At 38.6% G+C, this 144,179-nt stretch overlaps 2 protein-coding genes across 5 annotated transcripts; one reads left to right on the top strand and one right to left on the bottom strand.

The window, feature by feature from the left end:
• The first annotated feature begins 33,736 nt into the window (after nucleotides 1-33,736).
• On the top strand, nucleotides 33,737-64,511 carry ERMN (ermin). Of its 2 annotated transcripts, XM_063647490.1 has the most exons (5): nucleotides 33,737-33,790; nucleotides 36,339-36,423; nucleotides 57,148-57,420; nucleotides 58,065-58,157; nucleotides 61,369-64,511. In XM_063647490.1, exons 3-5 carry the CDS (start codon nucleotides 57,180-57,182, stop codon nucleotides 61,887-61,889), a joined length of 855 nt encoding a protein of 284 aa, XP_063503560.1. In that variant the 5' UTR covers nucleotides 33,737-33,790; nucleotides 36,339-36,423; nucleotides 57,148-57,179; the 3' UTR covers nucleotides 61,890-64,511. The 2 variants fall into 2 exon arrangements, with proteins under 2 accessions (XP_063503560.1, XP_054334989.1); XM_054479014.2 differs by lacking the exons at nucleotides 33,737-33,790; nucleotides 36,339-36,423 and having other exon boundaries at nucleotides 56,948-57,420.
• Nucleotides 64,512-70,685: 6,174 nt separating this feature from the next.
• On the bottom strand, nucleotides 70,686-125,619 carry GALNT5 (polypeptide N-acetylgalactosaminyltransferase 5). Of its 3 annotated transcripts, none has more exons than XM_054478694.2 (10): nucleotides 123,562-125,619; nucleotides 98,640-98,806; nucleotides 96,953-97,072; nucleotides 87,338-87,473; nucleotides 86,618-86,737; nucleotides 83,500-83,617; nucleotides 82,137-82,460; nucleotides 77,305-77,385; nucleotides 74,410-74,571; nucleotides 70,686-71,929 (listed from the first exon to the last, which is right to left on the bottom strand). In XM_054478694.2, exons 1-10 carry the CDS (start codon nucleotides 125,013-125,015, stop codon nucleotides 71,789-71,791), a joined length of 2,823 nt encoding a protein of 940 aa, XP_054334669.1. In that variant the 5' UTR covers nucleotides 125,016-125,619; the 3' UTR covers nucleotides 70,686-71,788. The 3 variants fall into 3 exon arrangements, 2 of the variants coding, with proteins under 2 accessions (XP_054334669.1, XP_063503559.1); XM_063647489.1 differs by having other exon boundaries at nucleotides 98,640-98,764; nucleotides 123,562-125,506; XR_010122835.1 differs by lacking the exon at nucleotides 70,686-71,929 and adding an exon at nucleotides 75,995-76,108 and having other exon boundaries at nucleotides 74,457-74,571; nucleotides 123,562-125,506.
• Nucleotides 125,620-144,179: the final 18,560 nt, after the last annotated feature.

Genomic DNA, 144,179 nt, shown 5'->3' with positions numbered 1-144,179 from the left:
CACATCTCTTGTTAGCTGTATTCCTAGGTATTTTATTCTCTTTGTAGCAATTGTGAATGACAGTTAATTCATGATTTGGTTCTCTGCTTGTCTATTGTGGGTGTATAGGAATGCTTGTGGTTTTTGCACATTGATTTTTTATCCTGAGACTTTATTGAATTTGCTTATCAGCTTAAGGGGTTTTTGGGCTGAGACAATGGGGTTTTCTAAATACAAAATCATGTCATCTGCAAACAGAGATAATTTGACTTCTTCCCTTCCTATTTGAATATACTTTATTGGTTTCTTTTGCCTGATCACCCTGGCCAGAACTTCCAATACTATGTTGAATAGAAGTGGTGAGAGAGAGCACCCTTGTCTTGTGCCAGTTTACAAAGGGAATGGTTCCAGCTTTTGCCCATTCAGTATAATATTGACTGTGTTTATCAAAGGCATTTGATAAACAATACAAGTATGTGATGTACATAACAGTTATTGTTTAAAATTAGCCGAGATTTGTATTTTGCTTGTTACATGGCCACTTTTTACTGTTGCTTCATGTGCATTCAAGCTGTTATATATTCTCTCATTTTGGATGCAGAATTATATATAATTTAATTTTTAATGCTTGGTCATTAAATTGAAATAAGTGTTTAGAAGTCTTCCACTTTGAGTTACATTTGTCAATTTCTCACATTTAAGTAAAATTTTGCTATATATATTCTGAAGCATAAAGATGCATAAAAGCTTAGAAATATATCTTTATGATGACTGGAACCTTTCATCACTATGTGATGTGAAAGAGATGTGTTTATCTCTAATAATACTTGTATTCAAATCTACGTTTCTAATATAAATATTATGGGGTTTCTTGTTGTTATTTTCCTGGCATATTATTTTCTATGCTTTCAACATTTTTGGATCTTTATTCTTATATGTGTCTCTTGTAAATAGAATATAGCTGGATTTTGAAAGGTCATCCATACAATGTCTGTCTTTAATTTGAAATATTAGATTGGTGCAAAAGTAATACTGCTATTTTATTTATTTTAATTATTCATTTATTAGTAGATGTCCTAATATATTGTGCTATTTATTTTGCTTTTCTGTGCTTGTCACAATTATCCCTTTTAAGATAATGAATTTTATTTTTTGTTTCTCACTCTATTGGGTTTATTTGGAGAGTATATATTCTATTTCTGGTTTTTTACTAGACACCCTAGAACTTGTACCATGTGCACTTAATGACCTAGCAAATTCTGAAGTTAATAAAAACAATCTCTTCTTTTGAAGGAAGAATGTTACCCATTACCTCTGATCACTCTTCTCTTCACATACATGATATTGTTTTCTGATATTTCAACTCTGTTTTTCTAACCATACAAGTTAAATATAATAATAGTTGTTACTTTATAAGGACAATATTTATTACCCTCATCTTTATTAATTTCTTACTGTTTCTTTTTGTATCTCAGGCACTACTTCTAAGACCATTTTCTTTCTTCCTCATGTTGACACTTTAGAACAAGCTTGTCCAAACTGCAGCCCACAGGCTGCATGTGGCCCAACAATGGCTTTGAATGCAGCCCAACATAAATTTGTAAACTTTCTTAAAACATTATGAGATGTTTTTGCGTTTTTTGTTTTGTTTTTTAGTTCATCAGCTATTATTAGTGATACTTAATTTTATGTGTGGCCCAAAACAATTCTTCTTCTTTCTATGTGGCCTAGGGAACCCAAAAGATTGGACACCTCTGCTTCAGAAGATCCTTTAGTGAAAATCTAGTGGTGAACCCTTTTTTAATTTTTATTTTCTTGAGTCAGGTTCCCACTCTGTCATCTGGGCTGGAGTACAGTGATGTGATCATGGCTCACCGCAGCCTTGAACTCCCAGGCTCAAGCAATCCTCCCTCCTCAGACTCCCGAGTAGCTGGGACTACAGGGGTGTGACATCATGTCCAGTTAACTTTTGTGTTTTTTGTACAGATGGGGTTTCACCATGTTTCCCAGGCTAGTCTTGAATTCCTGAGCTCAAGCAATCCACTTGCCTCTGCCTCCCAAAGTGGTGGGATTAAAGGTGTGTGCCATGACGCATGGCCTAATATACAAAAATATTTATTTTATATTTTCTTAAATGAGGATTTTCTGGGTTTATAACTATAGACATGTAGCTTTTTCTCACAACATATTGAAGATTTTATTTCACTATTTCTTTCTTCAGTTTTTGCTTTTTAGAAGTCTGATTAATTTATAATTCTTTCAAAGTGGATTTTTTTTCTGTTTTAAAATTTCCCTTTTTATATTGACAATAATAATTGTATATATAATGGGGTACCTAGTGATTTTTTGATATATATAATGTTTAATGATCAGTTAAGTGTAATTAGCATATCCATCATCTCAAACCTTGATCATTTATTTGTGTTGGGGATGTTCAATATCTTCTTTCTAGCCATTTAAAACTATATAACATGTTATTGCTATCTATAGTCATCCTACAGTGGTATAGACCACTAAAACTATCTAGCCATTATTTTGTATTGTTCAACAAATCTCTCTCTATTCCTCCCTTCCCCCTGTCCTTCCCAGCCTCTAGTATCCTCTGTTCTAGTTTTTACTTCTATGAGATTAACTTTTTTTAGCTTCCACATATGAGTGAGAATGTGCAATGTTTAACTTTCTATTCCTGGCTTATCTTACTTAACATAATGTCCTACAGTTCAATCTATGTTGCTGCAAATGACAGAATTTTATTTTGTGATGTATATGTACCACATTTTCTTTACTTGTTCATCTGTTGTTGAACATCTAGGCTGAGTCCGTATCTTGGCTATTCTGAATAGTGCTGCAGTAAACATGAGGGTTCAGATGTGTCTCTGATATAATAATTTCCTTTTTTTGGATAAATTCCCAGTAGTAGGATTGCTGGATCATATGGTAGTTCTATTTACAGTTTTTTTTGAGGAACCTTCATACTGTTCTCCAAAGTGGCTGTAATATTCTCCATTCCCATCAACAGTGGATAAGAGTTCCCTTTTCTCCCCATCCTTGCCAGCATTTGTTGTTTATCATCTTGTTGATGATAGCCATCTTAACTGGAGTAAGATCATACCTCATTGTCTTTTTTATTTGCATTTCCCTGATAATTAGTGACATTGAGCTTTTTTTTTCATATACCTGTTGGCCATTTGTATATCTTCTTTTGAGGAATGTCTGTTCAGATCATTTGTCCATTCTTTAATCAGATTGTTTTCTTTATTATCTAGATATTTCAGTTCCTTGTATATTTTAGATACTAATCTCCTGTCAAATGAGTAGTTTGCAAATACTGTCTCCATTCTGCAGATTCTCTTTTCACTCTGTTGATTGCTTCCTTTGTTGTGCAGAAGCTTTTTAGATATTAATCTCCAGTCAAATGAGTAGTTTGCAAATACTTTCTCTATCCTGCAGCTTCTCTTTTCACTCTGTTGATTGTTTCCTTTGTTGTGCAGAAGGTTTTTAGGTTAATATAGTCTCATTTGTCTTCACTTTTGTTGCCTATGCTTTGGAGGTGTTATTCATAAAATCTTTTCCAAGTCCAATGTCCTAGGCTTTTTGAAATATAAGATAAGATCATGTCATCTGCAAACAGAGACTATTTGACTTGCTCTTTTTCAATATGAATGCCATTTTTTTTTCCTTTTTGCCAGATTGTTCTAGTTAGGGCTTCTAGTACTACGCTGAATATGAATGGTTAGTGTGGGTATCCTTATCTTATTCCAGTTCTTAGAGGAAAGCCTTTCAGTTTTTTCTCCATTCAGAATGATGTTAGCTAAGGGTTTGTCATATATGGACTTTATGATGTTGAGGAACTTTCCTTCTATACCTAATTTATTAAGAGTTTTTATCATGAAGTGAGATTAAATCTTATCAAAATCTTTTTCTGAATCTATTGAATTGAGATGATCATGTGATTTTTGTCCTTCATTCTATTGATGTAATGTATAATGTTTAGTAATTTGCATAGTTTGAACTATCTTTGCATTCCTGGGATAAATCCCACTTGACTGTGGTATATTATTGTTTTGATGTGTTGTTGGATTTGGTTTGTTGGCATTTTGTTTAAGATTTTTGCATCTGTGTTCATCAGGAATGTTGAACCATGGTTGCCTTTTCGTTGCTGTGTCTTTGTCTGATTTTGGTACCAGGGTTATGCTGGCTTCATAAAATGAGTTATGAAAAATTCCCTCAGCTTTAAATTTTGGAATAGTTTGAGAAAAATTGTTATTAATTGTTCTTCAAAGGAATGCTACTTTACAACTTCTACTCATCAATTCAACATCTTTATCTGGCACATTTCCTTTCAGCATGATCAGGTGAACTAGTGAGAGTTTACCTTTGGTTTCAGTAGAGCTACTTGGCTTACCAGAGTTTTAGAAGTAATCATTCTGGATTTATTTCTGCTCAGCTGCATTCATTTTTAGCTGCAAATCTGGCCAGTGTTTCTCTTTGATTCTTGTCCTCCTCATATTACCTCCAGATGGTTTCTGAGGTCAAGGTATCCTAGCCTCAGAGGCAGTTTTTCTTATGCTATTTGCAGTGTTTACTTTGACTTATTTAGAGGTATCCCCTGAGTCTTTTGTGGACTTCACATACTCTCATTCCTCCTTATTTTACATAAAATGTCTTTGGAAGAGTCTTTACAGGTCTTTTGTATTACTTTGAGATGTACTGGTTTGTTGCTTTATCCCTCATTTTGGTCCACATTTTATTGAAATCAGTAGACAGTGTGTGTGTTCCCATAATTATTTATTTGTTTTGTCACTCATTTCTGAACTTGTAGATATTACATTATTTAAATTTTAAACTGTTTTTGGTACTTTTGGTAGATTTCATGGAAGGGTGTAGAATAAATATGTCTTTAATATGATATATTTTCCTTAAATTCAAAACCCAAACAATTTCATAAAGATAGGGCTAAATGTAAGGCCCAGCTTGTTTCTTTTTAAATGTAAACCTGGAGAATAGTCCTTTGATGTTGGTGTGGTATAATACAAGAAGCTAGCTGCAAAGTGACCAAACCTAATAGCAGAACAAGAAAAAGAGTGCATGCACTATAAACTTCTTTCCAAAAAAACATTTTTAGAGGAATCCCTTTCCCTCATGTTATTTGTATCATGAAGTGACACCTTGCATTCCAGTTTTTATCCTCCAGAGTCTTATAGACATTTTGAACACAAAAACATTACGTGAGCTTTCACTATACCTGACCCTCTCTGTAAATCTCAGACAGTTGTTCACATTGAGAGTGGGATTTGAGCTAAAGAACAAACTCAGGCAAAAGTAACCTCCAACAACAGAAGCATTTTAGCAATATGTGATCATGTTGAGGTCTTCTTAAGATGTTTCTCTGTCTTGTCATTATGGCAACCTGATGCTTCATGGGACCCAAGATATTCCTGACTGTGTTTGTATAGAGTTGATAATTTCTATTCAAAGAACATTATTGGGTGGAATTAAAATTTTAGTCAGAATTTGTTTAATACTTACTATATATACTCCAGTACTCTTCAACTCTAAGATATACGTTATCTTGGCTGGGCGAGGTGGCTCACCCCTGTAATCCTAGCACTTTGGGAGGCTGAGGTGGGTGGATCACGAGGTCAGGAGATCGAGACCATCCTGACTAACATGGTGAAACCCCGTCTCTACTGAAAATACAAAAAATTCGCTGGGCATGGTGGCAGGCGCCTGTAGTGCTAGCCACTCCGGAGGCTAGGCAGGAGAATGGCATAAACCCAGGAGGCAGAGACTGCAGTGAGCCAAGATCACACCACTGCACTCCAGCCAGGGTGACAGAGCAAGACTCCATCTCAAAAAAAAAAAAAGAGTGTAGCATATCCCTACTCTCTCTCTCTCCCTCTTGCTCTGGCCATGTGAAGTGCCTTACTTCCCCTTTTGCTCCTGCCATTATTGTAAGTTCTCAGGCCTCCCAAGAAGCAGATGCTGCCATGCTTCCTGTGCAGCCTGAAGAACTGTGAGCCAATTTGACCTCTTTTTTTTTTTTTTTTTAATAAATTACCCAGTCTCAGGTATTTATAGCAGTGCATGTGAACTGACTAATATAGAAAATTGGTTCCAAAGAATAGGGCATTGCTATAAATGTACCTGAAAATGTGGAAGCAGCTTTGGAACTGGGTAACAGGTAGAGGTTGGAAGAGTGTGGAGGGCTAAGAAGATAGGAAGATAAGGAAAAGTTAGTAACTTCCTAGAGACTTGTTAAATTGTTGTGACTGAAATGCTGATAATAATATGGACAGTGAAGGCCAGGCTGATAAGGTCTCAGATGGAAATGAGGAACTTACTGGGAATTGGAGCAAAGGTCACTTTTGTTATGCATTAGCAAAGAGGTTTGGATTGTGCTCCTGCTCTAGGGATCTGTGGAATTTTGAACTTGAGAGAAATAATTTAAAGTATCCAGAAGAAGAAATTTCTAAGCAGCAAAGAGTTCAAGATGTAGTCTGGCTGCCTCTAAAACCTAAGCTAATATGCATGAGCAAAAAAATGACCTGAAACTGGAACTTATATTTAAAAGGAAAGCAGAGTGTAAAAGTTTGGAAAATGTGCAGCCCAGCCATGTGGTAGAAAAGAAAACCCATTTTCAGAGGAGGAATTCAAGCAGGCTGCACAAATTTGCATAACTAAAAGGAAGGCATTTCAGAGAGGTAGTTTCTCCCATCATAGGTTAGAGGTCTAGGAAGGAAGAATCGTTTCATGGGCCAGATTCAGGGCCTCATTGCCCTTTGCAGCCTAGGGACATTGAACATCCCAGTTGCTCCAGCTTCAGCTGTGGCTAAAAGGGACCCAAGTATAGCTTGGGCCACTGCTTCGGAGAGTGCAAGCCATTAGCCTTGGTGGCTTCCACACGGTAGTAAGCCTGTGGGTGTACAGAGTGCAAGGATGAGGCTTGGTAGCCTCCAACCAGATTTCAGAAGATGTATGGAAAAACCTGGAAGTCCAGGCAGAATCCTACTGGGTAGGTGGAGCTCTCAAGGAGAACCTCTACCAAGGGAAGTGTGGAGGAGAAATGTGGGATTGGATCCCCAAACAGAGTCTCCATGAGGGCACCGCCTAGCGGGGCATGAAACTGCCCAAGACCTTGGGAGCCCACCCTTTGCATCAAAGTGCCCTAGATGTGAGACATAGATTCAAAAGAGATTATTTTGGAACTTTAAGATTTAATGACTGCCTGCTTGGTTTCAGATTTGCTTGGGCCCTGTGGTCCCTTTCTTTTGATTGATTTCTCCCTTTTGGAATGGGCATATTTACCTAATGCCTCTACCCCCATTGTATCTTGGAAGTAACTAATGTGTTTTTTATTTTACAGACTTATATGTGAAAGGGAATAGCCTTGTCTCTGATGCAACTTTGGATTTTGGAACTTTGAGTTAATGCTGGAATGTGTTAAGCCTTTGGGAGCTGTTGGGAAGACATGACTGTATTTCAAAATGTGAGAAGGACATGATACTTGGGAGGCGCCAGGGCAGAATGGTATATGGTTTGGATCTGTTTCTCTGCCCAAATCTCATGTTGAATTGTAATCTTCAATGTTGGTGTTGGGGCCTGGTGGAAGGTGATTAGATGATGTGGTGAATTTCTCCCTTTAGTTCCTTTCTCATGATAGAATTACAGTGAGATCTGATTGTTTAAAAGTGTGTAGTACATCCCCATTCTCTCTCCCTCCTGCTCTGGCCATGTGAACTGCCTCACTTCCACTTTGCCTTCCATCATGATTGTAATTTCCCTGAGGCCTCCCCAGAAGCCAATGCCACCATGCTTCCTGGAACCATGAGCCAATTAAACCTCTTTTTAAGAAAATCAATTACCCAGTCTCAGGTATTTCTTTATAGCAGTGCAAGAACAGACTAATGTATATGTCTTTCCCCGGACTCACACAACTGGTAAAATTTGAAGGTAATTCTATTCTATGATGACTAAGATCTTGAGTTTGTAGTCACATGGCTCTAGAATCAAACCTTGTTCCTACTTTTTACTGTGTTTGTGATATTGGGCATGACATTTCTCTGAGCCTTTGTTTCCTGGGCTATAAAATGAAGATAATAACAGCAACTACCTGTAGGGATTTGTAAGGGTGCAATGGGATAAGTTATTAATATGTATGGCAATTAGCAGAATGGCTGGCATAGAGTAAGCATTCAGTAAGTGCTATCTACAAGGACTGTAAGTAATTTATTTATTTCTCTATTGAATGCAGGAGGTTATATCAGAGGAGGGAATTCTTGCAAATCAGTCTGACAGTCAAAGTTTAGTAAAATTGGTATCTAGTGATAGTGGTGACAGAAAAATAAAATGGGAATAGTTTTGTTTATAAACTATTTTGAAAAAATACCCCCCAAAATCCCGATATAACTTTCATGGGCTCTTTAAGAAAATAATACCAAATAGTCAGACTATATCTCATGTGATACGGTTCCTTTTGAAGAATTTGATTCTGAAGGGTAAACACCAGGAGGCTGTAACTGGTAAGTGGAAATATTTGAGCAGAAGCTCATGAGATTTACCCGTCTTGGCAAAGAGTGCAGTAAAATAGTTGAGAATTTGGCCTTTGGAATCAGATGCCAGTATTCTCTAATAGTTGTGTGACCTTTGCCTATTTCCTCATCTTTAAAATAGAGGTTAAATTGTTGCATAACTCACAGAGTTGTTGGATGATTAAATAAGGTCATTAATGGAAGCTCTCAGTACAGTGTCTGGTCCATAAGAAAGATTCAGCCAATGTTAATTATGTTTAGAAACTGCCATACTTTGGCTTTTGTCTTCCAAATTCTTTTAAGAGGATGAATGTTGAGAAACTCTTTCACTAGTTCTAGAATTTCTGTATATTTATAGATAATCTCACTTGAGTTCCTGTAATGCAGATCGTTACTTTCAACTAATAAAATTCACCTTATATAAATACACAGTTGGTGCTCTTCTCTAGAAACTCTGCTAACTTTTCCAGAAATGCCTTAGAGAGAAGAAATTTCCTGATTTTGTGAGCTTCTTACTTGAATATATTCTCTTTCTTTCTCAGCCTATAAACAAGGCAAGTTTCCTATTGTTACCTGAGGTTCTAAGGTAACAGGAAGAAGTGTATTTGTGTAAAGAGGTGGTTAATGCCCTGCCACTAATAAAATGCTCTAGATGTAATTACAGAGGAGGATGCAGTGTTTTAAAGGAAAATTAAAACATAGATTTTTTTTTTGAGACAGCATCTCACTCTGTTGACCAAGATGGAGTGCAGTGGTGATCATAGCTCCCTGCAGACTTGAACTCCCAGTCTCAAGTGATTCTCCCACCTCAGCTTCCTGAGTAGCTTGGACTACGAGTGCATGCCACCAAGCCTGGCTAATATTTTTAAGTTTTGTAGATACAGGGTCTCACTATGTTGCCCAGGCTGGTCTCAAACTCATGGACCCAAGTGAGCTTCCTGACTCTGTTTCCAAAAGTGCTAGGATATTGGTGTGAGCCACCATACCCAACTAATTCTTGTAGTTTTAAAATTTCTTAAATAGATGTTGGTTTTCTTTGAATACAAATTGATATACCTTTTTCTATCTATATCAGTGAAGACCCTGTGAAGTAGATGTGAAGGTGTTCTACATAATATTTACTATGGGTCAGGTACTTATAAGGTGGTATAGACATTTATAAACATCTCTAAGCTGGAGACATTTATTTCTTCTGACAACCCCATAAGATTGATTTTTGAATCTTTATTTTATAGTTAAGGACATTGCAGCTCAGAAAGGTGAAGTAATTGGCCCAAGATCAGTTTCCTGTGAGAGGTAGAGTATGGATACAAACATGTCTTTCTTATTAGATACTCTGCACTTTTTTTGCAATACCATATGGCTTTCCAGTCAAGTAGCCTACATACATGGATTAAGCTATAATGCATGGTCTTGCCTTTGATATTTTTTTTTTTTAGATTCCACTTAACCACTCATATATACTAGTTCTTTTCCCTCCATTGATGGAAAATATTATCTCCAGAGTAGCACACTGATACTTGCTGATGACCACAAAAAGAAAACTTGTTCTTTAGTTTCATACCACAAAAAATGATGAGCACCATCCCCAGCCCCATTATCGAGTTTACCTTGGTTATTTTACCATGAAACATTCTGTATAAATACTTATTTAGTGAAGCAATACCTTCAATTTTAACTGAAGTACCACTTTTATTTATTCATGTTGACAAAACATCTTCTGTAACTGGGTAAAATAGTTTAGGGCTCTGACCTTTAAATTTCTTCTACCCTTTGTGCTGTGGCTAAATGGAGCTGAATATTTCCTAGATGCCATAGCTGGTAAAACGGGATGTTTAGAGTTACATTGAGACATACAGAAGTAAACTTCATACAATTCTCTACAACTTAAGTCTAGTTTCATGATGTCCTTATGGAAATTTGATTGCATCACTTATAAGGCTATAAAACTAAGTTTACCAAAATACCAAGGGCCATGAAATTCAAGGTAGACATTTTCTATCAGAAGCCTTGTACAATCATATTTGTACTTCAAGGACTGAGTCTGAGATCCCATGCTATTCTTCCACAAAATACAAAGAATCCTGGGCATTATCCCTGTGATACAAACACAGATCACAGACTTTTTCTCTTATTTGTTACTGTTCACCTCCACAAATACAAAGCCTTGACAAACATAATGTGATTATTTCAAATTCTCTTCAGAAAGAGTTTAGACCTTTGCATTGCCTGGCAGCCTGGTAAACTGCTCCTAGATTAGCCAACAAAGAAGATAGAAAGAAAGAAAGGGGAAAAAAAAGAGGGAGGAAAGGCCTGAAGTGCAATGGCTCAGAGCTTCAATTCTCTGCCATTTTGCTTTCAGTGTTCATAAAGGTTGGCTCACTCGACTCATCTTTCACTAAGAGAATTAACTTATTGAACCAAAAGATTAGATTCGGATTTTTCTTCCACCGAGGAGCTCATTAGAGCTTCTAAATATGCCTCTCTAGAGAAGACTCAGTTTAAATTTTTCTATTAACAAAGACACTTCATCAGTCTTGGCCACCTTTTGAACTCATTCAGTTCAAAACTTCCGCAGTTCAAAAGTACACAGAAGCTGATAATTAGAAATGCACATTTTTTGCACTTTTCAGGCATATTTTAGGCCTTTATCTTCTATTTTTTTCATCATCTTTGCCTTCACATTTTATTTTTTACTTTTATTTTGTTTTCTCTGCATTTTTTACATCTCTGCTGACCAAATTTCATTAAGATTAGATAATATGTTGGTGGGGCTTAGTGAAAGAAACACTGTGCAAAATCTATGGTCTTGTGTAAAATGTAAAGACAGAACTAGTCTGTTATAAGAAGGAGATGGAAAATTTTGCATACCCTAGGATCCCTGGTCTTCCTACAGTGATAACAAAAGCTAGAGACAATATTTACTTTTGTTCCTACAGGAGTCACAATGCAGTGCTTTGTAATTCTCTCATATCTGGTCAATGCTTCCTCATTCTCCAACCTTCTGCTGTGTAGATACTCCTTATTTTTAATGTTACCTTTGAAATCCTACCATGAAATGCAGTGAGCACCATAAAATAGACTGAGAAATAAAGTATAGAAATTGTTGCCTTGATTCCTTTTTTTATTTTGTAAATCACATCAATCAGAGGAGGACATTGGTTTTACCCCTATAGTATATACTAAATCTGACCACCATTTTTGCTACTCATCTGCCTGCAATGGTAATCTAAGTCATCAGCTGTTTTTGCCTATACTACTGAATATTTCAAATACCTAAATGATTTCCCTTCTTTCATTCCTATTTCCACTCCCATCTAACCAGAGTAAACTTTTAAAATATAAATTAAATCATATCACTTCTTTGCTTAAAACTCCCCAATTGATTCTCTTTGAATTTGGGTTAAATCCATTCACCTCCACAATTATTCTTGAGGGAATGTCTCTTGCCTACCACAGACCATATTTCTTGCATTCTTGAGGGATCTGTCTCTTGCCTACCACATTGACTATATTTCCAACCACACTCTGACTTCTGTGCCTCAGCCACACTGGCCTCTTTTCTGTAAACATGACTTGCTTACCATTGTGGTTCCCTGTTCTATAATTGTTCTTCCTGCCAGGGTTCAACTGGCAGGCTTCCTCTCATTCAGTTCTTCACTTCTTAGAAAGCTTGTCTTAGTTACCTAATCTAAATAAGCTCTTCCTTGTCCCCATTTTCCTTATTCTATTATCATTAATTTTCTTTATAACTCTTATCTCCATCTGAAATTATGCATTAATTTATTTCCTTGTTTACTGTTTGCCATCTTAAAACAGAATTGTAGGTTTATTCAAGCATTGTACTCATTTGTCTTGTTGACTGCAGTATCCTGTGTCCTGAAAACAGTGCCTGGTACTTTGTGCATACACAATAAATATTTGTTGAATGAATGAATATCCAAAGAGAGTCATGCATTGAGAAAAAAAAGAAGATGTGTGGCATCTCCTACTTAGATCATGAGATCTTTACGAGTTAGCCACAGCAGGAAGATTTGTTTCAAACCAGTCTATGTTATGAACATAAAGGTATTTAAATAACTTATCCTCATGTCATTTCAGTAACCAAGAATTTATTGCAGCTTTTCAGCTGCTCAGTGAAATGATTCCCAGAGGCTAAATGTGTAATACATTAAAATAAACATTTTTTTAAAACACCTTGGATGTTTGTATGACAAAAACCACACAGGGCATCTATTTTTAGAGTAATATGTCATGTGATGCTTAATTATTATCTCTGGTTATGCCAGAGAACAAGAAATGTGTCATGACAGTCTCCTGGGTGTTTCCTCTAGGATTTCTTGTCTAAGCTGTAACTCAATTTGGCTTGCACAGCTTAATATGAAATATAAAATAATTGGTGGTTCTATACTTATGAGTCATTCAGGAAAATCAAATGGTAGAAAAGTTGGGGAGAGAAAGAGGAGAACTGAGGAAGAAGAGCTAAATGGTAATAAGTCAGTCACCTAGGGGGATGCTGAAATTTTTTTGCCTACTTGAAAATTTTGAATGCCTAATTTTCTTCTGTGTGCCAAACAGGTACTCTATAGTTGTTTGAAAAAGTCTGTTTTGCTAACTGAGGAAGAAAAAATCAATTATTTAAACTGCTTCTAGATTATTGGTTAAGAGTATTATAAAGATTTTGCAAGTTACAAAGAATTAGCATACTGGTAAAATTTAATTTCCACACCTTGAAAGTCAAGTGATAATTTCTCAGTTTTTCAAATGGGGAAACCGAGTCTCAGACAAAGAGATTTGCTTAAATTCAGCATGTAAGAGCTAAGGTGGAATATGTAAAACACTTAGTTATGTCTGTATATGTTTATATCTTATTGTCATTTCTCTTTGATCTCACTTATTAATAAAGGGTCTGGATAAGAGGTGTCTGTTGGAAGAAGTAATAGTATTTCAATTAGGCTGTATTAGTCTGTTTTCACAATGCTATAAAGAACTGCCCAAGGCTAGGTAATTTATAGAGGAAAGAAGTTTAATTGACTCACAGTTCTGCATGACTGAGAGTGGGGGGTTCAGGAAACTTACAATCATGGTAGAAGGGGAAGCAAACATGTCCTTCTTCACATGATGGTTGGAAGGAGAAGAATGAGAACCAAGCGAAGGGGGAAGCCCCCTTATAAAAACATCAGATCTCATGAGAACTTGCTCACTATCATGAGAATAGCATGGAGGAACTGCCCCCATGATTCAATTACTTCCCACTGGGCCCCTCCCATGACACATGGGGATTATGGGAACTACAATTCAAGATAAGATTTGGGTGGGGATGCAGCCAAACCATATCATTCTACCATTGGCCCCTCCCAAATCTCATGTCCTCACATTTCAAAGCACAATCATACCCTTCTAAATGTGCCCCAAAGTCTTAATTCATTCCAGTATTAACCCAAAAGTCCATGTTCAAAGTCTCATCTGAGACAAGGCAAGTCCCTTTGGCCTATGAGCCTGTAAAATCAAAATCAAGTTAGTTACTTCCAAGACACAATGGGGGTACAGGCATTGGGTAAATGTTTCCATTCCAAATGGGAGAAATTAGCCAAAACAAAGGGGTTACAGGTTCCATGCAAGTTCAAAATCCAGTAAGGCAGTCATTAAATCTTAAACTTCCACAATGATCTCCTTTGACTCCATGTCTTTGACTCCAGGTCATGCTGATGCAAGAAGTGGACTCCCGTGACCTTGGGCAGCTCCACTCCTGTGGCTTTGCAGGGTACAGCCCCCTCCTGGCTGCTTTCATGGGTGGCGTTGAGTGTCTGTGACTTTTCCAGGCACAGAGGGCAAGCTGTTGGTGGATCTACCATTCTAACGTCTGGAGGATGGTGGTCTTCTTCTAACAGCTCTACCAGGCAGTGACCAAGTGGGGACTCTGTGTGGGGGGGTCCAATCCCACATTTCCCTTCTGCACTGCCCTAGAAGAGTTTTTCCATGAGGGCTCTGCCCCTGCAGCAGACTTCTGTCTGGACATCCAGACATTTCCATACATACTCTGAAATCTAGGCAAAGGTTCCCAAATCTCAATTCTTGACTTCTGTTCATGCACAGGCTCAACACCAGGTGGAAGCTGCCAGGGCTTGGGGCTTGAAACTTCCAAAGCCACAGCCTGAGCTATACCTTTGCCCCTTTTACCCACAGCTGGAATGGCTGGGATGCAGGGCACCAAGTCCTTAGACTGCACTAAGCAGCAAGGCCCTGGGCCTGGCTCAGGAATCCATTTTTTTCCTCCTAGGCCTCTGGGCCTGTAATAGGAGGGGCTGCTGTGAAGGTCTCTGATATGCCCTGGAGACTTTTTCCCTGTTGTCATGCTGATTAACATTCAGCTCCTTCTCTATCACAGCACCAGGCTGCACACTTTCCAAACTTTTACACTCTGTCACCTCTTGAATGCTTTGCTGCTTAGAAATTTCTTCTGCCAGATACCCTAAATTATCTCTCTCAAATTCAAAGTTCCACAGATCTCCAGGGAAGGGGGAATATGCCACCAGTCTCTTTGCATAGCAAGAGTTACCTTTATTCCAGTTCCCAACAAGTTCCTCATCTCCATCTGAGGTTGCCTCAGCCTGGACTTCATTGTTCATATCACTATCAGCATTTTGGTCAAAGCCATTCAATAAGTCTCTAGGAAGTTCCAAATTTTTCCACATCTTCCTGTCTTCTGAACCCTCCACATCTCTAGGAATTTTCAAACTTTCCCACATGTTTCTGTCTTCTTCTGAGCCCTCCAAACTGTCCCAACCTCTGCCTGTTACCCAGTTCCAAAGTTGCTTCCACACTTTCAGGTATCTTTGTATCAGTGCCCCACTCTCTGTGGTACCAATTTACTGTGTTAGTCTTTTCTCACATGGCTATAAAGAACTGCCTGAGATTGTATAATTTCTAAAGGAAAGAGGTTTAATTGACTCACAGTTCCACATGACTGGGAAAGCCTCAGGAAACTTACAATCATAGCAGAAGGAAAAGCAAACATGTCCTTCTTCACATGATGGTTGGAAGGAGAAAAATGATAGCTGAGCAAAGGGAGAAGCCTCTTACAAAACCATCAGATCTCGTGAGAACTTGCTCACTATCATGAGAATAGTATGGGGGAATCCACCCCCAGTGATGAATTACCTCCCACCAGGCCCCTCTCATGACATGTGGGGATTATGGGAACTACTATTCAAAATGAGATTTGGGTGAGGACACAGCCAAACCATATCATAGGCTTTGTATTAAATATGATGCCAGTAAACCTATGCTTTCCATAAGCCCTAATATTTTTTATCAATATTAAGAAACAATAATGGCTTAGAGCTATACATTCATGTAGTAGAACATTAGTGTTGGAAGGGACTTTTGAGATTTTATTTAACCTCTAATACAAAACCGAAGCATCTTCTAGAGAATTTCTATGAGATGGTGGTCCTGGATAGTCCATTTATAGTGTCCACCATTTATTCCCTCTTAAGGACTTCCTTCATATAGGTTTCAGTGTTTGCTGTCTTGTGACCCTAATGTTCTGGTCACAATTGAGAGGATTATGGCTGGGTAGCTGCTACAAAGGCAACTATTTGGAGAAAGAAATCTGTAAGATGGCCTGGTGAGAGGAACTTAATAGTGATGCACTGTATTCGATGTTGACAGGACAATTCAATAAGATTATCTAGTCTGGGTGTGGTGGCTCATGCCTGTAGTCCCAGCACTTTGGGAAGCTAATGTGGGTGGATTGCTTGAGCTCAGGAGTTTGAGACCAGCCTGGGTAACATGGGGAAGCCCTGTCTCTACAAAAGTACAATAATTAGCAGGGTGTGGTGACATGCACCTGCGGTCCCAGCTACTCAAGAGGCTGAGGTTGGAGGATCACTTGAACCCGGGATGTCAAGGCTGCAGTGAGCCTGCACTCCAGCCTGGGTGGCAGAGTGAGACCCTGTCTCAAGAAACAAAAAAGATTATCTAGCAGGATATTTTAAAGTAAGTCATGGAGAAAAATCATCAGATAGCAGAGATGTCAGAAGACAAAACACCATAGGAAAAAAAAAAAAACTAGTGTGGAAAAGTCATGGGGCAGGAGAAGCCTAGAATAGGAGTAGCCATGAGAAGCAAAGACATCAGTTGCTTGTGGGGCAGTTAAATCATTTACAGCAGAAAAGAGAAGTGAGATCTCAAGCGTAGTTGATGCCCTTGAGTCAAGAGAGCAGTTCTTTGATGACCAAAGATGCTATTGAATTATGGACATCCATACATACATTTCCATTTCTTCTTTAAATATGAGATTTCCGAAATTTCCTTTTTCACTAATAAATTTCCAGGGTAAGTAAGGTAAGTTAGGTAACTGGACAATGCCTCTTTTCTGTGGCAAGTTCTAAGAGACTATTTAATTTGATTGGATTTTCTCTAATTTTTGGTCAGTCTATTTCCTTCTGAGACAGCTTGTTGAAACATTTTATTTATGTTAAACCTAAACTTAATTCCTTATCATTTGTTAATCCTAGTCCAGGACTCTAGAGAAACACGAGTTAAGTCTACATCCTTATTTTAATGATGATCTGTTAACTATAGGAACATAAGTGTCACATCTTAGCTACACTTAACAACCCTAAACCAGCCATATATTTATGTCAATTAAAATATTATTTCCAGTTTCAACAGTAATATTATATAACATCATTCTATAACTTTCAACTTAATTGTCAAAGTCTGCCACTCCTTTTATTTGTCAACACTCTATTTAAAGGCTTAATGCAGAGCCAGACATATACCTTAACCTCTCTTGATATAGACAGTACACTTCTATTAAATTAGCCTAAGATTTCATTAACCATCAGCTTCATCATCATCTTCTGACTCATGGTAGTCCACCTCCAGGGCATTTAAAAGGCACTCTCGGCCTGAATTTTGTTCTTGAATAATGGGACTTTAAAAATATCAGTGCTAGATTTAAATTTGTCTCTATTAAATTTAGCGTTAGTGATTTGGCTCTATTATAGCTTTTTGCTGTCTTTTCCAAATTGTGTTCTGTGGAAGATTCATGTCCACAAATGTAGTAATTACACACACATTTATACAACACACGCACACATACACTTATTTCCCACCATGTTATAAGTTTGATAAGTTTTAGGGTAAAGAAGGGTTAAAAAAGTTATCTCTGTACAACCTTAGAGCCTAATCTCTAGCAGAGAGAAATAGTGTTGGCTGTTTCTCAAAAATTTTATTATGGAACTATTTTGTTGAATGCCTACTAATATTTACAGGAACACAAATACCTTTTTGACCTTAAACATGTTATGAATCTTCCTGAATTGTAGCCTCTTAATCCATAACATGGGAATAATATTTGTCTCATAAGGTTATTGTGAATGTTAAAGGAGATGATGTATTTGAAGTACCTCTTTTAGTGCTTGAGCCATAGAAAGGGCTCAAACAATGTTTATTCTTATTACTATCTTTTAAGATTTTTATTTCACTATGTGATTTTTCTTGCTATATTTTTATATTTTGTCATCAAAATTCATAAAAAATGCTCATGTATATCTTCATTTTTAAATAAAATTACCAGACCGCTTCTCTTCTAAATTATTTCTTTATTCTTCATATTATGTACTTTTATGTAGAATTATCTTAGTCTCTTATTCAAATATCAAACTAAAATTCCACTTTACCAGCTAGTCTTGATTAAGTTAAATTCAACAGCTGTTTCTTGAGAAGTCTTGTCATTCACACTGACTTTTGCTTTCTTTGCTATGCCTCATAAATCTTTCCTCTTTTCCATCCTTTTTCTCACTTCTCTGAGTGTCATTACATTGGGTCTAAGGTTTTTTAAACTTTTGTTGACTGTCTCAACCCAACCTCTAAATCAGACACACAGCTTTTGCCTACTGAGCCTGTTGAGATGACAGCTGTTTATAATAAATACTCCAAATGAGAATTCAATCTCAAAATCATCTTTTCTGATATTTGCAAATGTTTTTCAGGTTAAAAAAGTTTTTGGTCTCTTCCTATTTTGCCTGTGGCAGAAATTGAAAGAAGAATTAAATAAATATGTGAAAGTGACACCAGGATTAGGACCATATTTGTAACTTCTCTGTTTTGGTGTGTCCTTTCTTCATACAAAACAGTAATGCCTCCCCTGTGTGTCTCTCCACTCAGATGTCTGGGGGTAGTCCCAGAGAATACCCCAGCTGCCTGTTTTACCTGTGATGTGAAGTGACCCAGAAATGGAAAAGGCAGGGAAGAAAGATAGCTGATAGGGGAAAAGATGTGGCTAAGACAGAACATTTGTTTTAGGTATCTGTGTCAGGAATTGGAGCACATGGGGGACAGAGCTAATACTAAAGATGTTGAACAAATAGAGAGGGTAGGGAGAAAACTATAGCTTTTGCCTTTCTTGCTGTCAGTGTTCCAGCAAATCCCTACCTGTATAATTCAGCTGATATAGAAGCCTAGGAAATGCAGCCCCAAGTAATCCAGAGCAGGAAAGGATGAATACATTTGAAGTCAAATACGTTCAGGACTTAACACAGAAGTCATTGGCAGAGTACATAGGCCCTGAGTCCTCAGGTTCCTCATCTATGAATTAGGAATAATAAAAGTACTTGCTCATGATTAAGTAATATTATTATAAAAAGTTCTGAATAGATCATGTAGTCAGTAATGGTGATACAAACAATGTAATGGAGTACCTAGAGCAGACTAAATTTTAATTTTTGTTGTAGCAGGCTATTTGTTATTTTGGAGTCTTAACTTTATTAAAATTTGTCACTTGGGAGGTGAAAATGGGATCTTCGAGGCAGAAATTGCATTTGTTCTGGGAAGAATTGCCATAGTGAGCCAGGCAGAAGCAAGTCATGCATGCATCTACCCATTGCTTTGGGAAGACTGAACCAGTGAAGTCATCTGAGTGCTGATGTACCACAGAAATGCTGAATCCTATTTAGTAACATAGATTGCATACATTTTAGCTATATACCTAAAGATTTGGAGACACTCCTTTCCTAAGTCTTGATCTCTTCAGCCTTTTGACTAAAATATTTATTTGTTCTGTGGTGATATGTGGGTCTCTTCATTCAAGTGCTCAAGATTTGGAGGTGAGTCTGAGCACCATCTCAGAGATGTGTTGCTTACCATCTCTCTATAAAACAATCAAGTAAGCTAGATATAGCTTGATGTAATACAGCATGACGTAATACGACTAAATGTTTTGTACATCTCACATGATTGTTTAAGACTAAGACTGGGAAATGTGCTGTCATATATGATGATTTTCTTTTTGTCTGGCTATGGAGTAAAAAACACACTGTAAATACAGACAGTGTGGTGTGATTTCCTCTAAAGGAAATGGACATTCCCATTGTCAATCATCTTAGAGCAAGAAAGAAAGCAAGTCTGAAATTAGGATGTAGACTAACCTGCTTCTCTGTCTGAGGCTTATAGAATTATGATCAGGACCCTAATATGGAGGGATGTCTGGATATTCTCACTTGTGGGGACAGAGTGGACTCCCTGTGACTTGGAACATGCCAGATCCTAAGCCTGGAGAGGGAAGTTTGGTGAAGATTGGTAGTTCTCTAAGAGTACTTATTTTTTTCTCAGGATATTAAACTTCAAGCATTTTCAAGCTTTTAATAAATATAGCCTGGGGAATTAAGAACTGAGCCTCATTCCATGTTTTGAAGGCAGGACAGGGCAAACAACATTTGTTTGAAGACTTCATTTACAAAATAGCAAAGTGAGACCAGTGGGAAAGCTTGAGTTGGGTCTGAAGGTGCTAATCAATCATACCATTCTCTGTGCCAATCTGTCCCAACTAAGAAACAGACACAGCAGTAAGACAGGCATGAAAAGATCTACTTCATTGTTATTATATAATGGAGAATGTGGCTTGAATCAAAGGCCAAATAAGCTTCTCACTACCTTCTTTTGAATTGAACTTATATACCTAGTCAGAAGCAGAACAGCTGGACAGCAGTAAATTTCCTCTGACAGGAACAGAGAGAGCAGAGAGAGAGGTGTAAAGGAAGAAGGAGCTGGAAAGAAGAACATATTCAGTCTGCAGGAAGGGAAGGTCCCAAAGTAAGAGAGGAGAAAGGCAAGAAGAGATTGGGCTACACATGCTTAGTTTCATCTCCTCAATGTCAACAATAAAGGCGTTCCTCCAGCGTGAGTCATGAGGGAGAAGGCCATCCTCCCAAACTGCTTTCTCTTAGGAGAAGTGTGGAAGTTTGTTCTCGATGGGAACTGAAGAGTGGTGGTAATAAGCTGTCCCACTAAATGATAATGATAGTGGGCTTGCTTTCTCCTTTCTATTTTGTTGATGTTTCTAAAAACTGTGTCCTAAGGACTTTTAGAACTTCATGAAAGCATTCTTGGGGTAGAAGAGCCTGTTGTGTTTTCTCCTAACACTTTGTTTGTTGGAAGAACTCAGGAAAGTATGGCACAAATGTAGAAAGAGGGTATGTTTCAGAGAGTAAACAGAAAAAGAATTCTGACTTACAGATACTATGAAGGAAGAAAACTTTGTTCAGAGACATGAAGACAAAAATAATCTGGATATAAAATTAACATACTCTAGACTGCCTCTATCTGCATGAAGAGATTCCAACATGCATTGCTGGTCAGAAAATTTCAGAATCACTGACTTCCATATGGAAGCTTTTTGCAGGCAGCCAATTATTCCAAACTTTGTTTTCCTCTAGATGGAATCTTGTCGTCTTTGAGCAAGCCAAAAGGATCATAGGATATTTCTCCATGGCCTCATTATACATACATGGGGGAAGTGATATTTGCAGAGTGCTCAGGCTTATTACATTTCCAATTGCTGTTGGTCAGTGGGGAGTGTTGTTAAAGAGCCCCAGGAGGTATGATTTTCTTGAACTGGATAAAAAAGCAACAGTCAAAAGTTAGTGGTAAAAAAGAAACCACAGAAGGTGAATAGAAAAGCAGAATTTAAACAGCAGCTTAGGAGTCTGAATGACAGACCATTATAATTGGAAGCCCATTTATTTTTTGTGGTTTCTGGAGAAGGAAAAAGGCATAGTATCCACATTTCATTCTAATCATATATATATACAAGCATACCTTGGAGATATTGTGGCTTTTGTTCCAGACCACCACAATAAAGCAAATATCACAATAAAGTGAGTTGCACATTTTTATTTATTTCCCAGAGCATATACAAGTTATATTTACACTATACTGTAGTCTGTTAAGTGTACAAGAACATTATGTCTAAAAAATATACTACCTTAATTCAAAAATACCTTATTGCTGAAATGCTAATGTTCACATGCAACTTCAGCCTGAGTTATAATGTTCTTGCTGGTGGAGGGGTCTTGCCTCAATGTTGATGGCCACTGACTAATCAGGGTGGTGTTGCTGAAGGTTGATGTGGCAGTGGCAGTTTCTTAAAATAAGGCAACAATGAAGTTTGCCACATCAATTGACTCTTCCACTCATAAAAAATTTATCTTTAGCATGTGATGCTGTCTGACAGCATTTCACCCACAGTAGAATTTCTTTCAAGATTGGAGTCAAGCCTCTCAAATCCTGCCACTGCTTTATCAACTAAATTTGTGGAATATTCTAAATCTTCTGCTGTCATTTCAACAATGTTCACAGCCTCCTCACCAGGAGTAAATTCCATCTCAAGAAAGCACTTTCTTCACTTATCTAAAAGAAGCAAGTCCTCATCTGTCAAAGTGTTACCATAAGATCGTAGCAATTCACTCTCGACTTCAGGCTCCACTTCTAATTCTATTTCTTTTTCTATTTCCACCACATCTGCTGTGACTTTCTTCATTGAAATCTTGAATCCATCTGATATGGTTTGGCTGTGTCCCCACCCAAATCTCATCTTGAATTGTAGCTCCCATAATTTCCACATGTTGTGGGAGGGACACAGTGGGAGATCATTGAATCATGGGGGCAGTTTCCACCGTACTCTTCTCATGGTAGTGAATAAGTCTCACAAGATTTGATGGTTTTATAAGGGGTTTCCCGTTTCACTTGGTTCTCATTCTTTTTTCCCTGCTACCATGTAAGAAAGGCTTTTTGCTTTCTGTCATTCTGATTATGAGGCCTCCCCAGTCACATGGAACTGTGAGCCAGTTAAACCTCTTTTTCTTTATAAATTACCCAGTCTTGGGTATGTCTTTATCAGCAATGTGAAAATGGACTAATACACCAACTAAGTCATCTGTAAGAGTTGAAATCAATTTATTCATAACTCCTGTTCATGTAGATATTTTGACCTTCTACCATGAATCACGAATATTCTTAATGACACCTAGAATAGTGACTCCTTTACAGAAGATTTTCAATTTCTTTGCCTAGATACATCAGAGGAATCACTATCTATGGTAGCTATAGCCTTATAAAATATATTTCTCAAATAATAAGACTTGACATTTTGGGAGGCCAAGGCAAGAGGATTGCTTGAGCCCAGGAGTTAAAGACCAGCCTGGGAAACATAGTGATGCCGTGTCTCTAGAAAAAAATTTAAAAAAATTAACTGGGTGTGGTGGCACATGCCTATAGTTCCAGTGACTCAGAAGGCTGAGGAGAGAGGATAGCTTGAGCTTGGGAGGTCAAGGCTGCAGGGGGCTAATAATAATAATACTTCAGAGTCAAAATTACTTCTTGATCCATAGGCTGCAGAATGAATGTTATATTAGCAGACATGGAAAGGACATAAATTTCCTTGTACATTTCCATTAGAGCTCTTGGGTGAGCAGGTACATTTTCAAGCAGCAGTAATATTTTGAAAGGAATCTTTTCTTCTGAGCAGCAGATCTTAACAATGAGCTTAAAATATTCAGTAAATCGCTGGGCATGGTGGCTCACATCTGTAATGCCAGCACTTTGGGAGGCCGAGGCAGGCAGATCACCTGAGGTTGAGAGTTCGAGACCAGCCTGACCAACATAGTGAAACCCTGTCTCTACTAAAAATACAAAATTAGCTGGGCATGGTGGTACATGCCCGTAATCCCAGTTACTTGGGAGGCTGAGGCATGAGAATCGCTTGAACCCGGGAGGCAGAGATTGTGGTGAGCCAAGCTTGTGCCACTGTGCTCCAGCCTGGGCAACAAGAGTGAAATTCCATCTCAAAAAAAAAAAAATCAGTGAATTATGCTATAAACAAATGTGCTGTCATCCAGGCATTGTTGTTTTATTTATAAAGTACAAACGGAGTAGATTTAGCAAAATTCTTAAGGGCCCTAGAATTTTTAGAATTGTAAGTGAGCACTGACTTCAACTTAAAGTTACCAGCTGTATTAGCTCCAAATAAGAGAGTTGGCCAGTCCTTTGAAGCTCTGAAGCCAGGCATTAACTTCTCCTCTTTAGCTATAAAGTCCTAGATGGCATCTTCTTCCAATGAAAGGCTGTTTTGCTTCCTTATCATTCATATTTTGACTGAAGTAGTACTTTTAATTTTCTTCAAGATATTTTCTTTTATATTTACTACTTGGCTAAGTGTTTGGCACAAGATGCCCAGCATTTGTCTATCTTGGCCTTCAGCATGTCTTCTTTGCTAAGTTCAATCATTTCCTGCTTTTGATTTAAAGTGAGAGACTATTCCTTTCACTTGGACACTTAGAAGCCAGTGTAGGGTTAATTGGCTGAATTTTTGATACCATTGTGTCTTGGGGAATTGTGGAGGCCCAAGGAGCTGTTGTGGGGAGGGGAGAAATGACCGGTCAGTGGAGTAGTTAGAATACACACAACATTTATCAATTAACTTCACCATCTTATACAACATTATCAATTAAGTTCACCACCTGCTCCTCCATCAGTGGAGCAGTTAGAATACACACAACATTTATCAATTAAGTTCACTGTCATATACAGGTACAGTTTGTTTGTGGCACCCCAAAACAATGACAAAAGTAACATCAAAGATCAGTGATTGTCCAAGTGTGGTGGTGCATACCCTGTGGTCCTAGTTACTCTGGAAGCTGAGACAGGAGGATCATTTGAGCCCAGGCAGTTGAGGCTGCAGTGAGCCACGATTGTGCCACTGCACTTCAGCCTGGGTGAGAGAGTGAGACCCTGTCTCAAATTAAAAAAAAAAAAAAGAAGCAAACAAACAGTGAAAAAAGATCACTGATCACCATAACAGATATAATAATAAAGAAAAACTTTGAAATATTGCACGAAGTACCAAAGTATGACACAGAGGCAAGATATGAAGTGAGCACAGTTGTTGTTAAAGAGGTGCTGATAGACTAGCTCCATGCAGAATTTTCCCAAACCTTCAATTTCTAAGAAACATCTGCAAAAAGCAATACAATTAGGAACAATAAAACAAGGTACACCTGCATGAAGCAACAGCAGTAGCATTTGAACGTTGGAGTTGTTTTATCACCAAAAGTTGCCAGAGATTATATTTTACAGCTGTTAAGAGTCGAGTATCTGATTGGACAGATGAGGAAGAAGAGTGGCTTCCTGAAGCAAGTGATAAGCTAATATTAAAGGCAAGTTAATATTTCTTTTACTATTCTAAAGCTTTCTTAAGATTAGCTTTTTGAATAACACCATTATGGAGGTGGCTGGTATGATAGAAAGAAATGGATTTTCTCATCCTACAGAGTTGACTTTTAACCACACTCTGCCCTTCACTAGTTCCATGACCTTGAGCAACTTATTTAACTTTCTAATCTCAGGTTTCCTATGCCATATGATACAGTTAATAAGACCTATCTTATTGGGCTGCTGGGAGGATGATGGGAGAATTCATATATAAAGGGAAAATCAGGTTTTGGCTTTTCCCAGATTCCTTCTTGAGGGCAGATTAGATAGAAGACTGGTTGAATGTTTGAACCATCAGTTGGCAGTCAGCCAGCCTGATATTCAAAAGGTTCAAAATCTAGGCTCCAGTGGACAACCTAGCAAGCCAGACAAATGTTAGAATTTTGGATTCTAGCCAATTGTGTATGTATATGTATGTGCTTGTTAGTCATCTGTGTTACTTTCTAATTAAGGGCTTTAACACCAAGAGTAAGAGATAAAGGAAAAGTATAGAACAGGTTGAGAAGATTACATAGATTTTGAGAAGATGCTAATCAAATGGAATTGGTGTGGGTTCTACAAACACAGCTTCAAGGCCAAAAAATTTTAAATCTAGTGTTAACTTGCCTACTTCTGCAGCCTTTGGGTTCCTCTTTAGATACTGTAATGGTAAATAATGTTTCTCATGAATATTGAAATACCTCACTCAAGAATTCTGGAAACATTTTGCATACTGTATTGAGCTTAGGACTTTGAACAACTTTCTTTGTGATCAGAAGGTAAAGATATTATTTTCCCCTTCCTCTTGCTTATATAGAATGTAAGCTCTTCAGACATTAAAATGTCAAGAACCAACCGGCAGAGAAAATGGATGTGGGTAAGATCCCTGAAGAGAAATGTCAAAAGTCCTTATCTTATGACTATTGGTAAAGACTCTCTTCATAGGATGTGTGTTGTCATGGCATTGGAGAGCAGAGACTGAATTGGGAAAAAATTAAAGACATTATAGTGTGGTAAAGGGACTTAGCATATATAAGCTATGGAGAAAAGTGCAATTCCTTTTTCTGGTCTTGGATATCATGTAGCCAGCTTACAAGATGCTAGCAGACATTATGGAAATGACAAATAGCTAAAGATTCTGTGATTCAGACTGGTCACCACATTATCTGAGCTATAACTTCAGAGTTGAGAGGGAAATTGGGTGGAAATTGCTCTGGTAGTATTAACAGCTGGAGGTACTTTGAGAAGAGCAGGGGAGGCACACATATATCAACCACAAACATTTTTGACACACCTAAATGTCAATTCAGCACATTTAAATATTTACTTAGAAACACTTGTGCACTCAGCCTTCTAATAGATGCTGTAGAGCATATAAAGAAGGTAGATATTACCCTTAACCTAGAGGAAATAAAAGTCAGATATCAAATGCAAACTTTCTTTTTATTATTTACTAGTGAATCTTTTAAAACTTCTGTGTGAGAGACTTCAAGAATCAGGCTTAGGAACCTGTAAAGCACAAATTTTTCAGAGACATTTTTTAATAATAATTAATAAAAATATAACTTCATTGATAATAACAGGTGAATAGATTAAAATGTGTTTATTACATTATCGAATATTTCCTCAGTCTTTCATATACTAACTTTGTAATTTTTGCCAAACCTCAAACCACCTGTAATACATTTAGTTATTATCTAAAACAAATTATTTCTTTTTATTTCAATTAATTCACTTGAAAAAGAAATGGGAGGCAGGAGAATCGCTTGAACTTGGGAGGTGGAGGTTGCAGTGAGCTGAGATCATGCCACTGCACTCCAGCCCAGGCAACAGTGCCAGACTCTGTCTCGAAAAGAAAAAGAAAAAGAAATGGGAACTTGAAAAGAAATATTGCTTGCCATAATAAAATACAATTGTAAAAATAAGTGCAATTAAAACAAAATAATGTAATTCAATTCAAGAGAAATACTTTTGCCTGCTGAAGGAAAGCCTGTCACCTACTCTTCCTTTGCTTAAAAGGGTGAATAACAAGTGCTAGAAGATGTGAAAACATACTGGCACCAAATAGGGATTTTCCTTTTTATGTAATTACAAGGGTTAAAACAAAATTGAAGTAATTTTCATACCATGTGATTTAGTATTATTAAATGCATGTCCAATAGTCATCTAAAATCATCACGTTCCACACTTTGGTATTCACTGCCTTAAGGCTTCCAAGGTCAAGTGTATGTACTTAATTTTGTTTAGCCTTACAAGAATAACAACATATTCATTTATTAACCCAGTTCTACAGATGAGGAGACAAAGGCACAAAGAGGTTAAAAGGCACCCCCCTGTGTTTAATCAGTGGTAGATATGGACACAAACACAGATTTTTGAGGGAAAAAAGTTGTTTCCCTTTATACAATCATTATATTATTATGTTACATACTATTATGTATTATATATTGCACAGCTATTATTTCATGCCATTTTATTTATTTATTTATTTTTTATTTTTTATTTTTTCTTTTATTGTAATTATTATTATTATTATTATTATTATACTTTAGGTTTTATGGTACATGTGCCCAATGTGCAGTAAGTTACATATGTATACATGTGCCATGCTGGTGCACTGCACCCACCAACTCGTCATCTAGCATTAGGTATATCTCCCAATGCTATCCCTCCCCCCTCCCCCCACCCCACAACAGTCCCTGAAGTGTGATGTTCCCCTTCCTGTGTCCATGTGTTCTCATTGTTCAATTCCCACCTATGAGTGAGAATATGCGGTGTTTGGTTTTTTGTTCTTGCGATAGTTTACTGAGAATGATGATTTCCAATTTCATCCATGTCCCTACAAAGGACATGAACTCATCATTTCTTATGGCTGCATAGTATTCCATGGTGTAGATGTGCCACATTTTCTTAATCCAGTCTATCATTGTTGGACATTTGGGTTGGTTCCAAGTCTTTGCTATTGTGAATAATGCCGCAATAAACATACGTGTGCATGTGTCTTTATAGCAGCATGATTTATAGTCCTTTGGGTATATACCCAGTAATGGGATGGCTGGGTCAAATGGAATTTCTAGTTCTAGATCCCTGAGGAATCGCCACACTGACTTCCACAATGGTTGAACTAGTTTACAGTCCCACCAACAGTGTAAAAGTGTTCCTATTTCTCCACATCCTCTCCAGCACCTGTTGTTTCCTGACTTTTTAATGATCGCCATTCTAACTGGTGTGAGATGGTATCTCATTGTGGTTTTTATTTGCATTTCTCTGATGGCCAGTGATGGTGAGCATTTTTTCATGTGTCTTTTGGCTGCATAAATGTCTTCTTTTGAGAAGTGTCTGTTCATGTCTTTCGCCCACTTTTTGATGGGGTTGTTTGTTTTTTTCTTGTAAATTTGTTGGAGTTCATTGTAGATTCTGGATATTAGCCCTTTGTCAGATGAGTAGGTTGCGAAAATTTTCTCCCATTTTGTAGGTTGCCTGTTCACTCTGATGGTAGTTTCCTTTGCTGTGCAGAAGCTCTTTAGTTTAATTAGATCCCATTTGTCAATTTTGGCTTTTGTTGCCATTGCTTTTGGTGTTTTAGACATGAAGTCCTTGCCCATGCCTATGTCCTGAATGGTATTGCCTAGGTTTTCTTCTAGGGTTTTTATGGTTTTAGGTCTAACATTTAAGTCTTTAATCCATCTTGAATTGATTTTTGTATAAGGTGTAAGGAAGGGATCCAGTTTCAGCTTTCTACATATGGCTAGCCAGTTTTCCCAGCACCATTTATTAAATAGGGAATCCTTTCCCCATTGCTTGTTTTTCTCAGGTTTGTCAAAGATCAGATGGTTGTAGATATGTGGCATTATTTCTGACGGCTCTGTTGTGTTCCATTGATCTATATCTCTGTTTTGGTACCAGTACCATGCTGTTTTGGTTACTGTAGCCTTGTAGTATAGTTTGAAGTCAGGTAGCGTGATGCCTCCAGCTTTGTTCTTTTGGCTTAGGATTGACTTGGCGATGCGGGCTCTTTTTTGGTTCCATATGAACTTTAAAGTAGTTTTTTCCAATTCTGTGAAGAAAGTCATTGGTAGCTTGATGGGGATGGCATTGAATCTGTAAATTACCTTGGGAAGGATGGCCATTTTCATGATATTGATTCTTCCTACCCATGAGCATGGAATGTTCTTCCATTTGTTTGTATCCTCTTTTATTTCCTTGAGCAGTGGTTTGTAGTTCTCCTTGAAGAGGTCTTTCACATCCCTTGTAAGTTGGATTCCTAGGTATTTTATTCTCTTTGAAGCAATTGTGAATGGGAGTTCACTCATGATTTGGCTCTCTGTTTGTCTGTTATTGATGTATAAGAATGCTTGTGATTTTTGCACATTGATTTTGTATCCTGAGACTTTGCTGAAGTTGCTTATCAGCTTAAGGAGATTTTGGGCTGAGACAATGGGGTTTTCTAGATATACTATCATGTCATCTGCAAACAGGGACAATTTGACTTCCTCTTTTCCTAATTGAATACCCTTGATTTCCTTCTCCTGCCTAATTGCCCTGGCCAGAACTTCCAACACTATGTTGAATAGAAGTGGCGAGAGAGGGCATCCCTGTCTTGTGCCAGTTTTCAAAGGGAATGCTTTCAGTTTTTGCCCATTCAGTATGATATTGGCTGTGGGTTTGTCATAAATAGCTCTTATTATTTTGAGATACGTCCCATCAATTCCTAATTTATTGAGAGTTTTTAGCATGAAGGGTTGTTGAATTTTGTCAAAGGCCTTTTCTGCATCTATTGAGATAATCATGTGGTTTTTGTCTTTGGTTCTGTTTATATGCTGGATTACATTTATTGATTTGCGTATATTGAACCAGCCTTGCATCCCAGGGATGAAGCCCACTTGATCATGGTGGATAAGCTTTTTGATGTGCTGCTGGATTCGGTTTGCCAGTATTTTATTGAGGATTTTTGCATCAATGTTCATCAAGGATATTGGTCTAAAATTCTCTTTTTTTGTTGTGTCTCTGCCAGGCTTTGGTATCAGGATGATGCTGGCCTCATAAAATGAGTTAGGGAGGATTCCCTCTTTTTCTATTGATTGGAATAGTTTCAGAAGGAATGGTACCAGCTCCTCCTTGTACCTCTGGTAGAATTCGGCTGTGAACCCATCTGGTCCTGGACTTTTTTTGGTTGGTAAGCTATTGATTATTGCCATAATTTCAGCTCCTGTTATTGGTCTATTCAGAGATTGAACTTCTTCTTGGTTTAGTCTTGGGAGGGTGTATGTGTTGAGGAATTTATCCATTTCTTCTAGATTTTCTAGTTTATTTGCATAGAGGTGTTTGTAATATTCTCTGATGGTAGTTTGTATTTCTGTGGGATCGGTGGTGATATCCCCTTTATCATTTTTTATTGCATCTATTTGATTCTTCTCTCTTTTTTTCTTTATTAATCTTGCTAGCGGTCTATCAATTTTGTTGATCCTTTCAAAAAACCAGCTCCTGGATTCATTGATTTTTTGAAGGGTTTTTTGTGTCTCTATTTCCTTCAGTTCTGCTCTGATTTTAGTTATTTCTTGCCTTCTGCTAGCTTTTGAATGTGTTTGCTCTTGCTTTTCTAGTTCTTTTAATTGTGATGTTAGGGTGTCAATTTTGGATCTTTCCTGCTTTCTCTTGTGGGCATTTAGTGCTATAAATTTCCCTCTACACACTGCTTTGAATGCATCCCAGAGATTCTGGTATGTTGTGTCTTGGTTCTCGTTGGTTTCAAAGAACATCTTTATTTCTGCCTTCATTTCGTTATGTACCCAGTAGTCATTCAGGAGCAGGTTGTTCAGTTTCCACGTAGTTGAGCGGTTTTGAGTGAGATTCTTAATCCTGAGTTCTAGCTTGATTGCACTGTGATCTGAGAGACAGTTTGTTACAATTTCTGTTCTTTTACATTTATTGAGGAGAGCTTTACTTCCAAGGATATGGTCAATTTTGGAATAGGTGTGGTGTGGTGCTGAAAAAAATGTATATTCTGTTGATTTGGGGTGGAGAGTTCTGTAGATGTCTATTAGGTCTGCTTGGTGCAGAGCTGAGTTCAATTCCTGGGTATCCTTGCTGACTTTCTGTCTCGTTGATCTGTCTAATGTTGACAGTGGGGTGTTAAAGTCTCCTATTATTAATGTGTGGGAGTCTAAGTCTCTTTGTAGGTCACTCAGGACTTGCTTTATGAATCTGGGTGCTCCTGTATTGGGTGCATATATATTTAGGATAGTTAGCTCTTCTTGTTGAATTAATCCCTTTACCATTATGTAATGGCCTTCTTTGTCTCTTTTGATCTTTGTTGGTTTAAAGTCTGTTTTATCAGAGACTAGGATTGCAACCCCTGCCTTTTTTTGTTTTCCATTTGCTTGGTAGATCTTCCTCCATCCTTTTATTTTGAGCCTATGTGTGTCTCTGCACGTGAGATGGGTTTCCTGAATACAGCACACTGATGGGTCTTGAGTCTTTATCCAATTTGCCAGTCTGTGTCTTTTAATTGGACCATTTAGTCCATTTACATTTAAAGTTAATATTGTTATGTGTGAATTTGATCCTGTCATTATGATGTTAGCTCGATGTTTTGCTCGTTAGTTGATGCAGTCTCTTCCTAGTCTCAGTGGTCTTTACATTTCGGTATGATTTTGCAGTGGCTGGTACCGGTTGTGCCTTTCCATATTTAGCGCTTCCTTCAAGAGCTCTTTTAGGGCAGGCCTGGTGGTGACAAAATCTCTCAGCATTTGCTTGTCTGTAAAGTATTTTATTTCTCCTTCACTTATGAAGCTTAGTTTGGCAGGATATGAAATTCTGGGTTGAAAATTCTTTTCTTTAAGAATGGTGAATATTGGCCCCCACTCTCTTCTGGCTTGTAGGGTTTCTGCTGAGAGATCCGCTGTTAGTCTGATGGGCTTCCCTTTGATGGTAACCCGTCCTTTCTCTCTGGCTGCCCTTAACATTTTTTCCTTCATTTCAACTTTGGTGAATCTGACAATTATGTGTCTTGGAGTTGCTCTTCTCGAAGAGTATCTTTGTGGCGTTCTCTGTATTTCCTGAATCTGAATGTTGGCCTGCCTTGCTAGATTGGGGAAGTTCTCCTGGATAATATCCTGCAGAGTGTTTTCCAACTTGTTTCCATTCTCCCCATCACTTTCAGGTACACCAATCAGACGTAGATTTGGTCTTTTCACATAGTCCCACATTTCTTGGAGGCTTTGCTCGTTTCTTTTTATTCTTTTTTCTCTAAACTTCCCTTCTCGCTTCATTTCATTCATTTCATCTTCCAGGGCTGATACCCTTTCTTCCATTTGATCGCATCGGCTCCTGAGGCTTCTGCATTCTTCACGTAGTTCTCGAGCCTTGGTTTTCAGCTCCATCAGCTCCTTTAAGCACTTCTCTGTATTGGTTATTCTAGTTATACATTCTTCTAAATTTTTTTCAAAGTTTTCAACTTCTTTGCCTTTGGATTGAATATCCTCCCGTAGCTCGGAGTAATTTGATCGTCTGTAGCCTTCTTCTCTCAGCTCGTCAAAGTCATTCTCCGTCCAGCTTTGTTCCGTTGCTGGTGAGGAACTGCGTTCCTTTGGAGGAGGAGAGGTACTCTGGTTTTTAGAGTTTCCAGTTTTTCTGCTCTGTTTTTTCCCCATCTTTGTGGTTTTATCTACTTTTGGTCTTTGATGATGGTGATGTACAGATGGGTTTTTGGTGTGGATGTCCTTTCTGTTAGTTTTCCTTCTAACAGACAGAACCCTCAGCTGCAGGTCTGTTGGAGTACCTGGCCGGCCTTGTGAGGTGTCAGTCTGCCCCTGCTGGGGGGTGCCTCCCAGTTAGGCTGCTCGGGGGTCAGGGGTCAGGGACCCACTTGAGGAGGCAGTCAGCCCGTTCTCAGATCTCCAGCTGCGTGCTGGGAGAACCACTGCTCTCCTCACAGCTGTCAGACAGGGACATTTAAGTCTGCAGAGGTTACTGCTGTCTTTTTGTTTGTCTGTGCCCTGCCCCCAGAGGTGGAGCCTACAGAGGCAGGCAGGCCTCCTTGAGCTGTGGTGGGCTCCACCCAGTTCAAGCTTCCAGGCTGCTTTGTTTACCTAAGCGAGCCTGGGCAATGGCGGGCGCCCCTCCCCCAGCCTCGCTGCCGACTTGCTGCTTGATCTCAGACTGCTGTGCTAGCAATCAGCGAGACTCCGTGGGCGTAGGACCCTCTGAGCCAGGTGCGGGATATACTCTCCTGGGGCACCGTTTCCTAAGCCCGTCGGAAAAGCACAGTATTCGGGTGGGAGTGGCCCGATTTTCCAGGTGCCGTCTGTCACCTCTGGAAGGGGAACTCCCTGACCCCTTGCGCTTCCCGAGTGAGGCAATGCCTCGCCCCTGCTTCGGCTGATGCACGGTGCGCTCACCCACTGACCTGCGCCCACTGTCTGGCACTCCCTAGTGAGATGAACACGGTACCTCAGATGGAAATGCAGAAATCACCCGTCTTCTGCGTCGCTCACGCTGGGAGCTGTAGACCGGAGCTGTTCCTATTCGGCCATCTTGGCTCCTCCCCCTGCTTTTTTTCTATTTCATGCCATTTTATTATTAATGAACTCAAATAAGTGAGTAATAATAACAATTAATGATTTTTTTATCAAGCTATAGGAAGCTGATTTTTCCATATTTTAATACCCTGATGATAAGCATTTTATTAATTAGAGAAACACTCAGCCTCTGCTAACAGTGTGCTTTAAGAGGGATGTAGTTTGGTAAGTAAATTTTATTCATCTGTTTTTGTATATAGTAATAGATACATGGGGAGGAAAGAGATGTGCCTCTGGGTGGCAGTATACAGAATGTACTCTAGTGACCTCAGATTTAGAGCAATGGAAATGGGGTCTCCTAATGCTGAAAAATACAAGGCAATGATTGAGGGAGAAGCAAAGAACTGAAGATAAGATTTAGAAAGACTAAAGGATAAAATGGGTTGCAACTTTTGGTAAAGCCAATGATAACCAGAAGACCCTAGTTACATTAGGGTAAGAATAAGATCATCAAATGAATAAACTCAGTGCTGTGGTTTAGAGTATAAAGTTGATGGTTGACATAGGAGAGAACTCTTTAATCTCTATTTTGCTTTGTCTTTTCTCTTAAAGAGACTGATTTCAACACTAAGCTGTGTAGAATAAACATTGATTGGGAGGAACAGAAGATGAAAATGAGATAAAATATTATAAGAGATAATCCTACTGCTAAAAATGAGTTCAAGTTTCCTCCTGTGAGCAAATTTAACCCCAGAATATAATATCCTAAGGTGCAAATGAGGACAGTGATATGTGAAGGAGAAAGGGAAAATGGAAAAGAGGAAAATAAAAACGTAGATTCACATTTTAGAGGAAAAAAAGATACATGCTGCTATTCAGGACTAGAGAGCTTTAAGTTAACCCTGGGCAAGGTCCTAGAATGAATTATTAAAGATGTGATTCATAAAAATCTAGAAGGAGATTCAGCAAGAGATCACCAAGATCACTTTACAATGGAGTAACATCATTTTGTTCTTTAGCAGGAAATAGTGACTGTTGAATGAGTGTATCTGATATTCCACGGGCATTTTGGGAACACTTTCATTATATTTCTGGGGAAATCATGAAGAATGGGTTTAATGCAATACTAAATACCCAATTGGAAGATGGTTCCTATGTATCTGAACACAGGCTGCTTAACAAAATGATAGCATTCAAAGAGGAGGTTCTTAATGTTGCTTCCCAGAATTTTTCCATGTTTAAAATTTATTGCAGGCTAGATCTGCTGGTTATGAAGCTTAGTTTTGGTTTGTCTGAGAAAATCTTTATTTCCCCTTCTTTTTTTTTATTTTTTTGAGATGGAGTTTCACTCTTGTTGCCCAGGCTGGAGCCTGCCTCAGCCTCCTGAGTAGCTAGGATTACAGGCACCCGCCACCATGCCCGGCTAGTTTTTGTATTTTTAGTAGAGATGGGGTTTCACCATGTTGGTCAGGCTTGTCTCGAACTCCCAAACTTAGGAGATCCACCTGCCTCGGCCTCCCAAAGTGCTGGGATGACAGGCATGAGCCACCACACCCGGCATATTTTGTTTTTTTTTTTTTAGATGGAGTCTTGCTCTTTCACCCAGGCTGGAGTTCAATGGCACGATCTTGGCTCACTGCAAGCTTCACCTCCTGGGTTCAAGCAATTCTCCCGCCTCAGCCTCCCAATAGCTGGGACTACAGGCATGCACCACCATGCCTGGCTAATTTTTGTATTTTTAGTGGAAATGAGGTTTTGCCATATTAGCCAGGCTGATCTGAACTCCTGACCTCAGGTTATCCACCTGCCTCGGCCTCCTAAAGTGCTGAGATTACAGGTGTGAGCCACCATACCCGGCTCTCCTTCACTTTGGAAGGACAATTTGACTGGATATAGAATTCAAGCTTGTTGGTTTTTTTTGCTTTCAAGACTTTAAATATTTTATGCTACTCTCCTTTTGTTTATATAGTTTCTGATGAGAAGTCTATTATAATTGTTATTTTCATTCATCTAAGGCAAAGTTTTCTCCCCCTCTAGCTTCTTTCATAATATTCTCTTCGTGTTTGGTTTTCTGCAGTTTTGTTTTTGGTATTTATTTGGCTTGATATTCTCTGATATTCCTGAATTTGTGATGTGGTGTCTGTCATCAATTTTGGAAAGTTTTTAACCATTACTACTTCAGCTATTTCTTTTTCTCTGTTCTCTTTAATTTTTTCCTTCTGATATTCCAATTACATGTATGTTATACCTTTTAAAATTGTTTACAGTTCTTAGCGGATATGTGATTTTTAAAAAATTCTTTTTTCTCTTTGCATTTCAGTTTGCTATTGATGATCTTCAATCTCACTGATAGTTTTTTTCTCAGCTGTTTTTGTTTTTTATTTTGATCATCTGTTTTGATTCTTAGAGTTTCCATCTCACTGCTTACTTTACTCATCTCTTCTTGCATGTTGTCTACTTTTTCTATTAAAGCCCTTAACAGATTAATTATTGTAAATTCCATGTCTGATCATATCATCATCTGTGTCATAGCTGAGCCTGATTCTCATGATTGCTTTGTTTCCTTAGACTGTGTGTGTTTGTTTTTTCTTGGCATGCTTTGTCATTTTTTGTTCAAACCAGACAGGAAAATAGACAAATAGGCAAATAGGCCTTTATCGTGAGGACTTATGTTAATCTGGCTAAGTGCTGGGCTATGTTTACTGTTTGCTATTGGTGTGGGTGTCAGAAGCTTCAAATTCTTCCTTAATTTTGTCTCTCACCTTGACTTTAGGCGCTTCCCTAAGTACTTCTCAGAGTCTCCGTTTTGCAGATTTTTCAACTGTAATCCACTGTCATACTGGAGCCCTATTGCTGAGGTGAGAAAGTTCTGGGAGGTAGAAGCATTCCATAATCTTGTTAAAACTCCATCTTTTGTGGGGGTTGGGGGCATGTTTCTGAACTGTCAGCTTCACAAGTGTTTCTCCAGTGGCATAGCTTTTAAATTTTTCCCTTAGTGGGGACTAGAAAGCTAAAGAAGACAAGAGAGAGAGAGGAATGCCTTTCCTTCCTTCCTTCTGGAATAAGCCTCTGGGAAAGTCTTTCACCCTGCAAAGCAGGCCTTTGTTATGGAGAACTCTCCAAGGGGATTTCATCCTCTTTTCCTGTCAAATCCAGGGGAGGATCTTTCTCACATCCTTACTATGAGAATTCGGCCATGTTCTTGGAGGTAAAGCTCACAAATGTGTGAGGGTACCCTTAGAACGGTGGCCCCCTCCTGAGCTTTTTTTCTCACATGAGTCCACACACAGCCTCCAGCAATTTGCCAACATTACCATGTAAATGCTCCTAACAATTTATGGTTCCAGCACCTTCTTTTCCAGGTAAGCAGATCCCAGCAGCTTCTTTTCCACGTAAGCAGATCCCAGCTGTGTCTGTAGATACACCTGTCTCTCCAAATTTGGGGTAGTGTTTTGCCCTGAAACTTCAGTTATTTGATGGGTCCAAGAAAAGCCATTGTTTTTGTTTATCTAGCTTGTTGTTGTTGTTGTAGGAATGGAAGTGGTGACTTCTCATCTGATTACTGTTATGTGCGTCCATGTGAAGAGACCACCACACAGGCTTTGTGTGAGCAATAAAGCTTTTTAATCACCTGGGTGCAGGCAGGCTGAATCTGAAAAAGGAGTCAGCAAAGGGAAATAGGGGTGGGGCAGTTTTATGGGATTTGGGTAGGTAGTGGAAAATTAGACTTAAAGGGGTTTGTTCTCTTGTGGGCAGGGGCAGGGGTCACAAGGTGCTCAGTGGGGAGCTCCTGAGATTCACTGTCCAGGAGAAGGAATGTCACAAGGTCAATTGATCAGTTAGGGTGGGGCAGGAAGAAATCACAATGGTGGAATATCATCAGTTAAGGCAGGAACTGGCTATTTTCACTTCTTTTGTGGTTCTTCAGTTGCTTCAGGCCATTGGATATATATTTGCAGGTCACAGAGGATATGATGGCTTACCTAGGGCTCAGAGGCCTGACATTCCTGTCTTCTTATGTTAATAAGAAAAACAAAACAAAGTAGTGGTGAAGTGTTGGGGTAATGAAAATTTTGGGGGATGGTATGGAGAGATAATGGGCGATGTTTCTCAGGGCTGCTTCAGGTGGGATTAGGGGCAGCATGGGAACCTAGAGTGGGAGAGATTAAACTGGAGAAAGATTTTGGGGTAAAGGGTGGTGTTGTGGGGTTGTTAGAAGGAGCATTTGCCGTATAGAATGATTGGTGATGGCCTGAATGCAGTTTTGTATGAACTGAGAAACTAAACGGAAGACACAAGGTCCAAATAAGAGAAGGAGAAAAACAGGTATTAAAGGACTAAGAATTGGGAGGACCCAAGACATCCAATTAGAGAGTGCCCAAGGGAGTTTAGCATAATTGATTGGTTGGTTAGCGAGTTTTGGGGCTCTATCCTTTAGTTTTTTTATGTTGCCATATACCAGGCCAGATTGATTTAGGTAAAAACAACACTCTTCATTTAAAAATATACAGAGACCTCCTTTTTCAGCAGTGAGTAAATTGAGGCCTCGGCAGTTCTGGAGGACAACTTCAGCTAAAGAGTCAACCTGGGCTTGGAGGACAGATAAAGTTTGTGATATGTCTGTAATACTAGCAGAGAAGTCATTATAGAGGCTGTGGAATGTTGTGACAGAAGTTGATATGCCTGCTATTCAAGTTCCAAGTACAATAGTGGAGGCAGAAAGTTCTAGACCCACAAGTAAAGGGATTACTGGGATGACTCTTTTTGTTGTGTTGGTGTCATGAGGGGTATAGGCAGTTGTTCATTCCCATCTGCAAACTGGATTTTGGGGGTAAGGAAGACTAGAGTACATGTGCCCATCCAGTTGGCAGGTAGGCACATGTAGGTGGAAGAGCCACATAAAAGAAGAGACCTTGTGTCAGGCAGAACTGGAAATGTAAAGCGAAAAGGTGAGAGGGTGTACTGAAAGAGGAGTCCTGCACCCAAAATTCTAGAGCTCCAGCAAGGGCAGCAGCCATTAGAGGTTGTAATGGGGATGGATGGTGCAACTCATAGAGGGAGAGGTTTGGTTTCCATGGTGTATGAGAAAGCACATAGTGTCTATGAGTAACCTTTCACGGCTATTCATAGGGCTGGGTATAAGCAAGTAAAAGGAGGGGATAGGAGGAGATTCAGATGAGCAGGGGGAGGGTAGCCAAGGATGGAGTGAGATGCAGGGTAAGTGTCTTCCTAAACAATAGTGACTGCCAATGTATTTTAGTTTGTCAGTAATGATAGAGGGCTCATCAGTAATGCAAAATTGGAACACTCCCATCTGTTTGGTAATGTGTGTGGCTGGGTTCTGGAGACAGAGTAAAGGAACATTTGGACGGTGGAAGGTTGCCTAAAGGGATTCCAGTAGGCTATTGTCGGGAGATGCATAAAGGAGCAGCAACAGGGATAGTTGTTTGTGTGGTGAGGGGTCCAAATATTTTGGGGGCGGGGGTAGAATTGACATAAGGAGAAAGTTGCCTTTCCTTCTTTCTGGAATAAGCCTCAGTGACCTGCACATATACATCCAGATGGCCTGAAGCAACTAAAGAACTACAAAAGAAGTGAAAACAGTCGGTTCCTGCCTTAACTGATGACATTCCACCATTGTGATTTGTTATTGCCCCACCCGAACTGATCAATTGACCTTGTCACATTCCTTCTCCTGGACAGTGAATCTCAGGAGCTCCCCACTGAGCACCTTGTGACCCCTGCCCCTGTCCACAAGAGAACAACCCCCTTTAAGTCTAATTTTCCACTACCTACCCAAATCCTATAAAACTGCCCCACCCCTATCTCCCTTTGCTGACTCCTTTTTTTGGATTCAACCTGCCTGCACCCAGGTGATTAAAAAGCTTTATTGCTCACAAAAAGCCTGTTTGGTGGTCTCTTCACATGGACATGCATAACATTTGGTGCCAAAGACCTGGGACAGGGGGACTCCTTCAGGAGACTCGTCCCCTGTCCTCACCCTCACTCCGTGAGGAGATCCACCTATGACCTTAGGTCCTCAGACCAGCCAAAGGAACATCTCACCAATTTTAAATTGGGTAAGCGGCCTCTTTTTATTCTCTTCTCCAACCTGTCTTGCTATCCCTCCACCCTTCAATCTCTCCCTTCCTTAATTTTGGTTCCTCTCCCTTTCTGGTAGAGACAGAGGGACACGTTTTATCCATGAACTCAAAACTCCAGCAACAGTCATGGACTTGGGAAGACAGTCTTCCCTTGGTGTTTAATTACTGTGGGGATGCCTGCCTTGATCCTTCACCTTGGTGAGCAGCTACCACCTTCCCTGGGTGGCAAGACCACTTTCCCCCACACCGTGTCTCTATCCTCTCTTTTCTCTCAACTTACCTTTTAACTATGGGCAAACTTCCACCCTCCATTCCTCCTTCTTCTCCCTTAGCCTGTGTTCTCAAGAACTTAAAACCTCTTCAACTCACACCTGACCTAAAACCTAAATGCCTTATTTTCTTCTGCAATACCGCTTGGCCCCAATGCAAACTTGACAATGGTTCTAAATGACCAGAAAATGGCACTTTCAATTTCTCCATCCTACAAGATCTAGATAATTTTTGTTGAAAAATGGGCAAATGGTCTGAGGTGCTTGACATCCAGGCATTCTTTTACACATTGGTCCCTCCCTAGTCTCTGCTGCCAGTGCAACTTGTCCCAAATCCTTCTTCCTTCTCTCCTGTCTGTTCCTTCAGTCTCCACCCCAAGCTCCGAGTCCTTTGAATCCTCCTTTTCTACAAACCCATCTGACATCTCCCATCCTCCCCAGGCTGCTCTTCCCCAGGCCGAGCAAGGTCCCAATTCTTCCTCAGCCTCTGCTCCCTCACCCTATAATCCTTCTATCACTTCCCCTCCTCACACCTGTTCCAGCTTACAGTTTCATTCTGTGACTAGCTCTCCCCAACCTGCCCAACAATTTCCTCTTAGAGAGGTGGCTGGAGCTAAAGGCATAGTCAAGGTTAATGCTCCTTTTTCTTTATCCAGCCTCTCCCAAATCAGTTAGCATTTAGGCTCTTTTTCATCAAATATAAAAACCTAGTCCAGTTAATGGCCTTTTTGGCAAGAACCCTTAGACACTTTACCGCCCTAGACCCAGAGAGGCCAAAAGGCCATCTTATTTTCAATATGCATTTTATTACCCAATCTGCTCCCAACATTAGAAAAAGCTCCAAAAATTATATTCCGGCCCTCAAGCCCCCAATAGGACTTAATTAACCTTGGCTTCAAGGTGTACAATAATAGAGAAGAGGCAGCCAAGCAGCAATGTATTTCTGAGTTACAATTACTTGCCTCTGCTGTGTGAGAGAGAAACCCCAGCCACATCTCCAGCACACAAGAACTTCAAAATGCCTAAACCACAGTGGCCAGGCATTCCTCCAGGACCTCCTCCCCCAGGATCTTGCTTCAAATGCTGGAAATCTGGCCACTGGGCCAAAGAATGCCCAGCCTGGGATTCCTCCTAAGCCATGTCCCATCTGTGTGGGAACCCACTGGAAATTGGGCTGTCCAGCTCACCTGGCAGCCACTCCCAGAGACCCTGGAACTCTGGCCCAAGGCGCTCTGACTGACTCCTTCCCAGATCTTCTCAGCTTAGCGGCTGAAGACTGACACTGCCCGATCACCTCAGAAGCCTCCTGGACCATCACAGATGCTTTGGGTAATTCTTACAGTGGAGGGTAAGTCCACCTCCTTCTTAATCAATACGGAGGCTACCCACTCCACATTACCTTCTTTTCAAGGGCCTGTTTCCCTTGCCTCCATAACCGTTGTAGGTATTGACGACCAGGCTTCTAAACCTCTTAAAACTCCCCAACTCTGGTGCCAACTTGAGCAACATTCTTTTATGCACTCCTTTTCAGTTATCCCCACCTGCCCAGCTCCCTTATTAAGTCGAGACATTTAAACTAAATTATCTGCTTCCCTGACTATTCCCAGGTTTTGGCACCAAATGTCATGTGTGTCTGTGTGAAGAGTCTACCAACAGACTTTGTGTGAGCAACAAGGCTGTTTATTCACTTGGGTGCAAGTGGGCTGACTCCTTTCTCGGACTCAGCCCACTTGCACCCAAGTGAATAAACAGCCTTGTTGCTCACACAAAGCCTGTTGATGGACTCTCACAAAGCCTGTTGATGGACTCTCTTCACATAGACGTGCATGACATTTACATATTAGACCTGAAACTGGAAGTCCTCAATTCTTCTATGTTTAACATTTATGAATTGTCTAGGTGAAGATGTAAAGAATTTGGTCAGCCAGTTGAAGATGAATTAAACCAATAAGAACAGTGACAATATAAGGTGGCAAATTTGTGATACTATTAAACTGGATAATGACATGAATTTAACCAAATGTATCATATGAAGGATAACTTTAAGTTCTTGCTTTGGTTTCAAAACATATCTTTCACGGATAGGAAAGAGGAGCGGATCCTTAACAATGACATCCATGGAAATGATGTGGGGCTCTGAGTCATCATTTTGGTTATCATGAGTCAAGAGTGGGGATCAGCTTCCAATATAATTAAAGCATCAGTTTGCCAAAGTGCTCATGTCAGAGGCGTGTGAACCAGAGCAACTGCATCTTAAATAGGAGCTGGGTAAAATGAGGCTGAAACCTACTGAGCTGCATTCTCAGATGGTTAGATGGTTAAGGCTTTCTAAGTCACAGGATGAGATAGGAGGTCAGCACAAAATATAGGTCATAAATACCTTGCTGATAAAACAGGTTGCAGGAAAGGAGCCGGCCAAAACCCACCAAAACTAAACTGTCTATGAGAATGACCTCTGGTCGTCCTCACTACTACGTTCCCACCAGAGCCATGACAGTTTACAAATGCCATGGCAACATCAGGAAGTTACCCTATATGGTCTAAAAAGGGGAGGAATGAATAATCCACCCCTTGTTTAGCATATCATCAAGAAATAACCATACAAATAGGCAACCTGCAGCCCTCAGGGCTGCTCTGTCTATGGAGCAGAGATTCTTTTATTCCTTTACTTTTTAATAAACATGCTTTCACTTTGCCCTGAGGACTTGCCCTGAATTCTTTCTTGAGAGAAATCCAATAACCCTCTCTTAGGGTCTGGATCAGGACCCCTGTCCTGTAACACTTATAGGTATTAAACAAGAAAAAGACCCAATCTCAAATACACTGGGTTAAACCTTTCTTTAATGAAGGACTTCTTAGAAACTTTCATTGCTCAATTTCATCCATGCTTTTTCAAGTGGATAAAGAACCTGTATTATTTTTCAAATTTATTTGACCATAGATCTGTTTTGGAATTCTTGTTCTGGAATTTAACAATTGTGAAAACACTAGGCAAGATACATAACCTCTGAGAATCTTAGTTTGCTTATTTATAGAATGGAAATAATGATTCTTATTTCACAGTCTTGCTGTGAAAATTAAATAAGGATAAGGTTAAAAACACGCCATAGTGCTGGGCAAATAAACAGTGCTGAGTAGATGTTGGTTTTTTTTTTTTTTTTAAGTTTTTTTTCTATTGATTTCTGGACAAAACCTTTAAAAGGATATTTAGGAATGAGTCCTACTTATTTAGCAACTGGTATGATTTGGGCATCTACCAATGAAAAAGGACATTCGTCCAGGAACAACCCTTGGTTATTGATCCTAATGATGTCAGCAGGGTCCCAAGTGATGGGCAGTTGGTGAGAGAATTAGAACTATGGCTTTTTATCAACTTTAGTAAAACCATTTCCATATTTTAATTCATATTATATCTATCCCAGTATGTATCTGTCCACTATCAGCCTTGTATATAGGCAAATAAGAGTATGTTCAGAGAAGAATGTTTAACGGGGTGAAGATACTCACTATAAAGGTATATGAGGATCTGCTAAAGGAAACAGAGATGTTTATTCCAGAAAGGAGAAGACTTGGGGGAAGGGGGTGGGCATGAAAGCTGTCTTCAAATATCTGTCTTCAAATATTTGATTGTCAGGTGGAAGACAGGCTAGACTCATTCTGTGTGTCTCCAAAGAGTTCAATCAAGAACAATCAACGTGTGAAAGCTTTAGGGCATGAAAGTTCAGCTCTACACAAGTAAAAGTTTTCAGAACTCAGAGTAGTTCAAAGAATAGCTGCCCCCATCAAGTGCTGAATTCCCCATTATTTTAAGATGTTCAAAAAGGCAATAGTCAAATGCCTGGAGTGGATGTTGTAGAGAAGATACAATTACAGTTAGTCAGTTTTATAGACTCAACTGAAAGATCCATTAATCCCTGAGCATCTTTGGTTCTATGACCAAAAGGTGGAGGTTCTTAGTAGTAATTCTCCCACTTCTGTAAACTATATGCATTATGTTGAGTTTATTTCCATCTTTAGCCATAAAAAAGAGAGTTTTAAAATGCCGAGATTTGCCTTAATTCTACACATAAACATATTTTATTTACATATTAATACCAGTTACTTTAGTAAAGAAGGAACCAAAGGAGCATAAGAAAGATTCAGAGACATACAGAGAAAGAAGGATGAGAGAAACCTAGAAAAAGGAGGGAAGCAGGCAGAGAAGTTCTCTTTTATTTTCCTGGCTCCCTTGACTAATCTTCATGGCTTCACTGCTGCCTCATGAAATTTTCCACCTCTATGAAGTCTGGGTTTTTCATCTATAAAAGGAAGCAGTTGGGTGTGATACTTTATTTATTCATTCAACAAACATTTATGAAGTACAAACTTGGTAAGCAGGCACTGTGCTAGCTCTCTGTGTGTGATGCAAAGACACAGGTCTTTGCTCACCCTCAGCTTCTCTAAGCCCATGTCATGTCAATGACAAGACGTCTGTGATCCTGGGCTGTCAGGTGTTGCCTTTGAACAGCTCACAGTTGCATTCAGCCTGAAACGATTTGCTTCAATCATCTCAAATGAATGGCTGGTTGTGAAAGGGCTGTGAAACCTGGAACACACCATCTGCATGCATATTATTATTATCCGAAAGTCTGTGCAGAAGGAGCATGGGGGCTTAGACATGAGAAAGAAAACAAATCACTTTTGAATTGCCACAAATTTCTTCTTAGGAATGACTGTGAGTTCTGATTCCTGCCATTCTCTTACTCCTTTTCCTCTTTTCCCTCAGGATTTTGGATGGAAAAAGTGGCAAGTCACTCCTTAAAATTGGTTACAAAAGTCTGCCCTAGGCATGAATTTTATTCTTAGCTATAAAATCTCATGAGAACATAGCCTGGGAGATGCTACCCATTAAATGATATTTCTTATTGTAGATGGTAAAAATGATCTGTAACCTTTAGGCTTTCTGGCGCGTGTTATTAATTTCTCTCAAAAATGGCCTTTTATAGAGGTTGTGATATTATAAAAAAAGAGCAGAGACCATCCTAATTAAGATAAACTAAAACAACAACAACAACAACACACACGCAAAAACACACACACACACAGTGGCCGAATGCATCAGAAAGATAGTCAGTGACTGCCATATTAGTTACCTTTTCTCCCAGGGCTACCATTAAATAGAAAAGCACTACAGAAAAGTTGGCCCCTTATATGGAAGAGGTCTATGTGATTTGGTGAGACAGTGAATTTTGCTATACTTTTAATGAAGTACAGATTTGTGTTTAGGAGCATAGGCTCTGAAGCTGGACTTCTTTGATTCAAATTCTGGCTTTGTCCCTTTCTATATAGATGACCTACGCAAGGAGCTTAAACTTTCCGTCCTTCAATTTTCTCATTTATAAAATGATGAGAATAAGAGTACCTGCCTCAAAAAGTTGTTGTAAAGATTAAAGCGCTATTGTATGAAAAGCCCTTTGACCAATGCTTGACATGTAATAAGTGCTAGATGTGTGTGTTATTATTAGTTATTCTTAGAAGTTTATTGTCACAAGGCTTTAAGCTCTGAAGTAATATGAATGAAAAAAAGTTTTGTCTTCCAAGGGAGTTGCTGTCTTTCATTTATCTTTGGATTGAAAATTATAAAGTGTAGCATTGCTTATTAGGATTTGTACTTGAATCACCTAGGCACTTGTTTATAATGCACATTCTGGTCTGCAACAAAATCAGAATATCTGGGAGGGTAGTCTAGAAATGTGTATTTTAAATGAGATGCCCAGAGGATTCTGAGGCAAATTGGAGTTTGAAGACAATGGAGTAAAGCAAGCATGGCGGTGTCAGCTTAATCACAGCAGCAAGTCAATTTCTGGAGGGTAAATTATACACAAGCCACTGGGCTCTTGGGATATAATCTTATTAAATCCTCACAAGAGGCCTCTGAGGGCAGGTTCTATTATGAGCTCAGTATTTCAGATCAGAAATTGTGGCTTTCACAATATCTGGGTTAAATGATTTGCTCAAGATCTGCTGGTGAGGGGCACATCAGGAATGAAATTGGGTCTACCTGTTCAGAATTGGTATTCCTAAACATTCTGAACATTTTACATCCTGTCAGAACCCAAGCTCCTCCTGTATTGAGGCTTTCTGTTTTGGGGAATGTGACGAATATTCACCTCCAAGTTAGTCAAAGATGACACAGATCCACCTCCACACGAATAATATAATAGCCAATGTATATTTTCCTGAGCAAGGGCTGTCCATAAACAGCCAGGAGGGTGGGTGAAGAGCAAAGGCTGGGAGAACCATCTTCTGTTGGGTCATAGTTTATTTCATTTTCTAACATCAACTCTGCCAGCAGGGGGCGTCTGCTAAATCGACACCACAATTCTATACCGTAGGAAGCTCGATCCTTAGACTCTGAATCCCTAATATTTTTTTTAAACAGATAGAAACAGATTTATACAGGAAGAATGGAAAATAGGGCAAGGGATATGTTCAGATAAATGTACTGTCACACTCTAATGCTGGAAACCTCTAATTATTGCCAACTCAAAGCATATTTATATAACATAAACCATGAACTAGGTGCTGTGCTTGTCTATACTGAAATGCAAAAATGAATCACACAAAGTCTGCAAAGACCTGACAATATATTAATAAGTGGCACTGTTACTATTATTCACCTCTCAGTAGGTGTCAGGCACTGTACCAGATGATCTACATATATTTTGTCATGCAATTTAATCCTTTTAAAAACTCCACGAGGTAGGCATTTTTCAGATGCCCTGAGGCTCTGAAAATTTAAAAAATTGCCTAAGTTCAGGTAGCTTTTCAGTGGCAGAGCTGAGATTTAATTTGAGGTCTTTCTATTGCAATATAATCTTTTCTGGTAACAAAGTAAGACAATTGCATAAATTATAATGCAAGGCCAAATAATGAGGTATCATTAAAACAACATAAACATAAATTACTAAGGGGGCTCAAAGAAAAGTACAAGTAGAGCCTTTGGGTAAAAGTGTCATGAAGTACATAGTGGAGGATGTAATGTATGAGCTGGGCCTTGAAATGTGGCCCTGGCTTTGGTAGAGACAGTGAGAAGGATCCTAGATGATTGTGAGGAGGCAGGCATTCCACACATAAGGAAATAATAAGCCAAGACATGGAAATGGAAACCATGTTTGGAGATACAAAAGAGTTCACTGTGGCAAGGGTAGAATAAAGGGACTGGACAATTTGGATGATAAACCTAAATAGTAGTTAGATCCTGTTATAAGGAGTTTGTATTTAATATGACAAGCAATGGTAGAAAGGAAAAAGCTGAGTTTTTAAGTGTGTCTGTGTGTGTGTGGGCGGGGTGGGGAGGAATTTGGGCAAGTAGAGAATCTTTAAAAATTTTTTTTTTTATCAAACACTATGAACCAGACAATGTGCTATCAGATTTATAATAATATCTTAATTATTCTTTTCTGACCATGTTTAGAAGCTTGCTGTCAGAATATATTAATCTGATGGTAGTGGGAATGATGGATGTAGGTGGGGAGAAGGGGATTAGAGATTAAAAGTGGGAGACCAGTTAGATGACTATTACAATGGTGCAGATGAGCAACTCTGAGAGCTTACATTTCAGTTATTGGGTAGATCCCACTGAGTGTGCTGCTCTTCCCACGCTTCTCTGAGTGGCATGACTCCTGAAGAGCATTTCTTGTCTGGCTTCAAGTTCTTGGTGGTGAGTAAGCTAATTATGGAGAATAGGTTTAAAAATCATTGTTCTCCTCATCTAAAATGTCAGTAGAATCTGCACAGCTGTCCAATGTTCCTTTCTTGGATTCAACACAAAATCTTGACAAGAGATCCTGATATATCTGCATTTATTTTACTCACGGAGAGCGTATGAATTTTTCCTACTTATCCTGAGACAAAGTTTACTCAGCTAAATTTTCAAAGATATCCTAGGAGAAATTGTATTTGTTCATAGTCCTATTACTATCACTTTCTTAACAAAAGCAGACTCACAGCAGACTTGCTTTCTCTTTTTTTTCCTTAAGGAAAAATGTGTTTAATTATTTTCTTGCCTTTCTCTTCTGAAAAACAACATGTTGCCTTAACTCCTAGTGACATTCAAAATAGTTGGGGAGGAATGCCGCTGACAGTGATATCACTTTCCTACAGTTCTGCTTCCCCAGGCGGACTGAAAATGCTTTCAAACTACCAAAGAGCGTGTATGCATATATAATTCAAAATTCGCTTTCTGTGGTTTTATAAATACCCATACAAATTCCATTTCTATCTATTTAACACTTATGGAGTCTCCATGAATAGAGAAACCATTCTTTCTATTTAAAATGCATCAAGAAATATCCCATTGTAAGTAAAACAGAATTATAATTGCCTAACTAAAAGCTATAGAGAGCCCAGTCCACTGGGGACATTCCTTTATCCATTTAGGATGATATACTCTTAAAATTATGGCCAACAGAGTGAGATGATTTTATTTTATGGGAATTTAGCCTTTCTTACATGTACAATTGCTCTGCAACAGTTTAAAACACAATTCATTCTCTACTGCATGGATTCTTGTGAGATACAGATCTATAGGCCAAGGTCTACAGAGTCACCCCACTATTTTATACTCTCATAGGATCAGTTTCTACCAAGTCCATGCATTGAGATTTTGTAGTGGTCACGGGCTGGTGCTCACACACGAATCTCAATCAAAGATGAGTAGGTGAAGCTCTGTTACTTACCTGGGTGTGTATAATTAGAGGGAATAGATGCCACTCACCATTGTTTTCAATGAACCCCTACCACAAGCCATTCTAAAAGATGCCAATGACTGAAGCTTTCCCCAGGACTACAGGAAGGAACAGGACTGAAATCATATTAGACGTGAACTCCATATCAATGGGCTAGTGTTGGGAGCAGGCACATCTCTGCAGCTACACTGCTTCTTACTGAGCAAAAAGAGCTCTTCAGTAATCTAACCCTAGACCATCTCAGAATTTGAATTTTAGAATTTGGCTTGTAAAAAGATCCATGAATATGTAGATGAGGCATTTGTATCTTATTCCTTCAGGAGACTTTCCTTCTCAAATAGCAATAAAAATAATATCATGTATCCACAAGTCTGTACCATCTGCCAGTCCTGTGCTAGGTACCTTGTGCCTATTAACTTTCATTGTTTTGCTGCAAGGTGTGTGTCATCAGCCATTTGAAAAGAAGAAGAAATGAGTCAGGTGGGTTAAGTGACTTTCCAAAGCTACATGACTAGGAGTAATAATAATAGTAATTAACAGTAGTAGTAACAGTAGCACAATAAAAACACATATCGAAAGAACACCTACTATGCCACATTGTGCTAGATGCTTTCCCTGGACTAATTCATTTCATTTTTACAGCAGTCCTAAGAAGTATATCATATTATTATCCACCTTTAACAGATGAGGGATCTGAGTTTGTTAATGTGGTGGGCATCTGCTACCTTTTTGTTTGTTTATTTTGTTTGTTTCCCCTACAGTCTCTCATTTTCTATGCCCATTTTTCTACTCAGTGGTGGACACTGTCCTAGACCTGGACAATTGGAATATTCTATCCTTTCTAGTCACAGCTTCTGGCTCAGGGATTAACTCATATCCCAAACTAGCTCAGTGAGAGCCATCCCAGGGACTTGGGCTGAAATTAATGAGAAAGAAAGGTTCCTTTCTTTTGCATCACTAGTTATCTTGACAATGCAAGCTTAGGGTTGCCAGAGGAATATTTGCCATGACCTAGGCAGAACTTACTTGAGAAAACTCCAATATAAAAGAAAGTAGAACAATGAAAGCGGTGAGAGAGAAAGACAGGCAGAGAAAGAGAGAGAGAGAGAACTTCCCAGAAGCCAGATTAAGTCCCATTTCTGTTTAATCTGTTTTGGACTAAGTCTCTTTCACTGTCAACCAATGAAACATTGCATACAAAAAATGGACACCAAGGATGGGATGCAGATTATGTATCCAAGGATGGGTTGGCTCATTAGAGGAGCAATGGGAAGCAGTACAAATTCACCCATCCCTATTTGTGAAAGCTGATCATAATTACTACAAACTGTCTTCTGGAATCTTGATTCAAACCACTTCCTACTGAAGGTTAAATTTTAGAGACTTGTTAGAAAAATATCAGGATGCTGGAGGGTTTGTGATTTTCTTATACCTTTTATAAACTGTTACAAGTAAGTTTCAGTCAAACCTGGACTGTCAGAAAGCTGAGAGAGAAAATACAACCTTGCAAAGAGAGGTGTTTTCAGTGAACAGAAAGCAATCCAAGATAGTTGAGATTCAAAAATACATATCCTGTAAAAGGCGGAAAAGCTAAGTTTTCTGGCCTTTGCCAGTCCACGAAAATGAAGGCAGAGGCCGGGCAAGGTGGCTCATGCCTGTAATCCCAGCACTTTGGGAGGCCAGGGCGAGCAGATCACAAGGACAGGAGTTTGAGACCAGCCTGACCAACGTGGTGAAACCCTGTCTCTACTAAAAATACAAAAATTAGCTGGGCGTGGTAGTGTGCACCTGTAATTTCAGCTACTCAGCAGGCTGAGGCAGGAGAACTGCTTGAACCCGTGAGGCAAAGGTTGCAGTGAGCCGGGATCTCACCACAGCGCTCTGTCTCAAAAAAAAAAAAAAAAAAAAAAAAAAAGAAAAAGAAAATGAAGGCAGAGAAGCAGGAAACTAGTAATTAGTTTCCTATTACTACTGTAACAAATTACCACAAATTTGGTGACTTAAAAGCAGCACCACCCCATTCAGTTCTGGAGGTGAGAAGTCTAAAATCAAGGTGTTGGCAGGGCTGCACTCCACACAGAGGCTTCAGAGGAAAATATTTCCTTGCCTTTTTTGGCTTCTAGAGCAAAGCTTGTCCAACTCATGGCCTGCAGGCTTCATGCAGCCCAGGACGACTTTGAATGTGACCCAACACAGATTCATAAACTTTCTTAAAACATAAAATTTTTCGTGATTATTTTTCTCTCACTCATCAGCTAGCATTAGTGTATTTTATGTGTGCTCCAAGACAATCCTCCTTCTTCCAGTGTGGCCCAGGGAAGCAAAAAGATTGGACACACCTATTCCAGAGGCTGTTCACGTTTGTTAGCACATGACCACTTCTCGAATTACTACAACGTCTTGCTTCTGTGTCACATTTTCTACTACTCTCTTTGACTTTCCTGCCTCCCTCTTATTAGAACTCTTGTGATTATTACATTGGATCCCATCCTATAATCCAGGATAATCTCCCCGTCCTTAATTTAATTAATCCCATTTGCAAAGTCCCTTTTACCAGGTAAGGTAACAATTCACAGGTTCTGGGGATTAGGATGTGGACATCTTTGAGGGTGGTCATCATTTAGCCCACAACAGTCAGTTAGAGGCATTAGGGACCCTCAGATCCACCCAGGTACCTCCTAATATGCACTTTCCTTGTGATCAAAAGAGACTGGTCACCTGGTACATAGTTTAAATCTTTGTTTTTGTTTTGTTTTGAGATGGAGTCTCACTCTGTTGCCCAGGCTGGAGTGCAGTGGCACAATCTCAGCTCACTGCAACCTCTACCTCCCAAGTTCAAGCAATTCTCCCCTCTCAGCCTCCTGAGTAGTTGGGACTACAGGCACGTGCCACTACTTCCAGCTAAATTTTGTATTTTTAGTAGAGGTGGGGTTTTATCATGTTGGCCAGGCTGGTCTTGAACTCCTGACCTCAGGTGATCCACCCACCTTGGCCTCCCAAAGTGTTGGGATTACAGGTGTGAACCGTGGAGTCTGACCTTGTTTAAATCTTTGGATCCAAACAAGTACAAAGCCAGTTCTGAACTTACCAGTCAAATTAGCTATTGAATTCAGAGTTTGTGATTCTTTGAATTAAGTTTCTGTAATCTCTAACCCAAACATGACTGATTTGTACACTTGCCCAAGGTCACACAGGAGCAGGCTGAATCTCTCCTGTCACAGCATGGTTTTAAAAAGAAGGCAATCCAAAAATAAAGACACGAATTCCCATAAAAGCTAGGCTATAGGTATGAGGTGCCCGTTGCCATGGGGTAATAGAAATCTAGGAGTAGGAGAGACAATGAATGTGAACTCTCTCAACTTTGCTATGTCCCTGGATTGAGGTACTTGGCAGCCCCGAGGGAATGGAGTGGTTGGAGGCATGTCCTTTGGAGCTAATGACTCTTTACCCTATGAGAGTCACTGATGAGAATGCTCGTTTGTCCTCTATTTGAAGGCGACTCTTAACTGTCAGCACTCTCCCTCCCAGCCTCCACTTCAGCTCATGTTGGCCACAGGGTCCTATATTCAGGGCCACACTCTTCTCTAATCCTCACCAAATACTCAGCCTGTTTCTTCCAGTGCTTTTCTTTAAAATGGTATTAACTGGATCACTAGAAGGCCAGGCTCTAGATGCTAGAGCCACAGAGATATACATTTCCTAAGGTATAAGAAATATTTTATATTTAGAGGGAGAACAGATAATTATCCCCTCCCCTGCCTCCAACATTGAAAAGCATGCTTCTTGTAAGATGCAGTTAAATTTTGAAATTCTGTTACATTAAGCCCTTAATACTCATGAGCTACCCATAGACTTCACTATTGGTTTCCTGGGAGAAACCATTATTTACTTTAGGAAACTGTATCATTAGAATGGCAGCCATTATTCCATTCTTGGCATAAAAGTAAAAGCAAAGCATGAACATGGCACAGGATAATCAATTTAATCTGATTTATACCAGGTGGCAGGCAATTATTGTTTTGTGAAATAAAATATATGGCTGTTGATTGATTTTATTGTGTTATGATAGTCTATATTTCTGTAACAGTTCACTTTAGCTGGGACGGCCCTTCAATTTGGAATTTTAATCCCTGAAGTGAACCAATTGGGATGATCCTGTCTCCTCAGGCTTGTTTAGGGTTGCACATTTCCTGGGGCATTGCTCTATTCCTTATAGAAAATTCTATGAGTTATTGGTAGGATTGTGACTGTTGTATGTCCATCTGACTAGGCTAAACTAAATTTCCCTGAATTTTCTTTCCTGAATGTTTCCTGAAAAAGAAACGTGAGCCAAAGTAAACATTGTTCTCTGAGCTTGGTGGGGGGGAAGTGAAGCAGCTATTTTGTAGCTGGTACACGCTGCTGCCCGTCTGCTGCCTCACCTGGTGCATGGGCAGCAGCTGGGCCTGCAACTTTTCCACCTCCCTGGACCTTCCCCCAGCTTCTATGATCCTGGGCCCAGCTTCTTTGGGAGGGCATTCCAACCACTAAGGTCAGAGGCACTGAGAGCCGATGCGGGTTTCAGTTTGCCCCCGTGTGTCCAGCTTATACCTGGGAACCCAGTTTGTTCTTGCTCTCCCTCTTTATGTTTCTATCCATCATCCCTTCCCAAATTCCTGCCCTGCAGACTTCAGGCTCCAGCATCAAATGCAACAGCAGACATATAGAGGCAGCTTCACTGGCACCCACTATTGTGTAAAGTCAAATCCCTTCTGATTGATCAATCAATTGATCGATCGATAGATGGATTGCTCCATCTCTTAGTGGTTCTGCCTTTCCGTTTCAACCCTAATTGAAACAATACCCCTGTCCCAACTATGTAAGTTAATGTTTGTTTAAGATTAACTTCAAGCTGCCAGGATCAACATTTTTCTTTTAAATGTATTTCTTGTTTTTATTCAGTGCTCTGTGACCATCTCTTAGCCATAACATTAGCTTGTGGCTTGGCTTTTCACATATGATTAAGATTAAAGATCAAGATTTTATGACTTTTCCCCAAATCCTGATTCTGGACCTAAGATAGCCTTAACATTAAGCATTTGGTATTGGACAAATGGAATGTGAATATTTACATAATTTTGTTTTGATTCTTTATATTCTTATATGAAAATCTTTTCATTATCTTTTTTTGGCTTTAGATTTAATAATGGTTACATTTGTACAATGTCCTTTAGCATTAAGAATAATAACTAGGGGCCAGGTGTGGTGGCTCATGCCTGTAATCCCAGCACTTTGGGAGGCCAAGGCGGGCAGATCACCTGAGGCCAGGAGTTCGAGACCAGCCTGACCAACATGGAGAAATCCTCCCCACTACTAAAAATACAAAAATTAGCCAGGCATCAAGGCGCATGCCTGTAATCCCAGCTAGTCAGGAGGCTGAGGCAGGAGAATCTCTTGAACTGGGGAGGCAGAGGTTGCAGTGAGCCGAGATTGTGCCACTGTACCCCAGCCTAGGTGACAAGAGCGAAATTATTCTAAGGAAAAAGCCACAAGATCCAGTAAACTACATAAAATAAAACAGTCATGTTTCGTACAGTGAACGTTCTGCAATTGTATTTGAAGTAAGGAATGATAGTGCAAATTCTAACATACTTTCTAAGTCATAGGTTGTTACAAATAATGGGGGACAACTGACCTCTTTATGAACAAAATAGCCTATTTTTTATCTAGTAGTTAGACTCATCTTGTTGCTAAATGTGTCTCATGTTGCCATCTACTTCTAGGAAAAAATAATACATGTTATAAACCATTTACCCAAACTCCATTATTCCCTAGGGCAGCATAAAAGCATGTTTTTAAATAAATGTAAACACATGATTAGCCAAGGATGACAGAACTCTGGATCATTTCTCTATCTTTCCAAATCTGAAATAATTTTAAGGCCATAAAAAATGTCACAGCATGGTTTTAGAAAGAAGGCAATCCAAAAATAAAGACACGAATTCCCATAAAAGCTAGGCTATAGGTATGAGGTGCCCGTTGCCATGGGGTAATAGAAATCTAGGAGCAAGAGAGACAATGAATCTGAACTCTCTCAACTTTGCTATGTCCCTGGATTGAGGTACTTGGCAGGCCCGAGGGAACGGAGTGGTTGGAGGCATGTCCTTTGGAGCTAATGTATTTCTATATTTCTGTGTTTATTGCAGGGCATTTGGTTGAATTAGTGCCACTTCCTGCCCTAAGGATCTCACAATCTAGTATGTCCCCGTTTGTTCCTAAGCTTGGTCTTAGTTTCTGCATTCTCCCATATGATTCCACTCAATATTTTCTCAACAGTAAGCTTGTGGTTGAATTCCTTGGGAGGACACTCCCGGAACACCATCCTCAGCAGCTGCAGTGTGTCTCTGGGGCAGGTCTTGAGACTGCCTTAGGCTCTCTGCTGCCCTCTCCTGGCCACAACTGTCTCTACTGCCAAGGTGCTAATGCCGAACCACTGTGGGATCTCTGGTCCAAGGAAACGTCTGCACACAGGCCAGGGCTGGCGCTTAGCTTCATCTGTGCTGCAAACTCTCATCAGTAGGCTTGCTGGCTCTGTGACCTTACTAGCTGAGCTCCTTAATCTCTCTGCACTTCATTTTTCTAGTCTATAAAATGGAGATAACAACAGCACCTACCTCAGAAGACTGTTATGAAGATTAAGTGTATTACTATTTATGAGTCAATTAGGACAGTAGCTTGCACATAATAAGTGTGATATGAGCGTTTGTTAAAACAGTTAAACAATCAAACAAACATAGAATTAGTGTGCTAACTAGAGAACAGCTGGTGATGACGGGGGAGGGAGATCTAGGATCTATTAGAGATGTCTTCCAAGGACAAGGGAGAGGGGATTCTACAAGAGTGAGGTGTTGCCCCTGATATAGACCTGAATGGGCTCAGCCCTAGACACAATTTGAAAGGTGATATGCTTACTACAACTTTTCAACACCTATTCTTCTTCTCTTTAAAAATGGTCTGAAATTTATTCTCTTGGGGATAAAATTTATTGTATATATTGTATATATAATATAATTCTTGTTATGTATGTGTATATATATAATTATTTGTGTATATATGTGTATATATATATATATAAAATTATTTTTATTGGGTGCTACTATTTCAAGCCAGATGCTAAGTGCCGGGGACACATGTAAGCAAGTTAAAATGGCCCCTGGCCAGATGAAGCTTAGATCGTAGTTGGTGAAACAGACATTACAGAGATAATTGTGCAGTTGCTTATTTAGTTACAACCATGAAGAATATTCTGAAGGGCAAAGACGATGTGTAACAGAGTCCTGTTTTAATCCTGTGGGTTAGGGATAGTGTAGTTAAAGAGATGATATTTAAGCTTAAAAACAGAATTTAGGGAAGTTGTTTAGCCCAGGGGCTTGGGCTTGAGGAAGAGAAGGGCATTTCACATAGAAGGAGCTGTGTGGGCAAAGGCTCTGGAACCATTTTGTACTATGAGAAATCCAAAAAAGAAAAAGACTCAAAAAGGAAGGGGTGGTCAGTAGCAGTCATTTAACATAATCACCTGTTTCTCCCAAGGGCAGATTGCATTGGTCCTCTACATTTTACCAGCATTATGTAATATCAGTACGGAATAGAGAGGATTGTAATTCTGATTGGGGGAGGAGAAAACTTCATGGCGATAATTTTATTAGGGTTTTAAAGGATGGGTTGGGCTTCAGCGGACATAAACTAGAGGATAAGAAGCTATAGACTAAGTAAATTACTCTGAAATTATGAAACCTTTGGTATTAGCAAGTTGGTAGAATTTGTTTTTTCATAGGTCCCTTCTCCAGCCTGCTGAAAGCACACCATGAAATCTGCAGCCAGAACCATTTACAGTAAAGTTGTCCTGTTTATAGGTTTTTTTGATAAGCTGTTTTATTTTTTAATAAATAAGAAACAATGCCATTGTCCTTTACAAAATAGCTGAGGTTTTACTTGAACAAAATCTGTTTGGAAATGTTAAGCTGGTTACACAGAACTAATATGCCTCAAGGTGGTCATTCTCTCTGGATTAAAGCTGTGGGACAATTGTGGCTCCTGTTACAGGGAAAATTACAATGGGCCATTATGAAAAGGGACAAAAATCTCTGTTCCCAGAGGGGGACTGACAAGCTGAAAGTCCCTCTCTACATGCCAACACAAAAGCCTGATTGCTTCAGATTGTTTGTTTATGTAAATCAAAAGGATGCCTTTAACTCTGCCAGGGAACTGGCAAGCAACAAAGAAGGTGGTGATTGGCTGGATTCTTGCTCATGGCTCCTGGCAGATCTGACAAATCCTCTTGCTTTTGCTCTAATCTCTGTCTGGATACTTTTAGGAAAAGAACCTTGTTATTACGTACTAAAGTGAATAATTTGTGCTCTTAGAGTAGGGGTTGGAACTATAGGACTTGAAGGCAAGAGCAGGTATCTTATCAAGGATCTACTAACTCAGTTTCCCTAAAGCTCTCTCTCCAGATCGGATTCAACCGCACATCATGACAGATGTTCCAGCTACATTTACCCAGGCTGAGTGTAATGGGGATAAACCACCTGAAAACGGTCAACAACCAATCACTAAAATCAGTGAGGAATTGACTGATGTGGACAGCCCCCTGCCACACTACAGGGTAGAACCCAGTCTGGAAGGTGCACCCACCAAAGGAAGTCAGGAGGAAAGAAGAAAATTACAAGGGAACATGCTGCTCAACTCATCCATGGAGGAGAAAATTCTAAAAGGTAAACTGTTTCCCTTCTCCTTAATTTTCTTGTTTTGACTTATAAATTTACCCTGGATTTTTTTGATAAACTATTATCGGAATGAGCTGGACACCCCAAAAATGTAGCCCTTTATTCTACTACGCATAGTATAAGGATTAAACCTCTGCCTCTGGTGAAATCCAGGCTGGTCTATTTGACAGCTGTGACCCCAGACAACTTTCTGTCTCCCGAAGCCTGAGTTTTTTCACTAGAGGAAGGCAGAATAATAATAATAACTACAAGTGTAGGGTAAGTATTGGCTAAATGTTAACTACTGTTATTTATTATGATTATGGACAGCCCCATATTATTTGAACAAAGAGAATTCAAACTTTTAAAATTTCCATCTAAATATAACTGAAGTTCTCTGAATTTATGGTTCTATATCTTATAGATATATATATACCTTATATAAATATTAAAGGAGAGATTACAGTCAATAAAGTGATCATTAAGTAAATAAATTGAATTGATAAAGAATGAATCTGAAGAGTGAAATAGTAAATTTTAGTGATCAGATTTAAAATTAAAGACATCTACCTAGAGTTTAAATTGATAACTTATTAACTGTTGAACAATAAATATTTTAAATGTTAAAATACTGATTTTAGATTTTTTTCTAGAAAACCCAGAAGAGAAACTCTTTATTGTTCATAAGGCTATCACAGATCTTTCTCTCCAAGAAACTAGTGCTGATGAAATGACATTCAGAGAAGGTAACAGGAACTACAGTTTTGTACACAGAAATTGTTTGACTGAATATGGATGACAGTCTTTCCATGAAATGTTGCTTGAACGTGGGGTTGACACAGCAATCCAGGCAATGACTTCAAATTTTCAAAGCTGCTGTAGGCAGATAAGAGAGTCTTAACTTATCTGTGGGTTCCACCTTATAAAGCATTCCAGACTGTTCAAGGCTGAGGCTGCATGGATTGGCATAGTTGATTGGCATACCAACATGATATCTATCTCTTAAGTTAGTCCACTGAGTCAACCCTACTTTTTGATTTGGTGTGTCCAAATCTGTGTGTGCACCTTGTGAAAGGTAAATGTTTCAAAAGCGGGTCTTTCCTAAAAGTCTACAATTAACATACAGCTTTTTTTTTCTTTTTGAGACGGAGTGTCACTCTTGTTGCCCAGGCTGGAGTGCAATGGTGCAATCTCGGCTCACTGCAACCTCTGCCTCCAGGGTTCAAGCGATTCTCCTGCCTCAGCTTCCTGAGTAACTGGGATTACAGGCACCCGCCACCACGCCCAGCTATTTGTGTGTGTGTGTGTGTGTGTGTGTGTGTGTGTGTGTGTATTTTTAGTAGAGACGGAGTTTCACCATGTTGGCCAGGCTGGTCTTGAACTCCTGACCTCAGTTGATCCACCCGCCTTGGCCTCCCAAAGTGCTGGGGTTACAGGCGTGAGCCACTGCACCCAGCCAACATACAGTTTAAAGTAATCTCATGAAATGATTTACTTTATAGGCCTCTAATGTAAGTACAAAATTCTTAGCTATTTCACGTCAAAGAAAGACAGGGTGATAAAGTTAATTTTAATTGTGTTCTTTAAGAAAATGGAAGAATAAAACGAACATTGAAGTGATTATGTTAAATTTTAAATAAACTTAATAGACTAAGAGACACAAAATCCTTTAGATTTTTCTAAGACACCTACATTTAAACAGTTTCCAAATAAAGTGTAGGATAAAATCTACTAATTAATCATTTCTTTCCTCTCTTGCAGCCATACACATCTTATGTCAAATTGAAGTCAGCTTGCTAAACCTCACCAATTTAGCTTTGTTAGGACTTCAACAGGCAAAATATTGAAGAGACTATTGGTTGAAATATTAGAACATCACATAAAATAGTAGATGTCAAGGAGGACAGGAATGTGATTGGCTATTTCCTACATCTGCTCCCTTTGCCTGAACACCTCTCATACTATGTCTGCTTAGCAATGTAGCAACACTTAGGAAATATGTAGCAAGCAATAGACAGTGTCAAGCTGTCACATTACCAGAGATAATTTTTAAGACTTAAGGCTTCACAATATGAACTAAATAACCTCTTTGCCCTAATTTTTCTGCTTCCAATGTAACAAGCTCTCAGAGGCAGAATCTCAACCTCCTATCATCTAGAGCCCCTTTCAAATGTTTGGTCAGGAGTCCATTGCAGGTAACAGTTGTCTAGATCTTTCATTTTCATCAAATGGAGAATGAAAGCACGCTGTAGTTTTCAGCTAGATGGTCTCGCTGGTTAAGTTTTCCCTCAATGTATCCATTCCTGTTTGATGGAGTATGTTTTTCCTCCATAATAGAGGCACAGATTTTGGTGTCTTTTATCTTCACAGTGGCAAACAGCTATAAAATCTTCAAAAAGAATGTTACTGGATTAAAACATATAAAGATGCTAAAAATATTGAGGAAAAACTATAATTTAAATTCAAGGAGTAATTTTATATGTGACAATCTCATGGCTGAGTCATGAATATAAACAAAATATCACTTACTTTGGTTCTTGTGGAAAACAAAATAAAATAAAACAAAGCATAAGATTATGGCAAACATTCTAATGTGTATTTATGGATAATGTTAGGAACATTGACGGGACACTAGCAACCTGATAGCCGCTGTGTGTAACAAATTAGGGTGATCACCCATCTTTACTTCTATCTCTGTAAGTTTACTATGTATTCCCTAGAATGAGAAAACAACAAAAAAATAAAAAGAGAACTAAACACCTTGGATGAAAATGGACTTGTGAACATCTTTCAGAGAGAGTGGAATATTGTGGAGGAAAAAGACAAAGAGGAACATTGCCTCTCACCTTACTTATAGACTCTCATGGTGTCAAAAGAAAATGGTGAACTCGGGCCTGACAAGGGGTGTAACCCAGACAGATTTCGGAGTTGTGTACACCACAGACTGAAACTTCCCACAGAAGCCTTGCAGGGGTGAAGGCTCAGAGAACAACCTCAGCTTCTTTATAATTAATTCTTACCATGTTCAATAAATATTGTTGAGGGTATGCTGGTATGATCTAGCTGTTTGAAAAGTGACCAGACATGGACAGTCATCATTTTCAGTATTGGAAATGAGGATTTTTTTCTTTCTGAAATATTTTTCTAATTTTCCTTGAGGTGTGAGTGTGTGTGTGTGTGTTTGTGCGCGTGTGTGTGTATGTGTGAGAAAAAGATAAGTCCAAACAATTCCTTTTACATGTGCACGTATCCAGTTGTGACTGGCTAGACAAGAATTTTTTTTTAAGTGTGTCTCAGGGAATACCAGTCTCGCGAAATACAGTAGTCCACAACAGAGTTCTATAGAAAAATGAAGTTAGGTTGTTGACTTTCTTTCTTTTTTTTTTTTTTTTTTTTTTTTTTTTTTTTTTTTTTTACTAAAAGAATAGATTTTTATTAAGCGTTGTAAGTTTCTTTCCATCAGCATTAACAGAACAACAGACCAATTTCCATCACAGAACAACTCCTGCGGCATTCTCATTCCTTTCTGAAACTCTTCCATTAACTCCTGAAGTTTCCCCAAAGAAACATCCATTCAAACTTACATTAATAAACTATGGAGCTTTTGTGGTGAGGTGGGCCAAAAAGGCAGGGAATTTGGAATCAGGGAGTGGGAAAGAGAAATACATATTATCCAGGTTGTTGACTTTCTTACAGATTTACAATACTCATTAGCATTTCAAAGGCTTGTAAAAATTCTGAAGATGCTTATTTAACTGTATTTAATGCAGTGTTTTTGAAACTAATTTGGCTGTGTAGCCTGTTTGTGCAAAACATATTGGTAACCCACAGAATCATATCCCATAAAACATGTGTTGGGAAGTGATTAGCAAGAAAAATTATTTGGAGAATAACAGGCTAATGGCTGGGTATTTTGGAATCTCTACACATCTCATCTACCAATTGATTTTGCTACAGGGCATCAGTGGGAGAAGATTCCTCTGAGTGGCAGTAACCAGGAAATAAGAAGACAGAAGGAAAGGATTACTGAGCAACCTCTCAAAGAGGAAGAAGATGAGGACAGGAAGAACAAAGGTCACCAGGCAGCTGAAATTGAATGGCTGGGATTTCGAAAACCTAGCCAAGCTGACATGTTACATTCTAAACATGATGAGGAGCAGAAGGTTTGGGATGAAGAAATTGATGATGATGATGATGATAATTGCAATGATGATGAAGATGAAGTTCGAGTGATAGAATTTAAGAAAAAACATGAAGAGGTTTCTCAATTTAAAGAGGAAGGTGATGCAAGTGAGGACTCCCCACTGAGCAGTGCCAGTTCCCAAGCTGTGACACCTGATGAGCAGCCAACCTTAGGGAAGAAGAGTGATATCTCCAGAAATGCTTATTCCAGATACAATACAATATCCTATCGGAAAATCAGAAAGGGAAATACCAAGCAAAGAATTGATGAATTCGAGTCTATGATGCATTTATAAACTAACGGGAACTGAGAAATTCTCATGCCCACTAAAGGAAAAGCTAATTCTATTGTCCCAGGGTGCATATTTCTATGCCCTATTTGAGTTATCACCTGGAGGGAGGTGGGAGTTGACTCTCTTTTTCACTGTAGAATAATGTGGAAATAACCCTAGATAAAATTCAGTCTGATAACCTCAAATCAAAAAGCTTTAAATAAATTCTTGGGCATTTGTCTTTTAAAACTTCACTAATATAGCATTGTGCGATAAGCACTAAGCACTCAGTCCCCTGGGGGAGTCTGGCATAATTTGGCTATAAATGTAGCAATGCTTGGAAGGGTAGTCATCAAATGAGACTATTTGAGGGGACTATTTGAAATGATTCCTGTATTTCTTTTGGTATCTTTCTTCCTGTACATTGGAGTATGGAAAGTCTGGTATTAAAACCTCTCTTACTTTTAAACTTGGTTTTACAGACTCTGGCAATAAGCCTTCTAAAATTCCGTGCCTTTTCTATTATCACCAAACAATATTTTAAGTGGCTTTCCTTGGCATCTACAGAGAAAAAATTCTATAGCCCTCCTTCCTAGGTGTTACCATTCACTGAATCTTCTCACGGAGGGAGATGAGCAATTGTCAGTCAGGATAATTCTGTTTGCTAAATGTTGCCTTTATGCTTTCAAACTGAATTAAACCCATTGTGAGGTTGACACTGGGAGGGGCTAGAAGATTGGTGGGCAGCAGACTAAAGAGTTATGTTGGATAGTTTTATTTCTGTGGCTGAAAATAAAATCTTGTCTAGCACAGTTAAAGTCATTAAAAATAAAAATGACAGCTTTAGCACAATTTTAAGAAAATGCCCCTCTCTATTACCACATTTTCTCTTATTAACAGTATCTCAGAATAATTTTCTTTCCTTAGAAACCTGAGACAACGCTAGTCATAACTGTACTAGTTACTATGAAAATGGAAATAATTATCTTAGAATATTTTCAAAGTAGAGCGTGAGCATGTATTTTTAGTGAGAGAGCTCTGATAGTTGTTGGGAATATATAATTTACTGGACCTCAGCCCAAATCAAGATGCTTAAAATTGTACTTGTGGAGCTTCACTCAAACCAATGTGTCAAATAACGTATTGAATATTTATGAAAAGAGAGACTATATTTATATTCTTAGATAGTTTGTTCCACAATTTTTCATTTCATGCTTCCATATATATTACCCTGAACTTTCTATCACCACAGATAAAGATTTTGTTTTGCCCTGCAAATAAAAAGACAATTCCTTATTGTCTGAATGTAATACAGTCTTCATTGTACTATTCAACCCTTTGTTTCTTTCTTTTTCATTTTGTGAAAAACTCTGGGTTAGTCCTCTTAGATGACTGCCTATTTATGTGTAACATAAATCCCACATATTCTAATGACAACTTCTTTAATCCTTCTGGGTCATATATTATATTTCCATAGTATCACATACTATTATTTAGTTGTTTACAAGACTCCAATTTGAATTCAGGATTACAGTGCTCCTTTTATTCTTTCAAACAGATAACATAAAAGTTCTGTTACCCTCATTCTATACAACCTGTGGATTTCATGTGTTACATATCAATTTCCAGAATAAAGTGAGGGAAATCAGGTCTTTATTAATAAAGTTAGGGAGAAGATTGATGCAATAGGACAATTTCCAGTTTAATTTAGATCCTCTAATCTTTCTACATGGACAACCTGTTTTCTTTTCTGGGTTACTGTTAACCCCTACAATTTTCGACTTAACTTCAAAACACAGTATTGTGTTATCTATCACATAACAGGACCATGTTTTTAACCTACCATCAAGAGCCTGTATTTTGAGTTATTCCAACAGCGATGATGGATTCCTGTAGAACTAGAGGTGGGTGACCTATGGTTATGTGGCACGGCAATGCAAGTAGCTCTTAAGGGACTCTAATATATGCTAACGCTGGTCCTCTTAGCTCTGTGCTCTCACCAGACAATGAATGAACTATGAAACATTTAGTCAACAGAAACTATTTTAGGGTATGTTTAGTTGTTAAATGCTTCATGTTCATGGATGACACAATGTTTTTGCAAAAAAAACCCTGAAACTATTCTTTGGCATTGGTGTCCTTGGCCCTATACCGCCATCTTACATGAAAGCCACAGAGTTGAAAGCCAGAGTTAAGTGACCTCAGGTAACATAATGGTGATGGTTGGCCATCTGAGTCTTTGTAAACTAGGAAAGACAAAGGTCTGATTCAGATTGCGTGGGGGATTTTTAACATATTTGAAACTCAGGGGGAACATGATTAAGAACACAAACTGGTGGCTACACGTGAAGGTTTACTTGAGCTTTTGTGATTCAAAGTTCAGGGGTGGTAAGGACTCTGGTACCAGGGAAGAGGGAGAATTAATTTATTGTGCAAATGCTGGTATTTCTTACATGACTTTTTGTTTTCCTCTGTTGCTAGATAAATAGAAACTAATAAAAGCTCTATTTCTCTGCCAATATAAAATCTACCTTTCATATAATGCTACATTGAAGGCACAGAATTTGCTAGCAGCTCTCTCTCCCCCTACCTACCAATCTATCCACAATTTAAATAAAGAACTGCTGTGTCTGACTTACTCTTCAATAAAAGTTTGTGTCTTTATTTCTGGTTTCTAGACTTTATTTTCTTTAGCTGCCTTTTAAACTTTAGAAATAATCCTTGTATATCAGCAGCTACTAAGATAATTAATGAATGCCTCTTCAGAAATCAAGAGAACACTTTATTTTAATTCATTTGCATTATTTATTTCAAAAAGGTCTTAAAATGATTGTATATAAAATTGTAAAAAGGATTTCTGGTAGGTAGATATGTAATACACATGAAAAATTTTTATCATTTTTTAAGGAACTGAGATACTGTTTAAGATGCATCTTAACACGAACAACTTGAAGAAATCTCTGTAATCATCAGAGTAATACATTTAAACTATGCTGACATTTTCATAGCAATTGTTTCTGCATATTTACATGGGATCGTACTTTTGGCACATTTTCAAATGGAGAACGGACATTTAAGTTTTTCAATGTGATACAGAAAACATTTAAAATAAGTAATAATAGAAAATTATGGAGAAGGATAAAGCACCAGAGTATAATAAAGAAGAAATATGTTTGACAGTATGAGAAAGGCAACCACTTCTCTTAAAACTTGAACTTTCATCACTCTAAAAAACAATAGGATTGTAAAATGCAATGTCAAAAACTATATTTGCCAATATTGAAATATCACACAGAAACCTACCACAATGAATATGGGTTTCTGATAACCCCTACAATATTCTACTTAACTTCAAAACTCAGTATTGTTTAAAGACAATGAAAATGTGTATATAGTTCACGAAGAACATGAGATAACTGAGCCAGGCAATCAATACAAACACAATGACATGGGTAGTAGTAAGCAGCTGAACTCACTCAGAACATGGCAAACTACAAAATCAAATGATGATCTCTAGTAGCTAACTGCCAGCACAGGAGAATTTTGGAAATGAATTTAGAAAGTAATTTGGATGTTTACCTAGAATTTAAAGTTACATACTTGATTCCTTCTTTATAATAACTTCAGTTGATCAGATGCAGAAAAAAGTACTTTAAAATGTTTAATTCCAACATCCTTTATACTGCACAGTTTTAGTTTTATTCTCCCCTTAGCAAATGTTTTCAGGCAATCCTTAACACAATTCACTTAATCTTTGGCTTTTCAGCTAATATGTATAAAACTAGCAAATTTGGGGTAGTTGTTTGAAGCAGAAGATGTGTGTAATCTTCAACTAAATAACAAGCACCCTGATAATTAAGAACTTGATTACTCCTTCAGGTTTGGAAAATGGTATCCAGAGTGTAAGTTCACTTGAGATACTTTTGTGCAGAAGGCCAGATGCAGAAAAAGCTATACACCTGAAAGAGTTGAAAATATCCAAAAACATTTTATTTTCTTTATGTTGTGAGTAGAAACTCTTGATATTTCTTTCTTCCAGATCAAAGCATCAAAAAATATATTGATACATATATATATATACACACATACAATATATTTACAAAAATTGCTATGTTTTTGAATGGTCACTTAAAAATCTATTCATGCTACGAAAAATTTTAATTTAACATCTAATATAAAGGGTTTATTATATAGATGCTTATGACCAATATCCTTAAACTGGTAAATATCTGTCAATCAATAATAAAACAGAAAGCTCTTGTTTTTGAAAAAATTATTTATTACTTATTTGATGGTGACTCATTATTAGAAACAGCATATTAGAAGTTGCTGTATTTGCTGGAAAATGAGAATTTTCCCTTTTGTTTTGTTTGTGTTTTTACAAAGCAAAGATTCACATAAACTTGCAAAGGGACTCTAATTGAAATGATAACTATTGTTCCATTAGGCTGAAAACAGAGGCATTAAATCTGTTTAGTGTGATGTTATTTTTTTCTTTCTTTGAGATATAGACACCACCAACACCTGGAATACCATCCATTAAGCCTCATTAGGGATATATAATACTTTATATGGCTTATTCCAAACTGTCAAAAAATAAATATTTTGTACAATATCTCTGGTTAATGTTTTTTTTTTTTCTAATTGTAAGGCATTTTGTCTTGTAGCAACTATTGAGTAACCCATGCAAAAGTTGTTGCAAAAGCACAGTAGTGACAATCCACATAAGGAGTAGGAATAAAAAGTCATGGTTTGTGTTTTAAAGGACTCCAACTTTTTAACTTTTTATTTCTGCTCAAGATGAGCAATCTGCTAGCTTTGATTAAAGGTTGGAGGGATCAAGAGTTGGTAATATTAATACAGGAGTCATTAAAATTTATTTTAGGCCATTAGAAAGGGTAAAATAGTTCTCGGTGGATTTTTCCTTTAATAAAAATCAGCCCCCAAGCCATTTATTTTCTAACAAAAAGCAGCCTGAAAAGTCAAGATGCAAGTATAGATATGCAAGCTAGAGGCTCGCATATGTAAAGCTAGCAGCTGTACCTGGAAGCCAGGCACATTCAATATGGCGATTCCTGCTCCCTTTTCCTTGTCACCAGGTGTGCGGGTGTCATGGCACCGGTGACCAGTGAAGTAAAGCCACGTGTGCAAATGTCATGGTGACAGCCAGGTAGAAGCTACCTTTGCATAATAAAAGATTAGGGTGGGAGGGCCAGTCTTTTCACTGGCTATGTAAGTAGTACACCTGGTTAAACCAATCCCTGGACCCTATGTAAATCAATCACCACCTCCTCAAGCCTCTGTATGAAATCAATCAAATCTTGCCTCAAACCCAGAAAACCCTCTCTTGAGCAACTGGCTTTCTCAACATGAGGAAGCTTTCTCACTCTCTTCTTTATCTATTAAACTTTCCACTCCTAAACCCACTCCTCATGTGTGTCTGTGTCCTGAATTCTTTCTTGGCGTGAGACAATGAACCATGGGTATTTCCCCAGAAAATGGAGCTTTTTCAATATTATTCACAGAGAAAGAATCCTCCACATGTCCACTTCTTTCTTTCACATTTGGTCCAGGAGATGAAAAAGAATAGGTTCTGCATGAAGTCAAAGAGGCAGATCACAGCAAAACATGTGGGGGTAGCCATGTTTATACCTACACATCAATTGGTTACCACAGAGAGAGAGAGACCTTGCTTCTTTTTTCTGTTCATACAACATCCAAAAGAGGCCAAAGAAGTTTAATTCAATCTCATCTCAATACTGTGGCATCAGTAATCTGAGACCAAGAAACTTTTAAATGCACCCACCTGAGATGACAGCCCTATGTAAAGAAGAAAGTTAATTATATAGCAGCATGGTATAGTGAGAGAAATTTTTTTTTGAGCCAGATAAAATGGAAACTGGGCTTTATCTCTTACTTGTGGGATGACCTTGGGCAATTTACCAAATTCCTCATCTGTATATGGGAGTTATCCTTCTTGTTCATATAACAGGGAGCATGAGAGTCATTTCATGAGTTGTACCCATCAGTGAGATGGGACACACATAGCGCCTACACAAATAGTACCTACACATACTCAATGATAATTAGTTCTTTTCTTTTTTCCCATCACCCACTGTCATTTTTTTGTTTTTAATCCAAGATTTTGGGGCTTTCTTCTGAGGTAAAAATTATTATTATTATTATTTTTGAGATGGAGTCTTGCTCTGTTGTCTAGGCTGGAGTGCAGTGGCGCAATCTCGGCTCACTGCAACCTCCACCTCCCGGGTACAAGCAATTCTCCTGCCTCAGCCTCCCAAGTAGCTGGGATTACAGGCGCCCACCACCATGCCCAGCTGATTTTTGTATTTTTAGTAGAGACAGGGTTTCACCATGTTGCCCAGGCTGGTCTTGAACTCCCGACTTCATAATCCACCCACCTTGGCCTCCTAAAGTGCTAGGATTACAGGTGTGAGCCACTGGGCCTCGTTGGTAAATATTTTTTCTTGTATTCTGAATATAGGAATTCAGAGATGTTAAAACAAAGAAAGATGGTACTCTCTGGCATGTTTCAACCTCATTCTATTGCATGAGTGCCTGCTAGAAATAATTATAAGCCATTCATGAAATCAAGGTTGGTTGGGAATATTGGACTCCTATACACTGTAAATGGTATCTTTGCCCCTCTGCAGTCCCAAACTAATACTAGAAGCAAGGTGTTTTAATATCTAAAAGAATGTTTCCAAATTAGTGTGGTGAAGCTAATAATACATCGTGATCATGGCACATGGTGGTTTGCTATGAATGACAGCTGAGGGGATGTCAGCAAGCAGTATTAAGCAAATTTGATGCTGGTGATGAAACACAGTTGTACCAACAACAGCTGTGTCAGCTTACAAGCGAGTAGGGCAGAAGCGCTGGGTAACTGTTGAAAAGGGGAAAGAAATTGTGCAAACTGAAAAGTCTCAGAAGCACTTAGATGGCTTGGTAAGTTGGTTAGTGCTGTCAAATATTATCAAGACCACCCTTGTATTCAAGGTAACAAGATGCATAGACTTTTTTTTTTTTTTAAAGAAAAGGCAATGACCTAAGCTAATCCAGGGAAAAATCTGTAGCTCCTATAACACAGCCTCCTATTGAAGAATTCAGTGCTGATTAGGACCTGTCTCATTCAAAAGTTTATCACTAGAAGTACCAGAAGACCGAGTAGCATGTATACCTTTATTCTAATCTCCTGAAAAAATTTAGAAGGCTATGCTTAAGAAAATATTGGTAGTAGATTTAATAATAAATCAATACACTCAAGTTTAGGCCCATATAGATTCCCAACTAGTGATCAGTTCCTTGCTTCTTAGAGTAACTGAGCAAATATATGATAAAAGCAATGTATAAAATTCTATCCAAGAACAAATTTGTGATGTTCGAAAACGATTCTTTGTTATATTGACAATATAGATTTAAATATAGCTTTATATAATAAGTTTGTCAAGGTAAAGTCAGAAAGGATGTGAACTGAGAGGACTGCAGAAGGTTCTGCTAAGGAAAAAAATCCAACTTCCTTTAGCCGATATACCGAAAGATAAGTGTATTCAAAACACAATTCATTTTTTTTCAGAACAGAGTTGACTTCTTTGTGGAAACTATTTTTGGATAAAAAGAGAGCCTATATACCCAGGGGAAAAAAACCTCTCAACATTTTTTAATTACATGAAGAATTACATGAGGCACCTAGCATGTTCAGTTTGTCAGTAACTCAATTAGTCTTTTGACAACTGACTTGCGTCCCCCCACCCCCTTGCCCCATATGGCTCTGTTTTGAAAAGAATTACAGTCATGCATCATTTAATAACACAAATACATTCTGAGAAATGTGTCATTAGGCAATTTCATCATTGTGTGAACATCAGAGTGTACTTACACAAACCTAGATGGTGTAGGTAGCCTACTACACACCTAGGCTATATGGAATCCCTGTTGCTCCTAGGTTACAAATTTGTGCATGTTACTGTATTGAACACTGTAGGCTATTGTAACATCATGGCGAGTATTTGTGTATCTAAACATATCTAAACCTAGAAAAGCACAGTAAAGATACCATATTATTAGTATAATCTTTTGGGACCAATGTCAAATATATGGTTCATTGTTGACTAAAACATCATTATGTGTCATATAACTGTATCTCATTTTCTAGTCATTCTCTTACTCATCTGCAGTTTTCAATTATTTGAAGAAAACATCTTAAATATGTTACAAATGTGCAGAAATAGTTCTTTTTCCATTCTTAATTATAGTTTTGCTTTTATGTAACTCATTAGGAGTTAAAATTAAATGTTAAACTAGGAGTCAGAACGAAAGATACCTAGTTTCACAATCATCTCAACTGAACAAAGATTTAAATTTAAAAAAAGAAAAAACATATTAACAAGAATATAGTATGGTTGTCCTCCAGGGACCCAATCCCAGCAAAGAAATTTGTGTATCTCTTTCTAAGGAATTCTGTGAAGCAGATTTGTTAGGGCCAGTGACCTGAGGCAATAGAATGAGCCCTGTCTCTGGAAACCTGAATTCTAATCTTGATTCTTTGACTAATTGCTTGGGTTTTAATATTTTTAGGTAATTTGTCCTCTCAGCATCAGTTTTCTTACCAAAATGAATGCAAAGGCTATCCTGATTTCTAAGGCGTCTTCTGGTATGCCAAAGTATTGGTATGCTTAAGATTAGAGGCTTTATTTGGATGAAATCAGTTATTTAACTTTTCCCAAATTTGTCAGTGTTTTCAGTGGGTTCACACTGAGGGCTTTACTCTTTTTTCCTTCATAGAGATACTAGATCCCCTTCTTTCTTTGGCCGAGTCCAGGGGAATTTTTTCTTAACTCTCTTCCTAAGACTTGTTTACCTCATTCCTTTCCCCTTTCATGATGTTTCCTTCACTTTATTTTCCCTTTGAAATATTTTAGAACCCATTTTTAGCATATTTCATCCCTGTGAATGCTACTATATCTAAAGTAGTATTTTATTATTTTTATATAAAAGAAACTTTCAGCAGCTCTATTTCTGCTTTACTCATTTCAACTCCTCTTACTTGGCCCTGCACTAGAGTGCATTCAATGCTTAAATGCATTTTTGGTTACTACAGTGTGTTATAATCCAGCCTTTTTTCATTGCCTTTAAAAAAAATCCACACGAATCTAGGAAGTTATTGGTATCACAAATCTTTAAAATTGTAGTTTTAAAAGCACAAAATGAGCTGAAACAGTGTTCATACCTAGAATTAAATAAGCATTTGAAGGCCTCTTCTTCCTCACTTAAATTTTTTTCCACTGATTCAGATTGGGAAAAACTATTACGTAATTTAGATCAAAATGCTGCCATCAAGCAGGGTTACCAGCAGTAGATCAATACTATTTCAGACTGTTAGGTAAGCACGCATGTAGTCAGGAGGGATTTCACAAACGTGATAGCTGTGGGCATCTGAGGTCTTCTAGCCATAAGAACTCAAGAAATTTTTGTTTGATGAAAAAATCCCCAAATAAAGGACTAAGTTAAGTTCTCATTGATCATTCCTACTTATGGGCCAGAAGAGCTGATTATTATCAAACATTGTCATTGGGAATATCTTCATGCTTTCCCAAGTCCTTCTGTCTTCATTTCCAGTTACCTGTTAGCTTTCACAGGGAAATTTGCAGGATGAGGTCTAGCATAGGGTGGAAAGCAGGCAATTCAAAAGGCCACCCAGTTCTGAAGAAAGACTTCAGTCCAATGTTGGACTGTTTTCCTGAGTTATCTTTTGGTATTCCAAATATTGTCATTTATTAAAAATCTTCCATTCAAATGCTATTAAAATTGAAAATTTAAACTACCGCTGAGAAATATAGTTACCAAGTTCAGTGTTATTTTCACAGTATTTAATGGGTTTACTATATAAAAACATCAGTTACACTTCAGGCTTCATAATATTTTTCAAATTTCCACTTTTGATATGGCTTCACTGGGTCACAGGCAGCTACTTTCAGGATCTTTTGAGAAAAATTTCCTTCCAAGCATAATAATTGCTGACTGTTTTCAAAAACAATGTGATTCACCTGGAAAGAAAGAAAAGCTGGGAATGAGCCACAGGCTGAATTTGATAACTGCAATATAAAGAAATGAAAACCAATTAAAAACAACTGACAGGCAGTTATATTTTTGATTTTTAAGAATCCTTCTGAACTAAATTATTAACATAAACACAGACTTTGAAAAGTATTAAATTTGTCTCTGTCTCAGACTAAGTAATCATCCTCCACCAAGCTATAAGACTTTTAAATCCTCAGGAGGCAAAAGAAAAATTTTTTGATGACATGGCTGAGAACTATACTCTTTAAAGAGAAAACATTACAGACGACATCTATTGGATTTGATAGATGATAACTACTTCTTTGATGGTAAAGAAAAAATACATACCGTAACAAAAAGTTAATTAATTTTTAAGGTAGGTGTCTTTGTGAGTTTGGATTACAAAATTCTGGAAGTGAAGTATTTTATTTATGAGCTCCTTACCATCATCTCTGACAATTCATAATAACTGATGTCCAAAATCCAGATTAGGAAAAAGTCAACAGCATTAAAGAAAGTTATATTATTGCTTAATATTTAGTGAATATCCTAGAAATGGTAGATAAATTAGATAGACCTTACTAATGGTTTATATATTTTTTCATCTATAAATCTTCTCGATTACTTATGACTATGACAAAGACAATCTTAATTACACATGTTGTTTTTAAACTTTAAAAAGTTATCAAACAGGGGTGACTTTCATAATAATTTATTTTAAAGATTGCTCCTACAAAAGTATTGTCACCCTTGCAGGATTTTGGAAATACGATGCTTGAGTATTGTCAAGGATTTTTAAGAAAGTCTCATTTTATACTTCTCTTGTTGTTTAAGACTTACAGGTACTGGGGGACCTAGTAGCAATAGCATGAAAACTACTGAAAAACTGAAAAAAGGAAGAAAGCTGATCACAAAGCTACTCATCTCCAGGACATTTGGTAACATCAAAAGGGAAACCCAAGACAGAATGCAGCTGTGTAAAATGTTCCAAAGTCATAGGTACAAACAAGGTAGGGAAAAGGCTTTCTAATTTTTGCTATCTTAACTAAATTACCTCCTTTACCAAATCAGCTTACGGCTTAAGAGAAACTGCTATGCTTGAACTCTTTCCCAAGATTCAATTCTGGAGATGAAGAATGTGTTTTAGTTCTCGTTCTTATTCATATTCTCTCTCTCTCACTCTCTCTCTCTTTACCCCATCCCCCCCTTTCTCCTTCCGTCCCTCCTGGCTTTGGCACAGGGAGAAGGTAAGATGTAAGTTATTCACTACACTACATGTTTATGGATTTCCTAACACTATGCAAAATAAAATTAGCAGCATATATGCTAATAATTCCTAATCTTTCTGAATAACTCAATAATAACCATTATTACTAAAGAGAAAAAACTGTCCAGAAAGAATTGAAATACAACAGAGAAGATCTAATGGGAGAAATGTTGGAGAATACATTACTCAGGCCCCAGTTTTGGCTCTGACCAGGAAGAAAAATGTTGAGAAGGGAATAGTCATTGGCTGTGTTGTTAAAAGGAATGGAGGCACCTAAAGGAAGCAAAGGTGCTTACTTTGGGGATAGCCCTGGACAAACTGAGAGTCTCCAAATACCCAAATATTTACTGTAGACAGTAGATTTGGTGGCTACCTGCTAGAGAGATGGTAGAAAATTTAAGAAGGCAATTCTGAGACTATTCTCGCCAACCCCAAGCTCCTACACCAAGGCTTATGACTCCGTATTCTGTTAAAATGTAATTGGGACAAATGGAGAGGACTTTGAGAATGAATACAGTAGACCAGGAATGTTCTGGTAAATGGAACAACTGGACCTTCAGAAAAGTATCCCTGATCCAGTAACATCTTCCAATTTCTGTGGTATAAATACTCCCAATATGGCCAGTTTCAAGCTACCAATGTGGTATGATTGAATGCAAAGCTGGCAAGGGTGCGCACAAGCGGCTCCAGTGAGCTGGTGAGAGTTGGCTCCAGCAGACCCTTAGAAGCCCCGGTCTCTGGGTACCACAGGGGATGGGAAGAGTCTCCTATGGAAAGGGGGCAGAATGAGGAACCAGATTCACTCTAAAGGGCAGAACTTGTAGGAGACATGCTGCTTCCTGTGTTGCCCATGTCCTCTCCTTATAAGCATTTCTGATGACCAGTGGGGACCAATTCTAGCCTTTAAGCCTGACTTTTGGTGTTGTTGATTGACTGAAGCAAATGATAGCAATGTAACTAGAAGAACTTGGTGATTTCTATTTAAAATAACTCATTTGAAATAAATTTTAAAAAAGAAAAAAAAAGGACTTGTCAACTTTCAAAAGATACCCATGCATCTCTGTGAGTGAACTTTTACATAATCCCATTGTCACAAACACACAAAACTTCTGATTGAGGAAGATGACAATGAGAATTTTATGTCCTATTTGATCAAAAGTCAAATTTGTCGTAAAGAAGAGGTACCAATCTTTTGCTTACCAGTTCTGGATGAAAGACTGATGTTGATTTATGCAGCCATTTTAGCCCTTTGTTTCTGTTATCACAAGGGTGCAGCCTTACAGCTCCTTTATCAGGGATGGGGGCTATACACCATTCTCCACATTTAATAAGTCTTAACCAGGTGTAATTAAATTGTTGAAGCTGTGGGGGAAATGAATAAAGAGGTCACTTCAGGCAGCAAACACAGGCAGGGGCTTTGTCAAACATTTTTGTTAGCAGCAGTTAAGAATATAGGAACTATGATCTGACATTTTATATTCAAGTCCTGGTATTATCATTTGTAATTCTGATAGTATGGGCATATTATTTACCCTATCTAATCTTATTTTTCTAATTTTTAAGTTGGATAGCGATTGTATCTATCTCAGAGGGTTGGGGTAATGACTATCAAGTGTTTAGCACACAATAAGCCTTCAATAAATGTTAGTTACAATAATAAAAATTATTCAGTGAAATTAATTCTGTCTGCATATGGATGTCATTTCAGTGTTCTGAATCCCGACAAGCCTGGTGCTTAAAGAATTGGAATGTTCAGTCTACCACATGATTAAGGTTCTAAGCCAGGGGTGGCTACAGGGAGATACCAGTCACAGCCCTAAATTTCTTGGGTGGAGATTTTATGCTTCATTGTATAAAACTATCACAAAGCCTTTGTCCAATTGTAGGAAAGGTGGAAATCTTTCTTTGCTACTAGCACGAGGAATCATCAGGTTGCTACCAGGTTGGCATCCCCCAGTTCATAGAAACTGCTCTTGGAGAAGTCGCCAGTGTCTAAAATAAATCCCAATTCAGGGAATGAAACCATGTTTGTAATCCTGAAACACCTTTCTTCAGTCGTTTACCACCTACTATTGTCTACCTGGTCAATTTACTCTAATGCTCTGGGTCTGTGGGAAATTTATTGTTTTGTACTAATATAAACATATTTGAAAAAAATAGGCTTCTGGTAAAATCTGTCTAAATGGCTTTTCCTAGTGAATCATTTGTATTGTAAGTGAAGTTTAACTTTGATTATCAGGTTAGATCAAAGTCATTGTGTTGGACCTTGCCGTTGGAAGGGTGGTCCTTGGACCAACATCCGCATCACCTGGGAGCTACTTAGAAGTGCGGAGTCTCAGCCACATCACGGACCTACTGATTCAGAATCTGCAGTGTAACAAACTCCCCAGGTGATTTACGTGAACATTAACATGTAGGAAGCATGGAACTATGGCATAATATAAGGAAGTTATGTGCTACTAAGAGAAGCTAGATATTACCTTGAAAAAATACGTTTCAACTGCTTTAAAGGTTAATAACTAAGGAGACTTTTTAGGTAAGGTAAGGGATAGAGCTTGATGATTCAATCTAAGGGTCTTATTCCTTTTGAGCCTTTTTGGATGAATGCTGTAGTCACTGGCTTGGTATTAAGCCTCATTAATTCTGCCGAAAATGAGTTAACTTCCTCCACATTTCTTTACTTTTTATTACCCAAGCAAACCACAAGAGGCAGAAGCTAAAAATGAGCAACAAGACTAAAAGGGAGCTGGGGCTTTGTGGAAGGCGAAGGCTGCATAATTTATACTTTTGCCTCTCAGCATCCAATTGAGAAAGACTCAATGGTCATCAAGAATAGAACTTGGGTTTTCAGATAAAATGCTGGTTACTCCGGCACAAAAACTCCCTGCAATGATGATTCCTAAAAAAAAAAAAATGCATTATTTAATACTTTCCTTTCATATAATGTGAAATAATTGTGGTTTTGTTTTTACAATTTACAACTTTATTTCCTCTTTGTTAGTAAGTGAGAGTTATTTCTTTTAATGAGTTTTAACACTTCTTCACTTCCCTTTGACTCCTTTCTTTCCTAATTAAAAAAGAGTGGCCTTGGCTTCAGGTTTACAATTCACAGCTAAATATAGCAACAGAGATACCTTTTCTTCTAGTAGCAGCTCTGAGTTAAGAGGTAGAGATGGGATGCACCAAAAAATATAAACAGTATCTTGAAGTCAAAGCAAAGATGTAAGACTTAACAAGCCTAGATTACCATTGCAAAATAATCTCTGTACCAAAGAACAATCTGCAATTTTGGGAACTGATTTCTATTCATGAATCCATTTTCCTCTGAGTCCTATTTGCCACTCAAACCAATAACTGTTTCTGCAAACACAGAACTGTTAAGGAATGTATGTTAGAGAGGGAAGTGTAATCACTCAGAGCTCACCTCCAGCACTGTGGAAGGAGTCTCTATTCCCTGCTTCCTGGCCCGACTCCCTCTACTAACCATTTTGCTCTGGGTTTGGGGAGTTATCCTATAGGAGTTTCTACCATGGATCATGGATTTGGTTATTTCCATTACTCCCTTAAAATGCGGGAATATAAGGGGAAAGAGGAATGGAATCAGACAATAAGACTGCTTCCTTAGAATGATTATTCAGAAATATGTTGTCTCTTTAGTATCTTTATCTATGTTATGCATTTTTTACATTTTTATCTTTATTATTATTACAGCAAACATTTACAGAGCAGTAAGCATTAGGTATTGTTCTACATGCTTCATATGTATTACCTAACTCCAGCCTCACACCAGTTCTAAAAGTAGGCACGATTATCACTACAATTTACCCAAAGGTTAAGGAATCTGCAGAAGTTAACACGCTTTTGCAAGTGATGGTGCCAGAACTGGATTCATTCTGGACCTAGTGAGTTGACTGCAGGACTCACACCTTTATTCCCTTAGTCACTGTCTTTGCGTTTAGTGGTGGACTCTCTTATTACAAAGAAATTTAGAAAATTATTTTTCTGTTGGGCAAAGATGAATTTCTCAATTGAGCAATGAATGTGTCATACCCTGCACCTATCAGCTACCATGAGATAGAAAACAGTTTAGCATACCTCTTTGCTCCCATCGCAGTCTTCCAGAATGACTGTAGTGTTTTCAATGGAAATGCATTTACCCAAAGCCACATTAATAAGCTAAGAAGCAAAATACGAAAGAGGAATTACAAAATATTTTAAAGTAGAACAAGACATTCAGACACATTTAGAAAATACAGAATATAAAACTATAATAAGGTTAAAAGATAGTTAATAGCTTAGCATTACTTAGCACTATCCAGTTTTATTGGTTGCTATCTCTAACAGAGACATAACGTAATCTTGTAATAGTACAGCTTCAATCTGTTAATTTTGGCCTGTGATCAGCCATAGAGCCAACACACAGAAGCTTTTAATTAACCCTTGCCTGGAATGCTAAATAACAAATGAGCAAAGGTGGAAAGAAAAGTAGTTATTTTCTTGTCTTAAGTTTATCTAATGCATATACTAAAAGTCAATGCACCTATAAGAGTTATGAGCTATGTTCCCTGACTGACCCCTTCAAGCCTTTTGACTGCTTAAGCACTGAATCATAGATAAATTGAGTCCTTCAAAGAACAGCAGATTCCAGCTGATTCCCTGTCAGAATCTTCTTAATGACTCAAGCGAGCTACAATTCATTATAGGAAAGTCACGAAAGCTAATACAGAGCCAAGCATAAAGGCACTTTCTGGCAGGTCCCCAGGTTTTTAATGGGTTTACAGGGTCAAATATGGAGGTAGCTTTCTTTAAGTCACCATTTAATGCAGAAAAATGTTGATTTCCTTTCCCCCTTTGACATCCTGGGCAGGGCTAACAAGATGGTGGGTTAATAGTGCAACTTAGGGTTTTCAGATTTCTAGAACAGCTGTGCAGAGCCGAATCTATATGACATGTCCTGGGAAAGCCTCCTGAGCTGGGAGGAGCTGAAGTCTTTGTTGCCAGGGGCACTATTTGTGTCCTTCCTGTTCTATGATGCCTAACAAAGAGCTCTAACTCAGGGTGCTGCACTGATGCAGGCTGGATGCTCACAGAATTGCCAGACTTCATAAAAGGGGGCTCAGTACCTTGGTCCTCAATTTTACATGCTTAGCTTAGTGGACAAGAAAGTAAGGGACATCTTCAGGGATCAGAATACGGGGAAAAAATTAAAGGCTACAGGGAAACTTGCAAAGGTTGGCAAGAAAGACTTGTTCCCTCATATGGATTGAAGAAAAACAGAGGCATGGGTAAGCCAAAAAGCTGGAATTCAGGTCTTCCACGTAACAGCGGAAAAACAGATCTTCAGTTGAATGCTGCACTAGGAAAAACAATTTGTCCATTAGCACAGGGAGAAAACAAGGAAGCTGGATTCTCCCTGAGAATCTGAAACTTTACACCAGCCTTCATTTGGATCTGAGATGAGTATTTACACCACCTGCCTTGGATAGGAACCATCACAGACTTTCAAGGCATAGAAACAAACATTAAAAATAGTACCAGGTTGATAATTACTTCTGAGGTGCCTGGCACAGGCAGAAACAAAGCAACTATGGAAGGATGGAATCTCTATCAAAAATCCTCAGAGAAAGCTCTATTCACAATTTAAAATGACAAATATGGGAGGAGACAGCTCGCTGTTAGTAAATGTGGGCATCACAAGGCAGAGAAGGATTCAGTGCCCCCCAATCCCACCCCCGAACTTCAGAGAGGAAGGTGAATAGAAAGACATGAAGGTAGAATAATCTCGGGGCTTAAAGGAAGGAAAGCATGCTGCAATTGCTCTCTGTACTGAAGCAGAGATAAATATTATGTAAGCTCCTGTATTTGTGGATCATGCAGAAATATTCTATCTTCAAACAAATTTGGAAAATTCTGGTTTCCACAGAGCTGAACAGGTGGTTCTACTCCAGAACTTCTCAAAATCTTCAGGGTGTTAATGTTCAGCTTGCTGTCAGAATGTTGTACAAATGTTTCTCAAATGTGCTTGACCATGGAACTCTGAGACGGCACAAGTAACATTGGTCAGGACAGTGTTTGGGAACCCCCCGTTAACTGATATTTGTGTTTATTTTGTATAATCCCTCCAAGAACCGAAAAGCATTGGAAGGAAAGACAAAACTTTTCTGTCCATGTCCCTCCCTCATTTGACCTGAAGATTTTTTTTTTTCCTTTTTCTTAGAAATTACTGAGGAAACTATTTGATTGTGGTTTTTGCCATGGAAGGTACTTTTACACCAACCTAATACTTTTCTTCATATAGACATCGTCTCTGAAGTGCTTTGGAATTGTTATTCTTCATTATTAATTGTTTTCAGAATTTTCCCTTTTACTTAAAAATAATTGATCCATGTTTTTACTGTAAACCATTTTAATCTTTAAAAAAATAGGCAGTGTATGAATTTTAAATTATCCATGTTGTATTATTTCATTTTCCAATTTAGGAAGTAGACATTCCACACAATTTATGACAGAATTGTTAAACATTAGGCTATTTGCCAGCGGTTTAATCCAGTGTAAAAATACATTATTGGTGAGATTCTTTTATTAGCTTCAAATATTGTCGTTTCAATAAGAAAACATTTCTTCTTATTACAAAAAACCAAAACTTTCACTGGATTTAAATTCCTACATGTGGAGGTTGAAAAAAGGGAAACGGAGCTATAGACTGTTTTCCAGCAGTTTAATCCAGTGTAAAAATACATTATTGGTGAGATTATTAGCTTCAAATATTGTTGGTTCAATAAGAAAATATTTGTTCTTATTACAAAACAAAAATTTCACTGGATTTAAATTCCATAGTGGAGGTTGAAAGAAGGGAAACGAAGCAAGTAACAAAAAGAAGTTGTGGAGTTTATTTTCTTGGAACTTTCCAAGATTGTCTATCTAAAATAATGATCTACTTAATTTGTTCTAAATTACCTGGAGAAACGTTCTAATTTTTTAAAAATTGTAGTAAAGCTCCCTGCTGGTTTGCTTCAGAAGGGAGCAAACTACATCTTCACCGAAATTTGTTTAAGGAAGGCAACAAAGGAAAATAGAAGGAATTTGTTAAAATCACTTTTTAAAATACTTGCTGCATTTTGATATACTATAGCGGAGGCATCAGCAGAAGGCTGTTTCATTAGGAGAGCTCTTCAGAAATTTCGTAGGAACTCACACAAGTTAGCGTGTAACAGTGGAGCCAAAAGGTAGTTTTCTAGTGCCCTCTGGTGGTTAAAGCTTAGTATTACTCTTACTGAGATTCTGTGTTGTTGGAATGGGAAAAATTACAATAGTGGAAATTCCTTTATTCTTTTTTTATCTGCTCAGTGGTTGAAATTAAAAATTGTAAATTTATTTTACAGTTACATTTGACGTGTTGTTATTTGAACAGTGTATATAAATCCAAAATGTCTGATAAGTTACCAGGTTGAGCCACCTAAAGTAGCTGCCATCCTATTTGGACCGATAAAAATGGCAATTTTATAATACAGTGCGTTACCTAAAAACAGGTCACATATACTTATTTATCAGTTGAATTTTATAAAAAAACAGAACCATTTTTTAAGACTAGTTTCCTGTCTTTCATAGCTTTCCCAGATTTCCCGAATGCTTTCAAGGGGGAATATTATAATAAGTTTTTGCTATCAGGAGATTTTCCAGACAGAAAGCATGATATAATACACTCTCTAGAAGAACTGAAAAAATTTGGCCTAAAAGGGCAGGATAACTAATGGTCACATTTTTAAAGTATTTCTTGGATGAAGAAAAAGGAAGCTGAAATAAAACAAAAACATTGGGGATAGTTATAAGTCAAATTAAATTAGAAATAAAAGATTAGAAATAAGCATGACTGGCTAAGAACCCCAGCTGAAGGCTTGACTAATCATATTTAAACCCACATGTCTTACCATCCTCTTCAAATGCAGCTTCACTCCTAGAAGGGGTTTGAAATGGGGCTTTCCCCCAGCTTCTCCTCTTCCTTGATGTTTCCTTAGCCTTGTACTCTGCCCACCTTATCTGGCTTAGCTTCTTCCCTTTGGATACCGTCCTTCATGCCCTGGAATGTTATCTGCTATTCTCTGATATTTTCTGTTATTTTAAGTCCCTCTTTGAAATCTTTACAAACCCTAATTAAATCTTATCACCCCCTTGCTTAACTCTGCTCAATAACTTCCCACTACTTTCAGAAGAAAGAAGGAAGCAAGGAAGGAAAGAAGGAAAGAAAGAAAGAAAATCCTTACTTTGCTTACAAGGACCTGTGTGATCTGGCTCCTTCCTTCCTCTTCACCTTCATCTGGCTCCATTCTTCCCTCCTTCACACCCTGACAACAACATTCGTCTTCTTTCCAGTGCTTGGATGGAGAACACTGACCTGTCTTAGGGCTTTACATGACCTTTACCCTCTGCCTAGCACTCTTCTTTAGAGCTTGGCTGACTGACACTTAGTGTTTTAGGCCTGAGTTACAAAGTCTCCTTCTCAGAGAGGATTTCTCGGCCACTCTAACTGAGGAGTCATCAGTTGTGGCCTTTTCCCTAAATGAGAGCTATTATATTTTGTATTTACACTTAACTTGCTTATTTGTTTATAATCTTTCTTCCCTACCCAAATTAAGCTCCACAAGGAAGGGATCAAGTCTACTTCATTCATCACTCTGTAATCCAAGTCTGAAATACTCCCAGATCTACGCATACTCAATAGATACCTGTTGAGTTAATCAATGAACATGACCACTTGGTAGCCTTCCTCAAGTTTACCTATATTTAATTCTCAGCCATGCTTTGTCCCATCTTTGCTCATACTTGGTGTTTATTTATAATGTAATTATTCACTCTTCCCACACATTTTTGAAAGAGGTTTTGTGTTTTGTTTTTATGGAGTAAGATTTTAAATTGCCACTTGAACTTACCACACCACTAGCTCTCACAATGGGAGCTTTTAAGTCAGGAAAGACATTCTCCAAGTACCATTTGAAACTTTTGCACTTCAGTTTCTTTCGCAGCTCCCTTTGCTGGGTGAGGTTGCCAGCATCTAGCCCTTGGTCGATGAGGTGGTCTCCATGGCCATAGAACAGCTCCTTATACTCATCCAGCCAGACCTCAGCAACCCGCACCAAGTTCCGCTCCACTGTCTTCATCCGGTCTTTGGGGAAGGAATATGGATTGTCATTTCTGAATATATGGCCCACTCGGGAGCAGGGAATGATCTCAATTTCACCACCACACATCCACACCTGGAAGAATTTGATGATAAGCATCAATTATCAAATGATTATCCACAAATCATGGGCACTTAACAATGACAAGAAACCACCTTGTTTCCCCCTACCTGAAGCAATACTCAACTTCAAAAACACTTTTGCAATAGAAAATCAAACTCAACAGGCTTATTTAATTTTGTATATTGCTGTGGATCATTTTAGGATTAGTAAAATGTAATTTTTTCATTTCCTAACCTGCAATGTAAGTTTTTTTTTTTAATTTGTAAATAAATATTCACAGAATCCCATTTTGTAAAATATGAGTTCTTGTTTTGGTTGAATCAGGGAAAGAAGTATAGATGCCCATTTGTTCACATTCCTCTACTCTCATTTTTGGGAAGAACCAAAAGGCTTGTGGAACACAACTCAAAACCATTCTTCATGATCAGCAGCTCCAAAATTACACCCTTTTACATACATACAGAACACCCACCCAATAGGAAAGCAATTACTTTTTGGACACTCTCTACTACTGCTGTTGCCAAGGCTTTCTCAGAAGTTAATCAATGATTGTATAATAGATTGTAATCAATGATTGTATAATAGATTGTATAAAGTGCCCAAAGGAGCTGTACTATGAGGCACACTTGACCTGTTGGTGACCTGCTTTAGAGGTATTTTTATGTCCTTCTGTCATTTGTGTTCTCTAAGATGATCCATTACAGATTGAGTCTATTCTTTCCAACCTTCTAGACAGATGTTCCAGGAGAGTTATTTTGTAGCACGTATGACTCCCACAGCATTTACTCTGAGTGGCAGAAAGTCATTTCCCCCATATTTACAGGCAGAAATGGTGTTGTGAAATATTACGGAATGCTAATAAATTTCATGACAGCAATTGATTCTTCCAAATTCAATCTGAGATATGAAAAAATTAATCCGGAGACCCTAAAATTTCTGTGAAATTTCCTCTCAGTGGCAGTCACATATCTGATTATGGTAGTAAAATCAAACCATTTAAAATTGATTAACTCATTATTGTAAAGAAAATTTGGGAAACACCTGGTAATACCTTGAATGAGAGCTCCATATTTTCCCCACCCCAAACATCAAGGCCAGGGTCGTATGTTCCGAGTTCAAAAAAGTAACTTTTGTCAATAGAAAACAATCCACCAGCCATGACAGGGCACCTACAAAAAGAAAAGTTTGTTTTTTAAACTTGCATCTCATGAAAGCTCGACTTTCAGAGTTGTTCCTCTGTACATCTGTACTGGAGGTAGGAGACTTTTCAGAATAGCTACCTGATGCAGGGAAGCCCTGGGATGGAGTCATAAATAGGGCTTAAGTGATGAGATCCCCAGATCATGGTGGCAGAGCTTGATTAGGTTCAGCAAAGATGCATCCTGGAACTAGTATTATTTGTCCTTTATACTGTGACACAAACTGTCCAGGAATGTTATTTTTAACACTTATTCAGGGCTAAGGGAGTATCAGGCACTATTGTAAGTATTATGTATATATTCCAGCCCAGACTTCACAAAAAATCTTTTAAGTGTGTACGATTATCCAGAATCTGCAACACTGGATGTGAGGGCGATCTGGCTGCAACATCTGTCACCCCATTGATTGCCAGGGTTGATTCGGCTGATCTAGCTGGCTAGGAGGGTGTCTTCTTCCTGCCTCACCGCTTCACCATGTGCGTCCCTCCCGAAAGCTGCGCGCTCTGTGGAAGAGGACGACCATCCCCGATAGAGGAGGGCGGGTCTTCCGTCAAGGGTATATGAGTAGCTGCGCCCCCTGCTAGAACCTCCAAGCAAGCTCTTAGGAATCGGCAACACGGAGAAGGTAAGAAACTTTCCCAAGGACAGTAGACACCTTGGGTTTGCTCTGGGCAGTCTGAGGGGACGCTGTGCCACTCACTCCACCGTACGGCCTCTCAGCCGTTACTGGAAGGAAGGCCGTGAGTGTGAGTTGTCCACGTTCTGGGTATTTTGAACAAAGAATTGAACAAAACACACTAACAAAGGAACGAAACACATGAACGAAGCGGCACAAACAGGGATTCGTTAAAGCGGGAAAGCGCTCCACAGGGTGGGAGTGGGCCGGAGCAAACGGTTCAAGGGCCGGGTTACCAAGTTTTCTGGGTTTCAAGTACTCCTTTCGAGGTCCCTACCGGCTGCCCCTTATCTGGATGGAGGATTTGGTTGGCTAATGAAAGGCTGAGGTGAATTGGCGCCCTATGCAGATGAAGGGAAGGTCCCTGCTTGGCCAGTCCAAGGCAGAGACTCTCCCTTTCCGTCTGAGACGTGGTGGAAGGGGAGGGCTGTAGGGAGAGTAGCCTTTGATCCTTTGTTACTCGGGTGTGGGGAAATGGGGTTTTCCTTCTGGTTTAGCTTTAGGAAGTGGGTGCTAATCGGCCTTAGAGCCCCTGCCCCTAGACCCAGGTGTTTTCCTTTTGATCCAGGTTTGGGAAGTCAGCAGGAATTGGCCTTAGATTCCCTGCCCCCAGACCTTGGTGTTTTTCCTTGATTCAGCTTTAGGAAGTCGGCATGAATTGGCCTTAAGGTTCTTGCCTCCAGACCCTATTCTCCTGCCTCACAACCACACACAAACTTTACTGACAGCGTGTTATATGGCAAGCACCTTTCGAAGCACTTTATATATTATCTGATTCAGTTCTTAAAACAATCTAAGTAGCAGCTTCTTTTGTGAGTCTTTATGTAAAAATAAGGAAACAGAGGCTCAAGATGATAAGTAACCTTTTCAAGCTCATACTACTTCTCAGTGGTAGAGTTGAGATTCAAACTGTCTCCACAGCCTTCACTAATAATATTGATCATGGAGGATAGAAACTACATTTTAGTCAGCAGTTAGCCAAGACTGGAATCACTTCCTATGGTGGTCACCACTCAGCCAGCTAAAGTAGTTTCTGTGGAGAGCCTGCTTTGCGCTTAGGGTATACAGTGATCTCAAGGGGGAGATAATTCCTGTCCCACACCTCTCTCCCCTCCGCCACCATTTATGTTCATTTTCTTTCTGCTCTCAATTTTCCTACTAGACTATCCAGAACGCATTCTCTTCCTAACATTATGTTGAATATAGTCTGAACTCAACCACTACATTGGCCCTCAACATGAGAGTTTGGAAAAAGCAGAGGTTCTTCAGGTGTAAGTTCAGAGTAAGAGTGTTAAATCCAGGTAGATCTGGGTTTGAGTCTCAAATTCTTCTTTGATTAGCTGTGTATCCCTGGGAAAACTACTTAATGCTTTAAAGTCTAAATTTCCTCATCTCTTTAAGGTGAATACTTCCACCTCCCTCCTAGAGTTAGGAAGAGAGTTAGGTGCCTGGCACAGAGTGCTCAATAAATGGTAGAACCTTCACTTCTTTGCTTGGTGGAATAATTCTGAAGGCATCACACCTGGCAAGGAAGGCGGGTATGACTGATTGAGGGGTAAGTTTGGGGAAAACACGCTTCGGTGCACGGTCTGGGCTTGGCTTTCTGTTGGGGCTGGCTGGCTTGTGTCTGCTTAAGTGGTAACTACAACAGGGAAAGTTTAAGCCCCCTGCAGCTCTTGCTGTGGCTGGCTGAATGCTTGTCCTGCGGGCCTAGATTCCGAAGAAGTAATGGGAAGCCTCCACTTCAGCTTCAAGTCTAAGCTGTGTTCTTCAATGCAGTTTCTTGGAAATAAAAGCCCAAACTTGAATTCATATCCAGCTTCTGAATCGATCTGTAAATTTATTCATATAATTTGGCACTTTTCTCATGGAGGGGTAGGATTAGGCTGTAAAAGAAAATCCTAACCATTGCTATCATTAGAATGATATTTCTATTACCATTATTTACTTTTAATTTGCACTTACGTTTACTTTAATATTACATGTGTTTATATAGTATGTATGCAGCACATTTTGCTAGTTTGTGTTTCTTAGGTTGCAAATCCTAGGGGACAGGATAGCATTAGTGAATTTTTCTGTGTTCAGGCCTGAGTGGGGTACAAATGACCAGTGAAGAATGAGTTTTGGGAACAAATTTCTCAAGAACACTGTGTTTGCTTTGGTAATCTCTTGGCTAGAACTGTAATTCTTAATGTTCTATAGAATAACAAGATACAGCTGTTTTGTAGAATTTTTTTAATGCTTTTACAAAAAGATACATGCCTGCTTTCTAGTCTTAAATTTCCCACACTTACCTTATTGTATCAGTTTCTTTAATTCTGTTTTTTGCAATGACATCTGGAGGAATTGTTCTCCAACCAAAGTTCATGGGCCACACAAAGATGCCTCTTTGAAAGTTATCCACTGTCATGTAACTAATCCAGGAAATGAAAGACAAAGTGTTATCTGGGATTATATACATCTTTATATACTTTATCAATTTGGCTTTACGATGTAATCAAATGAATGAAACAAGTGCTTATGATGAGTTTAGATCACCACCTTTTAATAATAGTTCAAGAATGTTTACAAGTACAATTTGCATTAGTAACTAATTGGCTTGATTATTTGTGCTTAACTTATACTTTTATTTTAATAATATCCTAGCCAGTTTTGAAGAAAAAAAATACAAGAGCAACTTAAAAGCACATATATGCTTCCCACAGAAATAAGAACTAAATTTGAGGTAAATAAATATTTGGGGTTCAGCTAAATATAAAGGGGAAAAAACTAGGTCATGAGTGTTAGGATTTATTGGTATTTAGAGTTAAGAATTTGTAGTGACCAGATAGATTATTGCATCAGCAGACTCTGATCCCAAGATATCGACCATGTTTTTCCATTTATTTAAGTAGATAAACTGTGTATGTCTTGGATTTTCAAAAAACACACATATTAGGCATATACTCAGCACTTTCTGCTGCTTGTGATTAAAGATGTGCTTGAAAGTATCTTGTGGAATGTGTAAATATTACCTCATATCCTTATCATTGATGACTTCGATTACTGGACAGGCCACTTTCTTTCTACTTAAATAAACTCTTTCCAGAAGAGGTTCCAACCAACCAACGTTACATTCCACATGAGAATCTAAAAATGTCAACACGTCACCTAGAGGGCCAAACACACACACAAAACTTTGAAAATACAATATATTGAATGTGCATACTTCATGTTCAAAGGTATTGATGATTGCTCCAGAAATGTGGCTATAAATGCAGTGATCTTTTTTTTTTCCTGAATTCCTGGTCACTATAATTTCATTTCATACTGAAATGAGAGAAACTTTGCTCCTAGGAGTCCTGTGGTGCAAACATAATTTATGTTTGGAAAAAATTGATAAGCCATTTAGAATGGGTAAAATAATTTGAAAAGAATACTTGGTATTAAATGTATTTGCTGAAGTCCCCTCTAAGAGAGTGTGCCCATTAACGCTGGGGGTGCAGGATTTGGAACTTTGTTTTTAAGAAGCAGAGAGACTGAGATGACAAGTTTGGCCTTAGGAATGCTGAAGAGGAAAAATTACTTCACACAATAGGGATGAAAGAAATTAAAGTGGACAAACCGGCAAGGCTAGGAGGTACTGGAAAACAGTTACAGGAGACGGGAGTGGGGAATGGGAGGTTGCTGATTAATGGGTATGGAGTTTTATTTTTGCAAGGTAAAAAGAGTCGTGGAGACTGCACACCAATGTGAATGTATGGTAACACTATGGGCCTGTACACTTAAAAATGGTTAAGATGGTACATTTTTATATTCTATGTATTTTACACAATTTTTAAAAAGACTTAGAGGAGGGGAAAAAAAAAGGAAAAGAAACTTGGAGGCCAGAAGTAGTATTAAGAACTCTTTTATTTCCCTGTTAGTTGTGTGAAGTAACACTCTCTCTCTCCCCAGTGAAACCTCAGTAGCATCTACATTGCTCCAGAGGATCTTATACAAGTGAAGTGTGTGTGTGTGTGTGTGTGTGTGTGTGTGTGTGGTGTGATGTGTGTGTGAGAGAGTGTAACAACCCAGGAAATAAGCTCCTGGTCCACATCCTATGTGTGATCTTTCAGGCCCAACCACAGGTAATACAAAGGCTCTACCTAGTGGGGCCCATGGGGGAAACCTGCTTTCTCACTCAGACTTGGTGCCCAGCCAGTGTGTTGAAGTCTCTAAAGGGAGTTGCGGTCCAGGTCTCAGACCTTCCACTCGGCTGCAGGACTTGCTCTTCTGCCTATCTGCATTCCTAACTCAGGTGCCTCCATTCAGGCCAAAACCTCTGCCAGGACCACTTTATTGGAGATGGAATGGGTCTTGAAGACAATTTGCTCGACTCTGACTCACTATTCAGCGCTTTCCCACTCCTAGCCTTTCCCTTTCTTACTCTGGATCCCAGGGCCACATAACAGAAGGAGCCTTTTGTGCTGGGTTCCTTGGGCAGGCAGTGAGATGCCCCTCTTGCCTGCTCTGCTCTGCTCTGATCCACCACTCAGCAACATTCCAGAGGGGAAAATGGAACATAGGAGGAGCCAGTGCCTTCTCCTCTTCAGCCTCCTGCTGATCCTGTTGCAGTAAGGGATTAAGGCTTGACTACTGCTTTCATTTTGGCTTATCATTTTAATTGACTACTTTGATACCTGGGTGCTCAGCTCAGCTCTTGACATACCTGTAAGAGCAACCATCATCTAAGCGCTTGTTCTATGCCAGTCTCTGTTCTAAACATTCTTCATGCATGTTTTATGTAGTCTTTACAACAACCCTGAAGTATAGAACTAATTTTTATTCCCACTTAAGAGACAAGGAAACTAAAGAACAAAGACCCTAGGTAACTTTTCTATGGTTGCACAGCTAACAAACAGCAATGTGATATTAGAAAATAAGTAGCTCATTCCATAGATTACGTTCTTTAAAAAATGCTAGAAGGAGGCAGAGCTTTGGGTATGGGAAGGCTTAGAGAACAAAATGAGGATAGTTATCTAGATGATAGATCATTATCACTGAAATCTGCAAACTACCTCTCAATTAATAGAATTTAGCATCATATTAATTACTTGGTTAACAATGGCATTTTTGCATGAGGGTAAAGTATTGGTGTGGAGTGTTCTTGAGGAGTCTGTTTAGTGAAACTATCTGTGAGAAGCAAACCCCCTCCATGTAGTCTTCTGTTCTTGGAGATAGCAGTTTCATCTCCTGACCAGGCTGGAAGGGTCATATTTTCAGGGCATTAACGCTTGTTTGACAATGACAGGGTATTGTCCCCTGCATGGTCTGAATGTATGTGTCAATCCAAAATTCATATTTTGAAACCTAACCCTAAGATGGTAGTATTAGGAGGTGGGGCCTTTGTGATAAGATCATGAGGGTGGAGCCTTCTTAAGTAGGAGTAGTGCTCATATGAAAGAGGCTGGAGAGTGTTTGTGAGCCCCTTTTGCCCTTCTACCATGTAAGGTCACAGTAACAAGGTGCCACCTTTGAAGCAGACAGTGAGCTGCCATTAGACACCGAATCTGCTAGTGCCTTGATCTTGGACTTCCCAGCCTCCAAAACTGTGATCAATAAATATATGCTATTTATAAATGATCTAGTCTAAGGCATTTTGTTATAGCAGCCCAAAAGGACTAAGCCATCTCCTAAGGGTATCCTTTGGGGATGGCACCTTTGGGACAGTCCTCTCCCCTGTCATGGGAAGACTCACAGGGTCATGTAGGTGTATGAAGCGTGGCCTGCTAAAGTCCACTTGGCTAGTGGTATACAATGTAGTAGAAAAAGATTCCTGGCTGGGTGTGGTGGCTCACGCCTGTAATCTCAGCACTTTGGGAGGCCGAGGTGGTAGGATCATGAGACTGAGAGATCAAGGCCATCCTGGCCAACATGGTGAAACCCCATCTCTACTAAAAATACAAAAATCAACTGGGCGTGTGTGTGTGCCTGTAGCCCCAGCTATTCCGGAGGCCGAGGCAGGAGAATCACTTGAACCTGGGAGGCAGAGGTTGCAGTGAGCAGAGATCACGGCACTGCACTCCAGCCTGGTGACACAGTGAGACTCTGTCTCAAAAAAATAATAATAATAAGATTTCTACTTGTGGTCCATTCAGACCTAGAGTTTAAAGAGCATTCTTTACTACACCACCTGTCCCTATCCCCATAGCAGCTTTATGAAGTCAAAGGGGCCTGGATTATCTTTCTCAGTCCCCAGTGGCAGCAGGATGGGTACCCAAACCTGCATTCACTTCCCACCTGGCCCAGATCCCTATGAAAATTCTCATTCATTTGCTGCCAGGACCTAAGGGAAGCAGCATCTGCTCAAAACATAGTCTGGAATTTTATATTGTTTTATTTTGGGGAAGAGGAGAATCCTCCTATGCATGCATGCTATTGCTCTACTTTCAGACACTTTGTTTTAAAATAAGATCCTAGGACTATGTTAGGTGAGAAAACAGGGAGCTCTCTGTGTAGCTGACTCTTGGTGGAATTTCTGACTGGCGTGGTTATTGTCTATGGACATTGTACACACTGTTCCTGATTCGGAGAGGTGAGAGGCACAGTGAAATAAGCATAGCATTAAAGTTACATACAACAGCCTTTAATCCGAGCTCTGCTTTTCCTAGCCAGGTTAGATAAGTTACTTAACCTTTTTGAGCTTTGCCCTGTGAAGATATTTCTAAGATCTACCTGATATCTAAATTCTTTAAAAATTGTTAGTATAATTTACTGTCAGAATAATCAACCCAATCACTTAAAATTTTTAAATGACACATAATAATTGTATATATTTATGGGGTACATAGTGATATTTGATACATAAAGTGTGTAGTGATCAAATCAGGGTAATTAGCATATCAATCACCTCAAACATTTATCATTTATCTGTATTGGGAACATTCAAAATCCTCTCTGATAGCTACTTGAAAATATATAATAAACTATTGTTAACTATAGTGACCCTATAGTGCTATAGAGCACTAGATTTGGAAAGGGTAGGAGAGAAGGGATATAGGGAGAGGTTAGTTAAAGAATATAAAATTTTAGTCCAACCTTGATTGCTACCTGGTAGGATTTTCTGTTTTCTAAGGATAGGTCCCAATAATACTGGATTGTTTACAGATGGGTTTCATTTGTAACTTAAAAATTTGGGGGGTGGGGGTTAACATACAACTGTTCAATGTGCCAAAAACTTTGGGTCCTTGTTGAGCATGGACCCCCACTTATATCCAGTGTACCAGCCTGAAATATTGCTGCAGTACCAGTTAATGCTGGATGGTTATGTCTAGGATTCCTTGAGGGATGTTAGCTTGGCGTGCCATTTAATTTTACATAATGCCTCCTAAGTAATGCTAAGGAAACAATTTTTACCTGCAGCAGATACAAGTTATAAAAGTTTGCAGAAAGATGTCTACTGTTGCTTTTTAGGAGACCTTGAAGTTTGCTAGGAGTTAGATGTCACTTGTCCAGTTACTTAAAGTTAGCCAAGTGATTATTTAGAATGCTCATAGAAATGTCAGAAATTTTGCTAAATGCCATGTCATGAAGGAAATGAAAACCTAATATTTACTTTGACTCTCTACTGCCTGACTGTAACTCCTCTTGGCAGGGCAGTAAATCACTTGGTCTATTCCATACTAGGAAGGGATATGGGTGATCTACTTCTTCCCTGATATCTCATTTACTCTATCTTTTTAATTCTGTTGGCTTCATATAGTAAGCAATTCTTAGAGATCCATTGCCCCTGGCCTACCTGTCAAATTTTGAAATCCTACTTGGGCCTCTCAACCTCCTCATTCACAGCAAGCAACTGATTGGACCTAATCTTTTTGCCTGAATTAGATTCAGATGAAGAACTAACATGCCCTGGAAACTGAATGCATAGTAGACATTGCTAATGGTAAGGCAGATCACTGCTTGGCCCCTTATTATTTTGTAGATGATTGCAGACTTTCAGAGAGCCTCTTGCAGAACTTCAGAGAGCCTCATAATACCCTGGGACCAAAATAGGCCATCTGACTTCTATTTCTGCATGTCTTTGGATCTCTTGATCTCACCCTTGCCTGTTACTTCCGTTTTCTTTGAGTCCTAAAAGGCAAATTTTAGGGAACAGTAGTGTCAAGGCCTGTCAGATTCTGGACTCAGATTCTTATCTTTAAACTCCTTGTTTGGTGAGGCATCCTAGAGAAAATTTTTGTCTGCTGTCTTTGCTGATCTCTAATTTACAGGAACTCTTCAGGAGGCTCTTAGTCTCTTACTTATCTCTACTCTTGAGAGCTGTGACACACCCAGGGGAGTTGGAGAGGACCCACCACGCCTGCCATCTCTGCTCAATGCCAGTCTCTGAATTACATTCTCTGCTAAAACTGATCCTGCATTGCCTTGAATTCCCCCACAGGGGACAGGTGTACTTCCTGGCATTGGATATATCCTTGGGCAAGGATACATCGAGACACACCTTTCTCTTTCCAAACTCTCAGGCACCCAAGCTCCACTAATGCTGCTCAAAGTGTAGGCCACAGACCCTGCTGTCTACAGGGAGATAGCAAAAGAAATTGAGAAAAAATATTTTGAAACTTTATAGCAATTTGTCAAATTTATAAATTTATTATTTATTTACTGTTTTTATATACATGTAGATACATATGCATATATATAAATATATATGTTTTGTTTTGTTTTTTTTGAGACAGAGTTTTGCTCTTGTTGCCCAGGCTGGAGTGCAGTGGTGTGATCTCGGCTCACTGCAACCTTCGCCTCCCGGGTTCAAGAGATTCTTTGCCTCAGCCTCCTGAGTAGCTGGGATTACAGGCACCTGCCACCACTCCCGGCTAATTTTTTTGTATTTTTAGTAGAGACAGGGTTTTGCTATGTTGGACAGGCTGGTCTTGAACTCCTGACTTCAGGTGATCTGCCTGCCTTGGCCTCCCAAAGTGTTGGGATTACAGGCGTGAGCCACCGTACCCAGCCATATATATTTTATATATAATAAAAATGGGTTTGTGTTTTATATATCTACTTTCCTTTTTGGGTAATTAATATTGATTATAATTTACAAAGAGGTAGGTCAATAAAAAATTGGAAATTAGGGGAAAAAAGTCCTTTTCAGATAGTTTGGGAAGCATCACTCTACTAGGCAGTGGCAAGCAATTAAGATACACCTAGCTGGGGTTTTTCAAACTGAGAACTGTAGATTCCTTTAGTGAATCAATCACTAAATCAATTTATTGAGATTGCCCAGGATCTAAAATATAAATAACATAGAAAAGAAGGTATTAGAATCTATTCCACATGTTATTTGATAAAATGTCTACTGTAGTTATATGTGTGATTACACATGTACTGAGTTGTGATGAAAAATTTATTTCTACATAAGCCATCATCAAAATGGTTTGACAGTTACTGACCTAATATTCTCAAGGCTGTTAATGAATCTGAATTTACATTCAGATTTGCTAAATTCAAAGAAATTACATTATGGATGTTAACTGCAAGCACTTGAACAAGCAGTTGCAACTGCTTTAATCAAGCTCGTAACACCCCTTCTAAGACACTCCACCCATGTTGTCTAATAGTTTGGACTGTGTTGGAGGCCATTACTAACATACTCTGTGCTCCGTGCAGGCAGAGAGAAAATTTTTAAATAAGTAACCCATATTTGGTTCTGTATTCTACTTTCTGTGCATGAATATCTAATTTTCATCTCAAATTTATATGGACAAAATCAAAACTCAACTGCAATTCCAAACCTGATCCTCCAGTTTTGAGCCTACCACCCACCAAGTTGTTCAGATACCAGTCCTAGGGTTTGTTTCTGATTGGTGTCATTCTTATTCTCTTCACATCTTATCTGATGGCAAGTCTTACATGTTCCATGTGCACAATCTATGATGAAGCTGACCATTTCTTCCATTCACCCTGGCACCTCCCTGGTACTTGGACAACTATAGTAGCCTCCTAACTGGCCTCCCTACTTCCTTTTTCATCTTCCTGATATCCATTCTCTACACAGTGGCCAGAATGAGCTTTCAAAATGTTTTGAAACATTTTTGTTCCTATTTAATATTCTTCATTGGCTTCACCTTGTACTGAGAATTATGCCTACAATCTTTAAGTGATGAACAAAACTTTAGAAAAACTTGCTTTTTTCTTTCTCCCCAAATGAATCTTTTATAACTCTCCCCATGGTCAGCACCCATAAGTCAAAGTGAACTTATTTCTTTACCTTGAATATGCCAAGCTCATTTCTTCATTAGGACATTTGTACTTCTTGTTCCATTTGCTTGGGAATATTCTTCACCCAGACCTCAGCTCAGAAGTTACCTATTTAAACTAGTTGTTGAGTATCCTATTTTTACATCATTTATAGATAATTACTTCCCAAAGGAAATTAAGCATGGAATGCCATTAAATTTTTCTGAATGCAGTCTCTCATCAAGAATCTTAACTGTCACTGCAATGCCAATTTTGGTGTGATGTATTTGTTGCTCACTTAAAATTTCCTCTACAAAGAGAAGACATTTGTTAGCAAACCAATGAAACGAGAAGAGATTCAAATATGGGGCCCAGTTATGAGAAAACTAAACTCAGGTAAGCAGATAATTTCCCATCAGAACATGCTTGAATTTAAGCTGGTGGAGACCTGTAAAAGTAGGGCTTACAGGGCCAGAGTGGTGGCTAAATGTCTAGAGGCCTCAAGGTGTAGTTGATAAGAGGACGGACTCTGGAGTCAGGGCATTCAGGTGCCAGCTTTGGATTTACCACTGGCTAGATGGGGGAGCTTGCATAAGGCACAGCCTCACTGTGCCTATATATTCCCAAATGTAGAATGAGGATGTGATTGTACTCATCTCATAGAGTTATTGTGAGGATTCAATCAGTTAATATACAAAGTATTCAGAATGGCACCTAGCATATAAATCAGCTAGTATTACAGGGCACAGATCCTTCCATAGAAACGTATGAACATGAACCCAAATGTTTGATGTTGTTTTTAGAATACTCATAAAATGGATTCACTTCTCATTCACTCACCAACACCTGCACACTAAAAAGGGGAGAGGAAAAGAAGGCATACGGCCTTTGGGGAAGGCAGAAAGAACCATAGGAAGAATAGACATGGGTCAGAGAAGAGAGGGGTGAGGATTATAGAATTAAAACATTACGAAATCTTGAAATATTGATGCGTCATGTCAAAAGGGTACAGGCTTGAAGAAGCTCCTAGTGGTCAAATTTGGGACAATTTGAACACCAACAAGAATAATGGTGATATAATACACATTTAATTTCTGAGCCATAAATCCATATCGGTGAGGGGATGAGAGGGAGGGGAGAGGGAGATTGAGGGGAAAGGGAGGAAGAGTTAGAAAGCAGGAGAGGGAGAGATAGAGATTTTCCCCTTACACATGAATGCCAGCTAAATAAAAAAGAATGAATTATAGAAAAGCGAATTTTCAGTCCTCAGTGTAATAACTGATTTAAGCAAGGATCATCAATGGATACAAAAAACCACTGGGTAAAACATTGTAAGAAAAACAGAATATTCTCATGGATCAATGTATCATTCCACAAATTACTTCTTAATTCCAAAGTAAAGATTTAGCTGTCAACATCTTAACTAACCTCTCAAAGTTAGTATCAACAATACTGGTGATATTATGTTATATTATATGCCTCTTGATGAGATGTATACCATTTCTATCACCTATGTAGTAGCATTCTATATAATATTTTCACTCCAGAAACATTTATCCTGCAGGTAACAAGAGGAAATCGAAAATTTCAGAACATGGTCAGTGGTACCAAACAAATGGCATGAACTTACAATACATACACACACACACACACACACACGCACACACACACTAGTATTTAAACAAAGTGTGAGGAGTTGACTATTCAGACTAAGAAGACCAAAGTATCAAATGCAGAGTATGAAACTTAATTAGTTCCTGAATTTAAAAAAACATTTTGGGGCCTATAATCCCAGCACTTTGGGAGGCCAAGGCGGGTGGATCACGAGGTCAGGTATCGAGACCATCCTGGCTAACACGGCGAAACCCTGTCTCTATTAAAAATACAAAAAATTAGCTGGGCGTGGTGGAGGGTGCCTGTAATCCCAGCTACTTGGGAGGCTGAGGCAGGAGAATGGCATGAACCCGGGAGGGCGGAGGTTGTGGTGAGCTGAGATGGCACCACTGCACTCCAGCCTCGCCGACAGAGTGAGACTCCATCTCAAAAAAAAAAAAAAAACCCAAAACGAAAAACATTTTGGGAACAATGAGAAAACTTGAAAAGAGCATATAGTAGGTATTATATTTAGTTATGAAAGCTGTGCTTATTTAAGAGAATGCTTCTGTTCTTCAGAGATGCCTACTGAAGTACTTAGGGGTGCAGTATGATGATGTCTGTAACTTCTTTTTCAAAGATTCAGGAAAAAAGTATATACAATAGGTGTCTATGTGTGTTTATGATAAAGCACATATTATAAAAACTGTTTAAAATTGATGGAACTAAGTGATGCATATATAGGCATCATTGTGCTGGTCTTTCACATTTGCTGTATGTTTGAGAAACAAATTAAAATAAAAATGTAACAAACAAAAAAATGAGTAACTTCTTACCTGTTGCATTCTGTGCTCCTGCCAGCCTGGCCCTTATTAAGCCATGTCTCTCTTTGAGGCGAAGAATCCGAACTTTTGGAAACTGGGACATGTATTTATCCAAGTTATCTTTTAGATAGTCTACATCAGAGTAAAGATAAACCAGGAAATACTTGAATTAAGTAAGTCCGGATAGTATCAGAAGTGCTCCCCAAAGTCAAATGCCAAAAACTATGACATTACCATCATCACTGAATTTTATTCCTTGGGTCATAATTTTATTTTCTGATGTCATTTTCTTGGAAGGATTCTCTCTGGTTTCAACATTCAAAGCTGTCTGATTTTTCAAACCCCACATCTTTGTTTTCAGTGTTGCAAGGTGATACAGTGGAGGGCACACCTTTCTGAGTATTTGTCAAGATGGGGGCAGATTTGCCTTAAAATAAATGTAGCTCAGGCTTATGCACAATTCTGCCTCTACTCTCAGCCCCACCTCTTGCAAAAGCCCCTTCCATAACCCAAGGAAGAGGCTAAACAATGTGTGCAAATAAGACCCTTTCGTTCTCTACTCTGACATCCCCTTCCATTACACCTTTTCTCTCTTATTAGATGGCTATGGAGGGATCCAGCTAAAGGAACAGTTTTCCGGGGGCTTTATGAGCTATGTTTATGTGACTTACAGTCACTTCTGTGTGTAATCAAGCTATTGACAGCTATCCTAGGTTGGAATGGCTTCCAGAAAACTTTCTAAGGAAGTTTTTCTTAGACAGGACCCTGAAAACTGAATAAGCTTCAGGTCCCACAGAATCTGGACCTGCCCTTCATGAAGGGACTCCTATCTACTTACTAATTGGGTACTATTTCTGTTTATGCTTCCAAGGCCACATTTTATGTTTTTCAGCCAGTTTTTCTCTGTCATCCCACAGCTTCTTGAGCTCAGTGTGATTATGGTAGAAACTCTGAAGCTAAAGAAACTTCCCATGTTGCTGTGGTCACAGCTCAAGGCTAAGCTGTTCTATTAGCATTGCCAAGTCTTTGCTATTTTCTAGACTTTTCTGAAAAATGGGTTCCATTTTGGGAATTTGTAATGTGGCTGTCAGACCACCTACATACACCGGTTATTTGACAACCCAAAGAGTGAGATTCTTCACTGTAATAAGCAAAAACGAACATAAAGGCTATGATGGATTCTGCTTTTGAACTTTGTTGGAATCACCTCATCTCTCTTGTCCTATTGGCAATTTGTCTTCTTAACACTTAGCTGAACACATCATATGCCTTGCTCTCAAGTAAGAAGCCATAAGATCTCAATTTCTTTGCCTTCCATAGAGTCTAACTGTAACTCTAGTTATTACCAGTAGGCAAGGCCTCCCTTTAATTGTGATTCCATTAAAAGGGATTTGTGCAATTGTAGAGGACATCTAAACTCCAATACTTCAAAGTGCCCATCTCCAAGGAGCCATAGTTAGATCATTCCAACATGGTAGGAGAGTTACAACTGAGACAACTAACTGAACAGAGCTCCAGATGACTTTTAACGTCCATAGATGCTTAGACTTATGTCTCTGAGGCTCCACGTAAAGCAAAGCATTTGTACAATGTTTATGCTTCATCAAATTATCCTATAATTTTGCCATGCAAACTGCTACCAAACTTTGCTTCCGCCAAACTTTGACATTTCAAGAGATAGCCTGAGTGGTTTTCTTACCTTTGGTGCTGAAGTCATCTACCAGCAGAATCTCCTTGATGAGGTGTGGAGGAGAGCGATTGAGGACACTGTGAACAGATCTCAGGAGAGTGGACCACACTTCATCCACAAAGCACATGATGACACTGGTGGTTGGGAGGTTATTGTGAACTAGCTGCTCTGCACATCTGGGCCAGAATATAAGTAGAGCACAAGAGATGTGCTAAGGAGATCCACAAGATAGTTTTAAAAGTCACAGAGTGTGATGGTGTGCATACACACACACACTCAATCTGTCATCGATCTGTCTGGTCTATCTATCATCTATTTATATATACCAATGATGATTTTATTATTTATCATGTGCCTTTTTTGGGGGAGGGGTACATGCAAAATAAAAAAGCAGAAGAATTACCCGTAACAGTGATTGTTATAAAAGGACTAGAGATGCAAGACATGAGAATGTCCCATGCAGACATCACACTGCAGTGGAAAGGACATGGGTTTACAGGTAGTTAGACTCTGTTTCAAATCTCATGGCCAATATTTCTCAGGTCTTTAACCATTAATGCCTTCTTTAACTTCTCTGTGCCTCAGTTTCCTCATCTGCAGAATGAGGTAATAAATGGTTCTTATTCAATAGAGTTTTGTAGCCTAGTGATAATGTACATACAAAGCCTAGCAGGGTTCCTGGCACAGGAATTTATGAAATGGTAGTTATTGCTATCATTACTAGATTATATGCTAGAAGATAGCATTCTGACTTATTTAATGTTCCCAAGTGGTTTATGATTGCCTTTCCAACTGGCTATCTGCCAAGTGCCATGGGATTTATTCTTTTCTCCCATTCTGCTTGTGTATGTACTTATGGCATAATATATATGTGCCAAATAATTAAACTCTTTTTAGCTTCCATATCCGGGGCTCCCTTGCTGATACTCTGCTACAGAATAGCCACAGTTGAAAAACCATTTTGCTGGCATAGGAATGCAATCCAGGCTACAGTGGGAGTTAGTATTCAGGTAGGTTGCAACTGGCCTGGGTTTTTTCCCATGCCCTGTGGAATACACTGCCTCACTGCTGGCATTCTTTCACCCCCTGCCTGTTCCACTCTTCATAGGCAGTGTCCAGTGGAACCTCACAAAATGTATTTGCCATCTTACTAACACAGCTACCGTCAGTAATGTGATCATTAATGATGATGATCATAAATATTATAAGCATTCTATATTATTTCAATGTCGACCTCAAATTACCAGCATCTCTTTCCCTTTTTATTGGTGAATAATCAAAATCATGGAAAGACTAGTCCATGATTCTATTGTTAGTAAATGGCAGAGCTGGGACTCGAACACTGATCCAGTCTGGCTCCAAAAGTAACCATTGAAGAAGCCTTAGACCACAAGAATAGAAGCAGCTGGCAGTAGATGCGACATTTTGTGAGAGCTGGCACTTCTGCCAAATAACATGGTTACACTTTACTTATTCCATAAATAAAAAATAGGTAAGAGCAAAAACCATAGTAAAGCAAATCACATTTGCATGACACTCAAGTGTTGCCAAAGTGCTATTCTGTACATAATTGAATTCAGTCTTCATAACAACTGCTTGAGATATATATTATTATACACTTCTTCAAATCCTGGGAAGTTAAATGACTTACCCACATCATCCACCTAGATAGGATATATAAGGAAATGTGAACAAATAATATTTTCACTCCACTGCTGGTTTTTCTGTAGGAGAATGGGCTTTGGAAATAGATATGTGCTCAAATATCAGTTTTTCTAATTACTGATTTGGAACAGCTTTACTACTTCTTTGAACCTCAATTTGCCAGCTACAAAGCTGAAATTAAACATGTACCTGTAAGATTACTTATAAATATTATGTAAAACCCATCTAATATATATCTGACACATAGGGGGTACTTAAGAAATGGTAGACAAATCCAGCTATGCTTCATAATTTCAATGGTTTCCTAAATGGTTGTTTATCATAATAATTGACAAAGCCTTAGAAAAACATAAATATCCAATCCTCAGCCCCAAAAAATCAATTTACAAGGTTTGCAGAGGGCCCAAGAATCCATGTCTTAAAATACAAACAAATAAAACAAAACACAAAGAAACCAACCAACCAACAAACAAAAGAATGACTCAGAAATCATTGATTGGTGAGTTTAAGAACTTGAGCTCAAGATAAAGTTAATTTATTCTTATTATTTGAGGCTAATATTAAAAAAAAAAAAATGACGGCTGATAGGAGCATGTCCTAAATGTTGAAGTGACAGAGAATTAAAATAACACATTTTGATTCAGTATCTTCATGTAGTGATCAGGTATCTAATGCTAACTTAAAATATCAGACTGTCTCAACTAATATTAGTCTACACAAAGGATCCATGCATTAGCACTTCTGAATAATATGAGAAGATATTCCTCTCTTCACTTAAGAGCTTTATCAGTTTACTTTGGCTGCCATAACAAATTACTGAAAATTCTGCTTAACAGTTCCTTCCTGAATGTATCTATTTTCTCTCACATTTTTACTCTGAACGGAAAGAAGATAGCAGTATGCACCCTCAACATTTTGCTTGGTACTCTCCTCAGCTAAATATCCGAGTTCATCATTGGCAGGTTCTGCTAATTTTCGCATGACTATAGGACACAATTAAGCCAAGCTCACTGCCACTATGTAACACGGATCATTTTTCCTCCATTTCTCAATCATGTGGTCTATATTTCCTTCTAAGCCTGCACCAGAAGTACTTACAATGCTCATATTTTTGCCAACATTCTGCTCAAGATGGCATACATATTTTCAAAGATGATTGATAGAAGCTTTCTTTCTTTTTTTTTTTCTGAAATAGAGTCTTTCTCTGTCACCCAGGCGGGAGTACCATGGCACAATTTGATAGGAGCTTTCTCTACTGTGCCACTCACTTCCTTCTGAGCCCTCACCAACAGCATCCTTGATATCCATATTGCTACCAACAGTGACTTCAGGGCATTCTAGGCTTTTTCTGTGATGCTTCACAGAATTCTTCCAGCCTCTACCTATTAGCGAATTCCTTGGTGTATTAGGCCATTTTTGTGTTGCTATAAAGAAATCCACCTGGCTGGGTGCCTGTAATCCCAGCACTCTGGGAGGCCAAGGTGGGCAGATCACTTGAGGTCAGGAGTTCAAGACCAGCCTGGCCAACATGGTGAAATCCAGTCTCTACTAAAAATACAAAAATTAGCTTGGCATGGTTGCAGGTGCCTGTAATCCCAGCTACTTGAGAGGCTGAGGCAGGGAGAATCGCTTGAACCCTTGAGGTGGAGGTTGTAGTGTGCAGTGAGTTGAGATCGCACCACTGCACTCCAGCCTGGGTGACAGAGTGAGACTCCATCTAAAAAAAAAAAAAAGAAAGAAAGAAATACCTGAGACTAGCTAATTTGTAAGGAAAAGAGGTTTAATTGGCTCACGGTTCTGCAGGCTGTACAGGAAGCATGGCTCTGGCATCTGCTCAGCTCCTGGTGAGGCCTCAGGGAACTTTTACCCATGGCAGAAGACAAAGTGGGAGCAGGCATGTCACATGACAGAGCAAGCAAGAGACAGTAAGGTGAGGTCTCTGACATTTTTAAGCAATCAAATCTTATGTGAACTGAGGGAGAACACACATATCACCAATGGGATGGCACTAAGTCATCCATTACAGATCTGCCTCCATGATCCAGTACCTCCCACCAAGTCTCACCTCCAACATTGGAGGTCACATTTCAACATGACATTTGAAGGGGACAAACATCCAAACCATATCACTTGGCTATTTCTTGGATGATACTTCTGTATTTTTGGGTATTTGTTATAGCAGCACCTCACTCCTTGATACCAAAATTTATATTAGTTTCTTCTGACTGCCATGACAAATTACCACAAACTTGGTAACATATTCTGTCACATTTCTGGGGTCCAGAATTCTAAAACCAAGATGTCAATAGGACCTCAGTCCCTCGACATGTTGTAGGGGACATTCTGTTCCTTGCCTCTTTCAGCTTCTGCTGGCAATCCTTGACTTGTTGAATCACTCAAATCTCTCTCTCTGTCTTCACATCACTTTCTCCTCTGTGTCTCTCTGGATGAAACCTCTGCCTGGCTCTCTTTTATAAGGATACATGTGATTTAGGGCATTTGGGGCCTATCTGGGTAATTCAGGGTAAATGTCTCCTCTCAAGATCCTTCATCACATCTCTTGCTTCAGAAGGTAATATTCACTCTTTTTCCAGGTGAGGTAATAATCACAGGTTCTGAGAATTAGGAAGTAAATATATTTTTGGAGAACCATGTCTTTTAGCCTGACACAAGGGCTTAATGAGTTAAGGCAAGAAATAGGCTGGGTGAGGTAGCTCATGCCTGTAATCCCAGTGCTTTGGGAGGCCAAGGTGGGTGGATCACCTGAGGTCGGGAGTTCGAGACCAGCCTGACCAACATGGAGAAACTCCATCTCTACTAAAAAATACAAAAAACTGAGGTCTGTTCCAAGATGGCCAAATAGGAACAGCTCCGATCTGCAGCTCCCAGTGTGACTGACACAGAAGATGGGTTATTTCTGCATTTCCAACTGAGGTACCTGGTTCCTCTCATTGGGAGTGGTTGGACAGTGAGTGCAGCCCACAGAGGGTGAGCCAAAGCAGGGTGGGGCATCACCTCACCTGCGAAGTGCAAGGGGTCTGGGGATTTCCCGTTTTTAGCCAAGGGAAACTGTGACAGATTGTACCTGAAAAAATGGGACACTTCTGCCCAAATACTGTGCTTTTCCCACAGTCTCAGCAACTGGCAGACCCAGAGATTCTCTCCTGTGCCTGGCTTGGCAGGTCCCACACCCATGGAACCTTGCTCACTGCTAGTGCAGCAGTCTGAGATCAAACTGGGAGGTGGCAGCCTGGCTCGGGGAGGGACGTCCACCATTGCTGAGGCTTGAGTAGGTAAACAAAGCAGCCGGGAAGCTCAAACTGGGTGGAGCCCACCGCAGCTCAGCAAGGCCTACTGCCTCTATAGACTCCACCTCTGTGAGTAGGGCATAGCTGAACAAAAGGCAGCAGACAACTTCTGCAGATTTAAATGTCCCTGTCTGACCACTCTGAAAAGAGCAGTGGTTCTCCCAGCATGGCGTTTGAGCTCTGAGAATGGACAGACTGCCTCCTCAAGTGGGTCCCTGACCCCGATGTAGCCTAATTGGGAGACACCTCCCGGTAGAGGCTGACAGACACGTCATATAGGCGGGTGCCCCACTGGGACGAAGCTTCAGGCAGAGGAAGGATCAGGCAGCATTATTTGCTGTTCTGCAGCCTCCACTGGTGATACCCATGTAAACAGGGTCTGGAGTGGACCTCCAGCAAACTCCAACAGATCTGCCGCTGAGGGTCCTGACTGTTAGAAGGAAAACTAACAAACAGAAAGGAATAGCATCAACATCAACAAAAAGGACATCTACATGAAAACCCCATCTGTAGGTCACCAACATCAAAGACCAAAGGTAGATAAAACCACAAAGATGGTGAGAAACCAAGGCAGAAAAGCTGAAAATCCTAAAAACTAGAGCGCCTCTTCTCCTCCAAAGGATTGCAGCTCCTAGCCAGCAATGGAACAAAGCTGGATGGAGAATGACTTTGACAAATTGATAGAAGTAGGATTCAGAAGGTCGATAATAACAAACTTCTCTGAGCTAAAGGAGCATGTTTAAACCCATCACAAGGAAGCTAAAAACCTTGAAAAAAGACTAGACGAATGGCTAACTAGAATAAGCAGTGTAGACAAGACCTGAAATGACCTGATGGAGCTGAAAACCATGGCAAGAGAACTTCGTGATGCATGCACAAGCTTCAATAGCCGATTTAATCAAGTGGAAGAAAGGGTATCAGTGATTGAAGATCAAATTAATGAAATGGAGTGAGAAGACAAGTTTAGAGAAAAAAAAGGAAAAAGAAATGAACAAAGCCTCCAAGAAATATGGGACTATGTGAAAAGACCAAATCTATGTTTGATTAGTGTACCTGAAAGTGATGGGGAGAATGGAACCAAGTTGGAAAACACTCTGCAGGATATTATCCAGGAGAACATCCCCAACTAGAAAGGCAGGCCAACATTCAAATTCAGGAAATACAGAGAACACCACAAAGATACTCCATGAGAAGAGCAACTCCAAGACACATAATTGTCAGATTCACCAAAGTTGACATGAAGGAAAAAATGTTAAGGACAGCCAGAGAGAAAGGTTGGCTTACCCACAAAGGGAAGCCCATCAGACTAACAGTGGATCTCTCAGCAGAAACTCTACAAGCCAGAAGAGAGTGAGGTCCAATATTCAACATTCTTAAGGAAAAGAATTTTCAACCCAGAATTTCATATCCAGCCAAACTAAGCTTCGTGAGTGAAGGAAAAATAAAATTCTTTACAGACAAGCAAATGCTGAAAGATTTTGTCACCACCAGGCCTGCCTTACAAGAGCTTCTAAAGGAAGCACTAAACATGGAAAGAAACAACCGGTACCAGTCACTGCAAAAACAGACCAAATTGTAAAGACCATCGATGCTATGAAGAAACTGCATCAATTAATGGGCAAAATAACCAGCTAACATCATAATGAAAGGATCAAATTCAAACATAACAATATTAATCTTAAATGTAAATGGGCTGAATGCTCCAATTAAAAGACACAGACTGGCAAATTGGATAAAGAGTCAAGACCCATCAGTGTGCTGTATTCAGGAGACCCATCTCATGTGCAGAGACACACATAGGCTCAAAATAAAGGGATGGAGGAGGATCTACCAGGCAAATGGAAAGCAAATAAAAAGCATGGGTTGCAATCTTAGTCTCTGGTAAAACAGACTTTAAACCAACAAAGATCGAAAGAGACAAAGAAGGCCATTACATAATGGTAAAGGGATCAGTTGAACAAGAAGAGCTAACTATCCTAAATATATATGCACCCAATACAGCAGCACCCAGATTCATAAAGCAAGTCCTTAGAGATCTACAAAGAGACTTAGACTCCCACACAATAATAATGGGAGACTTTAACACCCCGCTGTCAATATTAGACAGATCAATGAGACAGAAGGTTAACAGGGATATCCAGGACTTGAACTCAGCTCTGCATCAAGCAGACCTAATAGACATCTACAGAACTCTCCACCCCAAATCAACAGAATATACATTCTTCTTAGCACCACATCGTACTTATTCTAAAATTGATCACATAATTGGAAGTAAAGCATTCCTCAGCAAATGTAAAATAACAGAAATCACAACAAACTGTCTCTCACAACACAGTGCAATCAAATTAGAACTCAGGATTAAGAAATTTACTCAAAACTGCACAACTACATGGAGACTGAACAACCTGCTCCTGAATGACCACTGAGTACATAACGAAATTAAAGCAAAAATAAAGATGTTTTTTGAAACCAATGAGAACAAAGACACAACATACCAGAATCTCTGGGACACATTTAAAGCAGTGTGTAGAGGGAAATTTATAGCACTAAATGCCCACAAGAGAAAGCAGGAAAGATCTAAAATTGACACCCTAACATCACAATTAAAAGAACTAGAGAAGCAGGAGCAAACACATTCAAAAGCTAGCAGAAGGCAAGAAATAACTAAGATCAGAGCAGAACTGAAGGTGATAGAGACGTAAAAAACCCTTCAAAAAAATCAATGAATCCAGGAGCTGGTTTTTTGAAAAGATCAACAAAATTGATAGACCACCAGCAAGACTAATACAGAAGAAAAGAGAGAAGAATCAAATAGACGCAATAAAAAATGATAAAGGGGATATCACCACTGATCCCACAGAAATACAAACTGCCATCAAAGAATACTGTAAACACCTCTATGCAAATAAACTAGGAAATCTAGAAGAAATGGATAAACTCCTGGACACATATACCTCCCAAGACTAAACCAGGAAGAAGTTAAATCCCTGAATAGACCAATAACAGGCTCTGAAATTGAGGCAATAATTAATAACCTACCAATCAAAAAAAGTCCAGGACCAGATGGATTCACAGCCGAACTCTACCAGAGGTACAAAGAGGAGCTGGTACCATTCCTTCTGAAACGATTCCAATCAATACAAAAAGCAGGAATCCTACGTAACTCATTTTATGAGGCCAGCATCATCCTGATACCAAAACCTGGCAGAGACACAACAACAAAAAAAGAATTTTAGACCAATATCCCTGATGAACATCAATGCGAAAATCCTCAATAAAATACTGGCAAATTGAATCCAGAGGCACATCAAAAAGCTTATCCACCATGATCAAGTTGGTTTCATCCCTGGGATGCAAGGCTAGTTCAACACACACAAATCAATAAATGTAATCCATCACATAAACAGAGCCAAGGACAAAAACCACATGGTTATCTGAATAAATGCAGAAAAGGCCTTTGACAAAATTCAACAGCTCTTCATGCTAAAAACTCTCAATAAACTAGGCTTTGATGGAACATATCTCAAAATAATAAGAGCTATTTATGACAAACCCACAGCTAATATCATACTGAATGGGCAAAAACTGGAATCATTCCCTTTGAAAACTGGCACAAGACAAGGATACCCTCTCTCACCACTCCTACTCAACATAGTGTTGGAATGGCCAGGGCAATCTGGCAAGAGAAAGAAATAAAGTGTATTCAATTAGGAAAAGAAGAAGTCAAATTGTCCCGGTTTGCAGATGACATGATTGTATGTTTAAAAAACTCCATTGTTTCAGCCCAAAATCTCCTTAAGCTGACCAGCAAATTCAGCAAAGTCTCAGGATACAAAATCAATGTGCAAAAATCACAAGCATTCCTATACACAAATAACAGACAAACAGAAAGCCAAATCATGAGTGAACTCCTATTCACAATTGCCACAATGAGAATAAAATACCTAAGAATCCAACTTACAAGGGATGTGGAGGACCTCTTCAAGGAGAAATACAAACCACTGCTCGATGAAATAAAAGAGGACACAAACAAATCGAAGAACATTCCATTCTCATGGATAGGAAGAATCAATATAGTGAAAATGGCCATACTGCCCAAAGTAATTTATAGATTCAATGCCATCCCCATCAAGCTACCAATGACTTTATTCACAGAATTGGAAAAAACTCCTTTAAAGTTCATATGGAACCAAAAAAAGAGCCTGTGTTGCCAAGACAATCCTAAGCAAAAAGAACAAAGCTGGAGGCATCACGCTACCTGACATCAAACTATACTATAAGGCTGCAGTAAGCAAAACAGCATGGTACTTGTACCAAAACAGATATATGGACGAATGGAACAGAACAGAGGCCTCAGAAATAACACCACACATCTACAACCATCTGATCTTTGACAAACCTGACAAAAACAAGAAATGGAGAAAGGATTCCCTATTTAATAAATGGTGCTGGGAAAACTGGCTAGCCATATGTAGAAAGCTGAAACTTGATCCCTTCCTTACACTTTATACAAAAATTAATTCAAGATGGATTAAAGACTTAAATGTTAGACCTAAAACCATAAAAACCCTAGAAGTAAATCTAGGCAATACCATTCAGGACATAGGCATGGGCAAGGACTTCATGTCTAAAACACCAAAAGCAATGGCAACAAAAGCCAAAACAGACAAATGGGATCTAATTAAACTAAAGAGCTTCTGCACAGCAAAAGAAACTACCATCAGAGTGAACAGGCAACCTACAGAATGGGAGAAAATTTTTGCAATCTACCCATCTGACAAAGTGCTAATATCCAGAATCTACAAAGAATTCAAACAAATGTACAAGAAAAAAAACAAAACAACCCCATCAAAAAGTGGGTTTAATATCAAAGGATATCAACAGACACTTCTCAAAAGAAGATATTTATGCAGTCAACAGACACATGAAAAAATATTCATCATCACTGGTCATCAGAGAAATGCAAATCAAAACCACAAGAGATACCATCTCACACCAGTTAGAATGGTGATCATTAAAAAGTCAGGAAACAACAGATGCTGGAGAGGATGTGGAGAAATAGGAAGGCTTTTACACTGTTGGTGGGACTGTAAACTAGTTCAACCATTGTGGAAGACAGTGCGGCGATTCCTTAGGGATCTAGAACTAGAAATACCATTTGACCCAGCGATCCCATTACTGGGTATATACCCAAAGGATTATAAATCCTGCTACTATAAAGACACATGCACACGTATGTTTATTGCGGCACTATTAATGATTGTAAAGACTTGGAACCAACGTAAATGTCCATCAATGATAGAATGGATTAAGAAAACATGGCACATATACACCATGGAATACTATGCAGCCATAGAAAAGGATGAGTTCATGTCCTTTGTAGGGACATGGATGAAGCTGAAAACCATCATTCTCAGCAAACTATCACAAGGACAGAAAACCAAACACCACATGTTTTCACTTATAGGTGGGAATTGAACAATGAGAACACTTGGACACAAGGCGGGGAACATCACACACTGGGGCCTTTTAGGGGGTGGGGGGCTGGAGGAGGGATAGCATTAGGAGAAATACCTAATGTAAATGACGAGTTGATGGGTGCAGCAAACCAATATGGCACATGTATACCTATGTATCAAACCTGCACATTGGGCACATGTACCCTAGAACTTAAAGTATAATAAAAAAAAAAAAACACAAAAAATTACCCTGGCATGGTGGCGGGTACTTGTAATCCCAGCTACCTGGGAGGCTGAGGCAGGAGAATCGCTTGAACCCGGGAGGTGGAGGTTGCGGTGAGCTGAGATTGTGCCATTGCACTCCAGCCTGGGCAACAAGAGCAAAATTCTGTCTCAAAAAAAAAAAAAAAAAAAAAGCAAGAAATATGTTGTTTTCAAATAAAAAATTTAAAATTGCTTCTCTATCTCTCAACAAAATGTAGGTTTATTTTGAATTTACAGAATTGTTAGTCATGCTGGGTTTTTTTTCCTAAATTTGAAGCTTCTTTTAAGTTTGAGGAATTTGCACACTGAAGTCCACGAAAGTGTTAATTGGTGATACCAAATTATGAACTATCATATTGAAACTCTATTTTAGAAAAGAAAGATAATTAGAAAAAAAGAAGAAAGAATATAAATTGAGGGATTTCCAAGAAGTACTAAAAAATTGGTTTATTTGGTTGCATAATTACCAACAATTCCAACAATTAAAGGACAATTTTGGAACTGGACAAACTTTAAACTCTGAAATGTTTTTCATAAGGCAAAAAAGGAAACATCTCCAAAATAAGATTCTAATTCTCAGAATCTCTTGTGATGACCATTAAAGACCAGAGTGATGAGACTAAAGTTGCCCAACGAGAGAATTGGTGGGGCTAGAGCACAATGAACTACAAAGTAAAAGGTAAATGAACAATGAGACACCATCTCATACCAGTTAGAATGGCAGTTATTAAAAAGTCAAAAAACAACAGATGCTGTAAAGGCTGTGGAGAAAAGAGAATGCTTATACACTTCCATACTGTTGGTAGGAATGTAGTTCCTACCAATTAGTTTAGCCACTGTAGAAGGTAGTTTGGAGGTATCTCAAAGAACTTAACACAGAACTACCATTTGAGCAAGCAATCCAATTACTAGGTATATATCCAAATGAAAATAAATCATTCTACCAAAACAATTCAGCACTATTCACAATAGCAAAGACATGTAATCAACTTAGGTGCCCCTCAATGGTGGATTGGATAAAGAAAATGTGATACATATATACCATGGAATCCTATGAAGCCATAAAAAAGAATAAAATCATTTCCTTAGCAGCAACATGAATGCAGCTGGAGGACATTATCCTTAGCAAATTAACACAGGACCAGAAAACCAAATATCACATGTTCTCACTTATAAGTGGGAGCTAAGCATTGGGTACTCATAGATATAAAGATGGCAATGATAGACACTGGGGACTACTAGAGAGGGTAAGGAAGGAGGGGTAACAGTTGAAAAACTAACTGTTGGGTACTATTCTCAGTACCTGGGTGACAGAATCATTTGTATCCTAAACCTCAGCAGCACGCAATATACCCTGTAACAAACCTGCACATGTACTTCCTGAATCTAAAATGTTGAAATTATTTTAAAAAGGAGTAAAAGGTAAATAAAGGAAAGGGTAGTATTTTGCGGACAATTTTGGGAGAAAACCTAGAAAAGAAAGAAATAGGAGGGTAGATAGGTGGGATACCAGGAAAATTTGTCATCTCTGTTCTCCCTTCCTCTCTTGAGTAGAAACGGACAGAATCATATTTATGAGCATCAGAGTAGGTACAGATAGAGCTGAGAGTTGAAAAAAAATCAGTAATTGATAGGATTATCAGTGAAGCAAGGTCTCTTTATGTTAACCCACCTTACAGTGGCAATTGATGCAATTAACAAGTCTAGTTTCCTTTGGCCACTCTCCATTTTTAAATTTTTTGTCCCATGAGACACTACACCCTCCTAGTTTTCACCCATCACTCACTGGCTTTTCACCTTCAGTTTCCTTCTCAGCTTTCCTTTCCTCTTAAGAAACACAAGATTCTCAGAGCTGGGTCTGGGGCTTCTATGTATGATATGATTGTATGAGCCCATCACGCTCACAGTTTTAAGTGTGATAATATCTTCCTAGTTTATATCCAGGTCAGATTTCCCATCTGAATTGCAGACTTAACTTATATCCAAACAATTTCTGAACATCTCCTCTGAATGTTTCACAGGCATCTCACTCATAATGTGTCTGAAACAGAAACCTTGACTTCACCCCACTCAACCCAACCAGCGCCTCTGCATTTCCCTCATAATGGCATCGCCACCCACCTTGCTGCAGAAATATGGATTCTCATCTAGACGTCACCCTCTTCGTGACCATAAATACAATCAATCCATCAACTTCTATTCTGTGTATTGCCAACAGATATCTCAACTATAACATCTTTATACCTCCACAGTTGCCTCCCCTAGGTCTTGAGCATCCACTCTCTTTCTCCAGGATTATTGCTGGAGTCTCCTAACGGGACACTACTTTCACAGTTTGTCAGATCAACACCACTCTTCTGTTTAAAATCCTCAGTCAATTTCTATGGGACAAAGTGAAAAGGAAAAAAATCCAAATTCTTTAGTGTATAGGACCCCTGCTCAACTTTTCAACTGCCTGTCATTCCACTCTCCCCTCACACACTCCACCTTGGCCGTCTTTCAGTTCCTTGAAGAACGCTCCAGCTTTTGTTATTTGCTTAACTTCTAGCATTTTTGCTACCCTTCCCATGTCTTCGTGGCTGGCTGCTTCTGTTCATTTAGTTCCTATCTTAAATATTCCCTTCATAGAGATGCCGTCTCTGACTACCCTTTCAATTTTTTTTTTTTTTTGAGACAGAGTCTGGGCTGGAGTGCAGTGGCATGATCACTGCTCACTGCAGGCTCCGCCTCCCGGGTTTACGCCATTCTCCTACTTCAGCCTCCTGAGTAGCTGGGACTGCAGGCACCTGCCACCACGCCTGGCTAATTTTTGTGTATTTTTAGTAGAGACGGGGTTTCACCATATTAACCAGGATGGTCTCGATCTCCTGACCTTATGATCCACCTGCCTTGGCCTCCCAAAATGCTGGGATTACAGGCGTGAGCCACTGCACCCGGCCTACCCTCTCAAAATTTAGCTATTCTTTTATTATTCCCTATTATTGTGTTTCTGTCACAGCATTCATTTATCAATCTTATTTCCTTATCTTCTGCATCCAAAATTTTCTGAGGGCAGGACGAATCTGCCTTGCTTACTACAGTACCACAAGCTTCCAGCACAGTTACACAATAAATATTTGATAAATATGTATTGAATGCATGAATGGTTGGATGGAGATGAGATGGAGCTTAAATTTAAAGCTTAAATAGTGGAAGAAATATTTCCCTTTGAGATAGAAAGTACAAAAAGGTGGTAATGTATACAAATATATTTATGCACATGGGATGAGAAGTTGAAAATATTCATAGCTCATACTGGAGGAAGGGTTATCTGTTAATGTAATAGGCTAGGGGCTTGAGGAGAATGGAGAATATTTTGGACAGATACCATGGGCAATGGGAGAGAATGCTAGCCAGCTAGCTAGGATTTCAGAGGGACAGTGAGCACTTTCCTGAAACTGGAGATGCCAAAATTTTACGAAATTTCAATATATGATTTGCTCCACCAGTGCCTGCCAGCCTGCGTGTAAGAAGAGATAAAGCAAATTGCTGGATTAATATGAGTCTAAGGGACATCAGAGCACATGAGGTAGAAAGAGAATGGGTAGTGAGGTTTGAGGGGACTGGTGTAAGGTGGTTGAATGTTCTGGCATGGGCTCTGGGTCAGGGAAAGAGGAAGTAAAGCTAAGAGGAGTTTAATAGCCTGAGTGAAAGGGAGGGTACAGAAGAAAACAGCTACGGCCTATGACTTCCTCATCTCTAATTTTATAATATAAATTAATGAGAAATTCACATTTCACAGTTACATTTTTTTAATGGTATTTGGTGCAGAAAAAAAATCAAATCAGTTCTAAAAAGAAAGGATCAATTACACAAATTCTGCATAAACAAACAAGCCCAGCTGTGAAGTCCTGAGAGTTGCTTTATGGTTAAAATTTGGTTGGTCTTAGAAACATCCAGTAACAAAAGGAATTGTATCAGGAGGAGTTAACTAAGCAGGCTCGTGCAAATGACTCTTCCTATATTTTAAATTAGTAGTTTTTGTCTTTTTAGAAGCAAGTTCTAAAAAGTGCTAGACAGTCTGAAATTGGAGGTAAGAAAAACTCTCAGAAATTTGAGAGATTTGGGGAAGGCACCTCTAATCACCAAATATCTAATCCTCCATTCCCCCAATTGTGTCATGGTGCCTTAATTTCGCCATTAGTACCCTACATGGGTAGATCATGAGAGATTCCACTAGATGCTAATATCCCAGCAAATAAGTAGTACCTCTGCCAATTGTTGACAAATATATATCTTAGATGTGTTTAAAGAATTACAATGAAGAAATTCTGTGGAAGATTATATGGTACAGATTGTATTAGTGCCTGGTAAAAGCAATATTACAGGATGGGAAAGAGGGACCCAGAAAGAGATGCCTGAGATTTCCAATACAAAGTTTCAGGGTGTGCCTTGATTTGGGATGACTGACATGTCAAGGCACTCTGACATTTACAGAGGCCTGTTCTCCTGCATTACTAAACAGATTAAACATGTTTCCGGGTATCTAGAAAAATTAGTGTGCTTGTTTTGTTCAAAGGAACAGTGGGAAAACCCCGCAAAGCTTTCAGCATTTTAAACTCTTACTCTAGTCTTTCATACTGGAAGAAAGGTTACTTACTAATGTAATAGGGTAGGGGCTTGAGGAGAATGGAGAATATTCTGGACAGACACTATGTCATCTAGTTGGCATAGGTTTTAAAAACCATTTCAAGTTATCCTACATCAACCTAATTCAAGCAAGTTTCCTCTATTTCAATTTTTCCTTAATTTCTGCCTATATCGTGGGAGTAGGAATTGCTGCTAAAGTCTAATTTGAATGCCAGATATTTCTAGGTTTGTAATTTTTTTGAGGCTAAGAAATCACATTTATATTCTATATGCCTATTTATTATACAAATTAGGTATTTAGAGTCTACTGGTCCCATGCTATACTTAAAAAATTAATCCAATCTCTTTGTCTGGGGGGAAACTAGGCTTAGATTACTGCAGCCAATCCAAGTTCTAAAAACAAATGGGGCCTCTAATGTGGGGAGTTTCACTATCCTGCACTTAGCTGACATACTACTGTGGTGGACAGAAAGACTCTGGACTTGAGAAAGATGACGAGGGGCTAAGTTTTTAGTTCATTTTAGCATTTATTGGCCCTATGACCATGGGCAAGTCAGTTAGGCCCCTAGAACCTTAGTTTCCTCACTTTTAGGATGAAGATTACAATGCCTTCATCACAGAACGGTGGTGAAGATTTGATGAGATAATGGATGTAAAAATATTTTGTGAGTTTCATGCTGAAAAACTCATGTGAGAACCTACGATTACCCATAATGCAAATACACACATTTTGAGGGAGCACACTGTCCTTTTCTGAGGCAGTCCTTTAATCTGAATCTATCAAGTACTCAACCATTTATCGAGAGACCCAGAAAGTGATGCATCCCACCCTCCTGGCTTCTGTGTGCTTAATGCTGAGCCACTAACATGATTTGAATGTAGCCTATCAAATAGAGAAGGTTTTAAATCATAAGATTGAGAGAATGATAACATTCTCTCATTTCTATGAATTTTTCATTTTATTCCGAGATAGTCAAGATGTACTATGTGGGTCAAGTCTCAGGCTTCACAGGTTTGAACAGAAGGTCAAGGAGAATATTTCTTAACTTCTATTTGCAATTCAACTACTGCCTTGATATGAGCCTTCAGGGGCCTTCACTCCCCAAGCACTGGTATCTCAGGAACATCAGGAGGAGAATTGAGCACACAGCTGAAGAGCTCTGCCTGGGATTGTATTCTTTTCTCCCAGACCTTAGAATTGTTGGGGCTGCTTTCCCTCTCACTGATAAGAAGGTACACTGATATAAAAACTGTATTTTCATGTTTTGTTCTTTCTAGGGTAGACTATCCATGACATTCAGTCAAAGTCACCTGGCTACTGATTCAGAAAATTTAAATCACACTCATCACTTCTACTCCAAAGTTCTTAGCCAACTGCGGCTGTGGTTGCCGTGGTAAATGTAAAGTCATCAAAGTGACAGGACTCAGGCTTAGAAATATAAGCCACCAGTATAAACATTCACCACTTCAACAATAGTCTATTTTGAGCAGGAAGCTGTCACAGTGAAATTGGGACAGCAGGGAGAAGAGGAGGAGGTGGTGTGATGTGGCAGAAATAGTACTAGGTGGGGATGTTCTGTCTTTCCTGCTGTGTATGACCTTGGGCAAGTCATTTTTCTTCTGGAACGTTCTCTGTAACATAAAGGACTAGATTAGATAACTTTCAAATCTTCACCTAGTATTAACATTCTGTGGTTTTCTATGCAACTTTAGCATTTACCTGTAAGTGCTTTCCTTTGGGTTATAAGTCCCCTGAGAAAAGGCAAATTAAATTGTCATTTCTATGGTTTTAAATCATTTAACGGTTTCCCACTGGCCCTTGGAAGAACCTGAAGGTCCTGAGTGATCTGGACTCTACTTACTTCTATGGCCTCATTTATGTCCTCATTGCTCTCCTGCAACCCATGTCAGATTTCCCTCAGTTTCTCAATGGATCATCCTTTTTACTGCTTTCTCCATTTCTCTGACTCTACTCTTTCAGGTTGCAGCTCAAACATTTCTGTTCTCTCCCAGGACAGGTTTAGCTTTTTATCTCCTTTTTCCCAATAGTCCCCTGTGTTTCAGCATCACATTTTGCTGTACACACCTTGAAGTCAATGGCCATGCTCTGATGCCATACTTTGCAGTAGCAGCCCAGAGAGATTTGTTCACTGCAGGGCTGTGGTTATGGCCGAGTTTTAAAGAATCACCTTTGCTTAGTGCTGCATAGGAAATGCTTTTCTATAATTTTTTTCTCTGATGAGGTACATGTCATGCAAACTTAATTCCCCTCATGCATCTCTTACCCATGTATAAGGAAGAGAGGTGTTTTAATTTCTGCCAATGTCATATGACTATAAGGAAACAAAGGAAGGAAGGGCTGTCCCCTGTGGAAAGAACACTAGAATTAAAAATTGGGAAATTTTCTTTTGAATCCCAAATTTGCTATTAGCTTGCTGGGACAACGGATAAATCATTTATTTTTTTATAGTCTCACTCTTCTGAACTGTAAAACATATGAAAGTTAATATCTCATAGTGTTGCTGTGAGGATTGCTTATATACAAACACGCACAAACACACATGTCTACATGCATACATATATGCATACACACACATCACTGACTGAAACAAAACTAAGCATTTTCTTTGTGTGTGAAGCTGAGCAATGGAGGGATTCCCCTTTATGCACAGGGCCTTGGCAAGCTAAGGAGACTTGCAGGTGATGATGGTCACTACGTGAGGAGAGTTGCTGGAGGTGGAGAGGGAACCAGACTGGTGCAGTGGAATTATTACTGAGTGAGGAAGAGTCAGAAAACTAGAGGTTGGGTCCCAACATTGGCACTTGTGAGCTGTGAGGCCTTGGGCAAATTACTTTACCGTTTGCTCTTTTTTTTGCCCCCTCATCTGTTAATAAAGAGAGGTAACACTTTGCTAATCTGGCATGGCCACAAGGATCAGATGAAATAATATACCTGAAGGATGAAAGGCCTCAACTGCCTGGCATGGTGCACCGCTCCTGATTGATAGGCAATGAGCAAATATCACGTGCAATGAAATGAACTGCCACTGTCTGAAATATCTGCTATTATCTGAAACCTCAGCTTCCCCTGTAAATCTCAGTTTTTCTATAGGTAAAGCTGGGATGATGATAGTATCTACCTTGAGGAATTGTTTTAAGGATTAAATGAGAAGGCAAGTTGTGAAGGTCTTTGTAAACACTGTTTCCTTATATTGCTGCTTCTCACACATGTCCATATATTATCAACATTTTAGAAGCATGGCCAATTGAGAAGGTACTTGAGTTTGGTATAATATAGCTGTTTTTCCAGGAGACTCTAAAAAGCTCCTTTCATTTCGAAAGCAAACAGCAAAATACAGCTTCTAAACATTGCTATTTTCCTTGAATTTTGTGAACCTTGAGCAAAAAAGTTGTTTCTCTCTTGAGAGGCTCTGTTCTGATCGGATCAGCCAGAAAAGCCCAATAGGAAGTTATTTTCAGGGCCAAGAGTAGCAGGGCAATATTACAGCAAAAGTTTGATATATTATGCTGATGGTTAAATTGGGCCTTGTGTTCAGTATATGAAAAAGTATACTTCTTTCAAATTCCTGCATTTACTAACTACTCTCTCCCAGGAGTGTTTCTAGGGCTTTCGCAGTATTTAGGAGGAAAAGTCAGGAGTTCGCTTTAACATTTCTCAGTTTTCTATTAATTAGGCACTGTTTAGCTGTTTTCTTTTTAGAAAGAAACTAGTAGCAGAATTTGAACTAGTAGCAGAATTGTGCTTTCCATTCTTCTCCTCTAATCCTTGTCTTTGTTATTTATTCCCTTTGTTATAAGGAGAGTGGGATAAATAAAAGTATTCAAAGGCCCAGTTCATTGTCCCTTGGCCATATTTCACCTTCATTATGTTACAGTCTAGTCTGAACCCTTTTAACAAGTTTTCCTTTTTATTTCCTGCTCTCCTACATGACTTTTGAGTGAAAAAGAGTACTGTGTTCTAACACACAAACACATGCATATGCTCACAAATGCACACACATGCACACACAAATGAACACATACACACTATTCAAAAGGCACCACTGCATTGCTTTTACCCATAGAGGTGAAAGCAGGATGTAAATCCTTTTGAATTCATCTCATGGGTTTTTTTTTTCCCTGCCTCCAATTAGTTTCTCAAGATCTCATAGCTTCTCCAATCAATTTTAATTAATATTCTCCAATCACTATTAGTCACAAAATCACATTCATTTCATCAATTAAGATTTGTATCCCATGTAAAAATTTAAAATTAAATTTAATTTAACTTTAAAGTTTCTTTTTTTCTCTCAGCCTGATAAACTTTTAGAAGCTCAAAGTTTGGGAGGATACCAGATCAATTTATTTTCTCTCTTCTGTCCCCTCCCCCTCCTCCTCTTCCTCCTCCAGTAACTCATTCGTTATAGTTTTTGACCCTACTAGGATCAAAATTAAGGTTCCAGGAAGTTTTTCTTTCCCCTCAGTAATTTAGATTGGTTTGTGGCAAATGCATGATGCTATCTTTTGCTTTTCAAATGTGCCAAAAAAAAAACCTTTCTTTAGCTGTGTAGGAAGCAATCAAATTATTGGTTGACAGTCCTGGCTCTGGGCTAAGAGAATAAAGACCCATTTTAATTGCTTTATTGAGGGGCTTGCCAGAGTTTTGTAGGGAAAGCAAAGCATTAAATTAAGCAATTGAGTAACGTTATGAGGACACAGCAGTGGTAGACAAGCACGCAAGAATTCTTATTGTACTTTAAAAACTAAATGCTGGCAGCAAAAATTCCTTTGAGTCATTTTTCTCTAAATTCAGATTCAGGAAGTGCACTCTTAAAATAAGTTCATTTTTGGAGTTCCATCTTAACTATAGCTTCAGGCCAAAAGACAGACTTCTCCAAGTAGAACTGCCCTGCATAGGATCACATTTTAGCAAAACCTGTGTGTACGTGTGTATATGTGTGTGTGTGTGTTGATTGTTGCTGATAGAAACAAACTTCAATCATAGGAGCAAGAACTGAAAGGATTAGCTTTTAATTAAAAAAAGATTAAATATGGAACTTTAACTGTCAAAAAAGCATTTTATTTCAAGCAAATTTTATCGGCAAAATTTCTAGGCAACAATGAAGTTGTATTTTACATGCTGACGTAAAACATTCTTGTAAATAAAATAGGCTTTCCTCTCTTGAAAGCCAAAACATTAAAATTAAGAACCAAAACAATAACAAAAATATAAAATAAGGAATAAACACAAATTAATGAATAGATTATAGTGTTAAACAGAATGTATCTGCCTTAAATCAGATTTTAATATATTCTATATATTCATAATGAAAAATTAAGAAGTCATTATTAATTTATAAACAGACTTGCTGCAGGTTTCATTTGAATTGCTACCTTTTGATTATTTTTAAAGTAGTATCAATTTTCAAAAATCATTTCAGAGAAACAAATTCAGAGAAACAAATTTTAAATTCATACTGTGTAAACCTGTTGCTTCTGAATGTACAGCACTGTGATCAGTGCTAAAGGAGTACAAAATAAAGCTAAAGACAGACTTTCCTTCAGAAGCTTATAATTTCACTAGGAAGGAAAAACAGACGTTCAAGGATTCAGTTAATGAAGGATTCAGTTAATGAAGAACACAGAATAAAGAGTGTTTCAGTAACTAGGATGCCTGTGTACACTAACAGTAATTGCAATTTAGAGGTCACAGCTACCTCATGGTCCAGGTGGAAGGAAGCCACAGTTGGATTCTGAGTAATGTTGAATTAGAATGTGCGCAAGAGAAAGGTGAGGATGGAGGGAGGCTGTGGGAAGGGACCAGTGAATGAAAACCTTAGTGAATGGTTACAACCATAAAGGGTGGAGAAGAGCAAAGAGATTAGCTTTTCTTATGCTAAGGGCCCAGCTTGGAGAAAATGTCATGTACAGGGTGCTATTGCTATACCACAAAGGGGAGAAACATGGGCAGACAGAAGAGGACAGTGTGAGTAACCCTGAGAACAGAAAGGAGTTCTCGTGCTTTAGAAAAGAGGTGTGGGCCCGGCGCGATGGCTCACGCCTGTAATCCCAGCACTTTGGGAGGCCAAGGCGGGCAGATCATGAGGTCAGGAGATCGAGACCGTCCTGGCTAACACGGTGAAACCCCGTCTCTACTAAAAATACAAAAAATTGGCTGGGCATGGTGGTGGGTGCCTGTAGTCCCAGCTACTCGGGAGGCTGAGGCAGGAGAATGGTGTGAACCCGGGAGGCGGAGCTTGCAGTGAGCCGAGATCGCACCACTGCACTCCAGCCCGGGTGACAGAGCGAGACTCCGTCTCAAAAAAAAAAAAAAAAGGTGTGAAATTGAATCTTAACATTTTAGCAATGGTCCTTTGGGACTCCAGAGAAAAAGGAGGAAAAAGCAGATTTGGAAAAGGGAATCTGATTTTAGAACTAGAGTAAGAGAAGTTGTCCTGGAAATCCCTGCCTGTCTCCTCTACCTTTTTGTTGTTGTTGTTTTCTGAGACAAGGTCTTATCCTGTCACCCAGGCTAGTGGCACAATCTTGGTTCACTGCAACCTCGACCTCTCAGGCTCAAGTGATCCTCCCACCTCAGCCTCCTGAGTGACTGAGACTAGAGGCATGCACCACTACCCTTGGGTAATTTTAAATTTTTTGTAATGATGAGGTCTCACTATATTGCCCAGGCTGATCTCAAACTCCCGGGCTCAAGGGATCCTCTAACCATGGCCTCCCAAAGTGCTGAGATTACAGGCTTGAGTCACCATGCCTGTCCTCTACTTCTTAATGGTAACCTCACCCTAGCACATCAGCTAATTCATCTTTAAGATGATGTTAACTACCGACTAGTTATTATCTTCACTGGGTGAAGTTGAATTTAAATAATTATACCAAATCTATGTGCTTTTTTTTTTTTTTTTACATGTTTTGGTTCATTCTGTATCAATGAGTAGTTGTGATATGCCAGTTATGTGTGAATTCATCTACAACAGTGGATTTTGGGGAAATGAATAGGTCAAAAAGGAAGATATTCTCCAAAACTCTTAAAATTTAAAGGTTGTGTGGTAGGATGCTATTCCAGCTAATTTTAAGCTAGCCCTCCTGTGTTCTTATAGTTATTTCTCTCTCTCTCTCTTTCAAACACACACACTCATTTTCTTATTCTATTTTATAACAATTTCCCCTTATGCTGACTTTGAAAACATTATCTTAAAAAATCTTATTGTGTGCATTCCTGTAAGCAGCTACCTCAAACACTTTTTGAGCCAGGCTGAAAATAAATAAAGCCAAAGTAAAAACAACAACAACAACAACAACAAAAAAACACTCCAAATCTTGCCAACCTGATAAATCAAATGTTTTTCGATCATATTTTCTTTAACCTTTATCTACATGAATACATAATTTACACATATTTATAGTCAAGGTGTTTGGGTAAAAGAACAAAAAATGATTTATCCTCTTTCAAAGAAGAGGGCTACAAAAGGACTGAAAAATACTTTGGGAGGCCCCAGGTCCAGGATCCCTGGTGGTAGACCCCTGAGTGGAGCGTAGCATCCGCCAGGCAGCTTGAGACACACCTATATTTAGCCAAGGTGGGTTATGTGATAAGAGGGAGGAGGCCTGGCCACATGCTCTCTGACTCATCCTCTCAAGCACACGTGTCAGTTTTTCCTACAGTTGGGACAACCTCCTTCAGAAGACAGAGCCTGACTGTAACTTTCCTGGGCTGCAATGCTCAACTTCTACAGACCAAAGTATAGAAACTAAGAAGCACTGGGAGTCCCCGAGCCTTCAGTGAGCCACACTAGTGATAACATCGTTATTACTTGTTTTGAGCACCCCCACCCCCGCCACGCACGTGCCTTTTCTCTGGTTTGGAACTGGAGCTTGTGCTTCTGTGCAGTGTCTAATTCCTCCCCAGACTCCCTAGCAGCCTGCTGGGTCAATAAGGGCATGTTAAAATGAAACTGCTTTAACAGCTACTTCATTTCCTTGCACTTTGTGTTTAAAGCTGGCATGTGTAATCCTGTGGTACACAGGACTTTAGATTAGAGCTGGGCCAACATAATTTTAGGATCCTTTTTGAGGGGAGATTGGCAAGAGATGGAAGAGAGTGCAGAATAATTTTGAGCATGAATTTTAATCATTTCTCTACAATGACTAGCTTTGTGACCACAGGCAATCTAGCATTCCAGGGCCTCAGTTTCCTCATCTTTGAGTATATCTGCATTCTCCTCAAGGCTGTGATTATCACCAGGATGTGAAGCATGAATGGCACAGTGCTTGGTATAAGCAGTGCATGGCTGATAGCTGTTTGCTGATGGCTAAGAGATGGAAAACGACCTGGTTGTAGCCGACATCACAATGAAGAGACTCTTCTTTCTAATATGGATAAAGCTTCCCCTGTATCTGCCTTCTTCCTAGTAACACTGACTAAAATGTAATGCTGATTACCTAGATCACAAAGAAGAATTTTCTACAGAAGCCAAACAAGGCCATTGTTTACATGCCACATATGCTAAGTCTCAATCTTGACATTCCCCAATCCAACTTCCTGGCAAATATTGTTTGACTTAGGGAACTGAGTTAACAGATATTGAACATACGGCTGTTGAGTACCTTCACTTATCAGTGGGCCAAGAAAAAAAATGCCAGGAACCCAATTATATTTGAATCAGATTAAATATCTATGCTTTGATCCACGTCTGGTGATATAGTTATAGGAATTTAACTTCTTGAAGGACTGGTTCCTGAAGGCCCATTGGGTAGCTTTAGAACTGCATTACCTTGAGAAAGTGTTGTAACTTCTGAGCGCCCTCGCCAGCTTGTTAATTTGAACCATAATGCCTGCCTCCTCCTTTCCAGGGCTCATATGGAGTTCATCTATGTGTATACAGGCTCTTTGTAAATAGTGAATGTCTACAAATATAAGTGATTATTATTATGCTTTTTATACCTCCTGTAGGTGTTTGCTGGTCATGGACTGATTGACTTTTTCCAACATTATTATTCCTATGTAACTCATCTCCTGAAATGTCTATCATCTCCACCTATAAAGGACATTAAATTTTAGGGAGTAAAGTCACTTCTTCTCTTGCTATCCTGGTTATCATTACTTATGATTAGGCAGAATTCTGCTGGTTAAGATATGATTCCAGGGAGGCCTAGAAGAGTCCTTCTGTGTGCTTCTTTCCCAAATATATTCCTGACAAACTTGCTAATAATGAAAAGTTCCAAAATTGGGAATTCACTTCATTGTCACTATTCTAATGGAATTATACTTTAAGCTCTACCATTTATATACACTTTATTATGAACTGAGTTCATCTAATCATTTTAATAGGTTTTCAACAGAGGGAAGGAAATTGAACATGAGCTAATGGTGGGGACCAAAGTCTCAGAGAACGAGAACTCTGCAACTGCTAATAAGAGAATTTTTCTCTGTGTAGCTGGTGAAATATTTGAATGATATCCAATGATTAATGTTTCTTTAATTCTCTAGGTGACCAAAAATCACACAAAATTATCTAGCAATTAATCCTCTCTACATAAGAGCCAAAGCACTTGGGGTTGAGGAAAGAGAAGAGAAATAGGCCTTACCCAGCAGGTCTGGTGTCTTCAATGGCTCTATCCACTGGGATCAAATCGCTAAGGTAGACATTGAAGTTTCCTTCTTTCCATCTTCTTTCTGCCTCCTTCTCCTTTCCATGGGGGACAACTACAGGACGCCCAAACTGCCCTGGAGCTTTGGGGTCCCTTGGAGAAAGTGTCACATCAATTCTTAACACCTGGTGCATTCCACTGTCTTCAGGTAAAAGGGCTTTTATATGACTCTGGTTGTATTCTGTAGGGGGGGCTTTGGCAGTTATGTTGATTTTTGCTGGCTCTAGCCCTCCAGTTAAAGCATGGTTAGTTTGGGACAGTGGTACTCTCTGTGGAGCAAGTGAAGAGAAAGACATCTCACTTCTATTCCTGGAAATGTGTTTACCTTGGCTTTTACCCAATACTTTAGGAAAAATTGTTTTGGTTTTAGAATTAGAGACCTCTTTGGGGTCTGCCTTTTGCTCTTCCTCTTTGGTTATAATCACAAAATGGCTTTCAGAGAAATTGAGTTTCTTCCCATGAGCCCCTCTAGCTCCATCATCCTTTGACAAACTTCCCAAAGGTGTCTCATTAATAGATTGCTTCCTTAAGCGATTTGAATTGACAATGAACTTAGGAAAAGGAAGACTCCTATTGGCTTTGTGTTTATTTGCATTGACTTCTTTGCTCTGAGTCTTAGTTTTGTTTAAGGCCATGGCTTCCCCAGACTTCGGCACTGCTGTGCTGGCAGGGTGTGCCCTCTCTTTTGCTACTGCCTGTGATCGCTGCTTTGGTCTGTCAGTACTAAGACTGATGGTCACATTCAAGTCCCTTTCAGCTGCTAGTTTTGATGTGTCACTGCTGGGACTATGACTCTTCAGGGGCTCCTGTTTCAAACTGACACGTCCCATGTGTACTGATATTTTGACTACCTGAGTTCCTTTTGCTGCTATGAATGAGATCTTTGGAGCCCCCTGAGCTGTCGTTTGCTTTGGTGTCCCCTGGTGAGAGGAGGCTTCAGGTTTGGTGCCTCTCCCGTCTGTCTTCTGCTTGTTAGGAGTCACAGGGAGGGTCTGCAGATGTGCAGGATGCCACAACGGCAAAACCTTGCCCCTTCCCAGGGCATTCTGCATTTTTCTTTCCCTCTGGGTTTGGTCCAAGTCCACCTCAACCTTGAGCACACTCTCCTCAGTTTTTCTAACGTTCTCTTTGCCCCATGCCCCTTTCCCATGTCCCCTTAGGGGAGGTTTCATCTCTTTTATGCTGCTGTAAAAAATTTTCCCTTGGTCTGGCTGAACTCTGAATCCTATCCGCTCCCTCCTCACAATGTCTTCCTTGATGACCCGAGTGTTGATCTCACTGAATGAGAGGCGGAGAGCTGCCATGTCAAAGAGCAGCCAGATGACAGAAGCTACAAAGATAAATGCCAAGACTCGCCCACTTCCTCGGAAAAACTTTCGGATCCTGTTCATGGTACAAAGCTTTCCCTAGCAGCCTGCCCTCCCTTAGCCTGCTTACCTTGAGTGGAGAGGGAGCTGAAGTAGCAGCAGCAGCAGCAGCAGCAGCAGCAGCAGCAGCAGAGTTGCCAGAAAGTGACCCCCTCCCCTGAACACAGCAGGAAGCAGCAGTCCAAGGGGAAAGCTCAGTTCCTACCGCTTGTCAGTCTCTGCCTGCGTGGCATTTCATAGCAGAGCATCTGTGCCTGCTTGGCTGGCCCTGGCTAAGTTCTGGTAAACACTGGCCTTAGGTCACTCCAGGAGCAGTTGATTCCAGCCACCGAATAGTTCAACATATCACTTGTCTTGTCTCCGGGAGCCCATGTCTACCTTCCTACAAGCCCAAGAAAAGGTGGGGGCCAGATTGAGACTGCTGTTTCTCTCCTCCCCGTTCTCCGTCTGCACGCTGTAACTCAACACCACTTCTCATAAGGAAAACATTTCATGCCATTACCCAGAAAACTTCATTCAGCTCTCACCTTCTGTGTTATGTGAGAGCATGTGTGTTTAAACGGCAATTAAAGAGGAAAAAAAGCTATCTAACTTGGAGGGCATGTGTTCCTGGTTTGTAACCCCACCTACCCTACTCCTGCTCATTAACCCTGTTGTACCCAGGTGCCAATGCTCTGCCTGAGGAATTTATCACTGAAGTTAACATTTCAGCTTTAAGACATAACAGCTTAAAGAAGGGGCCTGGTATATCCTCACTTCCAGAGATGTATATGTTTAGTTATTTAGATCATTCATTCAGGGGGTTTCAACGTATTTCTTTGTAAGCCAACTTTTTTTTTTCACTAATCCATCTGTTTTTATTATTATATTCGATTAAAAATAAACTTAATTTGTCATATTGCTATAAAAGTTTCTAAACACTTTGTTATGGTCTGAATGTTTATGTCCACCCAAAATTCATATGTTGAAACCTAATCATAAATGTGATAGAATTAGGAGGTAGGGCTTTTGAAGCTGATTTCATTATAAGGATAGAGCCCTCATGAATGGGATCAGCACCCTTACAAAAGAGGCCCTATTGCCTTGCCATTCCACAAAGTGAGGACATAACGAGAAGGTGCCATCTATGAACCAGGAAATGGGCCTTCTTCACCAGTCAACGAATCTGCTGGTGCCTTGATCTCTGACTTCCCAGTCTCCAGAACTGTGAGAAATAAATTTCTGTTGTTTATGAGTCACTTAGTCCATGTTATTTTTCTATAGTAGCCTGAACAGATTAAGACACACTTACTCTCAGTTTCAGTACTTATCTCATCATAAACCAGCAAGAAACAGTTTGAAGACCACACCAGGACTTGGACCAGATTTTGAGTGATGCTGGTTGACTGGTAGGGTAGTGGTTCCCTCACAGGCTTTTCATTAGAACCACTTGAAAGAAGATCCCCAAAACTCTGGTCAATTGATGAGAGAGGAGGTGGAGATGACAGTTGGGCTGATATTGTATTAAAAAAAAAAAATATATATATATATATATATTTTTTTTTTTTTTTACAAAGCTTCCCAGGTCTTTCAAATGTGCAGCTAAAGTTGAGAAACACTGGTCTAGAAAAAAAGTCTCAATTTTTTTTTTTGTTTGGTTTTTGAATATTGCCTATGAGACATTTAATTTTAGGTGTCTACTTGACTGGGCTAAGGAATACCCAGAGAACCAGTAAAGCATTATTTTTAGGTATATCTGTGAGGGTGTTTCCAGAAGAGATTGGCATTTGACTCAGTGCACTGAGTGGGGAGGAGATGCCCTCACCCAATGTGGGCAGGTACCACTAATTGGTTGAGGGCCCAGATAGAAAAAAAAGGCAGAGGAAAGGTGGATTCTCTCTTTCTTAGTGAGCTGGGACATCTTTCTTCTTCTGCCTTTGGACTAGAACTTTAGATTCTCTGGCTTTGGCCTTGGGGGCTTGTACCAGTCTGCCCCCACAACCTCCACATCCCCCACTAGGTTCTCAGGCCTTTGGCCTCAGACTGAGAGTGATGTTATTGGCTTCCCTGGTTCTCAGGCCTTTGGACTCAGAATGTGCCATGTTACTGGCTTTCCTGGTTCTCCAGCTTGCAGGTGGCCTGGCCTGAGGTTTCTCAGTCTCCGTAACCACAGGAGCCAATTCTTCTAATAAACTGAATAAACTGCCGCTTATTTATCTATTTCTATGAATCCTGTTGGTTCTGTTTCTCTGAAAAATCCTGGCCAATACAGTCTACAACTTGTGTGACATTCCTTCCCTGACAAATAAAGTACAGTCTAATAAAATCTATGCATTCCCATAACAACATTTGCCCAAATCAGAATATACATTTTGACATTGCCAAATCAGAATATACATTTGCCCAAATCAGAATATACATTTTGACATTGCCAGTTGTAAAGATTGTCCATAGAGTTTGAGAAGCACTTCTCAGGACCACTGTCCTTCTCTCTGAGGAACTCTGAGTGATTTGTGGACAACACTGCCGTTCATTACGCTAGTGTGGGGAGGGTCTAGCTTCCATGCTTTGAGGTAAACTTATGTTCCCAATGACTTGGTAGGGGAAGGAGAGATTCCAAATTCATATATATGTATGTATATATATCTCAAGCACTTTGCTAAGTTCTTTCCATTGACTATCCCACTCAATCCTCACAAGAATCTAATGGGAAGGAGAAAATTACAATATGTATTTTGTAGTCAGCAAATGAAACCTTAGAGAGGTAAAGCAACTTCTGGTAGAGACTGGAGGAGTTGGGTCTTGAATACATGACTGTGGTCCCTGTGTTTCAATATCACACAATACTGCTCTCTAGCTGTATGATCTTGCAGGCTAGTTAATTTTATGTGGTTACTGAGCAATAAAAAAAATCTGCTTTGCAGATTAATGTGAGTATATTTAAAAATGGTTTCAGTTATTGTTATATTGAAGGTACTCCTTAAATGTTAGCTATTCATATTGTTGCTAATACTTTGCTGCAATAGGAGTGTTGGGTGCATGTGGGAGGCAATGTACCAGCTCTTCCCAAAAAAACAAGTAGAAAACTAGTGACTAACATGATTCTGGCAATGGGGAAGAAACAAATCTGAGTATTTTATTTTATTCTTGCCATTCTTATTTCCTCTAATTATAGATTTAACAAGACCATTGTTCACTGAGAACTCCCTACATGCCCAAAACATGAAGTAGGTGACATTGTCTCTGCCCCTAACAACCTTAAAACTCCCCTCAGTAGAACGCCACCAGCAAAAAACATAGCACACATCTTTAGCATCCACATTCCAAAATAAAGTGAGAATTTTTTTAGCATCATGGATAAATGGTTTGCATTACAATATTGTTTTAAACATGAAAATAGAATGCTTTAAAATTATTTTACTCTGCATGATTCAATCTTGTCCAGCCACCATCCCACCCCAAATGGCAGTTGGAATTACTCAAATGTCTTTTAGGAAAGTCAACACTTGTTACATTCTATGCTTGGCAGTTTAAAACACTGCTTGAAATATATTCTTGTTTCTATATAAATTTTATCAAAGAGTACTGATTTCTTTTATCCCTCTCTGGTTTGTCCTTGCGAATCAAAACACAAATGACATGAAACAGGAGAGCGACATGTTAAGAAAATTAAAAGGGAATCTTGGTTTATCTATCATGGGTAAAGCAACATATTAACTCTGGCTTAGTCTTCAGTCTATTTGACATACAATTCAGAATGAAATGTGAAGAGTGGGTAGGAGAGTAAGGAAACATTGATTAAATATCCTAGAAATGGAGGAGTAGATTGGTTGTCAGACCTGGTCTAAAGTACTGACTTGGCCACTAATAGCCATATGACTATGGATGTGTCACACATGGACAAGCTTGTGTAAGGTTCTCTTCCCAGCCTCTTCTTGGTCTTTTCCCTTGTGAGTTTATGATAATCTGCGATGATAGTAGAAGCTGGTTATAAACCATACCACTGATTCAACACTATGTGTCTTCAGGCACTCAGTAATAATTTCTGTGGTCCTCATAGCTATACATCTCTCTCCTTTTTCTTCTCTTTTCTGACACACATGCTGTTTCACATCTCAGATCAATGAATTGCATAGGTAAAAGGAATAGAAAAAAAGGATATTAGGAAATTCTACCTTTTCATCAACATACATATTGCCCAACACGTGACCTTTATATATTGGTAAATGACAGTGCTTCTAAAATTTTAGTTGTATTAATTTCCATGTTACCAGCAGGAAACTAAATATGTAAGTGGGTTGATTATTTGAGGTACCCCACAGTTAGGGTGGCTGGCTTGTCATCCCAAGTGGTAGAATGCAGGTACCTTTGGCTGGTCAAATTTCTCAAGAATCTGTACATACTTAGTTGGAGATGATATCCGTCTGAAAATCTGGAGTTATGAATTATCCTTGGGAGACATTTGGAGGGGTTATTCCAATTATCAGTCTGACTCCAGCTTGTACTAAACATTTAAAAACATTTTAGTTTCTTCTTCTGTAAAACAGGTATAATAGTAGGAGGACTTGCCCTCTAATCTATTTGGTTGTTGTCAGGATAATCGTATTAATAGCAACCATTCACTGGGAATTTACTGAGGGCCTGCCACTAGTCACTTCACATTATCTCATTTAGTCCTCAACATTTAATTTTCACAGACTAGATCATAAACTGTTCAGCAAAACAGATCTGCATAAAGTTAGAGTGAAAAGTATATTTGTGTTATATTCTCATGGCAAATGTCTTTGAATCATCCTCATTGTTAATCAAGTAGGAGCTCAGTAAACACTGATTTATATCTAGCCGTAAATCTCCCTGATGGAAGTACAGAATCTTAGAAACACTGGTTCCAGCTCTCTGGCTTTGCATCTAGAGTTACTTTCTCTGGGTATTTGAAAATTTCTTGACTATGTGAGTATATCCTAAGTAACTACTATCTGTTTTGTTTTATGATATTTACTCAACTACTCACTCCTAAGTAAAAAGAAAGATGTAAAAGGAAAATTAATTTAAATGTATATTTTACAGAGAATAATGATTATCCATGGATGCATCACTGAATTTCTTTTTCCCCAGTTTTATTGAGCTATAATTGACTAATAAAATGATACATATATTAAATATTTAAGGTGTACAACATGACTTTTGATAACCTTATACATTGTGGTATGATTGCCTCAATGCAGCTGATCTCCATTATCTCACATAATTATCTTTTTTTGTGTGTGGTGAGAATATTTAAGATCTACTCTCTTAGCAAGTTTCAAGTATACAATATATTATTATCAACTATGGTCATCATGCTGTACATTAGCTCTCCAGAACTTACGAATCCTGCATAACTGAAACTTTGTATTCTTTGACCAATATCTTCCAACTTTCTCCATCCCCCAACCCGCAGTAACCACCATTCTACTCTCTACTTCTATGAGTTCAATTTTTTAGCTTTGGCATAGAGTGAGATCATGCAGTATTTGTCTTTCTATGCCTGACTTATTTCACTTAGTGTAATGTCCTCCAGGTTCATTCACAGTGTTGCAAATGATAGGATTTTCTTCTTTTTTGAGGCAAAATAACATTCTAGTGTGTGTGTGTGATGTATATATGTATGTATGTTGCACTTTCTTCATTCATCTGTTGATGGACACTTAGGTGAATTCCATATCTAGGCTATTATGCATAATGGTGCAATGAACATGAGACTGCAGCTATCTCTTCAAGGTACTGATTTAATTTCCTCTGGATATATAACCAGAAGTGTGATTGCTGGGTCATATGGTAATTCTATTTTTTAGTTTTTTTGAGGAAGCTCCACACTATTTTCCATAATGGTTGTACTAATTTACATTCCCACCATCAGCGTACAAGTGTTCCCCTTTCTACATATCCTTACCAACCCTTGTTATCTTATATCTTTTTCATCATAGCCATTCCAAAATGTATAAGGTGATATCTTATTGTGGTTTTGATTTGCACTTCCTTACTGATTAGTGATGTTAAGCATTTTAAAAATATACCTGTTGGCCATTTGTATGTCTTCTTTTGAAAAAGGTCTACTCATTTTTTTTTTGCCTATTTTTAAATCCAGTTGCTTTCTTGATATTGAGTTGAGCTCTTTGTCAATCAGTAGGAGCGCAATAAACATGGTTATATATTTGAGATATTAACTCCTTATTGGATGTATGGTTTGCAAATATAGTCTGTCATCCATAGGTTGTCTTTTCACTCTGTTGATTGTTTTCTTGGCTGTGCAGCAACTTTTTAGTTTCCTGCAGTGTCATTTGTCTATTTTTGTTTTTGTTATCTGTGCTTTCGGAGTTCCAAATAATCACCACTCAGACCAATGTCAAGAAGATTTTTCCCTGTGTTTGCTTTTAGTAGTTTTACACTTTTAGGTCTTCTGTTTAGGTCTTTAATCAACATTGTGTTGATTTTAAACCACAAAGGAATTAAGCAAACAAGCCTATTTACAATAGCATAAAAGTACTTAGGAATAAATATTTCTTAACCAAGGAGATGAAAGCATTTTTAACCAAGAAGGTGAAATCTCTGTGTACTGAAAACTATAAAATATTGATGAAAGAAATGGAAGACATAAACAAATGGAAATGTATACTGTGTTCACAGATTGAAATAATTAATATTCTTAAAATGTTCATACAAACCAAAGTCATCTATAAATTCAATAAAATGTCTATCAAAATTCTGGCATTTTTCACAGACATAGAAAAAAATCCTAAAATTTGTATGGAACCATAAAAGATTTTGAATAGTAAAGAAAATCTTGAGAAAGAAAAAGCTAGAGGCATCATGATACCTGACTTCAAAAATATACTACCAAGTTATAGCAATCAAAATAGTGTAATACTGTCTTGAGACAAGCCTGGGCAACATTATGAGACCCCCATCTCTACAAAAAATTAAAAAATTAGCAGGGCATCGTGGTGCACCTCTATGGTCCTAGCTACTTGGGAGGCAGAGGTGGGAGGATAGCTTGAGCTCAAGAGGTCGAGGTTGCAGTGAACTGAGTTTGTACTGCTGTACTCCAGCTTGGGTGACAGAGCAAGACTCTGTGTCAAAAAAAAAAGGTATATGATACTGTCATAAAATCAGTCACATAGACCAATGGCACAGAACAGAGAGCCCAGAAATAAATCCACAAGTTTACAATCAGTTGTTCTTTGACAAAACAGCCAAGAATGCATAAAGTAGAAAAGGTAGTTTCTTCAATAAATGGTGTTGGAAAAATTGGATATCCACATGGATAATTAATTTCAACTCATTGGGACTTCAGACAATACAGGATGAAGATACTATTCATCTAGAAAATTTAAATGGGAAAACCAAGTAAATACTAATTACTATTTTTTTCGGATTTTAATGTGATTTTTTTTTCCTTTCCAAATTCTCTCTTTCTCTTTTTTAGAGAAGAGACAAGTTGTAATCAACTGGATAATAACATCCTGTGAAACAAATCCATAAAAGGAAAGAAAAGTTTTAAAATCATATACTAAAAGGCAGGCTTTATTGCAATATCAACAGGTAGAGTAAAAATACAAATGGAAATATTATTCCATTTTAACTAATTCTTCCAATGAAGATGAATAACCACAACTTCTGGCAGTCATTAAACATTGGTTTATGTCTCTTTTTAAATAAAATTTGGAAGCTGACTAACAAATGACCTTATTTCCTAAGACCAAGAGAATCAGGATACCCTTTAGACATTTGTTCTTGAAAAGGGTTGCCTATATTAGTGATAAATCATAATTGGTTAAGCCTAAGTTTAAAAAAACAAGAACCCTATTATTGAAAGACAATTTATTGTGTTTAGACCTCAGTTTTCATTGATTTTTGAGTAGTGCGGCTAAGCCAACGTTTGTACTATACTACTTTACAGGTCCCTAGCCAATTTTTACTTAAAAAATATTTTAGTTTAATTAGGAAAAATTTAATAAATTTAAAAGAAAAACATTAATTGAGTATCTTCCTTGGACAAAGAACTGTGCTAGTCATTAAAATGAAGAAAGTAAGCAGGTTCCTGAAGGACATATTGTCAATGAGCCCAAAACTGGCAACTCATAATCTTAGTTAACTGAGTTATTAGTATTGGTTAATTATAGCTTTGGGGATAAAAGGAGAAAATAGCTCAGGGTGGCTCTGTAAGAACTTCAATAACTTAAACAGGAATGGTAGGGGGAACAATGATAGATTGAGAGAAAAGAAAAGTTCAAATTTAAATATGTTGTATTTGAAATATATGAAGATTTTGTAACTAGGTGTATATTTAAAAAATATTTATGGAGTACTGACCACATACTAGACTAGGTCCTGTGCTAAGCTTTGGGAAAATAAAGAAGCCAAAGCCCATAATTTAGTGTAGTTGTTTTCATTTGTGTATGTGTCCATGAAACATTTCATGAGGAAGGGCTGTTAAAATATAGATTCTGACGTTCTCCCCTCAGAGATTTCGAGGTTGGTTGTAGGGCCTAGCAATCTGGATTTTAACTGGAGTAGATAATGATTCTGATAGAGTTGGACCAGCAACCATACATTGAGGCTCACAGGTTCAGCGGCAGAAGCATATTAATATTAAAATAAGAAAACTGGAATAGCTTATTTGAAGAGGTGTTTGGAAAGGTGTCCTGGGTGTGATGACTGAGTGTGAATTCCTCTTATGAATAGGGAGAGGGTAATTTAGGAAGAGCAGTCTATGCAGAGGTAAAAGCAGGCTCAAAACATTGAGGGAGGAAGGCATGAGAATAACATGAATGGATAATTAAGATTTGTTTGATAGTACTAGATTTTACAGTAGATTGGCAAGCAACGAGGTAAAGATTGTTGGCTGAGCTTCAGTTGTATTTGTTCAAGATTTTGGATTTTTACTGTTCAAGGGCTAGAAGCTTTTTAAAGTTGGAGTGTGGTACTCTTAGGGTTTTGGATAGAGAGCGGGTGGGTGTATGAAGAATAAATTGGTAGTAAGCAAGCTGCAGGCTGGGAGACCAATTAACATAAGTGCTACATATTTATTGCCCTTCTTTCAAACAGTCTAATCACACATGGAATAAAATCTGAACTTTAATTGTACATGTTAATCTGTTTAAGAGATATTTTTCTAGATCAAGAGGGAAGACTGGAAGCAGGATCATTTCTACTAATAGAGTGGGTCTTCATTAAAGACACAGTTTCTTAAAGTGCACATAAGGCACAAATATACAAGCTATGCCCTCTGTTTCTAAACCTAACGTGTGTTTAACTTTTAAGAAACTGCCAAAATGTCCCCAAAGTGCTTGTATCATTTCATATTCCCACTGACACTTCCCCACATTTTCAGTAACACTTAACTTTTTAATTGTAGTCATTTTTGTGGGTATATAGTGGTATCTATTTGTGTTTTAATTTACATTTCCCTAATGACTAATAATTTTGAGCAGATTTTTCTGTGCTTATTTGCCAACTGTCTACATTCTTTGGTGAATTATGTCTTCAAATTTTTGATCCATTTGTTAATGGATTGGTTTTCTTATCATTTAGGGACACAAAGAAACCTTTAAGGATGATAGGTATGTCTACTGTCTTCATCCTGGTGATGCTTTCATAGGTATGGACACAATATCAAAATGTATTCAATTGTACACCCTAGAAATGTGCACTTTATTGTGTATATATTATACCTAAATAAAGCTGTTTTTTTAAAAAAAAATCTAAGGAAAGAATAAGGACAATTCCTGGACCAAAAAAAGAGTGCAGTGTTTTAGTTTCTTACTATTCCAAGCAGGAAAAAGTGGGCGATGCCATTATTACAGCTTCTAGATTCTCAAGAAATGAGGTCCCTACTTCTTTGGTCCTAAGAAGGAGCTGCAGTTCTGGTCTCCACAAGGTCAGTACAGAGTTTCTGGTTTGTGCAGTGCTGCCTTAGGCTGTTAAAGAGAGCAGGCCATTGTGTGCTCCCTGGATGGGCCCAGCCAGATGCCCTTCTCACTCTGTTCCCCAGGCACAAAGTACCCACCAATTCTTTTAAAACATTTAAATGGAAGCCAGTCTCAAAATTAGAGTTCGTCCCATTGCATCTACATTCAAATTGTTATGTTATCATTGAGTTGTATAACATTTAAAATGAAGGCCTATAGGCTTCAATTACAGTATTGTTTGAAGAAAATCTTTATAAAATCTGATATTTTTGGAGCAGAGTTGGGTAGGAGCTCCAGACTCCAGGTCTAGAGTCAAGATTGGGCCAGGGGTTCTTTCTAAGAATGACGGTGAGGGCTTTGGTAGTATAAAGAGAGTGGATATGGCCTAATCAGATAAAAATGTGTCCCCAGAGGAGACAAGAAGTGAGTTTACAAACACAGGCTTATTATTTAATTGTAAAAAAAGATTAGAGACACCTTTTATTTTGAAATTGTACCAGTTCCAGGACAGATAAAAATGAGTGGAAGAAAGCAAAGTTCAGAGTTTGGGCCTGGTGACTTCTGATTTTCTCAGAGAAGTACAAGATAGACCAGTGGTGAACAGTGAAGAGTTGAGGGTGAGTAATGTCAAAAGACAACACTGTAACAAATTTAGTTTAAAGATTTAACAGGAATTGGGGCAGTATCTCCTCCACAAATTTAGAAAAGGTGCTCTGATGGGCATGGTAGAACAGTTGGTTTTTATAAGACAGTCTAAGCAGGACCAAACATATAGCATAATACAAAAAGCAGATGGGTTAGCATAAGGTTACTTCAGGTTACTTTCCTTGCAGGGTTAAAAGATAGGATGTTTCCTGACTCTACCAGCTAAAACTGGCCTGTTTGGGTACTTGGCAATGGTCTTTCTCTCCTGATTTCTTGAAAGGTGAAATAAGCAACTTCTTTAGTTTGGTACCAAGGAACTTTAGCACGAGTGACTCCATTTTGATTTGATCTGTTGGGGCCTAGTTCAGGAGCTCAGTCCAACTCAATGGCTTCCTATAAATTTTATTGAACAGTGGGTATGGGGTGGATGCACTTGGTAAAGTTTGGAATCAGCTGTTATGAGGAGAAAGAAATGTGCTACCTCAGAACAAGAGTAAGGACTTCTCAGAGAGCTTCGAGAGTCCTGCTGGCATTTTAACCAATGCCTCTAAGCAAGGAGAGAATACACTGAGTGACAGTAGAACAAAGAAGGCATGTGGACACTCCCACAGCATTCCTGAGACAGAGTGATAAAAGGTGACAGGGAAGCAGATATGGAGTAATGATTTCTGACAAACTTGGAAAGAAGGGGATATCATGAAAGGATTTTAGAAAGTGGAATTGCCATATCTAAAAGCATTAGGAGAAATTCTACAGGCTAGAATAAAACGAAGGCACTAGAGATTTTTGTTGTTTATTTGTAGAAAGAGACATTCTTTAACGACTGCAGGCATGTTAGGATTTTGCCCTTTGAAAATCTATTAGTAATGATATAAAAATCCTTCCTTTGTCTCTTTTGGCAGAAACTGAATTAAATCTTCAGCTGCTCTCTGAATCACTCATTTAAAAGTTTCAATGATTCATATGCAAAGCTTGAGTTAAGACAACAAAGACCTGAGCGAGTTTCTGTAGGGCTAGGCCTAAGCAAAGTCGTCACGCAGAACAACATGAGTGCTGGGTCCAGGACCCTTGGCCCTGACAACCTCCATCCAAGCAGCGACCCCTATCCAACTTACTGCTGCCCTGCAGCCTCCCAGGTGCTGCCTTGGGAATGCCCTCAGAACGGGTCATGTCATCTGATCCTGACTCTCCTTCCTCTTCTCATCCATCCTCCTGAAACGATCCTATCCTCTTTATGGCCTCCATTATAGCAAAGAAAAGAGAAGGAAGAAGAGAGGAGTAGAAAAATAAGTCCTGTGGGAGGAGCAGACGGCAGGTGCTATGGAGGGCATCTGAGGGCTCTTTTCATGTGCTCTGAAGAAATGGGATGAAATGAAAATCTTTTTGAAAAAGCTGGAAGCTGTTTCAGATCTCCCCCTGCCCTGCTCCCCACCAACTCAATTCCTGCTCCCAGGGGAAAGTGCAAAATAACTTTCTGTGGAATGAAATGATGACAGTGACTTTGGATCCAATAATGTTATCATAACCTGGAAATTACCTTTCCATCTGAGGCTTGCAAAGTCACTGAACTGTGAAACTCAGGTTACAGTTAGAGAAACGAAAGAGACTTGAACTCAGGACCCTTTGGACATTTCCTTCAATATCAAAGAAAAGTTTTTATTTCTCTCCTCTGAAAATAGGGTAGGAAATGGGTAAGTGATAAACAGAGAAAAAGGCAGAAGCAATACCTAATTAGAAATCAAACTAAGAGAGGAAAAGAAAAATGGGTTCAGATTAATGTCAGGTTTGGTTATTCCAGGCTCTTAACTTCGTTGCTGTTATCACATACTTTCAGAGACATTCAGGTCTTGTGATGCCAAGTGCTTGAGTGTTTTTCTTACTCTTGGAAGCTGAGGATTAATACTCAGGGCTGGGCACACAGGAGAAAAGGGTTTGTCAAGCATCCACTCCTGGTTAAGCTAAAAAATGTACATAGAACTTGAAAGCACCCAACTCAGTTCCAGAGGGATGAAATAAGCCTAAAAATAGGTGAGCTCTGGTTGTATTGGGGCTGGCCTGGAAACACACAAGAAAGGAACACTTGAAAGAGAAGGAAGGAGGAGCGATGTGCATATTTTACATGGGTGTACACATTTGTGTCTACATATTTATATACAAATGTACAAACTCCATGTGTGCTTCATGTTTGTGTGTATTCATATTTATACATATGTATATATGTAGAGTTCACAGAGCATACCCACACAAATACACACCAGAGGTGCTGACTTTGAGCTCTGTAAGAAAAAATTTACTACTCGGGAAGAAATGAAACAGGCGTTTTGAGGACATTGGCCATACACTACCAGGTATACTACTTTTTGGAGGGCAGATCATATGTTTTGCATATGTTTATTTTGGGTAGGAGGAGACTCAGGAACAACATAGTAACCGCTTCAAAATTTTAGAGGAATATCATGTGGAAGAAGGGTTTAACTGATTCCATATGGTTCCAGAAGAGAGAACTGAGACTGAAGCATAGCAGATTTCTGTTCTAAATGAGAATGACTTTCTAACAATTAGTACTAAACAAAAGACACGTGGATTTCTTCTAAAAGTAGTTAATGATATGCCTGCTCTTGTAAATGACATGTGGCAGAGGATGAATGGCCATCTGTCACAGAAACAGTAGGGGGTATTCTTCCATTAGGTGGGGGTTTGGACTACAGCATTAGCTGGACCAGCTCCATTCTGAAATTCAATGGTTCTCTGAAATACATAAATGAGTTTTGAGGCAAGGCAAGTCAGATAATGGTTTTGGTTTACTGATTGCTTTTACTTCATTCAGTAGCTTAGGAGCAGAAAACTCCTATCTCAATAGTTCCTATAGATATCTATTTTTTTGCCTTCTGTTTGATTTCTGTTCTTCCTCCTTTTCTCTTTACCTTTAATTCTTGTGTTTCTATTATCTTTTCCTTTCTTTTCTTCTTCCTCCCCATGCCCTCTAGATATAAGGGATGGAGTAAAGGCAATGTTTGTCAAGAAAGCAACAAGGAAGAAAAAAGAATAGAGAAAGGAAAACTTTGAACTCAGTTAACTTTTAATTTTCACTTCAAATTTTGGCTGTGTGTGAGTATGTGAATGCATATATGTATACTGGATTGTGTGTGTGTTTGTGTTTGCGGGGGGTGGGATAGAGACAGAGAGAGAGAGAATGTGTGAGTAGGTGAGTAGACCCTCAGATGTTTGGAAATGCTGGAAGTTAGGTACCACTTCTTGTTGTCACGATGCCTAGGGGGTGCTAGTAGTAATTAATGGCAGAAGGGGAGGAACACTCTATGTCCTGCAATATGCATGTCAGTGCCATCCAATCATGTATTATACTACCCTACATAACAGGGCCCCATTGAAGAACACTAGGCAAAGGCTGTGGAGACAGACTGTCTGGGTTTGAATCCTGGTTCTGCCATTTTTAGCTTTGGGATCTTGGATAAATACTTTAAGCTTCTTGGGTGTTTGTTTTCTCATCTGTAATATGAAGGGCAATAAGAGCACCAACCTCACATTATTGTCAGAATTAAATGAATTAATATGAGTCAAGTGCTTAGAAAAGCACAGACACATAAAACACATTCAACAGTGTCATCTATGATTTTAATTTTTCTGAAATGGCTGGAAATGGAATACTTGGATTCATCTTATATGCTGAGTGTATGAAAGTCTCTATATGCTTTAACTGATTTTTAGGGAACTAGATAATAATGAACCAGTACTTATGAAAGTGTGGCTTATGGACCCCTTGATGTTGTGAAGTTTTTGTGATATCACATGAACACACCTAAGCTTTGGCAAGATAAAATTAATTTGCCTTGTTCTTTTTCTCTTCCTCACACTTAAGCAAACATATAGTCATATACCACATAACTATACTTTGGTGAGGAACAGACCTCATATATGACGGTGGTCCCATAAAATTTTAATGAAGCTGAAAAATTTCTATTGCCTAGTGATATTACAGCCATCTTAACTTCATAGCTCAATGCATTACTCATATGTTTGTGGGGATGCTGGTGTAAACAAACCTACTGTGCTGCCAGTCATATAAAATTGTAGCACATGTAATTATGTACAGTACATAATACTTGACAATGATAATAAGTGATTATGTTTCTGGTTTATGTATTCACTGTAGTAAAGTTATATTTACTATAATTTATTATCATATTTACTATACTATACTTTTTATCATCATTTTAGAGTGTACTTCCTCTACTCATTAACAAAAGTTAACTATAAAACAGTCTCAGGTGGGTCCTTCAGGAGGAATTCCAGAAGAAGTCATTGTTATCATAGGAGATAAAACTTCATGTGTGTTCTCATCCCTGAAGACCTTCCTCTGGGTTAAGACATGGTTGTGGAGGATGGTGATATGGATGATCCTGGCTCTGTGTAAGCCTAGGTTAATGTGTGTGTTGTGTCTTAGTTTTTAACAAAATGTTTGTAAAGTAAAACATAAAAAATTTTGAAAATAGAAACAAGCCTGTAGAATAAGTATATAAAGAAAGAAAATATTTTTGTACAGCTGTGCAATGTGTTTATGTTTTAAGCTGTTATTACAAAAAGTTAAAAAAGTTAAAAAATTAAAAATTTAATAAAGTTAAAAAGTTATAGTAAGCTAAGGTTAATTTATTATTGAAGAAATTTTAAAATAAATTTGGTGTAGCCTAAGTGTACAGTGTCTATAAAGCCTATAGTAGTGTACAGCAACAGCTTAGGTCTTCATATTCACTCATAATTCACTCACTCACTCTCACAGAACAACTTCCAGTCCTGCAAGCTCCATTCCTGGCAAGTGCCCCATGCAGGTATACCATTTTTTATCTTTTACACAATTTTTTTGTGGTACCGTTTCTATTTTAGATATATTTAGATACACAAATACTTATCATTGTGTTACAATTGCCTACAATATTCAGTATAGTCACATATCGTATAGGATTGTAGCCTAGGAGCAATAGGCTATGCCATATAGCCTAGGTGTGTAGTAGGCTATACCATCTAAGTTCATATAAATACACTGTATGATATTCACGCAATGACAAAATCGCCTAAAGATGCATTCCTCAGGATGTATCTCTGTTGTTAAATGACACATGATTATATACCCAACCATTCCCCTAATCTACATACACACACACACAGACACACAGACAGATGCCTTTGTAATAATAAAATGTAAGTCCTAGGATTTTTGTCACATGTATTTGCTTAATAAGTGGGCACAATACATGCATTTACAATATGTGGGAGGCTGTGGAATTTTGAAAAAGTTTTTTCTTTAATTCCTTGCGCTTGATAAGGTTCAAGCTTCATACTACAGACCATTCTTAATCCTACATTGATACTGAATATTATTTTATCTTTTAAAAGATTGATTTAATAAGCATTTCAAGATTTTGCCACAATCCAAGTACATAATCACAGACTCTAATGATCATTCTGTCATAAGTCAGTTCTAAAAGGCACATCTGATTAAATGGAATCTGTTAAAACATTGTAATGCCATAGAAATTGCTTTTATAAAAAATCACCAACATTAGCTTGTTTACTTTTCATTTTTAATTTATTTTATGAAAACAGAGTTAAGATTCTTCATAATAGTGTGTGCTTTGTATGGTGAACAGTATTTCCAAATGATTTTGTCCCATCTGTTTAAATACTTTCTCTTTCCCATTTGACCAACTAATTTGGAGGGAAATGCAAGGACATATGCAACATGTGGACAGAACCATACGATTTCCCCATGATATGATTATTAAATTTTTCTACTAATACGTATTGAGAAGTGTCAAACCTTTTCCTGCCATTCATGGATACATTTGTTGATGAACATCTGGCTCATGTAACCTGCATGTGCTGGATGCCATAAATTACATGGAAAAGCAGGAGACATCTCGCAGTTTTTTAAAATGTGTATACTCATGCATTTTTCACTATTTGTTCTAAGGATTAAAGTACTTCATATGGGTCAAGTGCTTAGAAAAGCTCAGATGCATAAGGCATATTCAGCAAATGTCAGCTATGATTTTGATTTTCCTGAAATGACTGGGCATGGGATATTGGGATTTGTATTACATGTTGAGTATCTCAGAGTTTCTATACGTCTTAATATGTTTTTAGGGAACTAGAATTAGCACTGAAAAGTCCCATGGAGAAGAAGGAGATATCTTATAACTTATTTACCCTTTTTCCGTTTGCCCCAAGAATACATGCTGGCAGAGCTTGTGGCTGCAGTGTTTACCCTAAGACAACTTTGCATTGAAATATCTCACTTTACTTATTGTTTTTGCATCATTCTAATGTATCAATTTTGGACACAAAAGACATTATTCTATTTACAGCATTCTGTTTTTAGTAGTGGTATTTCCATTTACAAAATATAGTAATTCTTGATTGCTGAAAATGTCAAATCCTAGAAAACGTAGCATTCCTATGTGTGATGTTAACATTGTTCACGAACAGTTGTTGGCCGAAGATTCATTTGATGAATCTGAGTTTTCTGAAATAGATGATTCTGATGATTCAGACGATTCTGATGTTAGCTCTGTTTAGAAATAACTCCAAGAACAGTTTTTATATTTTAGTTTCACATTGAAAATCAGTCAGATTTGCTTCAGCCTCAAAGAGCATGTTTATGTAAAATTAAATGAGCTCTGGCAGAGAGCTGCACTTTTTTGTTTCTAAACAGGAAGAGGGTTAAAATATGAGTGCTCAACTTACCACCTCACTGTAGGATTTGGGGACAGGGAATACATTGGTACTCTGTGTTTTCTACTCAATTTTGCCGTGAACCTAAAAATTCTCTAAAAAGTAAAGTTTATTAAGGACTCAGAAATATACTATTGGGATTATAAAATAATAATCATAATAATATCTGAGAAAGTCAGGGTCCATAAAAACAAACTTTAAATTACAGCCTTTCTCTCATTTATACCCCCACCCACAACACCAATAGGTGGGTTACCAGAATTTGACTTTATGAGGAATTTGATTTATCGATTTTTGTTTGTCTGCCTTTGAAGTAGCTCAACCTAGAAAACAAAGCTGACAGTCCTTTGTGGCGGTGTGATTGGCCTACTTAGGATACTACTGACTTGCCTAAGGTGCTCCTGTTACATTAGTTTATACAGTAATGATCTGGGTTATTTTCTTTTGATCTGCGTTATTTTCTCTTGTCTTAATTCTTTTGTGTTTTGTGTATTAAAGATTTAATCACATAAAAAATATGAGTACTCGCCACTCATTTATTCCTTGTTAGCAAAGACACGAAAGCATTGAAGAGAGAACCACATTTGTAAAAAGTTCTGCACAGGAAGGTAGTCTGGTGTAATAAAAAGTAGAGTTTGAGACCACCAAATCTCAAACTCAAATCTCAACCCCATTATTTTCTTGTGATGGGACTAAGGCACCCCAGTGTCTTCGCTCAGCTTTAGTTTCCTCACATGCAAGTTATGGACTTTAAGCCTATTTTGTTAGAGTTGTGAAAACAGGAGATGAAGAGGGTAAAATCACTTAACTTGGTGTCTGCTATATAGTAGATGCTTATAAAATGTTAGGTAGCAACTAACAGCCATGGCTATTATTATCTTTATGCTGAAATTATTTTTTAATTTTTCGATTTTTAATTTTTGTAGGTACACATCAGGTGTATATATTTGTGAAGTACATGAGATGTTTTGATACAGGCATGCGCTATGAAATCATCACATTACGGAGAATGGAGTATCCATGCCCTCAGGCATTTATCCTTTTTGTTACAAACATTACAATTACACTCTTTTAGTTATTTTAAAATATACTATTGAGTTACTGACCACAGTCACACTGTTGTGCTATTGAATACTAGGTCTTATTCATTCTTTCTAATTAATTTTTATACCCATTATATGTTGAAATTTTTGATAAATGAATACTGTTAAAGTATTGTCATTTGTTTTCAATTACAATATTATGAAGTAGTGCCTGCAGCAATAATAGCAATGAAAAGATTGAGGACTAGGCCCAACAATTTGCTGTACAGTTAGCAGATAGAAACCTACAGTCTTCAACAATATAGGCTACAGACTCTAGGGACAAGATATAAGAATGCCCTATGCCCTATGTGACTGAAATGTACACAAAACTGCTCAGCATGCATGGAATTAGTGTGTGTTTGAAAGTTTCCCCAAAGTAACCAATATGGGTTTGTGATTTGGATATAGGTAACAAATGAGTGTTAGGTGTGTGTATATGTATGTGTGAATGCTACTTAATTTATAATTAGAAGGAGCAAGGCTAAAGTGTAATACAAATAAATTACAAATCAGGACATTATGAATTTATTTAACAACTATCCATGCCACAAATGTTATGTGACAGATACTGCAGTATATGCTACAAGTAGAGGTGTGGAAATTTGTAAGACACAGTCCTTAAAATCAAGTTTTTTAGGCCAATAAACCAACACGTACAACACAGATAAATGATAAATGCTATAGAGAATTTTATGTAACTAATAATGTACACAGAAGGACATCTGCTTTGCTTGAAAAGGTCAGGGGAAATGGAAATGATTCTAGTAATGAATAATAAAGAT

Source organism: Pongo pygmaeus, chromosome 11 (assembly GCF_028885625.2).
Source record: "Pongo pygmaeus isolate AG05252 chromosome 11, NHGRI_mPonPyg2-v2.0_pri, whole genome shotgun sequence".
Taxonomy (NCBI): Eukaryota; Metazoa; Chordata; class Mammalia; order Primates; family Hominidae; genus Pongo; species Pongo pygmaeus.
This window is presented reverse-complemented; position numbering and strand designations above follow the sequence as displayed.

Excerpts from the sequence above, each read along its gene's own strand:
- ERMN (XM_063647490.1), top strand. The coding sequence starts at position 57,180 with ATGACAGATGTTCCAGCTACATTTACCCAGGCTGAGTGTAATGGGGAT. Across the intron at positions 57,421-58,064 it reads GGAGGAGAAAATTCTAAAAG|AAAACCCAGAAGAGAAACTC; the intron begins GTAAACTGTTTC and ends ATTTTTTTCTAG. Across the intron at positions 58,158-61,368 it reads TGAAATGACATTCAGAGAAG|GGCATCAGTGGGAGAAGATT; the intron begins GTAACAGGAACT and ends ATTTTGCTACAG.
- GALNT5 (XM_054478694.2), bottom strand. The coding sequence starts at position 125,015 with ATGAACAGGATCCGAAAGTTTTTCCGAGGAAGTGGGCGAGTCTTGGCA. Across the intron at positions 97,073-98,639 it reads AGATGACTTCAGCACCAAAG|ACTATCTAAAAGATAACTTG; the intron begins GTAAGAAAACCA and ends ACTCTGATGTAG. Across the intron at positions 86,738-87,337 it reads ATCAATGATAAGGATATGAG|TTACATGACAGTGGATAACT; the intron begins GTAATATTTACA and ends TTCCTGGATTAG.